At 34.6% G+C, this 144,179-nt stretch overlaps 5 protein-coding genes and 1 non-coding gene across 8 annotated transcripts; all 6 read left to right on the forward strand.

The window, feature by feature from the left end:
• Positions 1 to 31,591: 31,591 nt before the first annotated feature.
• Positions 31,592 to 38,100, forward strand: LOC114287764 (glucan endo-1,3-beta-D-glucosidase). 2 transcript variants are annotated; one of them, XM_028231212.2, is made up of 5 exons: positions 31,592 to 31,748; positions 33,956 to 34,620; positions 34,963 to 35,286; positions 36,911 to 37,199; positions 37,755 to 38,100. In XM_028231212.2, exons 1-5 carry the CDS (start codon positions 31,598 to 31,600, stop codon positions 37,790 to 37,792), a joined length of 1,467 nt encoding a protein of 488 aa, XP_028087013.2. In that variant the 5' UTR covers positions 31,592 to 31,597; the 3' UTR covers positions 37,793 to 38,100. The 2 variants fall into 2 exon arrangements, with proteins under 2 accessions (XP_028087013.2, XP_028087014.2); XM_028231213.2 differs by lacking the exon at positions 36,911 to 37,199 and having other exon boundaries at positions 31,604 to 31,748.
• Positions 38,101 to 46,588: 8,488 nt separating this feature from the next.
• LOC145793274 (uncharacterized) lies at positions 46,589 to 78,385 on the forward strand. Its single transcript, XM_082876059.1, has 10 exons — positions 46,589 to 49,805; positions 49,887 to 50,321; positions 50,985 to 51,064; positions 51,482 to 51,730; positions 51,899 to 52,138; positions 53,420 to 53,545; positions 77,013 to 77,168; positions 77,246 to 77,342; positions 77,457 to 77,547; positions 78,352 to 78,385. The coding sequence occupies exons 1-10, from the start codon at positions 46,589 to 46,591 to the stop codon at positions 78,383 to 78,385; spliced, it is 4,725 nt and encodes a 1,574-aa protein (XP_082732185.1).
• On the forward strand, positions 67,528 to 67,599 carry TRNAE-UUC (transfer RNA glutamic acid (anticodon UUC)). The gene has a single exon. It is a non-coding gene; the product is annotated as a tRNA-Glu (tRNA).
• LOC114287761 (peptidyl-prolyl cis-trans isomerase FKBP43-like) lies at positions 67,655 to 97,275 on the forward strand. 2 transcript variants are annotated; one of them, XM_082873723.1, is made up of 16 exons: positions 67,655 to 67,904; positions 75,561 to 75,648; positions 75,745 to 75,821; positions 75,955 to 77,168; positions 77,246 to 77,342; positions 77,505 to 77,547; positions 78,352 to 78,436; positions 86,706 to 86,804; positions 87,243 to 87,276; positions 87,456 to 87,539; positions 88,336 to 88,406; positions 89,416 to 89,505; positions 90,415 to 90,554; positions 90,665 to 90,700; positions 91,936 to 92,029; positions 96,995 to 97,275. In XM_082873723.1, the coding sequence occupies exons 7-13, from the start codon at positions 78,416 to 78,418 to the stop codon at positions 90,469 to 90,471; spliced, it is 456 nt and encodes a 151-aa protein (XP_082729849.1). In that variant the 5' UTR covers positions 67,655 to 67,904; positions 75,561 to 75,648; positions 75,745 to 75,821; positions 75,955 to 77,168; positions 77,246 to 77,342; positions 77,505 to 77,547; positions 78,352 to 78,415; the 3' UTR covers positions 90,472 to 90,554; positions 90,665 to 90,700; positions 91,936 to 92,029; positions 96,995 to 97,275. The 2 variants fall into 2 exon arrangements, with proteins under 2 accessions (XP_082729849.1, XP_082729850.1); XM_082873724.1 differs by lacking the exons at positions 67,655 to 67,904; positions 75,561 to 75,648; positions 75,745 to 75,821; ... (2 more) ...; positions 77,505 to 77,547; positions 78,352 to 78,436 and having other exon boundaries at positions 86,602 to 87,068; positions 89,416 to 90,554; positions 96,995 to 97,244.
• A 2,701-nt stretch (positions 97,276 to 99,976) lies between these two features.
• On the forward strand, positions 99,977 to 100,860 carry LOC145793275 (glucose-6-phosphate isomerase, cytosolic 2B-like). The gene is made up of 5 exons (XM_082876061.1): positions 99,977 to 100,099; positions 100,295 to 100,369; positions 100,457 to 100,496; positions 100,702 to 100,775; positions 100,846 to 100,860. The coding sequence occupies exons 1-5, from the start codon at positions 99,977 to 99,979 to the stop codon at positions 100,858 to 100,860; spliced, it is 327 nt and encodes a 108-aa protein (XP_082732187.1).
• LOC114287769 (glucose-6-phosphate isomerase, cytosolic 2B-like) lies at positions 100,571 to 104,364 on the forward strand. Its single transcript, XM_028231218.2, has 5 exons — positions 100,571 to 101,213; positions 101,328 to 101,381; positions 102,231 to 102,320; positions 103,391 to 103,498; positions 104,142 to 104,364. The coding sequence occupies exons 1-5, from the start codon at positions 101,016 to 101,018 to the stop codon at positions 104,190 to 104,192; spliced, it is 501 nt and encodes a 166-aa protein (XP_028087019.2). The 5' UTR covers positions 100,571 to 101,015; the 3' UTR covers positions 104,193 to 104,364.
• The last annotated feature ends 39,815 nt before the right edge of the window (positions 104,365 to 144,179 follow it).

Consider the following 144,179-nt stretch of genomic DNA (forward strand, 5'->3'; position numbering starts at 1 on the left):
TATAACTCTCTCATCGAGACTCCGTTCTAGATCGTTCTTGTGTCCAAATTGAAGCCCCGGAAATAAGCTTTCCAATGGTTCTAACCTCACATTCAAATTCAAAGTGCAGAAAAAGAAAATGGCAAATGAGTGACGGCTGATCGTAGAATAACTATCTGGATCATACTCTTTGGTCCAATCTTACTTTACCATCATACCACCACCTCAATCCATACCCCAAAATAAGATAAAACATTCTCAATTCCAATAGATATAGTTGAATTAAAACACATTAACCCCTAATTAAATAAGGATGACTTTTGTGTTAGATAATGTCTCAATGGGACCACATAATTAAATGTGGTGTTATCATTTATAAGAAGCCTACAATTTAAGTGATTCAATTTAGTTAATAGGCTTAAGGGTATATGTGTTATGGACCTAATGTGTAGATACTAGTTGTATAATTTCTATTTCTATGAGGGGCAGAAATAGAAATTAAAACATATTGGTTAAAGTTGGTTTTCATTACCTTTCAGTTTTAAAACCAATAATAGTTAATTTATTGGTTTTCATTACCTTTCAGTTTTAAAACCAATAATGGTTAATTTATTGGTTTTTATTACCTTTCAGTTTTAAACCAATAATGGTTAATTTATTGGTTTTCATTACCTTTCAGTTATGAAAACCAATTACAACCTTTAAAAGGTTATGGTTCCTATTCCTTCCTAAGGTGAAAGATAAGAACACTGTTTTGTTTTTCTAAATCCTCTCAAGGAGAAACATAAGGCACCAAAGGGGAAAGGATTAGAAGGCTCTAACAAAGTCAATATCAAAGGTTTTATTGACAATCAGACGCTTCCGTTTAACCGTTCATCAATGGATTCAGGTATGTCATTTTGTCTTGATTTCTTGATAATACACATGGTAAATGATCCAAAGTGTTAGGTTTATGTTCTGAAATTTATGTTTACAAGTGGTATCAGAGCGGTTATATCATGTGTATTATCAGAATAGATATGCTTTTATTCATCCTATTTAGTTTCTTGGAATCAGATTCTGTTTTTTGTATTTCTGTTTTTCCCTCTGCTGCAAATTCTGTTTTGTTTTCTGGAAATGGAACATAATTCGGATGGGCGGTTCATTTTTCCAATGGTGAACATCATGTATTTATATATATATATATATATATATATATGTATATAATTGGGATTGCTGTAGATTATATAACATATACGGGGTAACAAATTTAGAAATCTTTAAATTTAATATAATTTCATACAACGTCTACGGAAATTTAATTTTCTAATGTTCTAAATATAAGTCAATTCAAACAAGATGTCACAAAAGTGATCTCTCTTGTCTAGATTGTTTTATATGAAATGTTTTGAAATTCATGTCTGTGTATCTCATGCGGGTATTTATCGATCCAAAGACATGATTAAGACTTGGCAGAATTACACACACATTTTGTGGTGATAAACATGTGCCAATTGTCAAGGAAACCTAATGTGAATAATAAATCCATCAAAAGATAGATTTGTTATTTGACATAACTTATTGTCAATGTTTGATCATTACAACAAGAATACCACTTACAGTTAATATCACTACCCAAAGGCTTGGTATTAATGTTGTGCTAGGTATCTTGAGATGTTGTCATTAAATTAATTTATTTAGAGATTATCTGTTTGGTAACTTAATGTGAGTATAATTGTTTATTCCTTTTATTTTCTTTTCGATTCAGCTTTAATGTCGACTACTTCAATCTCTGCCAACGTGAACAATGTTCCAATGTTAAATGGAACAAACTTTAAGGACTGGAAAGAGAACATATTGATTGTTCTCGGCTGCATGGACATAGACTTGGCATTAAGGATGCCAAAACCGAATGCTCTCACTACACAAAGTACTCCTGAGGAAACTGTGTACTTTGAAAAGTGGGATCGTTCTAACAGGCTAAGTCTTATGATCATGAAGCGTGGGATTCCAGAACTTTTTCGGGGTGCAATAACAGAGGATGTTACCATTGCCGGTGAATTTCTTTTAGAAATTCAAAAGCGTTTTGCTAAAAATGATAAGGCTGAAACAAGCACGCTTTTAGCAAGCTTGATTTCAATAAGGTATAAAGGCAAGGGTAATGTTCGCGAGTACATCATGGAAATGTCTCATCTTGCTTCAAAACTTAAGGCACTAAAGCTCGACCTATCTGATGATTTGCTCGTGCATTTAGTTCTCATCTCTCTTCCTGCACAATTTAACCAATTTAAGGTCAGTTATAACTGCCAGAAGGAGAAATGGACTCTCAATGAGCTCATTTCATTTTGTGTGCAAGAGGAAGAGAGATTGAAGCAAGAAAGGACTGAAAGTGCTCATCTAGCAAGCACCTCCAAGCATACGGGCAAAAGAACGCATAAGGGAAATGAAGTTGCTATTCCTCAGGGTCCGGAACCAAAGAAACAGAAAACGCAGGATGGTTGTTTCTTTTGTGGCAAGCCCGGACACAAAAAGAAGGATTGTGCCAAATACGTCGCCTGGCGTATAAAGAAAGGTCCATTTCATGTTTTGGTCTGTTCTGAAATAAATTTAGCTTCAGTACCAAGAAACACTTGGTGGGTAGATTCTGGTGCTACTACTCACATATGTGTTTCTATGCAGGGTTGCCTGAACTACCGAAAGCCAACTGATGCTGAAAGATACATCTTTGTGGGTGATGGCAAGTCAATAGAAGTGCAGGCAATAGCGCACTTTAGATTATTACTGAAAACTAGTTATTATTTGGATTTATTAGACACTTTTGTTGTACCGTCCTTTAGACGGAATTTAATTTCTGTTTCTGTATTAGACAAATTGGGATATTATTGTTCTTTTGGAAATATGAAGTTTAGTATGTCTATTAATTCCAATGTTATTGGTACTGGTTTACTTAATGTGTTTGATAATCTATATTTGCTCGAAACTATTGCATCTTATAATGCAACCTTGCACGTGGAATCACGAGGTACAAAGCGTAAATTAACTAAGGAAAATTCAGCCTCATTATGGCACAAACGCCTAGGTCACATCTCTAAATCTAGAGTTGAGCGCCTTGTGTCTGATGGAATTTTGGACTCTCTTGATTTTTCAGATTTTGATGTCTGTGTTGAGTGTATCAAGGGAAAACAGACCAAAATAAAGAAATATGGTGCCCATAGGACTACAGATGTCTTAGAACTAATTCATACGGACATTTGTGGCCCATTCCCTATGGCGTCTTGGAATGGTTAACAATATTTTATCACATTCATAGACGATTATTCCAGATATGGGTATCTATTTCTTATCCATGAGAAATCACAGTCTTTGGACGTATTCAAAAGATTTAAGGCCGAAGTTGAGTTACAACTCAACAAACGGATTAAAAGTGTCAGGTCTGACCGTGGTGGTGAATACTATGGCAGATATGATGGATCAGGTGAACAACGTCCAGGACCGTTTGCAAAATACCTGGAGGAATGTGGAATCGTCCCACAATACACCATGCCAGGATCACCTAGCATGAATGGTGTATCTGAGAGACGAAAACGGACTCTTAAGGATATGGTAAGAAGTATGATCAGTCATTCTATTTTACCAGAGTCCCTCTGGGATGAGGCTCTAAAGACAGCAACTTATATCTTAAATCGGGTGCCAACTAAAGCAGCTGCAAAAACACCTTATGAGCTTTGGGTTGGGCGAAAGCCTAGTCTAAAACATTTGCATGTGTGGAGGTGTCCTGCTGAGGCGAGGCCTTATAAACCTCATGAACGAAAATTGGACTCTAAAACCATTAGCAGCTGTTTTATTGGCTATGCCGAACGATCACGGGGTTACAAGTTTTATGATCCCACAAATAGGTCAATATTTGAGACGGGAATTGCAACATTTTTTGAGGATGTTGAGTTTGGGGGAAGAAATCTAGTTGGAGACATTGTCTTTGAGGAGGAAGCAGGAGTAATCCCACTTCCTACTACTACTTCTGACCAATCACAGATTCCTATACCTGTCATTGCTTGAGAAGTAATTTCGAATCCTCAACCAGACAATGTTGTTCAAGATAATATAGTTCAAACCCCCATTCAAGATGAGGTAATTGTTCCTAAGGAACAAATTCTACAACCTCAACCTCAAGAATCTGTGCCATTAAGGCGATCTACCAGAGAAAGGAGATTTGCATTTTCAGATGATTATATTGTATATCTCCAGGAACATGAGGTAGAAAATGGAATGTCGAAAGATGATCCAATCAACTTTCGTCAAGCCATGGAAAGTTCCAACTCTCATAAGTGGATAGAAGCCATGAATGAAAAATATAAGTCTATGCAAGACAATAAAGTTTGGGAACTTGTCTCATTACCAGTTGGTGCGAAGCCCGTAGGTTGTAAATGGATATTTAAAACCAAAAGGGATTCAAATGATAATGTGGAGAGGTATAAGGCACGTCTTGTAGCCAAAGGCTTTACTAAAAAAGAAGGAATTGACTTTAAAGAAACTTTCTCTCCAATTTCTTCGAAAGATTCTTTTAGGACAATTATGGCGCTTGTTGCATATTTTGATCTTGAGTTGCATCAGATGGATGTCAAAACAGCTTTTCTTAATGGTGACATTAAAGAAACAATTTATATGGTGCAGCTAGAAAACTTTGTGTCAGGAGACCCAAAGAATATGGTTTGCAAATTGACTAAATCCATCTATGGACTCAAACAAGCTTCTCGTCAGTGGTACTTCAAATTTCATCAAGTTCTCACTTCGTATGGTTTTGAAACTAACGTTGTTGATGAATGTGTGTATCACAAGTTCAGTGGGAGTAAACACATATTTTTGGTTTTATATGTTGACGACATATTGCTTGCCACAAACGATATAAACTTATTGCATGACACCAAGAGATTTCTATCTAAGAATTTTGAAATGAAAGATCTTGGTGATGCTTCCTTTGTATTAGGAATCGAAATACTCCGAGATCGTTCTCGGGGTATTCTGGGATTATCACAAAGGAGCTATATCGAAAAAATACTCATTAGATTTGGCATGCAAAATTGTAAATCAGGTGAAACCCCGGTTGCTAAGGGAGACAAGTTTAGTCTCAGCCAATGCCCGAAGAACACTCTTGAAATTCAAGAAATGCAGAAGATTCCTTATGCCTCAGCTGTAGGGAGTCTAATGTATGCTCAAGTATGTACGCGTCCGGATATTGCATTTATAGTTGGCATGTTAGGCAGATATTTAAGTAATCCTGGCATGGATCATTGGAAAGCAGTCAAGCGTGTTATGCGATATTTACAGAGAACACAGGAATATATGCTCACATATAGGAGATCGGATAAGTTAGAGGTCATTGGATATTCCGACTCCGATTTTGCTGGATGCCAAGACAGTAGGAAATCCACATCAGGCTATATTTATCTGTTAGCTGGCGGAGCAATTTCTTGGAGGTCTGCAAAGCAGACACTCATAGCTTCATCCACCATGGCTGCAAAGTTTGTAGCATGTTATGAGGCATCAAACCAAGGGATATGGCTGCGGAATTTTGTCACTGGGTTGCGTATTTTGGAAGGCACTGAAAGACCACTTAAGATATATTGTGACAATAAGTCTGCAGTTTTATATTCCAATAACAACAGGAGCTCGACAAAATCAAAGCATATTGATATCAAGTTCCTAGTTGTAAAAGAAAGAGTGCAGAGTGGACAGATTTCCATAGAGCACATTGGCACAAACTCCATGATAGCGGATCCACTTACGAAGAAACTACCACCCAAGGTCTTTCATGAGCACACTGCTCATATGGGTGTTGTTCTATTTGAGAACATTCTGGTTTAGTGGGAGTTTGTATTTATATTACTGCTTTATGTCAGCCTTGAGTTTTATCTATGTAATTAGATTAATTTCTGCAGAAATGAAGTATTCAGTTTATTACGCTCTGTTACGTATTGTGAAGTATTGATCTCAATAAAGTTAAGTAGGACCAGTTGGACATAGGCATGTATGGATCACATCACATGTAATTTCCATGCTACGCATCCATGATTGATCTATGTCATTTAGCTATATTTGTATACGTGACCATTGGTGGGTCGAGTTACGATTGATGTAACGAAGACCGCTTTGATCCTATATTAATATAGTTAATGGACAAGATTGTTTGGATACCCTCAAGTTATGATAACAAATTTCTGAGCTCACTAAAGTTAAGCACATTTTTCAAGATACATATGTGGTCCAGTGGGAGATTGTTAGATAATGTCTCAATGGGACCACATAATTAAATGTGGTGTTATCATTTATAAGAAGCCTACAATTTAAGTGATTCAATTTAGTTAATAGGCTTAAGGGTATATGTGTTATGAACCTAATGTGTAGATACTAGTTGTATAATTTCTATTTCTATGAGGGGCAGAAATAGAAATTAAAACATATTGGTTAAAGTTGGTTTTCATTACCTTTCAGTTTTAAAACCAATAATGGTTAATTTATTGGTTTTCATTACCTTTCAGTTTTAAAACCAATAATGGTTAATTTATTGGTTTTTATTACCTTTCAGTTTTAAAACCAATAATGGTTAATTTATTGGTTTTCATTACCTTTCAGTTATGAAAACCAATTACAACCTTTAAAAGATTATGGTCCCTATTCCTTCCTAAGGTGAAAGATAAGAACACTGTTTTGTTTTTCTAAATCCTCTCAAGGAGAAACATAAGGCACCAAAGGGGAAAGGATTAGAAGGCTCTAACAAAGTCAATATCAAATGTTTTATTGACAATCAGACGCTTCCGTTTAACCGTTCATCAATGGATTCAGGTATGTCATTTTGTCTTGATTTCTTGATGATATACATGGTAGATGATCCGAAACATGAAGTTTCATATTTTGAAATTTATGTTTACATTTTGGGGTCATTACATTATGTGCACCAAATAATTTTATTTTTTATCTTGTAAATAAAAAACATAAAATTTTATTAAAAAAAATTGAAAAATGGCTACGGTGATGTCACCACTTTTATTTTCTTGCTTTTTGATAGGGCGATTGCTTTCATTTTTTAAAAAGCTAGCACACATTTTCAAAATTTAAAGAATGAAAAAATATGAATTCACATGTTCTAAAAATAAATTCTCCCTCTCTCACCATCATCCATTGTTGTTGTTGGTAAAAAAAAATTTAGTTGATTTTTATGAGTTTAGACTTTTTTTAGTTTGGATTGTTTTGAAAAATTGGTTAAAAATTAATTTTTTCGGTTTTTTTTTTAAAAAAAAAACGTGTAAAAAATTAAAGAAGTAAGTGACTCAAAATAGATTAAAAGTCAAAAATTAGATAGATTTTTTTTTAACTTTTGTAAAAAAAAAAAGTGATATAATTATGATTTAAATATGATATTTTATTTTATTAACTTATTTAATTTTTTTTTTTTTTAACATTGTTAATTCCAAAAACCCAAACCATCTCTGCCCACCCACTGTAACTAATAAGCCACATCCCGCCAACACCCTAGGCCTTATGGCCCCGTTTGTTTTTAGAGATAGAATAAAAGAGATTCATAGTGAGGGGATTAATAGTGAGGGAATTGATAGTGAGGGGATTAAAATTGTGTTTGTTTTGATGATAATTGTTAGTGTAGGAATTGTTAAATTATTTTTATATAAAATAATAAAACAAATAAAAAAATATAAAAAATTAAACATTAATATTTAAAAAAATTCCCAATATATAAAAAATAAAAAAAATAAATTTTTTTTTAATCCCCTCACTATTTTTCTAATACCATCTCCGCCTCCTCCTTCCTAATCCCCCTTCCAAGGCCTTACTAATACCAAGGGATTAGGAGTCACCTCCCCATCTCTCAAAACAAACACCCCATATAGTAGTCTCACCTCACTATTAATCCCAATCTCCTCCCTATAACTCCAAACAAATGGGACCTATGTGTTCTGGTTTAAATTATGAGTTTAAAATTGGATGTTATTAGGACCCATGGTGAAAAGCCCAATGGCTAAAATGTTTTCGATATGGGTGATCATGGATCGGGTTAAGTTGGGTGATATTCTATTTATCATTTGTCTAAAATTAAGTGGATTTAAAAAAATTAATTTGCATCCATCCATTGATTTGGCAAATGCAAATTGACCGGGCCACGCCTGATGTGATCGATTTGGCGTTTTGAATTTTACAAATTTTAGATATTTTTTGAACAACAATACTACATCCATCTAATTTATCACTTCTACATGACGCCTATGATGTAGCATTGAGGTTAGATCTGTCAAATCAAAATTTGGCACTTGTCAGACACATTATTAGGGGTGATCTTTAGAGATGATAAATTAAATATTTCAAGCATTTTTCTTTTTTTTAATTATAATTCATAACTTTTACAATAATGAGCAATCTGAAAAAATACACATGTATATTTTTAAGGTATTATTTTCTATTTTTCATAAAAATATATATTTTATTATTTCTACTCTATATTGTTACTTGTCGGTAGTTTGTTCCCTTTTTTTAAATAAAAAAAATTATTTATTGACAGATCGGAATCATGTGAGTGCAAGATGATTAATCTACCATTTAAACCATATCTACAAATTTTAAAATAATTTATCTACATCTATTCACTGAAAGACACACATTTGTTAAAAATCAATCGAGTTAAAACAATTCAGTCAAATTAGATGAGTTGGACATATCAATAATCACCACTGGTTTTCAATCACTTTCAAGTCCAAACCCAATATGAAAATATCCACGACTTTTTTATTTATTTATTTTTATTGAAGTGCAAAAGGTCTAAAATTGTACAAAAGCTTTTCTTTTTCTATTACAAAGCTATTTCTTCAAGGTCTAAAATTGTACAAAAAAGATTAGGGAAAATTATAGTCATATTGTATATCCTTGTAATTACACTACAATAATTCGTATTAGTCACAATGATTCATAATTTTACTCATTATAATGCTTTGTAACTTCTTAAATAATTCATAATATAATCACAATGATTCAAAATTAAAAAATTTCTCTTGGTTTGTAACAACACCGCAATAACTCTTCACTTTTCTTACCATAAGAGGGTTTTTTTAAATTTTTTATACACAATATAGCAATTAATATGCTACTATCTATCTATCTATCAATATAGCAATTAATATGCTACTATCTATCTATCTATCTATCCATATATTATATTTTTGAAAAAAAAATAGTATTTTTAGTGAGAAGCTTTGTAAGAGTTTCAATATCTCATATTAATTTTTTTTATTTTAAACAATTAAGAAAATCTCCATTGGCTAATTTTTATTTGATAATCCCATATCGAAAAAAGAAAGAAAAAACGAGTTATTTTACTTATAGAAAATGAATCTTATACTCTTATTCCATTTAATATTGTAGTATTGTGTATGTTTCAATTCAATATAGCTTAAATTTTAAAAGTTTTAATTAATTAATTATGACCTAACCGATGGGGTTAAATATTTTTGATTTGATTGATTTATTAGTTTAACAGCGATTCTAGTGGTTTTAGCAAAATATATTGATTAGATTTGTTTGGTTCGAAATAAACTAAAGATTGATTTGATTAAAAATTGAAAGACTGAGATTGCGGTATTATCAAACTATATTGATTAGATTTGTTTGGTTCGAAATAAACTAAAGATTAATCTGATTAAAAATTGTTTGATTAAAAAAAAAAATTTCGTCCAAATTTTATTTTATAATCCCACATCAAAAGAAAAAAAAAAAGGAATTGTTTCACTTATACAAAGTGAATCTTAATAGTGAAGTATGGTGTGTATTTCAATTCAAAACAGTTTAAATTTTAAAATTAAAATAACATTTAAAAGTTTTAATTAATTAATTTTTGTATAAGTTGGTTGGTCATTTGACCTAACCGATTAGGCTAAACCATTTTGGATTTAATTGATTCGCCGACTTAATCGTGATTTTTCATACCGATTTTATTAATTTTAAACAATTAAAAAAATTTCTATTGGCTAATTTCCATTTAACCATATAAAAATAAAACTCTAATTAGTTTATGATTTTTTTATAATCTCACATCGGGAGAATAAAAAAAAAGTAAAGTTTGTTTCACTATCTATCTATCTATATATTTTATGAGAAAAAATAGAGTTTTAGGGAGAAGCCTTCTAGGAACTCCAAACCCTTACTCTAAAATTATTGAATTTTCTTAATTTTAAACAATTAAAAAAAAAATTGTTGCCTTTTATTTTACAATCTCACATCGGAAAACAAAAGAAAAAGTGAATTGTTTCACTTACATAAAATGAATCTTATATTCTCATTTATATAAGTAAAATGAGGTTTTTTGTGAGAAGCGCTGTGATCAATATCTTATACTCATTTTTTTGATTTTTTTAATTTTAAACAATTAAGAAAATTTCAATTAGTTAGCTTCCATTTAATTTTTATTTTATAATCTCACATAGACGTTTTGATTTTAAAAATAATTTTGTATGAGATTTTGAAACTCTCATAATATTTAACTTTAAAATAATTACAATTGCACATCGAGAAAAGAAAGAAAAAGTAAGTTATTTCAATTATATAAAGTGTTACAATCTCACGTCGGGAAAAGAAAAAAAAAAAGTGAATTGTTTTATTTATATAAAGTAAATCTTATAAATGAAATTTTAAGGGAGAAGTTTTCTAAAAGTTCCAAACCTTGTTCTAAAATTATTGAATTTTCTTAATTTTAAAGAATTAAGAAAATTCTCATTGGTTAACTTCTATTTAATTTTTATTTTACAATCCCAAATCGGGAAAAAAAATAAGAAAAAGTGAATTGTTTCATTTATATAAAGTGAATCTTATACTCCAATTTATGTAAATTACTGAGATTTCTTAATTTTAAACAATTAAGAAAATCCCCATTGATTAGCTTCCATTTAATTTTTATTTTACAATCCCACATCGGGAAAAGAAAGAAAAAGTGAATTGTTTCACTTATATAAAGTGAATCTTATGCTCCCATTTATATAAGCAAAATAATATTTTTAGTGAGAAACCTTATAATCAATACCATTTTTTTTTTCCTCTTAATTTTATACAATTAAATTTTTTTTCATTGGTTAGCTTTCATTTAACTTTTATTTTACAATCTCACATAGACGTTTTGATTTTAAAAATAATTTTGTATAAGATTTTAAAACTCTCATAATATTTAACTTTAAAATAATTACAATTTCACATCAAGAAAAAAAAGAAAAAGTGAGTTGTTTCACTTATATAAAGTAAATCTTATGCTCTCACTTAATATTATAGTATTGTACATGTTTCGGTTAAAAATGGTTTAAATTTTAAAATAAAATTTAAAGGTTTTAATTAATTAATTTTGTTGTAAATTGGTTGGTCTTTTGACTTAGCCGATTATGCTGAATTGTTTTCGATTTAATTGATTCACTGGTTTAACTACGGTTTTAACTGTTTTATCAAAATATAATGGTTAGATTTGTTTGATTTAAAATAAACTAAGTTTGATCTTATTAAAAATTAAACGATTAAAATTGCTTGATTAGAAATGAATTTCCCATTAAAACAACTATTAACTTCTATTTTACAATCCCATATCACGAAAAAGAAAAAAAAAAGAGTTATTTCACTATATAAACCTTATGCTCCCATGTAATATTGTAGTGTGTTGTGTATGTTTCAGTTCAATATAGTGTAAATTTTAAAATTAAAATAAAATTTAAAGGTTTTAATTAATTAATTTTTGTATAAGTTGGTTGGTCTTTTGAACTAGTCGATAGGGTGAACCGTTTTCGGTTTGACTAATTCGCTGTTTTAATTGTGATTTTAACGATTTTATTAAAATATATTGGTTAAATTTGTTTGATTCGAAATAAATTAAAGATTTACCTAATTAAAGATTAAACGGTTAAGATTGCTTGATTCAAAGTAAATTTCATGCCCAAACAATTGCTAACTTTTAAACAATTAAGAGAATCCTCATTGGCTAGCTTTCATTTAACTTTTATTTTATAATCTCACATCTAGAAAAGAAAGAAAAAGTGAATTGTTTCTCTTATATAAAGTGAATCTTATACTCCCATTTATATAAGCAAAATGAGATATTTGGTGAGAAACCTTAGAATCAATATCTCATACTAATTTTTTTGATTTTCTTAACTTTAAACAATTAAGAAAATCCCGATTGACTACCTTCTATTTAACTTTTATTTTATAATTTCACGTAGATATTTTGATTTTAAAAATAATTTTGTATGGGATTTTGAAACTCTCATAATATCTCTCCTTAAAAGTATTATTTTATAAAATATATAAATATATCGATAATCTCAATGTCACTCTCATTGCTCCTTAATACAAAAATTATGAAATAATAATGATAATTTTAAATTTATATTTAAAACTTATAAATTATGAGATAGATTATTATAATTTTAAATTTATATTGCGTGGATTTTAAATTTTAATTAATAGATTACTTTCCATATTTAGTGATAGTTTAAATTTTAATAAAATAAAATTTAAAAGTTTTAATTAATTAATTTTTGTGTAAGTTGGTTGATCTTTTGACCTAATTGATTAAGCTAAATCATTTTTGGTTTGAATGATTTGCTGTTTTAATCGTGATTTTAGCAGTTTTACATGTTACGATAATTCTTTCTTACTCATTAAGTTTTTAAAATTTCTTTAATTATTTCCCCTTCAAAAACCAATATGATAATTTTTTTAAATTCATATGTTTTTATTCTAAAATAGTGAAGTATTAGAATTATGTTTTTTTTATATATATAACGAAGTATAATTTTAATTATTAATTATCAATACAACAATTTTAATCTATCTATACTATATATTAACGCCTCGTTTAGGAACATGCTATTTTAGTAATTTTTTGACTTTTTAACTAAAATATGAGGTAAAAAAACTAGTATATCTGGGGTGACTTTTTGGCTTTATACGAAAAAATGTGCAAAAAGTAGAGAGAAAAGAGAATCTTTGACTTTTTGATATAGGTTATAGGCTTTATGACTTTTTAATTAAAATGTTAACTTGCCAAACGAAGCCTAAGTAAAGGAACATTTGAAAGAAAATCCTTAAATTTATATATAAAATTTTATTTACGAGAGACAAAATATAAAAAAAATTAAACACAATTAAAATATTTTTAACAAATAATATATTATTTTATCTCGTACATAGCATAGGTAATATGCTAGTTAGATTATAATACAAATCAATGTATCTCCATAAATTTAAATATAAAATCTTACTTGACACTTAAACTGTGCTTAATTGAGAAATATGATAAGGAATTTAGAAAAGAAAAAAAAAATTCATTTTCTATTTTCAAATCATCTTTAAATCTCTAAACTAAACACATGGCACCGTTTGGGAAGGTGGGTTGGAGGCTTTTTTGGCTATTTTAGCCACAAAAAACAAAATAGGCTATTTTAGCCATAACAAACAAAACATTACATCTAACCCATAATCATTACATTCTTCTCTCACAAAAAAACTCAAAAAAGTCAAAAAGCCAAAAAGCCCTTCCCAAACCAAGCTTTTAAGCCCAGGCTAAAATAACCAAAAAAGCCAAAAAGCCAAAAAACCAACCCACTACTCAAACGGAGGCTAAATATATTTTCCATAACCAATTAGCCCTATGATAGGAAGTGTTTGCAATAGGTTTTTTCAAAAGATTATTATTGAAATTAGCATCGTCATGTGTGAAGGTCCCACACAAAGCTTTTACCTTTTCCTTTAAGTGATAATGCTTTTATAATGAACAAAAACACTGTTTGACTGAGAATATGCTGAGAGAGCATTTGGGGAAGAACAAGGTTCCTTGAGTTTGGATGGCTTTAAAGCTTGCTTTCAATGGTTATTCAGAAGATTACTTGTGAACCAATTATTCTGCCAACTCAAAGTTAGTCCTCCTTTGTGTGTTTGTCCCAAAAGTAACAAATATTCTAGGTTAACCTCCCTTGAAATTTTAAAAAATAAAATTAGTTTCCTAATTTTTTTTTATAATTACACAAAATTCCCTTTTAGTAAAGTTTTTTTTTTTTTTTTTTTTTCAGAGAGAGGGCTTTTTAGTAAGGTTAGAGATATCGAAATTAATGTAAATAGTATGAAAATACAAAGATAAACATGATAAAATATATATTTTAGTGTAAAACATATAACCATATCATTTTTTTTATTCATAAAACTAATGAAATATTGATAAAAATAAAAATTAAGTGTTATGTGAATTAAAATCTTAAGGTTGTGTTTTTTTATAAATTTGGATAGAGATTTTTAGAAACAGAAAAGGATTAAGTGTGAAATATAATTATATTTCATTCACATTTTATTTTTATTTTTTCTTTTCATTTTCAAATTTCTTATCAAATCTATGAACTAAAGTCTAAAAGAGCACAATATAATTATGACAAACATGTTAAATTTTACTATATTTCTTTCTAAATCATAGGTAAGTGTAATTTACCCAATATTCTACAATTATTATGGGGTAGTTCTCTACCTTTTCAAATATAATAATACAAATAGAATTCTCTTTTCATCTTTAATTTTGCTTTTGATTTTCATACAGAAATGTTGTTTGTCACGTTCTATTACTTGAGAGAGTGCTTTCTTAGCAGGGAAGCAAGAAAGAGAGAGAAAGAAAGAAAGAAAGAGGGAAAGAAAGAGAGAAAGGAAGGAAGGAAAATATATATATATATACATATATATCAAAAAGAGTTACCGGCACACTATAGGAGAACTCAATATTGAAAGAGTTATTGAACTGCTTTTGGAAAGAAAAGTGTAGATTTGTGGGTTCTTTTCAGCACACCATGAGAATCAATTACTCCAATTCTATGAAAAAATTTACAATTCTAAGGGGTGAACTTGTACATTCACAAGTATTTTGTTAGGTAAAAAGCTTGGGCACAATTTTATACATTAAGGGTGTGTTTGATTAGACGAACTAGACAATGAGAAATTAGAATCTATCGGGCTTGAGTTCTGAGACTGTGAATCCCCCGGATTATTTGGTTGAATTAGATATATATCCTATGTTTATTTTTTTATGAGATTAGATGTTTGGAAACGATTATTTTTAGTGAATGTAACGTTTAATTAGATGGACTGGATAGGATAAATGAACAAAAGACTATTTTACCCTTTTTCAATTGTTTACTAAGCAATAGCAATATTAAACATATCTTTAACATTTTAATTATTTTTAGCTAGATTAAATAAAAATTTATTTTATTTTTTTTATACAATTAAATAAATTTATTTTTTAAAAATTAAATAAATAAAATATCAATAAAAATATACGTTATTTTTTTAATTAAAATTTTAAATAAATTTGTTTTTAAAAATAATAATAATAAAACAATGAAATTAAATAAAACATCTATTAAATTTAAATAATGAAATTAAATAAAATATAAACAAAATTTTAAAATAAAACATCAATAAAATATCTATAAAAAATTATTTTAGAAAAATTAAATAAATAAAACATCAATAAAAAGTTAAATAAAATTATTTTATTTTTAAATTGAGACATTTAAATTTTATTAAATTTTATTAAATATAATACATAATTAAATAATACATGGTCAAAATGATCATTTTATCACCTAATCCCAACAGTGGATAGTCCCTCAAAAATTATCTCATACCCCCTTAGGATACAATAGTCCCCCATATGGGGGATAAGGAATCCGGCCAAACTCTATGTCCGGTGGACTAAAAAAAAAATAAACGACAGATTAAATGTTTCCTTCAAATTACAATCGGCACAATAAATAGTCCCCCGTTATCCCTCCGATCAAACACACCGTAAGTGGTGTTGCTAAGAACTTTGCTTGCTACGTACTAAAACTGATAACATTCGATATTATGTAGAATTATACACGAAGCCTCCGTTTGGAAAGTAGGTTGGCTTTTTGACTTTTTGACTTTTTGGCTATTTTAACTTGGGACTAAAAAGCCTGGTTTGGGAAGGATTTTTTGACTTTTTTGACTTTTTTTGTGAGAGAGAAGTGGGATAATTATGGGTTAGATTTGATATTTTATTTTTTGTGGTTAAAATAACCTATTTTATTTTTTTGTGACTATTTTAATCCCTAACCCACCAAAACCAACTTCCCAAACTATGCAGAAATATCGGGCTTGTTTGGTTTGTTTTTGGGAGAGTTACTTTTGAAAAAAAATTTAGGGAGAGAGTTTAGAAATTTTTTTAGTTTGTTTGGTTGTATATTTTGGAGGAGTTGTTTTTTGGGGAGTTTGGGATGATTTGATATTTTGAGAGAATTTGAGTAGATGCGTGTGAGAGAAAAAGTGATTGAGAATGAGAGAGGAGAGAGAAAAAGTGATTGATTGATGTGTAAGAGAGAGAAAGTGATTTTGAAAATTTTTTGAAAAAAACTCAAACCAAACAATTTTTTTTAATTTTTTTTCTAAAACTCATCTCCCAAATACAAACCAAACATACCCATCATTTTTTTTAGGCTCTCTTTAGAGTCTGGATCCTCTCCAGCCAAAGGATCCCTCCGGTCCTCCGGTCAAGGGCCACGATTTGGCCACGTGGCCTTTTGAAGATCTACGGCTCAGATAAAAAAAAAAATTTGAATTTCGTTTCTCTGCAAAAGCCATAGAAAAGCCAAACAAGCATCCATCAATGGCAGAAGTCTGATCTCATAAGTAAAAGCCACTGTCTTTTTTTCTGTGTTTTTCTGATGCAGATATTTTGGAAGAAGAAAAAGAAGAAAAATCAAGATGATGAAGATTTGTAGATCCGGATCTACAGAGGAATTTTTTTTTTTTTTTTTGATGAAGATGATGATGATGTTCAAGATGTTGAAGATGATGAAGATTTGATTCGTTCTTTTCTTTTTCTTTTTTCTTGTTTTGGGCTTCAAGAACGAGCTATATGGATCTCAAACAGAGCTATATACATACATACAAATGAAGATGGATTTTTTACTTTTTTGTTCATAAGTTGTACAGTTTCAGATTTGAATTTCTGGGGAAAAAATATTCTTCCTATAGCTGTTTCTTTTGGCTTGTGGGTTGTTGTTGTTTTTGTTAGTTTGGGCATAGATTTCAACTGGGTAATTTTTTTTTTCTTCTTCTTCTCATTGTGATGAAGCCGAACTGAACCAAAAGATTCTTCTTCTTCTCACTGATCTCTCTCTCTCTCTCTCTCTCTCTCTCTCTCTCTCTCTCTCAAAACACTTAACTAAACCAAAGATTTTTGAACACAGAAATCTGCATCAAAACTAAAATTTTTTTTGCAGATATTGATGATCTTCAAGAAAAAAAATTTATGCAGATTTGAAATCTGATTTGAAAAATGTGATTTTTTTTTTTTTTTTTTGAAGATCATGATCTAAAAATTTTTGATCTGTAGATTTGCACATTTTGCTTACATGATCTGCAGATTTGTAGATGATCTTCAAGTAAAATCACATTTTGCTTACATGATATCAGTGAGAAGAAGAAGTCTTTGGTGAAAAACGAAATTCAAATTTTTTTTTTTTTTATCTGAGCCGTAGATCTTCAAAGGGCCACGTGGCCAAATCGTGACCCTTGACCGGAGGACAGGAGGGATCCTTTGGCTGGAGAGGATCCGGACCCCTCTCTTTAACCATGTCTCTTATTTCTAGGAGGTCCTCCACTGACAGGTTTTTTTTCCCGACAAACTCTATTTATTCTGAGAGAAATAAATAAATTCTAAAGATTTTGGACAAATTCAATGAAGGTTTTTTTTTATACGTTCACCACAAAATATTTTTAGATCCCAATACACCCAATGCCACAGAGCTGCACGGCTAAACCTATTAATGGTAGAGGTGAAATTTTAGTTTCTGAATTTTGGTCAATTGAATCTCTTGCTCCGGGTATTAAGTAAAAATAGATTAATTATACCTAGGCTCGTTTGGCACGCGATTTTTTTAGTCAAAAAGTTATTAAAAAAAATTAAAAAACCAATAATTTATATCAAAAAGTCAAAAATTTCATTTTCTTTTTACTTTTTGCATATCTTTTTGTAAAAAATTAAAAATTCATCCCAAACATACTAATTTATTTTTATATCACATTTTAGCCAAAAAATTACCAAAAAAGCTGTTTCCAAACGAGGCCTTAATATCCCTACACTTTGATTGTAATCTCACTTTGGTCCATTCATTTTTAGTTGTGACAGTTACCTCTTTGCATTTTGAGTCAAGTTATATTGTCACCCTCCATTTATACCATTAATGAGGTTGATGAAAATTAAAAATGAATGGATCAAAAATGAAAAATTAGTAACAGTGTAAAAATTAAAGTGAAATTTTAATAAAAATATAAATGTATTAATGAAAAAAAAAAAATCACGTTTAGTTCACATAACAAGTTCTGTTAACTTTATTAACACTAGATGGATAGAAGAATGACGTTCTAACTTAATTTAATGTGTAAGAGTTTGATTGTCATAATTAAAAATATAAAAATCAAATAAAATTACGATAAAAGTACAGTAATATAAATAACCTAGTGAAAATGTATGTGTGCATATCAAATGAACATGTGTCTGTCCAATTCCAAGGTCCTGTTTATTATTGGATTAAATTAGATGGGATTATTAGTACAACGAAATTAAATGAGGGCATATTTTGTGTGGTGGTGTTAGTTGGAAATGTAAGATAGATTTTGTTTGTTTGTGTAATATTATGATGGTATTAGTTGGTTGGGAAATCTTATTGTGTGCACTTTTTTAGGGATGCATATCATATGCATCATACCACAAAAATATATAATTTTACTACAAAATTTTGTAATATGCGTAATCTTACCACAAATTGGTATAACAAAATGTCTAAAATTTTATAGCTAATATTGCAAACGCTTTGACTTAGTTACAACATTTTTGTTATGTCAATTGTGGCGAGATTCGGATATTATGAAATTTGTGATAAAATTACATATTATATGGTAGGGTGCACATGCACACCGTAGCATTTCCCTAGTTAATTGGGATTAAATATATAAAATTACATAAAAGTTCACATTGTGTAAAAGGTGACTTGATTGTTTTTATAAAATGAGGGACAAAACAATTGTTTCACCTCTAAGTTCATGGGTTTGAATTTAAATATTACCTCTCCGTAGAATTGCTAATCCCTTCATTAGAGGATTAATGACCATTTATACAAACAAACATAAATTATGTGCGACCCACATAATTTGTAATACAATCTCCAGAGCCATGGAAGAAAACAAACAGAAGTTAAAAGTGTTCATAATTTTAATTGATGATGTAAATTTGACTTTGAAATGATTTGAGTTTTAAATAATTTATTAAGTGAAAATTATGATAAATAGCATTGTTGGCATGTTTATGTTGACCATTTGCATTCCATGTACTTTAAAAAAGAACGAAAAAGCAAAAAAGAAAATGACAAGGCTATGAAAGTGTTGGTCACTATCATGTACTTTTCTCTCACAGTATTACACCAAAGTGGTGACAAAAAGACAAAAAAATCCAAAATAGTCATTGTGAAATTTGTGTTCGTCACTCGGGTGCGTGATGAAATTAACATTGTCCAAAAGATTTTATCATCCTTTGCTAATCTTTATAATCTTTTGTTAAATGTCTATATTTATTTTCAGTAAAATAAAAATATAAACACATATTTGTTACGCATATTTTAAGAACTTAAATAAAAAAGAAGTGAAAGGTAATTTCTAAAAGTGGTGATTAAAGATAGCTTTTAATAAAAGAAGGTGGTGGATAATAACAAATGTGGCTGTCAGTAATGGTGGTTGGATGTGGTGATAGACAGTGACGATGATGTAGTGATTGATGGAAAAAAGAGAAAAATGAATTAATGATAATTTATTTTGTAAAAAAATTAAATTAGGTTTTTTTTAGTTACAAGATTTTAGTAAATTTTTTAAATTATTTATAATTTTTCATTATAAAATAAATATCATTTTTTAATATTAATTTTAAACATAAATAGAAAATCATATATATATATATATATATATCTATCTATACTATTGTAGAGGGTCAGAAATTAAATCCCAAACTAAGTATGGACCCAAGCATTAAGATCGTCCTGAGAAGGCGATCAGGGATAAGAAGGGAGCATGGGCCAAAGCCCAAAGGAAGCAGGCCAACAAGTGAGCCAAGGCAGGTCCGACCCACCATGGCTCCAGATGGACTCAACAGGAAGAAATGCCCAAGTCATGTTGCAGAGGCAACACGTGCAGCGGTGAAGTTGCCGAGGGAACATGTGCAGCGGCAGAGTTGCGGAGGCACTTTGCCTCAGCGCTGCCATTCCTATTAACTTCGATTCCACCGCCATTTGAAGTTGCCAAGAGAACACATGCAGCGGCAGAGTTGCTGAGGCACTTTGTCTCAGCGCCGCCATTCTAAGTATCTTCGGTGCCGCCGCCATGCCAAGTAATGTTGGTGTCATAATCATCTGGAGTTGCCGAGGGAAAGAGAAGACCGAGGCAACTAAGTTGCTGAGGCAATACTTGCAGCACTCAAGTTGTGGAGGCATTCTGTCGGCGCCGCTATCTTTAATATCTTCGGTCATGCCATCTGAACTTGTCGCGGGAAATGACTACCGTAGCAATTAAGTTGCAGAGGGAATATCCAATATCCTGCCAAGGTGATAGCAGTCTTTAAGAGAGGCTTCCCTCTGCAAGCAAAAGCTAATGCCTGGCGTTGACAGCTGGCCCCAAGACATTACTAGCCTAGGGCTGATAGCCGGCCCCACAGTTCATTTAACTTGGTGCTGATAGCAGGCCCCAAGACTTGCTGGTTGGAGTTGATAGCAGGCCTAAAGGTACCAGTTTACCGCGGCGATCCTGCGAAGATGGGAGCAGGGTAGCCCGAACATAAGGGACTCCATTTCTATTACCCAGGTCATGAACCTACCTTGGTCGCACAAGCAGTACTAAGGAAGCCCCATTGGGCTTGGTACTAAGGCACAACATGGTTGATAGCAGGCTTAGTTGTGGCCTTCGCCCTAGGAAACTGGAGAGTTTATGGTTAAGTGGCTAAGGATGGAGGCTTCGCTGAGCTGAGTATGAACATAGTCGATTGCAGACTAATGGAGTCCTGAGAATTGGCCAAGTATAACTGAGAAGGCAAGTGCAGGGGCAAGGTTCACTGCTGCGAGTGCACTTGCTGCGGTTCAAACTGAGAAAGCAAGTGCAGAGGCAAACACTCCCGCCGCAACTACATTTGATGAGGCTCAAAAAGGTAGTTGTGAAGGCAAACAGATAGTACATGGTACATATAGAGGGACAGGTAGCACCTTCAGCCTGGTGGCTCAAGACAGAATATTTCATGTGATCCTTTGGGACACATGTCTTCTCTCTATTTGGTCACTTGGTGTCTTCTTGCCACCAAGGAAAAGTCTATAAATAGAACCCATTTCCCAAGATTCAACAAGTGGAATTTTTGGGATTTAGGGGAGATGCTGCCCAATTTAGTACTGCCATACATTTCGTCTTGAGTCACTTGCTTCACCCTCACCCAGCTTCACACTCTCCAATTCCCAGATAGTTGTTGCCGTTCATTCTCAAGCCACTCCCACCATCAGTGGACCATTAGCATAGTTTTGCCTCTCTAATCACCCCTCTAATCTTGAACCTCCCTACAACTATATACTATATACTATATATATAAGCAAATGTAATGGAGTATGAGAATTCTCCAAACTCTTAATACTAAATTCTTATGGATTATCTTTCCTACGTGTTACCTCTCAAGCCTTTTCTTTCACTTTTTCTAATTTTTAATCATTTGTCAATTATCTAAATATCAAAAGCTAAAAGGATTATATATATTTAAATAAAATGATAAATATTTAGATATAAACAACAAAAAGGAAGAGATAAAAATATAAAATAATAAAATAGAAAGATAACTATTCAAAATTCAACCACAAAATAATATAAAGAGTCAAATAAAAGATTAAAAAAAACTAAATAAAAAATTTTACGAGTCAATTAATTTTAAAAATAAAAAGTTAACTATTTATATATGAACAATTAAAAAATATTTAAATAAAAAAAATATTACAAGTCAAATAATTTTTAAAATAAAAAGGTAATTATTTATATATGAATAACAAAAAAAATAGAGATGAAAAAATAAAAATAAAAATATAACTATTTAGATTTGAACAATAAAATGAAAATTTAAATAAAATATAACAAAATATTTATAAAAAAGAAGAAGAAGATTAAGATTGGGATATAAATATCCCAAAAAGATAATAATTTTTTGAACGATCTATATTTATCTTTTGTTAGTTTGTTGTAAAATTTTCATATATTTCAGTTTAATCTTTTTAAAGTTTATCTTCAAGTTGAATTTAATATTTTATTTTTTATAATCATCAATTAATTATCCATAGAAAATGACCTAGACCCCCACAAGGGGGCACCCCCACGACTCTCTCTCTCTCTGATTGGCCAGTTTTTTTTTTTTTTTGTTCTTCTTCTCCTCCTTCAATCACCAACCCCCACGTGTGTGTAAGGGTGGTGATTGGATGGGGTCTCAATCACTTCCCATTATCCATACAAATTTTAAATATGATAGAATTCCATATATATCTTTTATTTAAGCATAATCTTTTCAATATAAAAATAAGTTCCTACAAAAGAAACCATGAACAGAATATTAGAGGGAAAACAATCAATATTGAGCCATTTCTGATCTCTTTTTGGCGCCTAAAAATCTTAAATATTTGCTTTACATTGGAAATGTGTACTTGCATGAGTTTTTGCATTTGTGAGAAAGTGAGTTTATGTAAATGGATATTATTATTTTATTTTAAATTTTTTTTGTTACAATCTGTATTTTTCCTTATTTCTTTCTTTTTGTTAATAATATGTCATTTAATTGAGATTTTTTTTTAATTTTTATAAAAGCGCTACTATTATCAATTTGTAACCCTCTCACTTATTGATTATTTGTGTTTAATTTTTTTTGGTGCAGATGTTATATTGAAGAGGAAGAACACATCAAAATTTATTGGATATGTGCTTATACTTGAAATGTATTCATCAGTTAATTTTTCATTATTGATTATCCTGTTAAAATAACTCATGATTAAATTTACTTTTAAGAATTCATTTCCTTTGAGAACTAAACCACAAATTTCTTCTTTTTAAATTTTTTTTATTATTATTTAGATTCAGAGTTTGAGCAAATGGAAGATATCTTATATTAGAAATGTTAATTTTTTTTTTGAAAAATTTAAATACTTATATTCTTTATGTTTGTCAATTCAAGTTTAAAACGTTTCCAAACTTTTTATTTATTTTTAATCGTTCCAAACCTATTTGTGTTTAATGAATCAATATAACCAAAAAACAAATAAGCATGTACAAAATTTTTAACCATATAATGGGAATTAAAATTAATTTGATTTTAATTTATTATATTATATGGGATGATTAATGTAATATCTACTATTGATTAAACAAAATTAGTATTACTTTTATTTAATATATTAGTCATTTTGATTAATTATAATATGCCTTTGTTACTCTACTTTTGGTTATCTAAAGTAATTCTTAGATAAATTAACTATTATATATGTGATGATTTACTTAATTTTGATTAATTATAATATGCCTTTGTTACTCTATTTTTGATTGTCTGAAGTAATTCTTAGATAAATCAACTATTATATATGTGATGATTTACTTAACATATGATAGTTTTTAAAAAATTTCAATAATGTGAAATATTAAATATTTTTAATGATGTGAAGTAAAATTCATATACACAAACTAAATAAAAATATTAAGAAATACAATCTAATAACAATTTTTTAAAATAATTATTGCCTTTTTAAAATCTTGTGCATCACACGGGTGACCACTAATATATACTATTATAAAGGGGATGCTTGAGATGGTGTCCCAAGACCATTGAAAAATGATTTGCACCCCCAGCTTTGAAGACCCCCAGTGACCCCCAACTGATGTGGCGGCACGCAATTGGTTGAATATTTTTTTTTTTTGGTCCACAGCCTCTCCCGTGGAGTGGGGGTGCTGGGGGTCACCCCCCAACTGGGGGTCCCCAGCACGGCTCCAAGACCATTGATCCAAAAAACAAAATTTTTATCACTTGAGCGTATATTTTTAAGTCTAAATGAAATTTTATATTTTACAGATTTAACAATATACTCATCAAGTGAATACACACCTACTAATATATATATATATATATATACACATGTGTGTGTGTTAACAAATGAGGTAGTATTCAAATTTTTTCTAATCAAACAGGTTGGCATCAACGATATTAGGGATGACAATTTGAAACCGGCCCGACGAGGACCCGAACCCCCGTCTCTAATAAGAGTGATTTTTTCCCGAAAAATACTCCCGACGGGCCGGGGATGGTATTTAAAATTGAATCCCCAATCAAATTCGGGCTGGGGACGGGGATCACTTTCACAGCCCCGGACCCGGCCCGTCCCGTCCCCAGCCCCGTTCCCCGCCCCGTTCCTCCCCGAAAATCTATTATATATCTATTATAATTTATATTATCTCTGATAATAAAGCCCCCCTCTCTCTAATCTATTATATACCTATTATCTACTGTATATCCCTGATCTATCTTCTCTCTGATCTGTTTCTATTCTCTCGCTCACTCTCTCTTCTCTCTTCTCTCACTCACTCTCTTCTCTCCACAGACGCTACGCCTACGCAGTCGGCTCCTCCTCTGCAAAGATCCATCGGCTCAGCTCCTCCTCTAAGAAGATCCATCGCCACTGTCAGATCTGAGAAGATGAAGATCTGAGAAGAACCATCGGCTCGGCTCTTCCCTCCCACCAGATCTGTCTATTTTTTTTTTTGTGTTGATGGTGAACCCCTGTTCCATTTCCACACCCATCATCAAAACCCCTCTTCTATTCTGTCTCTTGTTTGCATCATTCATCGCGTTTTTGGTTCATATTTATTTGTTTCTTTCTATCACTGTTAATTTTCTCATTTTCTGTAATTTTCTATTTGGGTTTCCGAGAAAATGTAGGAAAGGAATCTAATGTGAAAAGTGTCTATATTCTCTGTAATTTTATCTTGTTGAACTCCATTTTCTTCCTCTTTTTTTTTTATCTTTTTTTTATTCACTGTTAATTTTATCTTTTTTTCCATTTTCTTGTTGAACTCTATATTCACTGTTAATTTTATCTTCTTTTTTTTTTTTTATCTTGTTGAACTCCATTGAAAGGAATCGATGATGTTGTTGATGATGATAAGCTAAACAGAGACGGTGATTTTCCGGGGTCGAGGAAACCCGATCCCCGTTGGGGGCGGGGCTGGTGAGGGTGAAGGGTTCCCCGTCGGGGATCGGGGCCGGGTCCGGGGAAGTTTGTAGTTTCGGGGATCGGGGATGGAGAGGGTGATCCCCGGGCCCGCCCCGCCCCGTTGCCATTCCTAAACGATATGCGTTCAAGTTATGTCACTGATTATGTTGTCTTCTAAAAAAATTAGGATAAATTATACTTTACTCCTTTTATGTTTGGCTATTTTGTCACTTTAGCTCTTAAAATTTATTTTTTTAACACTTTGGCCCTTCTTATTTGAAATTTTTCCCAATTTACTCTTAAAGTTAACTTATGTCTCAAATTAGACAGAAAGTGAAACATTAATAAACATATGATATAAAATTATTTTATTATATATAATTCATACCTTTAATACAAAACCAAATCCCGATATAATAATATTTTTTTATGTTATGTGGCAGTTAACGTAACATGTTTTGTCTAATTTTGAACAGAAATTAGTTTTAGAAGTAAACTGAAAAAAATGTGAAATATAAAGGGTCAAAGTGAGAAAAGAATAAACTGTAAGAGCCAATATAAAAAAAAATGGTCAAACACAAATGGGACAAAGTGTAATTTTCTTAAAAAATTAATATAAATATATTAATTCTTACCATTTTGACTAATTAAAATTTTATTGGGAAACAACATCTACTTGTTCCTAAATTATGAGAGGTTATTTGGTGGTCTTAAAGAAATATTCTACACTATTTATCACTTGACATTTATTAAGTTATTTCTTAACAACTTAACAAAAAAAATATTAAATCCCATAATTTTTACGTATAAATATTAGAAAAATGATCATTCACACAATTTCTCACTCCAAAATTAAATGACGTGACATTTATTAAGTTATTTCTTAACAACTTAACAAAAAAAATATTAAATCCCATAATTTTTACGTATAAATATTAGAAAAATGATCATTCAAACAATTTCTCACTCCAAAATTAAATGACGTGACGAGTAAAATTAAAAAAATTAATTCACATTTAAAGTATCGTTTGGTTACGTTTACGTTTTTGGTTTATGTTTACAAAATTTTTATAAACTGGTTTTTGTTTATTTTTAGAAAAGTATAAATTATAAACGCGTTTGGTTTGAACAAAATGTTTAAAAAAATTTAAAAACGTAAACTAAAAAATATATTTGTTCAGGCCTAAAATATTTATATTTATTTTTATTATTTATGAAAAGGGGATCACACACATTATAATTGAAAAAAAATTAATAAAAAAAAAAATTGAAAAAAAATTTAATTGGAAAAAATGAAAAAAAATTAATTAAAAAATAATTGAAAAAAATTTAATTGGGAAAAAAAATTAATTGAAAAAAAAATAATTAAAAAAATTATTTGAAAAAAAAATTGAAAACTGAAAACTTAAACTCATTTTTTAAATTTACGTTTTTTTTTTCAAATTTATAAACTGAGACAACCATTTATAAATCAAAAAAATTATCAAACAAGTTTTTATGACAGTTTTTAAAATTTTTATAAATATAAACTGAAAACTGAAATCGGAATGATTATCAAACAGACCCTAAATATTTCTTCAAAACTCTTTTTACATGTATTTTGTCTTATCACTTTATTAGAGGAAAAAAATGTGTAGATGTAACACTTCTTTAAATAGTAACACCATATAAATTTGTGTCCAGACCATCAAATAATTTTTCATAAATCACCAAATATATATATATATTTTTTTAGTTAGATGAGAGTAACCAACGCCACCTCTTGTGATTCATAAAAGTCAAAAAGCCAATTCACTTCCCAAACCAAGCCTGAGTAAGGATGGCCCGGGGTGTTTTTGCTCTCATTTTCAAACCTCACCCTCGCTCCAACTCCGTTACGGGTGTAATTTTCAACCTCGTCCTTGCTTCTACGGATATCTGACCATATTTTAAATAGTTAAAAAAATTGATAATCATTTAAATTCTTAATATACTAAATAATTTCTCTGATTTTCATATATATAAACAATGAAATTTTTAGAATTATTATTTATTTATATTTAAACAAAATTACAGAATTTTAATATTCTTTTTTTATATATAATTATATTATTTATTTATATATATTATAAATTATATCAAATCGAGATTAGATCGGGAAAAGCGATAACCGCTCTCGCCCTTGTCCTCGCCCCCACCCGCATTGTAGATAATCAAAAATTTTATCTCTAACTCACATAAGTATTTGATGGAGGACTTTTCTTAAGTGTGCAACTTACACCTTACACTTACGCATTTTTTGTTTGCTGTCCTGTTTCATGTTTACACATTCCACTTATACCTTTATGTTGGTTGCATATGATGTGCAACCTTAAGGGGTTGCACACCATAACAGGACCCTTTGATGAAATAAATCTGTCTCATTCAAAGGGATAAACTTTGCAGATGAAACTGAAATGTCCATCCTATCATAAGTGGCTTGCATGAAAGTCTGAAACTGCCGTAGCTATAAGTTAGGGCATTGGCGTTACTTTAGTTTGATGCTATTTGAATATCTGTGTGCCGTTTTGGTAACTTTCATAAAAAAATCATGTTTTTGATCATTTTTCAAAAATGTAAGTAGCTAAAAACGCAACAAAATTAGTTTGTAAAGTGCCAAAAGCCTAGGTATAAAATTACAAATTAGGCCTTATGACAAAAAAATAAAAAAATAAATTTTTTATGTTGGATAAAAGTATTTTGGTCATTTTAATTTAATTTGACATTATAAATAAATATTAAACTAAAAAATAAAAAGTTAACTTTTTACCAATTTCTCAAATCACTTTCCAAAAAATTAAAAAATATAATAAAAAGTCAAAAATTAACTTTTTACTAACTTTTCCAAAACACCCCTGAATATGCCATTACTTACATAATCTTTCAAATCAATAAAGTGTTATACACCCCTCCCTTAAAAAAAAAAAAAAAATGTAGTTACGCATTTTAGGAAAGCTACTAATCATTCAAAATAAGGCACAATATTTTAAAATTGTGGAATATTTTTTTTTATAAGAGTGTTATCATTTCAACTCAAAAAGTTATTAATCATTCAAAATAAGGCACATTTTTTAAACATTAAATTTGTATATTATTTTTTTTATAAATATTTTTAATTAACCGTATTGATATATAAATAAAAAATTTATATATAATGATATGGTTTAATTTGGGCATACTTCCATCTTGTAGAATAGTTATCTGAATTATTTTTATGAATAAAATTTTCATTTAGTTAAACAAATTAGCATGTAGTTCTCCCAAATTTTATAAATAAAAATGTTAAACTCCCCATATTTTTAGTAATTAAGAGATAATAATATACTTAAGCGGACTTATAAACTAATATTTTTCTTGAAAAAGTTTGACAGGTTGATCGTCATATTGATTTTTTTTTTGTTTTTTTGGGGGTCAAAAAGTCAAATTCAAATCACTTAAAATTATCATTGAAAAAATAATAATAATATTATATCAAATGAATTTAATTTTTAAAAAGTAGGCTTTGTTGGGAACGATGAAGGTTATATTTGGTTTGATTTTTATAAATTTATTTCAGATTTTGGTTTTTAAAATATTAAAAATTAATTTGGTGAAAGAAATAAAAAAATATTTATTATTTTTATATAATTTATCTTTTGGGAGGTCATAATTAATTTTTAAAATTTTAAAATATCTTTTTTATATTTGTTTTTATTAAATTAGTTTTTATTTATTTATTTGAAAAACAAATAAAGACGATGAAAGTTTTAGTGAAAATGTTAAAAAATCACCATAAAAAATTAACATATTTTTATTTTATTTTTTTTACACGTTAACTTACTTGTGTCGTTAAAAAATAAAAAAAAATCTTAATTTATTTCTGCATTTATTTAAACCAATAAATTAGCTTCATTTAAAGAAAAAAAAAAGACCGGTTTCCTTTAGTCCATAATTTGGATTGGAGGGTGTTGTCCTGGCCTGCGGGGCTCATCACAAATTTTGTTTTGATAATTTAAGGTGGTGTTTGGGAAGAACTTCTTGGGCTAAATTAGCCATGTAAAGACAAAAAAGTTGATTTTAGCCACATAGAGACAAAAACTTCATAATCACTTGCCACCAACCATTGTCAAGGTAAATTTACAAATCTACCCCCACATGAGAGAGGGGCATCACCACAAAAGCTTCATAGTCACTTCCCAAAAAACACCTATTTTCAAAAAAATACACAGGACGTTGAAAAAAAAAAAAAATTAAAAACGTTTTTTTGGTTTTTGTTAAAATATTTTATAAAAATAAATTTAAACTCTATTTATAAAAATATTTGTAAATATTTTAAAATTTTTTTATTATGTGTTTGGTTATGATTTGAGTGTAGAGATGTGAAAGTAGTATGGAGTTTCGAGTTATGTATTTGGTTATGAATTGTAAAAATAATTTACTAATAAAATTTTATTTTATGTGTTTGGTTACGATTTGAGTGTAGAGTTGTTTTTAAATTAAAAATATTAACATTTTAAATTATTTAAAATTTTTGAATATTTAAATTATTTAAATCTTTTTGTTAAAATAATTTTTTAAATATTTAAATTTTTTGCAAAATAAATTTGTTAGATTATTTACATTATTTAAATATTTAAAATAACATTAAAGTTAAAATAAAAATTAAAATAAAATTCAAATTCAAATTAAATTAAATATTTAAAAGTAAATTAAAATTAAATTATTTAAAATACACATCCTAATAAAATAAAACCTCACTTTTTATCATTTCACCGAAAATTAAAATAAAAAACACATGAAAAAATATTTGCAAAAAAAAAAAAGGAACTTAAAATACATAAATTATTAACAATAATTTATTAATTGAGTTTTATTTTACGTGTTTGTTTACGATTTGAGTGTAAACTTGTTTTTAAATTTAAAATATTAACATTTTAAATTATTTTTATTTTTTGAATATTTAAATTATTTAAATTTGTTTGTTAAAATAATTTTTTGAATATTTAAATTATTTAAATTTTTACGATGTAAATTTTTTGAATATTTATTTTAAATTTTTTCCAAGGTAAATTTTTTAGAATATTTACATTATTTAAATATTTAAAATACAAAAAAAAAATATAAATAAAATTAAAATAAAATTTTAATTAAGTTTTGTTTTATATATTTAGTTACGATTTGAGTATCGAGTTGTTTTTAAATTAAAAATATTAACATTTTAAATTATTTAAAGAACGTAAATTAAAGAACAAGAACTAATTAATGTATAAAAAAATATAAATGACAAAAACATAAATTTAAAAAAAATAAAAAAAAATTTAAGCAAAAAATAAATAAAAAAATATTTTACCAAACTACGCCAAAATAAAACCCAAAATAAATAAATAAAAAATAAAAAAATTTAAGCAGAATACCCAAATCGAAACCCAAAAAAAAAAAAAAAAAGTAGCAAAAAACGGCAAATCAAAATCGAAAATAAGAGAAAAATAAAAAACAAATAATAAAAAAAAAACAACATTGGTGGACCGTTTGGGAAGCTGACGTGGATGCCAAAATCTTTGAATTACAGGTACATGTGGATCAAGGGCACTTTGGTAAATTAACAAGAGGCCACCTCACCAAAAAGTCAAAAAGCCAAAAAAGCTAAAAAGCTCTTCCCAAACCAGGCTTTTTAGCCCCAGACTAAAATAGCCAAAAAAGTCAAAAAACCAAAAAGCCAATCCACTTCCCAAACGGAGGCTAAATCATTCATTTTGTAAGATCTTTTTATATATATCATTTAAAAACAAATATTACGTCAATAAATTGAACAAATTACGATTATTAGATTGACTTAATTTTATGTATATAAAAAGATTATGATTATTATTAGACGAAAGACTTTACAAATAAATAGTTTAGTTCATTAAAACGGGACTTGTGGTAGTTCTTACAAGCAAGAACAAGAAACTCTCCCAAATGACGGATTGGAGAGAGTTGAACTCAAAAAATAAATTTGTTTAGTTTTTAGAATCATAATTTGAGTTGAGTTGTATTTTGAATCTTAGAAAAAATTTAAATATTTTTTTTAATTAAAATTATGATTCAAAAATTAAACCAAACATTATAAAAAGCTTCTAATTATTTTTTAAAATAATTTCTGTCCTTTTTAACCTTTGCACACGTATCAATACAAAGTGGAAATGTTAGAGTGGTCCCACGTGCAGTGAATTATGCTCTTTCCAGTTTTGCCCTCGCTCTTTTTGTTTTGGATCTTTAAAAACTACTATATATATCTCTTCCCCGCCATGAACAAAGCATTAGGGGGGAGAGAGAGAGAAAGAGAGAAAGAGAGAGAGAGAGAGAGAGAGAGAGAGGTGCTCAGCTCAGCCATGGAGACTCTTCATTACACTTCAGCCTTCTTCATTATCTTCATTCTACACGTAGCATACGTGGCAAGTAAGTCATTAATTCGTTCGAAACTAGTTTCATTTTTGTGTTGCCTAACTTTCTCCTCTGTAATTTTGTTTGAAAACGACATGTCGATTTTGATTAGTTCATTTACTTTTTGTTCAATATAAAATACTATTGATCTCAAAAATTCTATTAAAAGTTTTATCAAATATCTCACCATGTAAGACTCATATGGGCCTACACTATTATGTGAGACATTTGATAAAAATTTTGGTAGAACTTTTAGGTCAATAACATTACTCTTTTTCTGTTTCAGTATTTGTCGTTCATAAATCATTAAACTTCGTTTGAAAAGAATTTTTTTAATTTGATTTTTAAACTATTTTAACTTTACTAAAAAAATTCAGTTTGGAAATAAATTTTGACTTTTTTTTTTATAATTTTATGAGAAAAAAGTAAAATGATTATTGCTATGTTTGGCATAGATTTTTTTAGTTATTTTAGTCACAAAAAAAGAAAATAGACTAAAAAGTCAATGAGACAAAATGTCACATCTAAATCATAATAGTTTTATTTTTTCCTCTCATAAAAGTTAAAAAAAGTTTAAAAATCCATTCTAAACCAGACTTTTTAATTTCAGATTAAAATAGTAAAAAAATGAAAATTAATTCACATTCCAAACGAAAGTTATAATTTAAATGTGACATTTTATCTTATTAATTTTTTAATTTTTTTATCTTTTAATAGACTAAATTAATCTCAACTCATTTGCCAAACAAAACCTAAATTAAAAACAAATCTCATGATTTCTTTGACCAATTCGTCGTATCTATTTTATTCCTCAGGATTTTTCTGTTTTCTTTCTTACTTACAATCAATTCCACAAAAAACATGCACAAAGGCCAGTTGAATTATTTATATGTATGTATCTGTGTCAACATGCATGTTTGATGCGGGGGCTTGAGGCTTTGACATGATTTTGAATTCAACGAAGTTATCTGAAATTCAGGTGTGTTTGAGAGAAATTATTGGATATTGTCGGGGTAGGATCACGTAATGTTCTAGGATATTATGATTGATGGAAAAAAGTGAAATTTATAATTTTGTATTGAATAATTGAGAAATAGAATGGACATAGCGAATGAGTATAAATACGTATGTTTTGAAAATATCTAATAATTTTCTATGTTGGAGATGGGCTTTTAAATGTTTTTTTTAGGTGACGTTTTTAAATATATATATATATATATATATTTTTTAAATGCTCTATAATCTTAGGTTTTATTCAACTAATTGCACTAGAAAAATTAATTAATTAATTAATTAATATTATTTTTTACAAAAATCGAGTCAAAACACAAATCACATGGATCATGAAAATTACATAGCTCCATGCAATGGTATATTATCATTTCTCTATCATATTTTTACTTTTAAATTGTGTTTAATTAATGGATTTGAATAGAAACTTAAAAAAAAAAAAAATAGCAGAGGAGTGAAATGTGAATGAAATTTATTTATATTTCACATTTTTAAAAAAAAATTCTTTTCTAAATTTATGATTCAGGTATAAATTAATGTTTTTAGGTATTTGCTCTTGGAATTTCTGGACTAATGGCATGTGACCTAATATAGGTGGTGTTTGTTATAACTGAAACGAGGTGATATAATTTAGAAATTTGTGTCATACTATTTGGTATAATTTTTGTTTATAATTTATTAAGTATAAATAGTTTAAATAAATTGAAAAAAATTGATTATCTAAAAGTTAAAGGAGAAGTATATTTAATTTTTATTTCTAATTATTAACTTTTAACTTTTAATAATCTATACCGAACAGGGTCAGAGATAACACTTATATTTTTGCAAAGCAAAAATATTATGAATCTCACGTTAACTAATTTGAATTTGTGTGGTGTGGGGTTTGAATAAATCTAAATTATAAGACGATAATTTTGAGTAATTAAATTTGAGTTTGTAGTATTAATGTTTTGCGAGTTTGTAGTATTAATGTTTTGCAAATGTGATCTAATCTAGATATTTATAATTAACTTTTATCGATGAAAATGAAAAGATTTTAATCTTTTTTTTCTTTAGTTATTTATTTTGAAAAAAAAAATTAAAAATTTACTTTTTAAATCTTTAGACACTTGTCAATTTGAAAAATAAGGTATTTGACATATTTTTTTTTTAAATGTGAATTTTTTGTGGTTTCATTCCAAACTCATCGTCCATCGCCTCTATATTTGCAGAGTCCGATCCATTCATCGGCGTGAACTATGGTCAAATCGCCGACAACCTCCCGGCGCCGGAATCAACGGCGAAGCTACTCCAATCCACCTCAATCGAAAAGGTGAGATTATACGGATCCGACCCTGCCATCATCAAGGCTCTCGGCAACACCGGCATCGGAATCGTAATCGGCGCCTCCAACGGCGACATCCCCGCCATGGCCTCCGATCCGAGCTTCGCAAGCAATTGGATTAACTCCAACGTCATTCCTTTCTATCCATCCAGCAATATCATCCTGATCACCGTCGGCAACGAAGTGATGCTATCCGGCGATAGGAATCTGATGACTCAGCTTTTGCCGGCGATGCAGAATCTCCAAAATGCCCTCAACAAGGCCTCTTTGGGTGGGAAGATTAAGGTCTCGACTGTTCATTCGATGGCGGTGTTGAAGCAATCGGAGCCTCCTTCTTCTGGAATCTTCGATCCGAGTTTTACGGATTTGTTGAAAGGGTTGTTGGAGTTCAATAATGCTACTGGTTCGCCTTTCCCGATCAATCCTTACCCGTATTTTGCGTATCAGAGCGATCCCAGGCCTGAGACTCTGGCGTTTTGTTTGTTTCAACCTAACTCAGGACGACTCGACTCCGGCACCAATATCAAGTACACTAACATGTTCGACGCCCAGGTTAGCTAAATTCTAACATTCAAACTTCAACAAAGAGTGTTCACAAATTTTAACTACAGTTATTTTCCAAACTCTGCTTGAAAATTGATTTTGCAGCTGTTTTGAATTTATTTTTCCAAGTCATTGTGATTTAAAAATATAAGGGTATATTACATTGACACCCTCTAGAGAGGTTTGGTCCAATTACTACCCACCCCTTTACTAATTTTTAATACAAAATATATCATTTAATTAAAAAGGTGAGTTTAGTTAAACTTGTATGTAATTTTTTTTTAAATGTATTATGTCAACATAAATGTGTTTTTTGGACATCATACTATCGATCTATTCAATAATATGTAGGTAGACGCAGTTCGATCTGCATTGAACTCAATGGGATTTCAAGGTGTTGAGATTATGATTTCTGAGACTGGTTGGCCATACAAAGGAGATAACAGTGAGGTTGGCCCAAGCATGGACAATGCTAAGGCTTACATTGGTAATTTGATTGCACACCTTAGATCGAAGGTGGGGACGCCATTGATGCCTGGGAAATCAGTGGATACGTATCTCTTTGCACTTTATGATGAAGATTTGAAGCCTGGACCAGCTTCTGAGCGATCATTTGGACTTTTCAAGCCCGATTTAACCATGACCTACGATGCTGGCCTTTCCAAGTCAAGCCCGGTAATTGCTTCACTACCAGGATATGGCATAAAAATAATATTAATAATAAAAGTCCTCGATCTTTTCACTTTTTCTGATACATTATTATCTTAACAATAATGTTACATCCACCGAATTTTGGCTCGGCTAAATTGCACAAATTTGTGCATGCCGGCCGTTTGCACGAACATCCGTCCGGCCGTCCGGCTAGTCATCTAGGTGGATGCCGGTCATCCGGACGGATGCTGGTTGACAAGGGTGACGCTAGTCATTTGGCCACGTCATTTGGGTGGAGTCAAGCTACCTCTATTTCGGTGGACTAAGTTCTTATCTTAAACAGACATCATATATTTACATTATGGATAGGATAGCGGGAGAGTAGGATTATAAATGGTTCCAAGCTTATTTAGGGTTGTTTTGTGAATTAGCTATTTTAGTTGGCGTTTTGTCTTTTTATGAAAAGACGTTAAGAAAGTAGAGAAAATATTTGATTTTTTTAGTAGTTATTTTTTTGATTTTTTACCTAAAAAAGTTAGTTCCTGCTGTTATTTTTTTTTTTTAATGTTTCGTTCTTGGTTTTTTTTAAAACATAAAAAATTTGCTTGACAAACTGTTTGAAAAAAAAAAAAAAAAAGAACTATGAAAGGACCTCAACCTCCTCCTCCTCCTCCTGTACATGGTGGGGCAAATTAAGCCCAACAAAACTACAAATGGCATGGGCACCTGCCTCAAGGGGTTGCAAGTTGCAACCCTTGATACTAAAGTTGAGAGTATCCATGTATATCACTGTAAGGTTGGTCACTTTGGTCTGTCAATCATATACATAAGTTAGCACCATGGTCCACGGCCCAGAGTCCCATTAAAGGAAGCTTAGGTTAATCATCACTTAAAGGAGTGGCAGCCATTTCCAGTTATACATCACTTAGCTCTCATGTGATTGGAGTGTGTTAAAGTGTCCTCGAATTATACAATGAAACAATCCTTTTAGGAAATTCACTTATGAAAAGTTATGAGAAATCCCAATAGAGAAGCTGTCTCATCCGTGGTGAGTGAAGTGCACCTTTTATTCAAATAGTAACATTATGTATTTAGAAAATATGTAAATTAGATTGATTTTGAATGTAATTCACGTTATTCAAAATTTAAATTTGAGTGATATTATAGGTAATCCAATTTCTTATCGCATTTATATATATAATATATATTACCCATACACATTCATATATGTGAATTAATTCCAGTGGCCATCTTTGAAAGAGCTACCTGGCTCCTTGCGGTTAGCTACTATGAATTGCACTACAAGTCATGAACAAATATTAAGTGCAACCAAATAGGATTAGATGGACACCCATTATTTCTCACTAACTCAACTGTGTAGTCTTCAATACCCCAACATAAAATTTCTCATTGATTGATGATACTCTTATTGTCATGTATATCATCAATGTGCGCAATATTTAATTGACACTTGCATGCTTTGTTAGAGGAATTGATAGTTTTTATTTTTTATTAGAGGCATTGATAGTTAGCCGCATATATGATAATAATAGTTGCTATATTCATTCTATTGTTACCGTTGTTTTATTTTTCTTTTTGAAGATAGGCTGCCATTTCACTCAACTAACATTAATTATTTTGTTCTAAGACTCCATCAACACCAAAAACTCCAGTGACTCCATCTCCAAAGTCAAGTAAAGCATCTTGGTGCCTGCCAAAGGCAGGCATATCAGATACCCAATTACAAGCAAATTTGGATTATGCTTGTGCACAAGGGATTGATTGCAGTCCAATCCAACCAGGTGGAGCTTGTTTTGAACCAAACACACTGGCATCACATGCTAGCTATGCCATGAATCTTCTCTACCAAAATTCTGGCAGAAATCCATGGAACTGTGATTTCTCACAAACTGCCACACTCTCATCCAACAATCCTAGTAAGTTTTCTCAATTCAACCGACCACTCGATGTTAAAAAAAATTCCATCCAACAATCCTACAAAACGTTATTCAAACTAATTTATCATTGGTTGAATAGGAACCAACAGAGCTAGTCTTGTTGGCCAAGAGTCTCCCCAGTTCACTGAAGTTGTGTTTGGATTATGTATTTGAGTAGGAATTTGTGAAGGGAAAGGAATAGAGATGGAAACAAATTAATGAAATATAAACTAAACTTTTTTCACGTTCTTATTCTACTTTCATTTCCCTCCGTAAATTTCTTCTCAAATCCTTGATCAAACCACAGCCAAGGACTTCAAAAAAATTCTCTTTACTGACGTGTGGTTGTCTCTTTTTTTTTTTGACTATTTGTTGGACTTTCTTTCATGATTGAATGTCCAAATTGATAGATAGAATTCTCATAATATTTATGATTTATCTTCTATCAATTGAAATAATAATAATAATGAGTTTGACTTGAGTCTATTTTGATTGAAAGTGACACCAATCTTATTGTGTACTCAAATATTTTCCCTCTTTTATCTTGTCTCGTAGGTTCCGATGGGTGCAATTACCCCGGTGAAAGTAGCTGAGGCCAATAACCACCGTAATATAATAACATCACCGGTTGTGGTGAGTATCTGTTTACTGTTTAAATTCTTCAGTTAGTACTGTAAGGTATGTTTTGGAAGAACATATATAAGAGAGATTGGGCAATGGCTTAAGGAGTAGTAGGAATTTTATTGATTCCCTCTCCTTTATTTAATGTAAAAAGGGATTGCCTGTATGCTTGTGAAAGTCTTTGTATTAACCGTAAAAAATTCATTTTTCTGTGTGTATTTATGCATATGTGGGAAAGTGATATAAATTTAAGAGAGATGATTTACTTGGCTTTGAGTTATTTCAGATGTAATTGGTCATCCTGCAAGGGAACTGAGAGATAAACCATCACTTTAGTCAGATTGCTCTTTCCTTTAATTAAAATGAGATGATTTTTCAAGTTAAATACCTTGGTTGTGTAACTTATTTCGACCGACTTAAAATTAGAGGACTCCAGCCAGTTAAAGGAGGAATTTGTTGAAAGAATTCAAAATGAAGGGAGCTGTAGGCGAGTACGTGGATGAAGTAACAGAAGATTATACACAAAATTAAGAAAGAACCTACCTTAATCAAGTGGGCTGAGAAACCCTAGTTCACCTTATTGAGGGAGTTTTATCAGAATATGCTACTGAATTCCAAAGAGAAGAGGATAATGACAGGAAGATTCAATTTGAGAGCTAATAACCAAGGGAAAGACAAAACCTTTGTTTGGCATAAGTTAAAATGTGATTTTTTGGTTAAAATAATCAGAAAAAGACAATAGATTTTTTAGTTCAATAAGACAAAATGTCACATTTAAATTATAATCATTTTATTTTTTTTCTCACAAAAATAAAAAAAAAATCTATCGTAAACGAGATTTTTAACCACTAAAATAGTCAAAAAGCCAACTAACATTCCAAACGAATCTAAAATGAGTTCATGGAGAATAGAGCAATGCGTTAAGCACATGCTTGATAAGAAGGGCTCGACCAACATAAGAGAGGTGTTTGGTATACCAAACGTTAATGATTTCTGGATATTAATGACCATGCCATGAAAAATTGATTTGGTAACTCGGCCTTCAATCCTAGAGGCCAATTTCGCACAAATCCACCATTTGAAAACAGTCAAAGGTAGGAATATATTAGGGGAGAAAAAAATCTTGAGATTTGTGATTAACAAATTGACCCACTCCATTGGCGTACTCAAGAAGGATAGTTGTCATGTTCTGAATGTTTGCCCTCTTAGCTTTAAAAATCTAAAACAATCATAGCAAAACATAAAATAACGAAGGGACCTTGTGATTTTAATAAATACAAAAATACCATCAATTTTTCTGAAAATTATAATGACCCTCATGTCATAGCTATCACCTAATTATGCTAAACAGAGCATGTAACTCTACATTTAAACCCACGCGAGTGGCCCATGACTGAGGGGTTTAATATGAGACGACTCTATGAGATCATTTTTAGAGATTTCATGAATGACTCTCATAAAATGTAAAATACTCGATTTTAATTTAGGGGGTAAATTATATTTTACCCTTTCAACTATTGCTTTGTGTGTCTGAATTGAACCCCCCTTGGGACTGTCAACCCATTTTCTATGACATTCTCCATGTTCGAGTGCGTAACAACATTACTTTTTATTGGTCTCTTGGAGATTGTTGTTGGAACAATCTTCTGTGTAAATAAAATAAATCGAAACAAACTCAAATAAATAAATAAATAAATAACGTACCGAATTTATTTATTGAACCGAATTAGAAATTCAAAGACCAAGTCGAGTGTGTAACACTCTGTCCTTAAGACAGATTCACCGCGCTACGGTGCTTACGGTTGGGTGGCGTCTATCTCCCAAGATACAATGATCTTCACAAAATTGTTGTAGCACACCAAACAAAATTGTACGGCGAACCAAACCTTGTGTTCTATACTCTCTTAATATTTATTCCTAAAATTATATATATGAAGAATAAATGCACTAGAACAAAATGGACAGCAGATTGAAAGATTGCAGACTGAATTTTTCGAATTGTCTTGACTGCTAGAAATGTATCTATATTTATAGGCAAAAAATTAGACCCGAAAAGGTATCAAATTGAAGGCAAAAGGTGTACAATAAAATTGAACAGGTGCAACTTGATTTGTTCATTTGCTAAGAACAAATTTCCAAACAATTTGGAAAAGGTGCCGTTGGTGAAACAATTACAACTGTTGGAATACTATTATTAAACTATTTGAATCGTTTAATTAAATTAAATTAAGGAAACCACTTAAGGAAACCAAAATCAAATTTATATTAAATTATATTCCCACAATAATTTTTATTGAAAAAATTCAAAAGAACTTTGTCTAAAAAATTAATGTTAAACCCGAAAACAACGTCATGTTCCCATTCACTCGTAAATGGTTTTGACGAACCGTCTTTACCGTGTGACTTGCCATGCGGCAAGAAACATATCACTTCTTCGGATCCACCCCAAGAAACGTTTGGGGCCCACTCAATTTTGGCCTCAAAGTTGGCCCAAAATAAGCCTTATATAAACTAATTTTCCAGCAATCCCTCACATGAATTGAATTTTATGGAGAGAAAATGCAACAACATGATCTAAAATTAAGAGAGTAAAGAAATTGAAAATATTCTACAAATGATAGGTAGCTTTTAGCTTTGAACCTTCCCTTGTGAGACACTATCGGATTTACTAGCTAAACAGTGAACATGATGTCTTGAACTGTTCATCCATTTGTGTAAACCAAGACAATAGAACTCACACAGTATATCCCCAGACACAGTTTAGTTCTCACTATTATGTTCATTTTGGCCCTGAACAACCTGGTCTTTCATGAGTGTTCTAGAGAATTGTAGCCCTTCACAAATCTCATAGAACCGGCCCAGTTCACACTCACATAGGTGATTCTTATGAAGAATATCCTGCTATACTCCACTAGGTTAACCTAGATATAAGAATCATTAAAAATTTTACTTAACCTAAAACTCTGCAGTCATCACTATTTCAGCATAGAAATGGGTAGGAGTTTAACTCCCTAGTGATCCTTCTGAATCATTCACAACTCGGTTGTCCCTTTGAACCTAGATCTTGAAATCTCCAGTCAACTAGGTTGGGTTGCCGTTGTGGTAACTCTTATTTAATAGGCTTTAGTCCCATTCACCTCGATGAATTCTCAACTAACTCTCTTGCTAACCCTTTGGTTAGTACATCCACTATGTTGTCTTTAGACTTCACATAATCAATGGAAATAATTCCATTAGCGAGTAGTTGTCTTACGGTATTATGTCGACGTCGATTATGTCGAGACTTACCGTTATACATATGACTCTGTGCTCTACCTATTGCAGATTGACTATCGCAATGTATGCATATAGCAGGCACCGGTTTTGGCTATATTGGAATATCTTCAAGGAAGTGGCGAAGCCATTCTGCCTCTTTCCTTGCTTTGTCTAAAGCTATGAATTCTGATTCCATAGTAGACCTAGCAATACAAGTCTGTTTAGAAGATTTCCAAGATACAACCGCCCCACCAAGAGTAAAGACATACCCACTGGTGGACTTCGAGTCTCTAGTATCCGATATCCAATTTGTATCACAGTAACCTTTAAGTACTGCAGGATATCTAGTATAATTCAGCCCAATGTTACGAGTAAATCGAAGATATCTTAGAACCCTTATAATTGCTTTCCAGTGTTCTACTCCCGGATTATTCGTATATCTACTTAATTTACTTACTGCATAAGCTATATCTGGGCGAGTGCAGTTCATCAAGTACATTGAGTTTCCAATAATTTGGGCATACTCTAATTGAGAAATACTTTCTTGTACATTCTTAGAAAGATACAAATTAACATCTATAGGTGTTCTAGCAAGATGATCATTATCTTTGTTGAATTTGTCAAGTATTTTCTCAACATAATGAGATTGTGACAAAGCATATCCTTCTGATGTTTCGGTAATTTTCATACCAAGAATTACATCAGCAATGCCCATGTCCTTCATGTCAAAATGTTTATTCAACATTTTCTTGATAGTTTTAATCATGTCATTATTACTATCTATGATGAGCATATCATCTACATAAAGACATACAATGACATAACCTTCGTCTGTATTTTTAATATAAACACATTTATCACACTGATTAATTTTAAATCCATTTGACATCATTGCCTTGTCAAATTTCTTATGCCATTGCTTTGGCGCTTGTTTTAAACCATATAATGATTTAACCAATTTACACACTTTCTTTTCTTTTCCTAGAACAGAAAACCCTTCTGGTTGTTCCATGTAAATTTCTTCATCTAACTCACCATTTAAGAAAGCGGTTTTAACATCCATTTGATGAATTTCTAGATTGTATAGAGATGCAATGGCAATTAGCATTCTAATAGATGTTATTCTAGTAACCGGTGAGTATGTGTCAAAGTAATCAAGACCTTCTTTTTGTCTAAAACCTTTGACCACAAGTCTTGCCTTGTATTTGTCAATTGATCCATTTGCTTTCATTTTTCTTTTGAAAATCAACTTGTACCCAAGAGGTTTACAACCTGGTGGCAAGTCCACTAATTCCCAAGTGTGATTTTGCAAGATAGATTCAACTTCACTATTGATAGCTTCTTTCCATAAAGGAGTTTCAGGACTAGACATAGCCTCTTTAAAAGTTAAAGGCTCATTTTCTAACAAAAATGTTAGAAAATCTGGACCAAAAGATTTTGAGGTTCTAGCACGTTTACTACGCCTAGGTTCCTCTTCCTCATTTTGATCTAACTCTGGTTCTTGTTCTTGATCATGTTCTTGATCCTGACTAGTAATAGCATCATGAGATCTTTTATTGTTACTAGTCTCTTGTCCAGCCTTATTTCGAAATACATGTTCAAAGAAAGATGCATTCCGAGATTCAATAATAGTATTTACATGCATTTCGGAATGTTCTGATTTATGAATCAAAAATCGATATGCACTACTATTCTTGGCATAACCAATAAAAATGCAATCAATGGTCCTAGGACCTATCTTAGTCTTTTTAGGACTAGGAATAGCCACTTTAGCCAAACACCCCCACACTTTTAAGTATTTGTAAGATGGTACTCTTTCATGCCACAATTCATAAGTGTAGACACCCCATTTTGACCGGCCCTAAGATTTGGGCGCTTTCTTTTGATTACTCAATGATGAAAACAGGTATATGCTATCTCACAAAATTCTCAGTAAAAAGATGGAATATAAACTTTAATCCTAGTCTTACACCTGTTTTTGCCAAATTATTTTAGAATCCTTCTCCATTTTCTTTCCTTTTATTATGTATTATATATTATATATATATATATATTATGTTATATTATTATATAATATTTTATTAAATTTATTCAGTAGCCTGGTTTCACCCACGCACCATACTTTTGTATATATATAATATTATATTATATAAGGTATTATTCCTCATTTAAAAAAAAAATTCACTACACTCCCATCGTGCGTTTTTTTTGTTTTCTGTGCCTTTAGACCCGCTTTGGTCAAATTATGTTGCATATTTGGCCTACTAAAATATATTTTATTAGTCCATGTATTTTAATTTTACGTATTTGTGTGTTGTTATATATTTTTCTGGGTATTTGTACATGTATTTATGCTAATAATCTCTTTTATATATTATTATATTGTAAAGTGCATATTAATTTTACTGTGCATCTTTTGAAATCAACTCCTACCACCGTTTCTTCTTTTGTCCTTTTCTTACAATTATTTTCTATAAAAGGGGGAAGATCAGAGAAGGAAGGGAGGATTTTGGCAAGGGAGAGATGAGAAGAGTCAAAAAAAATTGGGAGAGAGAATAAAAAAAAAAGGGAATTGGTGCGAGGGAATTTTGAGAGAAAAAGAATCAGAAAGAAGGAACCGTTAAAGTTGTAATTCCAAATTTTGACTGAGAATTGAGAACACATTCCACAGACTTGAGGGTAATCAAAAGAAAGTTTGTGAATCAGAAAATTCATCATGTCCCCGAAAGGTGAGTTTTCGCAAACTTTCATTTAATTTCAAAATGTGATATAATTTGTTTAAGTACTTTATTTATTGTTTTTCATAATTTTTTTTATCGCTTTAAATGGTCGGTTGAACCACCTAATTTTACTACTTTATCTGCTGTAATTTACGGTTGTATATAAACTGTTGTAATTTACATAAAATGTTGTAGTTTACTATTTATAAATTGTTGTAATTTTATCGCTTTAAATGGTCGGTTGAACCACCTAATTTTATTACTTTATCTGCTGTAATTTACGGTTGTATATAAACTGTTGTAATTTACATAAAATGTTGTAGTTTGCTATTTATAAATTGTTGTAATTTTATCACTTTAAATGGTTGGTCGAACCACCTAATTTGTTAAAAGATGTGACCCCGCCAAATGAATAGTGATCGGTGGTGAATAGTAACCTCCGGCGGTAAATAGTAACTTCCGGCGGTGAATAGTAACTCCGACGATGAATAGTAGCCCCATCGATGAATAGTACCTCCGGCGATGAATAGTAACAGCGGATGAAAAAAATGCCCGGTAAGATGAATAACGATCAAGAAAGGTGAATAGTAATTGTCATGATGAATAGTAACTTCCGGCAATGAATAGTACCTCGGGATGAATAGTGCTCCCGCAAAAAATAAGTTTCCCCAAACAGAACGGAGCAGTCTTCCTACGTCAAGCAAAACATTTTCCGGCGCACATGAAGTTTCTTTATTTTATTTTATTTTATTTTATTTTATTTTATTTTGAGAGTTTGTGAGGTTTTTATTTTGTTGTAATATTCCTTTCTCTCTCTCTTATCTGGTTTGTAATAATTTATTCAGAGCGTTGTAATAATTCCCCGCCCCGCTTCTTTCTATCCCGTTCTTTTACTTGCTTTCTTTATTTGTACATAAACATCATATTTATTTTTCATCATAGTTATGTTTTGCATCCATGTTTCATGCATCTTGATTCGGCTAAGTTTGCATTTGTGGATTTAATCAATTCCTATGTGATTATGTGCGCTACCTCACGTTCTTGAGATGATTCACATATCATATTTTAGAAGCCGAATCTTTAGTTGCATCTCATGAGTGAATTGCATTAGGATTTTGTATATAAGATCATGCATGTTTTACTAACTTTGTTTTGTAGCTTGTTCGCGGGTCATCCAACATGTGAGTTTTTATGCTTTAGCATCCCGTGTGTGTGTGTTTTTCTTACTATGTCCAGCATTCTACCATGAGGCTAGTTGCTTATGTGATATAACTCTATGAATGCCAGTGGATGGAGGTTGTGTCGCTTAATTTGGAATGATGTTGATTTTTCATGCTTGTAAACTCAATTTATTTGGGTTGTACATCGTCAAAACTCTTTCAAAATGCATGATATCAAATTGTTCCAAAATGAATGGCATAGTCTATACTTGTATGCTTCACATAGTAAATTTTAGGATTTATTAACTAATCAGAACATGAACATATAAATAAAATAAAATTCATATCATGGTTAGTAAAGGCCGATCTTTGATCGGGTGGGCGGGGGTGCTCATTATTGACCTTCCCCTCTCATACCTAAGGTTCCGAGCCAAGCATCCTTGGTTACGACGAACAGTGGCCTTGGCACGAGTTATGGGTTTCCTAATTTTCCCAAAATAAATATTAGGTGGCGACTCTGAGATCTGATGACGCAGTCCATTTTTGACAAAATTGCAATAAAATGGATTTTCAATAAAAGTTGCCAAATCTGGACTCTCATCTATGTTTCACATTGCACTTGTGAGAATAGATCAAAGAGATCTCGGGGGTCCGAACTGTTTAACGCGCACGGGTACCACCCGGGCATGTTACAGTTTCTGGCGACTCTGCTGGGGAATTTATGAAACCTTAACTCGAACTCCATGATATGACTTTTATTTTTAATTATATGTTCATTGCATTGCATTCATTGGTGCACTTCAAGTCCTTGTGTTGCCCAGATACTGGTGGGAGCACAGGTAAGCTTTTTTGTGACACTACACCTATTTTTACGATACTTTAGAGGCCTTGTGTTGTAACCTTTTGAGATCTGTCAAAAAGGTAGCTCTGCTACATAGCTCTGCTATCTAGCTTTACTATCTAAGGTTCTCAGACTCCGAAGAGAGGCTATTTGACTCTTCTGATTTCCTGGGATCTTTATTGGTTATGACCCAAAGGACTCTTTGGTAACGTCACATTGACTTCAACCCCTAGAGTAGAGCCAACCTTGTGCATATAATGAGCTCTAGTACCTTCCAAAATTAGGACAGGATGCTCTCTCATTTCTAGGATGTATGATGCCGCTTGTTTGAATAGTGAAACCCTAGATCATTTCAAAGTTAGGACAGGGTAACCCTAGCCCCCATAGGGGTGTTTGTTCTCTTTCATGCTATGTGTTATGCGCAATGTATGGGGATTCTTAGATTCAGATGAGTGGTTCAGTCATTTCAACTTGTGTGGTTGAGTTCAGTTTTTTTTCAACATGAGTTAGCAGTAATCAGTTGAGCTGGGATGCTGATGAAATTCTGATTGGGGGTCCCATTTTGTTTCAGCAAGGTAGTCGAGCACTATAGCTTCCGAAAGGTCTAATATCCCCCAAGTTCTGTGGACCCGCGTTGGTAGACTTTGCAAAAGTACAGATTTGGTTCAGGGTCAGCCAGTGTTAGTTTCTTTGCCACCGGTTACACGAAGAAAAGCAAAAGCTTCATCAACTGTCCAGAATACCCCTTCTTCACCTGCTAGATCATCACCACTTAACTCACCAGAATCAGTGATGGCTCAAATTCCAGAAAATATAGCAGACATACTACTGGGCCTTCAACGGAGCATGGATATTGTTGCCACTACGGTTTCTGCCCAAGGCACTACTCTTGCTGCTCAAGGCAATACTCTTGCTGAACTGCAACACTCATCTGGGGCATCCATTACTCAACCACCTCCGGTGACTCAGCCAGTTCCGCCTCCACCTCCACCGGTTGACGAGTTTCCTGAACCTAATTCACCAGAAGATCTGAGGGTTCCTGCACAAACTTCAGGAGGATCATTTCCTCTTCCACAACCAGTGGGAGGGCTCCATCCCTCTGAAGCACCTGAGTCTGACTCAACTATGTTGAAGCTGGCCAAGTTGGAAAAACTTTTCAAAAAGGCACAAGGAGTCAATTCAATCCCGGACATCGAAGACGGGTACACTGAGACAGCTGTGAAGTTGCCAGAACGGTTTAAAATGCCACACATTGATAGGTTTGATGGCTCCGGTGACCCAATGGTGCACATTCGCCTATTCTCTGATGTCTTAAAGCCTATGGGTTTGACTCGTCCGCAAAAGCTCTCTTTATTCGGACGAACTTTGTCAGGAGTGGCTGCCATCTGGTACGCCAAGTTAGAGGACTCGGTAAAACAAAGTTGGGAAGAGTTAGCCGGGGCCTTTATCACCCAGTATGCTTATAACACCCAGATTGAAGTGACTACTCGGGAATTAGAAGCCACCCGTCAAGAGCCCAATGAAAGTTTCATGACCTTTATCACCAGATGGAGGGCAAAAGCAGCAATGATGACCAACAGACCACTTGAAAAGGACCAAATTCGTATGATAGTCAGAAATCTACATGGAAAGATGTTACAAAAAATGATAGTCCTCCCGCTCTTCACTTTTAATGACTTAAAAGAGATAGGGGTTCAGATAGAGGATGCCATCAAACAGGGAATTATTGATGATAAGGAACCTGTTCGGAAACCTTTTGGTCGCAGTTCCAATACTACCACCAGTGGTAGCACAGCTGTGAAACCCTCTGAAATCAACTTGGTTGCCACCACCACTAAAATAGCCGATCCCTTTGCTCATGCTGGCCTGCAAAACACAACCCGAGCTCCAAGTAGAACATTCACTCCTCTCTATATGTCACTCTCTAAAGCAATGAACATCTTGATAAAAAGAGGGTACTTGACACCTTTGGACCCCCGACCTCTTCCCGAACCTCTCCCAGCCAAACATGACCCTACCAAACACTGTGCTTTCCACCAACAACCAGGACATGACACAGATCGTTGCTTTCGTCTCCAACATAAGATCCAAGATCTCATAGACAATAAAGTCATAGCTCCCCCACAACCGCCAAAACCCAACGTCACTACTAACCCGTTGCCACCCCATGACAGAGTTCCATCACCTCCTCATCTTAACCTCATCCATACACTTTCATCCACCTTCAACCCCAGTATCTATATCACACCTACTCATTTACCAAAACCTGAGGTATATATTCCTGAAGGCATTGAGTTATGCATGATGGATGCACCTCCAACCCAGCCAAAACCCAAAAACCCTGTGGTGGTAGTACCTATGCTTGAGGCTGGCAAACTATCAGAGAAAAAGTATGATCCTAGCCGGTATATTATTCCCAATGGTCAACTAAAGCTTGAAGTTGATCTGCCTGACTCATTTTCTATCAATGTTGTCAGAGATGATGTACTTGAACAGGGGTTGGATGATTTGGCCGACCTAGAGGAGGACTTGGCTAATCTTCATTTCTTTGAAGAATTAGATCTTGAGAATGTGCAGAGGGCATGGTGGGAACCGGAGAATTACAGTCACAGTTGGTCAAGCAATGATGAAACTTCTGCTGAACAAACTGAAAGAAAAGGGGATAAACTAAGACTTGATTTCGGGAAACCTGTTAAATGTGGTAAAGGAAAGAGGTCCAAAGGAAGAGAAGAAGAACCAGAAAGCCAGTTAGAGCATACTGTTGGAATGATTCAAGCAACGCTAGATAATTGCCTTTCAGTCAACGAAGGCGAATGGTGGGATGATAATGACCTACAGCTGGCCCATACTGATGATGAATGGGTAAACCATGTGCCGGATGAGACTTGGTATGCAGACGAAATTGATCATTTGACTAGGAGTGGGCGCTACTTCAAGCCTCCACATCTAGACCAAGGAGAACCCTCTGGCAAAGATAAAGAGGTAGAGAAAGAGAAAGAGAAAGAAAAAGAGAAAGAGGTAGAAGAAGACCTGGTTCTAAAACAACTGAAAAAGATCCAAGCAAACATTTCTATTTGGGGTCTTCTCATGGCTTCTCGAGAACATCGACAGGCAATGTTGTCAATGTTGAGCAAGGCTAAGCTGTCAATTGACACCACTCCTGAGCAATTAGTGTCATTAATCACCCCGAGAGAAACAATCCCAGCAATAACTTTTGCTGACAAAGAGTTGCCACAAGAAGGATCGGGACATAATAAGCCTCTGTACGTATCACTGGAATGCAGAAAGAAATGGATACCGATTGTTCTGATTGACACCGGATCAGCCATCAATGTTTGCCCTACACGCACTGCTTATGCAATCGGGCTAAAGCCGGAAGATTTCACGCCCACTACTCAATTGATCCGGGCCTATGATAATACTAGTCGGGAAGTGATGGGGACAATCAAAGTACAAATAGCAGTGGGTCCATCTGAGCACGAAGCTGAATTTCATGTCATGGATGTTCCCGCAACATTCAACTTGCTATTGGGAAGGCCCTGGCTTCATCAGATAAAAGCTGTATCATCCACATTACATCAATTGGTAAAGTACCCATACGGCGGAGGAATTGCCACTGTCTTCGGAAATTCATCCATTCATCCTCCCCCAGAAGTCACAACACCACTACTAGAAATGCAGCATGGGGAAGAAGATGTATTCCTATCAGGTTTTACATTGGCAGAGGCCCAGCTAGTTCAAACGCTCATGGCAGAAGATGAAGGTGTATACGTCAGTGCCCAATCAATCTATTTCATGAGTAAACTAGGTCACATTCCAGGGATGGGATTGGGACAAAGTGGCAGGAAAAGTATTACTACAGCCAGTGAAGTACCTCATAACCCACATGCATTCGGACTGGGGTATGCACCCACAGTTGATGACTGGAAAAGGAAAACTGAAGAGATCAGGGAGAGGATCAAGGCCAAGAGAACCGGGCAGCAGTTTGAGTTAGTTCATAAGCCAATTCGTGGGACCTTGAACGGACGCTTTGTCCGCCAAGGAGAAGACTTCCCTTTCTGTGGTTTCCCTGAGCCCTGGATTGATCAAGTGGAGAAAAAGAGATATCCTGGGTTTGAGATCTTCTTCGATCATCAGCTTTCTGACAGTGATGAGGAGGGGGTAGATCCTAGTATCGACATCAGACAAGATAGAGAAGTCAGCTCCGAAAGCAGCATAGAGGAGGTTCTGGGTCTAACACTGGCTGACTTACTGATAGAATCACATACTAACGCTGAACCAATGAATTTGGGGGATATGACCATTGCCGTGATCGGGGAAGAGGTACCTGCTGACTGTTCAAGCTTCATCATGGATGCGGTGAATGGCTCACAAATAAATTGGCATTTTGAAAAGAGTTGTATTGAGAGTTCTGAATTGGCTGTTGAGTCTGAGTTTGGTGGGCCTGTGGGGTTAGAAGCAGATTTAAGTTTGTCTAAAATGTCTGAGTCTTCTTTTTCTTTCTCTTTTGAGTCTGTTGCAACTTGTGAGCCCGAGGCTTTGAATGAAGATGTGATTTCCGCTTACTTTTCTGTGCCCATAGTTCATAATATTGACCAAAATTTTCAAAATTTTGATAAAAACGAAGAGGAAGAAATCCCTCGGGCTTTGAAAAATTTAATCGACTGAGAGGAAGAAAGGCGCGCTAAGCCATTAGTGGATGAAATTGTTTCTGTAAATGTGAGTACTGAAAAAGATCCTCGCTTGATTCAAATTGGTTCTACATTGTCTTCAGAGGAACGTGAACAATTAGTTGCTTTATTAACAGAATTCAAAGATGTTTTTGCATGGTCCTACGAAGACATGCCAGGAATTGACCCTGAGATTGTACAGCATAGGATCCCTCTCGACCCTGGGGCCCGACCTGTCAAACAGAAGCTTCGCAGAATTCGTCCTGATTGGGCCTTAAAAATTAAAGAAGAGGTTACTAAGCAAATCAATGCTGGTTTTTTGCTAGTATCAGAATATCCTACTTGGTTAGCCAATATTGTGCCAGTTCCGAAGAAAGACGGCAGAATCCGAGTTTGTGTTGACTTCCGGGATTTGAATAAGGCTAGCCCAAAAGATGATTTCCCATTGCCACATATCGACGAATTGGTAGACTTCACTGCAGGACATGCTTTACTGTCATTCATGGATGGTTTTTCAGGGTATAACCAAATCCTTATGGCTCCAGAGGACAGAGAAAAGACAGCATTTACCACACCATGGGGGACATACTGCTACAGGGTTATGCCATTCGGTTTGAAGAATGCCGGGGCTACTTACCAGAGAGCTGCTACCACTCTTTTGCATGATATGATCCACAAGGAAGTTGAGGTGTACGTAGATGACATGATTGTCAAGTCCAAAGATCGGGAAAGCCATTACACTGCCTTGAAGAAATTCTTTGAGAGAATTAGGGAATACAAGCTAAGGCTAAATCCACAAAAATGCACCTTTGGGGTAACTGCGGGTAAGATGTTAGGATTTCTGATCACACAACGGGGAATCGAAGTTGATCCATCTAAAATTAAGGCCATCTTAGAAATGCCGCCACCAATGACTGAAAAAGAGGTGCGAGGTTTTCTAGGAAAGGTGCAATTCATAAGGAGGTTTATTTCAAAGCTAACCTTGACTTGTGAACCACTGTTTGGTCTCCTAAAGAAAGGGAAGAAGTTCCAATGGAATAATCGATGTCAGTTTGCATTTGAGCAAGTCAAGCAGTATCTGCGGAATCCACCTGTGTTATCACCGCCCGAGCCAGGAAAACCGCTAATTTTGTATTTATCAGTGACTGAATCAACCATGGGGTGTATGCTTGCGCAAGAGTCAGATGAGAAAGTGGAGAAAGCCATCTACTACTTGAGTAAGAAGATGCTTGACTACGAGATCCGCTATGCTTCCTTGGAAAAGGCTTGCTTGGCTTTGGTTTGGGCCACCAAGAAGTTGAGACACTACTTGTTAGCTAATTCGGTAATTCTGGTTTCAAGATTAGACCCCATCAAATATCTCTTTGAGAAACCAGCTCTTACCGGTAGGCTAGCTCGTTGGTTACTCTTGCTTTCTGAATTTGACCTTAAGTATGTCACTCGCAAATCTGTCAAAGGAAGGGCTGTAGCAGAATTTTTGGCTGATCACCCAATTGAAGGAGAAGAAGATGTGGAGTACTCATTCCCAGATGAAGAGGTCATGCAGATAGAAGAAGACACTTGGAAGTTGTACTTTGATGGAGCGTCTAATCAATTTGGCTATGGAATAGGCGTGTTGCTCATAGCGCCGGATGATTCCCATATCCCCTTAGCTTTCAAACTCCAATTCAGGGTATCTAATAACCAAGCAGAGTATGAGGCATGCATTGCTGGATTGGAAGCAGCCCTGGAACTAGGGGCAATAAGGTTGGATGTGATCGGGGACTCAAACTTGGTCGTCTCTCAAGCCAACGGAGATTGGAAAGTTAAAGAGGAAAAAATGAAAGTCTACCATCAAACCTTGGACATGTTGATCCCGAGGTTCGAAAAACTGACTTTTACGCACTTGGTAAGAGAGAACAACCGATTTGCTGATGCGTTCGCAACCTTAGCATCAATGATAGATATACCGGTCGGGGTCAAGATGCGTCCGATCCTTATAGAACAAAGGTACACCCCCGCATATGAAATGATAGCCGCAATGGAAGAAGTTCAAGATGAAAACCCTTGGTACTTTGATATTTGGAATTTTCTGGAAAGCGGTACATATCCACAAGGGGCAAACACCAAAGACAAAAGGGGGATACGGCGTCTTGCCACTCAATTTGTCATTTGTGGAGATAAGTTATATAAGAGAGGGCATCTGGGAATGCACAAGCTATGTGTAGAAGAAGAAGAGGCAAAATGTATCATGGAGGCCATCCATGGAGGAGAGTGTGGAGCCCATATGAACGGTATAATGCTAGCTAGAAAAATCCTTAGACAAGGATACTACTGGTTAACCATGGAAAGTGATTGTATCAACTTTGTTAGGCGATGCCACAAATGTCAAATCCATGCCAATCGCGTGAACATCCCGCCATCAAAACTCTACAACATGACTTCGCCTTGGCCTTTCTCAGTTTGGGGCATAGATGTCATCGGGGCAGTCACACCGAAAGGTTCAAATGGGCATCAGTTCATCTTGGTTGCCATTGACTATTTTACCAAATGGGTTGAAGCACAGTCATATTCAGTGTTGAAAACATCACATGTGGCCAAATTTATCAAGAACAACATTATCTGCAGATACGGGGTGCCAAACGAATTAATTTCAGACAATGGCTCACATTTCAAAGGAGAAGTGGCAGTTCTACTTGGGAAGTATAACGTGGCTTTTCACAAGTCATCAACTTACAGGCCACAAACCAATGGAGCCGTTGAAGCTGCAAATAAAAACATCAAGAATATTCTGTGTAAGATGGTAGAAACTTATAAAGATTGGCCAGAGAAGTTTCCTTTTGCACTTTGGGGATACAGGACATCAATCCGAACATCTACAGGGGCAACCCCTTACTCTTTGGTATATGGAATGGAGGCTGTTTTGCCGATTGAGTTGGAAGTGCCTTCATTAAGGATTATGGCTGAATGTCAGATAACAGAAGCTGATTGGAAACAGAACCGATTTGAGGAACTATTTTTGTTTGATGAGCGAAGGTTGAAGGCGTTATACCACATTCAGGGGTATCAACGCAGGATTGCCAGAGCATTCAACAAAAAGGTTAGATCCAGGAATTTGAGGGAAGGGGACTTAGTGTTGAAAGACAACCGAGCTCCTATTCACGATCCTAGGGGCAAGTTTAGACCCAATTGGACGGGTCCATACATCATTAAATCAATCTGGTCAGGAGGAGCAGTCATTCTCATGGATTTGGATGGTTTGGAGTTCTCACAACCAATCAACATGGACAAGCTAAAGAAGTACTACCCTTGAGAGGCTCACTGGGCCGAAAACCTGAAAGGGCGACCCAGGCAAAAGTTAGAGCAAAAAAAAAAAAAAAAAAAAAAAAAAAAATGAAAATGATGAAAAGCTCGCAAGGTTGAAAACCCGAAAGGGCGACTTTGGCAAAAGTTAGAGCACAAAAGGAGAGTGTCAATACCCGAGTGAACCTTAACCGGAACTACGTATGGCCTGATTCCGATCTTTGGGATACGTAGGCAGCTTCATCTTGAAGTTCGGCCTTAATCATTTGTCAACTCACTCATCTCGTCCATGTTTGATTGGTGTATCTTTATTCGACTCGGCTATCCATATTTAATGGCTCGTCCCCATTTGATTCAGTTGTCCTATTTCTCCTTCAGACGAGTTCAGTCACAAGATGAATTCAAGTGTACATCTCAAGGGTTGATTTCATGTTGATCGAGTAGTGGTCATTTGCAAAAATAGATTTTGAGGACTCTTAATGAAGTTGACTGATTTTCTCAAAAATTATTCCATTTTTCAAAACTCAGACCATCCTTTGGACCAAAAAAGAGAAAATTTTCAGTGCTCATAATTTGGCTTATATGATTTCAAGGTAGAAAATGGAACAAGTGTGCTAATTTACCTCTCATGTTGATCAAAATCGCTTTAGCAGAAAGGGAAAAACAAAAAAAAAAAAAAAAAAAAAAAAAAAAAGAAGAAGAAGAAGGAAAAGTGATGAACTAGGGGCACAGTTGAGTTAGGCTTTCTGTCTTTTATCCACACTATCGAGTTCTCGTCACCTTAATCAAGCAATCACCGAAAAATGCACAGTAGTTGTCGCCGACAATGCTTTTCCGTCGGGCGATCGACTGGTGTTACTCTATTTTGCGTTCATTTTGCTCCGACAAGCGCAAAAGGGTGTGTTTTGGAATGGTTTTTGTTTCATTTTCATTTCATTAAGTTGTGTTTTGTGTTTTGGTCAGTGATAGGCTCAATATTCAGTTCAGAATTCACTAAAATGCAACCATTTTCAAGTTTAAAACAAAATGATTTTTAGGTTCAGTGTTGTGCCATTCATGCTATCCAGATTTGTAGAGCAAACTTGTTTTATTAAATGCCAGGGATCAACCCCGATCAAAGTTGTACAAAAAGGAGTTGAAGCTATAAGTGCTCACTCCTAAAAAAAAAAAAAAAAAAAAAAAAAAAAAAAACAAACAACAACAACAACAACAAAAATAAGAAAACCAAAAAGAGAGAGAGTAGCATCTTCTCAGTTTTTCGGCAGCAGCTCGGCGGAGAAGATTACAACCGGCTTCATTTGCACACAGTTTCATTGCCTAACTTTACCATCAGCTGCCTCGTTTCATCTTTACTCCTTCGAAGCTTTTGAAGACTCTGCCTCAGCCTTGGCAGAACTTCCAAAGGAGATTATTCCTCGCCGGCCATCAAATTGGTTGTGCGAAGAAACTCCGAATCGAGTCACGGAGGTCGTCAGTCGTTTCAATTCTTTGTTCTGTTTTTTCAGCACACCAATTTCTACCCGAGCGTCTTTGTACATACGTTGGAGGAGGGAGAGTTGTGCATTTAACCGATGTACCTCACACAGCCTGTTCTGCAGCCGACGGGACAAGTTGGAGACCGCTGTCACGGTCTCTACACATGACCTCAGCGTATACGAGTTTGCTTCGATGTCAGACTGTGCCGCCATGATTTGTTCAACTGACATCGCTGGAAAGTTGAAAACAGGGGAAGGAGGAGGAGCTCGTGGTTGAGGTTCAGGAGAGTCAGAATCGGTCATCTCTATCGTGGACTCGTTCAGGTCTGGAAAAAGAGTGAGAGAACCGTGTGAAGAAGCCATGGCAAAGAAGAGTAATGCAAAAGAAAGAGGTTGCAGATTGGTGGCAGAGAAAGTTTGCAGGCTTTGGCTCTGCTTCTCTCTCGCAGGCCTTAACTTAAGAAGAGAGCGAAGGAGAAGACAAAGAGGGAAGAAGGCCGAGATGATCATTGACAATCGGGGCAAGATGGGATAGCCTGTCGATCAGGCGCCGCGATTGTTGAAATCGTGTGCCAGACACAACGCTCGAAGAAGATGACGGAAGAGAGAGTGAGACAAAAATAGAGAGAGAGGCGGGAGAGTTGTATATTTATACATATATGTATATATATTGTATATCTATGTATTATATATATTTGTTTGAACATTTTGGTCACAAGTGTGGCTTAGGTTTAGTGGTCTAATTCGATGTTTGAAGGATGGAAGGCTGAGCCCGAGGTCAGGGGTTCGAATCCCATAACAAATGTTTCTTTTGTTTTCTTTTGGTTATATATATATATATATATATATATGTCTCGTATGCCTACATATATATATATATATATATCTATATATTTGTTTGCATATTTTGTCACAAGAGTGGTTTGGTTCAGTGGTTGAGGACTAGGAAACTAAGCTTAAGATCAGAGGGTCGAACCCCCGTATCCATGCATTTTGTGTTTATCCTTTCTTTTTGTGTGTTTTGCGTACGCACGCTGTCATATACCGTATATATCTATGTATATATCCGTATGTCTTTGTATATGTCTGTACATATCTGTATATGTATATATGTATACCGTATGTACATATCTGTGTGTATTTTTGTCTGTATATGAATATATGTATACCGTATATGCATGTCTGTGTATATTGTCGTATTTGTATGTACTTTGTCTATACATGGTATATGTATATGGAATTTGGTTCGAACATACAATTCCTTCATTCTGTGCATCTATCGCACAATAATCTCACTTTATGCACCTACCACATAAACGCATCAGATTCAATTGCCTTGTCTTGGGCATCGCACTGTCTTGTGCATCATCAAATTCAATCACCCTATCTTGGGCATCGCACTGTCTTGTACAAATTCAATTTAATTGCGCTATCTTGCGCATCGCACCATCTTGTGCACTCCCTTGGTCTAGGAGACCTTAAATCCTCTAAAGGTGCAATTCCTTTGGTGTTTGTCGTGCCCGAACGACTTCAGATGGTCTGGTATAGCCACCTGCCTGTGATTGCAATGAGTTCCTAGGAGACCAACTGCGACGGTGGAAACTAGAGTTCGAATGGCGATGCCTAGAATGCAAAAGGTTTGGAATTTCCGAGACTAAAGTCTGGTTTAAATACCCAGGGGTGTATCCCCGGCTTGAAATCTGTATGGCAGCCCCATAGGTTGAGGTAGCGTGTATGCGCCTCAATTCTGGATACTGAACCAACCTAGTCTGTCACCCCGTTGGAGAATAGGGAAAGTTGTGAATATGATCAGGAAGAAATGCAGCATCGGTGGCTTCTACATGTAGAGGTTACCCTTTGTCATTCTACCATACCTTCTTTCACTTGCATGAGACGCGTTTGGATTTCGAATCCACCTTTACTCCTTTCACGTGAAACGCGTTAGGATGTGACGTTTACTTGGTTAAAACCTTCCCCCTATCCGTATAAAATACGGTTAGGTACGCCTGTTGGTTACACCATTGTCATTCTCATTGGTTAAAACCTTCCCCCTCTCCGTATAAAATACGGTTAGGTACGCTTGTTGGTTACACCATTGTCATTCTCATTGGTTAAAACCTTCCCTCTCTTCGTATAAAATACGTTGAGATACGCCTGTTGGTTACACCATTGTGATTTTCTCTGGTTAAAACCTTCCCCCTCTCCGTATAAAATACGGTTAGGTACGCCTGTTGGTTACACCATTGTCATTCTCATTGGTTAAAACCTTCCCTCTCTTCGTATAAAATACGTTGAGATACGCCTGTTGGTTACACCATTGTCATTCTCATTGGTTAAAACCTTCCCTCTCTTCGTATAAAATACGTTGAGATACGCCTGTTGGTTACACCATTGTCATTTTCTACTTGGTTAAAACCTTCCCCCTCTCCGTATAAAATACGGTTAGGTACGCCTGTTGGTTACACCATTGTCATTCTCATTGGTTAAAACCTTCCCTCTCTTCGTATAAAATACGTTGAGATACGCCTGTTGGTTACACCATTGTCATTTTCTACTTGGTTAAAACCTTCCCCCTCTCCGTATAAAATACGGTTAGGTACGCTTGTTGGTTACACCATTGTCATTTTCTACTTGGTTAAAACCTTCCCCCTCTCCGTATAAAATATGGTTAGGTACGCTTGTTGGTTACACCATTGTTGTTCTCCTTGGTTAAAACCTTCCCCCTCTCCGTATAAAATACGGTTAGGTACGCTTGTTGGTTACACCATTGTTGTTCTCCTTGGTTAAAACCTTCCCTCTCTCCGTATAAAATACGCTGAGATATGCCTGTTGGTTACACCATTGTCATTCTCATTGGTTAAAACCTTCCCTCTCTTCGTATAAAATACGTTGAGATACGCCTGTTGGTTACACCATTGTCATTTTCTCTGGTTAAAACCTTCCCCCTCTCCGTATAAAATACGGTTAGGTACGCCTGTTGGTTACACCATTGTCATTCTCATTGGTTAAAACCTTCCCTCTCTCCGTATAAAATACGTTGAGATACGCCTGTTGGTTACACCATTGTCATTTTCTCTGGTTAAAACCTTCCCCCTCTCCGTATAAAATACGGTTAGGTACGCCTGTTGGTTACACCATTGTCATTTTCTACTTGGCTAAAACCTTCTTCCTCTCCGTATGAGATTGTTGGTTGTACCGCCATTCCTCCTTTCGTGTGAGACGCGTTAGGCAGTTGTTTCACTCGGTTAAAATTATGTTGTGACACATTTGTATGTGATCTTGTGGCACATTTAATGCAATGCACCCCCTGTTATGTTTCATATCATTTGCACGAAACTTGCCTTTCATTGTTGTCATCTTCATCTCTTTATCATCACTCCATGGCATTGTATTGCATTGCATAATCATGAATTTTCAAACAACTGGCTTCGCGAAGCGTGTAAGTCCAACCTTCAAACTGCATTTTGAGCATATCATTTCCATTCTGCCCCTGAACTACGCTGGTTTGATTCCTTGCAAAAGGATACGTAGGCAACCTTCGGGTTCAACCACTTGCATTGCATCTTGTTTGCTTGCCCAAGTCTTACGGCCTTGTCAAAAGGGTCGTCTTTGGGCTTTGACATTCACTCACGTCATGAAATGACTTTGAGCTCTGTCAAAGAGGGGCAACTGTAGACACCCCATTTTGACCGGCCCTAAGACTTGGGCGCTTTCTTTTGATTACTCAATGATGAAAACAGGAATATGCTATCTCACAAAATTCTCAGTAAAAAGATGGAATATAAACTTTAATCCTAGTCTTACACCTGTTTTTGCCAAATTATTTTAGAATCCTTCTCCATTTTCTTTCCTTTTATTATGTATTATATATTATATATATATATATATTATGTTATATTATTATATAATATTTTATTAAATTTATTCAGTAGCCTGGTTTCACCCACGCACCATACTTTTGTATATATATAATATTATATTATATAAGGTATTATTCCTCATTTAAAAAAAAAATTCACTACACTCCCATCGTGCGTTTTTTTTGTTTTCTGTGCCTTTTGACCCGCTTTGGTCAAATTATGTTGCATATTTGGCCTACTAAAATATATTTTATTAGTCCATGTATTTTAATTTTACGTATTTGTGTGTTGTTATATATTTTTCTGGGTATTTGTACATGTATTTATGCTAATAATCTCTTTTATATATTATTATATTGTAAAGTGCATAGTAATTTTACTGTGCATCTTTTGAAATCAACTCCTACCACCGTTTCTTCTTTTGTCCTTTTCTTACAATTATTTTCTATAAAAGGGGGAAGATCAGAGAAGGAAGGGAGGATTTTGGCAAGGGAGAGATGAGAAGAGTCAAAAAAAATTGGGAGAGAGAATAAAAAAAAAAAGGGAATTGGTGCGAGGGAATTTTGAGAGAAAAAGAATCAGAAAGAAGGAACCGTTAAAGTTGTAATTCCAAATTTTGACTGAGAATTGAGAACACATTCCACAGACTTGAGGGTAATCAAAAGAAAGTTTGTGAATCAGAAAATTCATCATGTCCCCGAAAGGTGAGTTTTCGCAAACTTTCATTTAATTTCAAAATGTGATATAATTTGTTTAAGTACTTTATTTATTGTTTTTCATAATTTTTTTTATCGCTTTAAATGGTCGGTTGAACCACCTATTTTTACTACTTTATCTGCTGTAATTTACGGTTGTATATAAACTGTTGTAATTTACATAAAATGTTGTAGTTTACTATTTATAAATTGTTGTAATTTTATCGCTTTAAATGGTCGGTTGAACCACCTAATTTTATTACTTTATCTGCTGTAATTTACAGTTGTATATAAACTGTTGTAATTTACATAAAATGTTGTAATTTGCTATTTATAAATTGTTGTAATTTTATCACTTTAAATGGTTGGTCGAACCACCTAATTTGTTAAAAGATGTGACCCCGCCAAATGAATAGTGATCGGTGGTGAATAGTAACCTCCGGCGGTAAATAGTAACTTCCGGCGGTGAATAGTAACTCCGACGATGAATAGTAGCCCCATCGATGAATAGTACCTCCGGCGATGAATAGTAACAGCGGATGAAAAAAATGCCCGGTAAGATGAATAACGATCAAGAAAGGTGAATAGTAATTGTCATGATGAATAGTAACTTCCGGCAATGAATAGTACCTCGGGATGAATAGTGCTCCCGCAAAAAATAAGTTTCCCCAAACAGAACGGAGCAGTCTTCCTACGTCAAGCAAAACATTTTCCGGCGCACATGAAGTTTCTTTATTTTATTTTATTTTATTTTATTTTATTTTATTTTGAGAGTTTGTGAGGTTTTTATTTTGTTGTAATATTCCTTTCTCTCTCTCTTATCTGGTTTGTAATAATTTATTCAGAGCGTTGTAATAATTCCCCGCCCCGCTTCTTTCTATCCCGTTCTTTTACTTGCTTTCTTTATTTGTACATAAACATCATATTTATTTTTCATCATAGTTATGTTTTGCATCCATGTTTCATGCATCTTGATTCGGCTAAGTTTGCATTTGTGGATTTAATCAATTCCTATGTGATTATGTGCGCTACCTCACGTTCTTGAGATGATTCACATATCATATTTTAGAAGCCGAATCTTTAGTTGCATCTCATGAGTGAATTGCATTAGGATTTTGTATATAAGATCATGCATGTTTTACTAACTTTGTTTTGTAGCTTGTTCGCGGGTCATCCAACATGTGAGTTTTTATGCTTTAGCATCCCGTGTGTGTGTGTTTTTCTTACTATGTCCAGCATTCTACCATGAGGCTAGTTGCTTATGTGATATAACTCTATGAATGCCAGTGGATGGAGGTTGTGTCGCTTAATTTGGAATGATGTTGATTTTTCATGCTTGTAAACTCAATTTATTTGGGTTGTACATCGTCAAAACTCTTTCAAAATGCATGATATCAAATTGTTCCAAAATGAATGGCATAGTCTATACTTGTATGCTTCACATAGTAAATTTTAGGATTTATTAACTAATCAGAACATGAACATATAAATAAAATAAAATTCATATCATGGTTAGTAAAGGCCGATCTTTGATCGGGTGGGCGGGGGTGCTCATTATTGACCTTCCCCTCTCATACCTAAGGTTCCGAGCCAAGCATCCTTGGTTACGACGAACAGTGGCCTTGGCACGAGTTATGGGTTTCCTAATTTTCCCAAAATAAATATTAGGTGGCGACTCTGAGATCTGATGACGCAGTCCATTTTTGACAAAATTGCAATAAAATGGATTTTCAATAAAAGTTGCCAAATCTGGACTCTCATCTATGTTTCACATTGCACTTGTGAGAATAGATCAAAGAGATCTCGGGGGTCCGAACTGTTTAACGCGCACGGGTACCACCCGGGCATGTTACAATAAGGTGTTTGATTCACTTTCTTTCGGGGTACTTTATTAAGTATATAATTAGCAGAAAGTATTACTTCCCCCCCACAAGTTCTGAGGTAATCCAGAACTGATTAACATGGCATTCATCATTTCTTTTAAAGTCCTATTTTTCCTTTCAGCAATTCCATTTTGCTGAGGTGAGTAAGGAGCGGTGGTATGATGAATTATTCCATGTTCTTTACAAAACTCACCAAAAGGTGATTCATATTCACCACCTCTATCACTTCTAAGTTTCTTGATTTTCTTACCAAGTTGATTTTTCAACTTCATTCTTATATTGAATGAAAGTTTTCAAAGCTTCATCCTTGGTTCGAATTAAATAAACATAACTATATCTAGTATAGTCATCTATAAAAGTGATAAAATACTTTTTCCCACCTCTAGTTTGAATTGATTTAAAATCACAAATGTCACTATGAATTAATTCAAGTGATTCCGTACTTCTTTCAATTGAATGAAAATGAGTTTTAGATAATTTTGCCTTAACACAAATTTCACATTTATGATTTGAATCAATGTCAAATTTAGGTAAACATTCCATATAAATTAATCTACGCAAAAATCCTTAATTAATATATCCTAGTCTACCATGTCATAAATTTGAAGACTCAAGCAAGTAAGAATAAGATGTATTATTATTAATAATTGAGGGTACAACGGTCATTACATTTAACTTGAAAAGGCTATCAGACATGTAACATTTTCCTACATACATCCCATTTTTGGTAAGTACAAACTTGTCACTTTCAAAAACTAGCCTAAACCCATTCTTACTCAACAAAGATCCGGAAACTAAATTCTTGCGAATGTCCGGTACATGCAGCACATTGTTGAGAGTGAGTTCCTTTCCAGATGTCATCTTAAGTACAATCTTTCCTTGTCCTTCAACTTTGGAAGTTGAGGAGTTGCCCATAAAAAGTTGTTCACCATTGTCCACTGTAGAATAAGATGTGAACATCTTTTTGTCAGCACAGATATGTCGAGTAGCACCAGTGTCCACCCACCATTCTTTAGGATTTCTGAAAAGATTTGCCTCGAAAACAACTGTAGAAAGATTGATATCATCTATATCATTGGAAATATTGTCCACTTCAGTTATGTGGGCTTGAACAGGCTTCTTACTTGTTCTTTTTTTACTTTTCCCTTTGCTACGGCAATCTTTGACCCGATGTCCCTCTTTGTCACAGATGTAACATTTGCCATTAAACTTGTACTTTTTATTTTTCCCCCTTTAAAGCCTTGTGATGAACTTTCTTCAGAAGACTTTTATTTCTTGGTTTTTGAAGCATGTTCCACCACATTTGCCTTAGACTCCATAGGATGCTTACCAGCCCACTTTTCAGAATTGCTGTTGTCTTCCTCAATCTTCAAACGCACAATTAATTCGTCCATAGAAATTTCTTTGTGCTTATGTTTGAGGTAGTTCTTGAATTCCTTCAAGCCTTTTGGTAATTTTTCAATTAAGGCTACAACTTGGAAGGATTCACTGAGAGACATGCCTTCTGCGTGAATATCATGCAGAATGAGTTGGAAATCTTGAGCATGGTTGATCACAGTTTTTGAATTAACCATTACAAAATCCAGGATTTTGCTAACCACAAATTTTTTTAAGCCGGCATCTTCCGTTTTGTACTTTTTCTCCAAAGACTCACAAAGTTTTTTTACTGTCTTGATAGGACTGTAGACGTTGTATAATGTGTTGTCAAGTCCGTTCAACATGTAGCTCCAGCAAAGGAAATCGGCATATTTCCAAGCATCAACCACAGCAACCACTTGTCGGTCGATTTCATCCTCTTTCAGGATAGGAGCATCTTCACGGAGGAAACGAGCCAGGTTTAGAGTTGTAAAATAGAACAACATTTTCTGTTACCATCTTTTAAAGTCAGTTCCTGAGAACTTCTCTGGCTTTTTACCGTGATTTACTGGTACTGTTACAATAGGAGAGGGGGTTGGCGTCATTGCAGCCACCACAGTAGTACTTGTTTGGGCATTAGTTTTAGTAGCCATCAATTCTAATTTATAAAACAAAATTATAATTAGAATTTACACTACACAGAAAATTAAACCAAATTCACAGAATTAAATTCTGTAAAAAATAAAAGAAACACGAATGTAACTTTTATTTTTCAATTAATTTGGAAATAAAATAAAATAAAATAAAATAAAATTTTATTCAACCAAATTAATTCCACACATGAAATTAAATTATGTAAAATAAAAGAAATAAGAATACAACTTTTATATTTTCAATTAATTTGGAAATAAAATAAAATTTTATTCAACCAAATTAATTCCACACAGGAAATTAAATTCTGTAAGATAAAAGAAATTAGAAGATAACTTTTATTTTTTAATTAATTTGGAAATAAAATAAAATTTTATTCAACCAAATTAATTCCACACAGAAAATTAATTTCTGTAACACTTCAATAATTAAAATACTAAAACAGAATTTTAAGTAAAGGAAAACTCAGAAAATAATTTCTAAAACCCAAAATTAATTTCTGAAAAAATTCCACAAAAATATATTCTGAATTGTTAATGACACCAGTATCGTACTACTAGTTGTCAAAGAAAATAGACAGTATATTATTACTATCTGTCAAATAACATATAATCACTATTTGTTTTTCCAATCAGAATATTATTTTGTAAATTTACAGAAAATAATTTTCTTAAAAGAAGAAAGGGAAAAGGAAACAAACGAAAAATTCTATAAACAGAATAATTCGAATCTGTCTTAAGATTATTGGAACAATCTTCTGTGTAAATAAAATAAATTGAAACAAACTCAAACAAATAAATAAATAAATAACGTACCGAATTTATTTATTGAACCGAATTAGAAATTCAAAGACCAAGTCGAGTGTGTGACACTCTGTCCTTAAGACAGATTCGCCGCGCTACGGTGCTTACGGTTGAGTGGCGTCTATCTTCTAGGATACAATGATCTTCACAAAATTGTTGTAGCACACCAAACAAAATTATACGGCGAACCAAACCTTGTGTTCTATACTCTCTTAATATTTATTCCTAAAATTATATATATAAAGAATAAATACACTAGAACAAAATGGACAGCAAATTGAAAGATTGCAGACTGAATTTTTTGGATTGTCTTGACTGCTAGAAATGTATCTATATTTATAGGCAAAAAATTAGACCCGAAAAGGTATCAAATTGAAGGCAAAAGGTGTACAATAAAATTGAATAGGTGCAACTTGATTTGTCCGTTTGCTAAGAACAAATTTCCAAACAATTTGAAAAAGGTGCCGTTGGTGAAACAATTACAACTGTTGGAATACTATTATTAAACTATTTGAATAGTTTAATTAAATTAAATTAAGGAAACCACTTAAGGAAACCAAAATCAAATTTGTATTTAAATTATATTTCCACAATAATTTTTATTGAAAAAATTCAAAAGAACTTTATCTAAAAAATTAATGTTAAACCCGAAAACGACGTCATGTTCCCATTCACTCGTAAATGGTTTTGACGAACCGTCTTTACCGTGTGACTTGCCATGCGGCAAGAAATACATCACCTCTTCGGACCCACCTCAAAAGACATTTGGGATCCACTCAATTTTGGTCTCAAAATTGACCCAAAATAAGCTTTATATAAACCAATTTTCCAACAATTATAACCGTGTATGTGGATGTTTTGTAAGCCTTTTGGTGTTTCTAAGTTCAAAAAAAAAAAAAAAAAAACTATTGCTTTTGTGTCGATTTATCCCCCTAAACTAAAAATCACAACACTTAAACCCCCTTCATTTACTAATTTTTTTCAATAATTAAATAACTGATTTCCAAACAATTTACATGAACAGTTGTTACAAAGTTACAAATAATTTCATCTAATTTAAGCCATCTCTAATTCTTACTATTTATTTATTTATATTCAAATCTGAGTATAAATTTAGTTATAATTTTTATTTGATATGGGCACTGTGATTGTGTTTTTTCTTTTTTAATTTATTGAAACTTTTAAAAAAATTCACACTTTATCCCGAATACATCTTTTATCCATTTCCATAAAAGAAAATATTTTCAATCATTTCATTAAATTTTAGTAAAAAAAATTGATTGTTGGAAATTTGATGATCTACTTCATCTTTGATTTGGTTTTATAGAGGGGAAAGATATGGCCATGTCCTCTTTGGAATCATAATTTTAATAATTTTTTTTTTCAAAATTCATAACCAAATATACAACTCAAAACTCAATTCAAAACCCTTTTTTCAAAATTCAAAACCAAACATACAATTCAAAACTCTATTTTAAAAGAAAAAATTCAAAAAATATTATTTTTATTTTATTTTTTAAAATTATTTTTAGAATCATGATTTGAGTATGGAGTTGTGTTTTGAGTTATGAGTTTTGAAAATAAAAAATTTGTTTGGTTATGAGTTTTCAAAATTTAAAAACTCTTTTCAAAACTCATAACCAAACAAATTTTTTATTTTTAAAACTCAACTTACAATTCCACACTTAAATCACAACTCCACACTCAAATCATAATTCTAAAACAAAACCAAACGGAGCCATGGCATATACCCTTGAAAAGGTGTGTATCATATATATCTTATAACTAAAAAAGAAAATGACATAATTCCATACTTTCTGAGTCATAACTAAAAAAAAAGTTATAACCAAATATCATATGAGGCATAACTAAACATCTCATCACATAAGGCATAACCAAATATCTTATGAGTCATAACTAAAATAATGTTATAACTAAATAAGAAAATTAGTCATAACTAAAAAGGAAAATGACATAACTAGGGAAACATATGGTACGCCACTTTTAAGAGGTGTATATAGTAAAATTTCACCCAAACTAATTATAATCTTAAGCTTTGTTTGTTAGCCAGACTAGGTTGGATGAGACTATTAATATGATGAAATTCAATGAGAGGATTATTAATGTGGTAGTATTAAGTTGGAGATGTAAAATAGATTATATTTATTTGTGTAATAGCATGATAGTATTAATTAGTTAAAATTAAATATATGAAATTACATTAAAAACACTCATTATGTAAAATGTGATTTTGTTGTGAGACAAGGACCAAAAGAGTCTCATGGCCATTTCTCCTCTAAGCAAACGTCATTTTGTGGGTCTCACCGGATGGGCAATCCAATTCCATGGGCTATGAATGAATTGTTTGATTAACATGATTAATAGTGAAATGATTAATAATTTATGAGAATAATGAATAATTAGTGATGCAGTTGGATTAGTGAGATAAATAATTATCTTTTATCCATGTTTGTTTTGTATTATTAGTTGTAAAATTAAAAAAAAATCACTACTTTTGTTAGATAGAATGTCCTTAGAATTTAATCCGAATAACAAAAAATACAACCAAACATTGCGATGTGATAAATAATTTTAATCATATGCCATAATTTGCTTAATTAAACAAGCCCTCAAATAATCACTTTAACACATTGATGTGAATGTAGTGTTGTAGGACTAATAGAAAAGCATAGCATTTATGGAAGTTAAACTCTTGCAAAGTATGAAATACTCGCTTCTTAATTCATCTTTCTCTTAAAGAGAATTGAACCCATGACTTATTCCTTGAGATTAAACCATTAAAAAAGTCATGATAACCAACTAAATTAAGCCTAACGGGTTGAATATTAAATAATTTTATGTAGACAAAATGAGTCTTTTGTCCAGACACCTCCAATCCTTTATTCATTTTGTCAAATTTAAACTCAATGAAAAAATAGTTAAAATGAAGTTCTAATTATTTCATTAAACTTTTTATGATATATATACACCCCTTCGACAGACAGGAACTAAAATTATGATATATGATGCTAAACTAGGAAATAACAATAACAAAATCCGTTGTCGTCCAGCGGTTAGGATATCTGGCTTTCACCCAGGAGACCCGGGTTCGATTCCCGGCAACGGAATTATATCCTTTCTCTTTTAACTTTTATTTTTCTTTCACCAAAGCCGGTTGGTCTGTGTCTCATTCTGATATAGATAAGTACGGAAACCGGTTCACATCGGCAATCGGCTACACCCACGTGATTCCAAAACCAAGCAAGGTTGGCGTGGCACTGCAATAGCTCTTTCTGCCTTCTTCTATTCCAATTCCAAAGTCACATTTATTTGTATTTTTCATTCAACTTTGTCTTCGTAACGGAAATTCTATTCTGTGGAGACAGCAATTTCTTCTTCTGCGCTGAAAATCAATCTATATCGATATCTCCAGGTATAAAGCTCTCTCAACTCCTATTTCCTTCCCTTTTCCTTATAATTAAACCAAGGACTGCAGCTACTTTTTATTTTTTTTGCTTCTTTAAGTCGTCCAACATCTTTCATGTGTTCATTGGTCTCGAGATATTCTTCTTAATTAATCGAAAGGCTCGCTTTCGTTACTGAATTGCTAATTTTATTTTTTTTGTTGTTGTACAATTAAGTAGCATTTGGTTTATTGGAATGAAGTGGAATAGAATTATCATTACATAAAACAATGTTCATTGTGATGTTTGTTCCTGTTGGAAAAAATTAAACAGGATTTACCGTTAGAATAAAATACTAAACTAATAATAAGCCAAAAATAACAAATAAATATTATTATTAGAGAGAAAATTTAGAGAAGCAGGCACACATATTGCGCTCTTCTTAGGAACTATACCCCTCTTCTGCACCGAGTTGAGTAGTGTTTCTTCCCCAAGAATGACTTTCGAAATCACTTGTTTGCAGCAAATTGAATTTCATGAATCTTGAATTGCCCAACACTCACTTGTAAACTCAATAAAGTAAATTCTCAAAGAAAAAAACAGAGTAGAAGAAGATGAGAAGAAAGACTACTTTTTTGTGTGTTTTGAAGCAATGTTGAAGTCTTATTATATACACAATTAAATAACAAGAAGTTAGATATTTAGGAGGTATTGTAGGATAACCAAAAGACTAGGAAACTAATATTAACGTTATAAACCTATTCCTAAAAGGATGCAAATATCAAATAAAATAAATTAAATCAAATACAATTTTAAAATTACAAATAACAATCCCTCACATATAATTTAAAATTGAAAAAAAAGAGAGAGCGTTTTTACTACACAATGGTGTCTTCCAGACTTGAACCTCCATTTAGTGTTAGTAAGTTTCAATTTGAAGGAACTATAGTGAATAAAGTCTTGAACTAGGTCCTTGTGGTCAAACACAGGCTTACCACACATACAGTATGGGCAATTATCATGGTTTTGGAACGGTTTTGAGCAAAATGGTCATGCGCACATATCTTGTTTCTATAAGTGTCTTTAGGGAGACCCAATTTCCCACAACAGCGACCTCATTGCCACATTTATATAGGTGTATCCTCCAAGAGTGATTTGTGACCAATGCCTTGTAAAAATCCTACCTTGTACATATTCAGAGCTAAGCTCTTCCTAAAACCCGTCCCAATATTGAGCACTATCAACATAGGAATAGGACCAGGGAATTTCCCTCTAATATTTTTAGTGCTCCTCCAAGTCACCCATGAATTTCATTATTACCTATTGAACCCTATTCATGGGATCTCCAATCACAAAGGTTAGGTATCCATTGCGATGACTAATTTATGGGTTTCAGTCCCATTCCCCTTGCTGATTTAACAACTAGATTGTGTCTACTATATTCTTTTCAGAGCTCACAAAATCAAGTGCTGCATCACCTTGAGATGATAACTATTAAATAGAATTGTGTTTTATTCTAATATATCTTTTCTTCTCATTTAAATTTGCATTTTTTGCTTTAGCAATTGTAGCTTGATTATTACAATGAATAGAGACAGCAGTTATAAGACTATCAGATAATGGTAAATTAGATAATAAATTCCTTAGCCATTCAGCCTTAGTACAAGTCAAATCTAAGGCAATGAGTTCTGCTTCCACGGTAGATCTAGCTATAACAGTTTGTTTAGAAGATTTCCAGGCTATTGCACCACCATCTAAAGTAAGCACATAACCACTAGTTGCTTTAGTTTCATAAGATTCAATTATCCAATTAGCATCACTAAATCTTTCCAGCACAGCAGGAAACGCACAAAAATGAATTCCATAATTTATTGTACCTTTAAGGTATTTAAAAATTCTTTCAATTGCATTCCAATGTTCTAAACTAGAATTAATAGTGTAACGACTCAGTTTAAAAACAACAAAAGAAATATCAGGTCTTGTGCAATTAGAAAGATACATCAAAGATCCTATTATTTAAGCACATTGATGTTGAGAAATACTTTCACCCATATTTTTCTTGAAGCAAATATTAGGATCAAATGGAGTTGATACAACTTTCGCATTACAATAATTAAATTTCTTTAGCAATTGGTCAACATAATGTTCTTGTGACAAAACAATTCCTTTATCACTTTCAATTATTTTAATACCCAATATAACATTAGCTGGGCCTAAATCCTTCATATCAAAATTGCTAGATAAGAAATTTTTAGTATCATTAATATTAACCAGATTACTACCAAAAATAAGAATATCATCAATATATAAACAGAGAATAACACAAGCACCGTCAATTTTTTTGATATACACACATTTATTAGAATCATTGATATTAAACCCATTAGAAAGAATTACTTTATCAAACTTTTCATGCCATTGTTTTGGAGCTTGTTTTAATCCATAAAAAGACTTTACAAGTTTACATACCTTTCTTTCTTGTCTAGGAGCTACAAAACCTTCGGGTTGATCTATATAAATTTCTTCATTTAATTCTCCATTTAAAAACGCCGTTTTGACATCCATTTGGTGAATATCTAATTTATAAATTGTGGCAATAGCTATTAAGTTCCTTATAGTAGTTATATGAGTTACCGGAGAAATATTTATCAAAGAAATCTATCCCTTCTTTTTGTTTAAACCCCTTAGCCACAAGTCTAGCATTAAATTTTTCTATGGTCCCATCTGTTCTTAATTTTTTTCTTGAATATCCATTTATAGCCTATTGTATTACAACCTAGTGGAGGATCAGTTTAGTACCAAGTATTATTAGTCGTAATCGCATCCATTTCACTATTTATAGTATCTTTCCAGAAAGTATGATCTACCGATGTCATAACTTCATTATATGTTCTAGGATCATTTTCAATTGAATAAGTAAGAATGTCATTATCAATATTCTTTTACATTCTTCCTCTTTTACTTCTTACTTCAGTTCCTACTTGATTTTCTATACTACTATTAGACATAGAATTTTCACCAATTGATTTAGATAACTCATCTTTATAGGAAATACATTTTTAAGAAATACAACTGCTCGACTTTATTATAATATTATTAGAAATATAAGAATTTTCAAAATTAATTACTAAGAATCTATAACCAATACTATCTAAAGCATACCGAATAAATACACAATCAACAGTTTTTGGTCATAATTTTATTTCCTTAGTAGTTGGTATTAAAACTTTAGCCAAGCAGCCCATACTTTGAAATATTTTAAACTAGGCTTTTGATTTTTCCAAATTTCATAAGGTGTTTTTTTCCTAATTTTTGTAAGGCACTTTATTTAATATATGACAAGTAGAATGTAAAGATTTACCCATAAATTATTAGGTAAACCAGAACTAGCTAACACAACATTTATCACATCTAGCAATGTTCGATTTTTACGTTTTGCTACTCCATTAGATTGTGGTGAATAAGGTGGAGACTCTTGGTGAATAATTCCATGTTGTTCACAAAACTCTTCCATTTCTATTGGTGTATACTCGCCTCCTCTATCAAACCTTAAGACTTTTATTTTCTTTTCTAATTGATTTTCTACACGAGCTTTATATATTTTAAATTTATCAAATAATTCATTTTTGTGACTTATTAAATACACATAGCAATATTTATAAAAATCATCAACAAACGTAATAAAATATCTTTTTCCACCTTGAGTTAACACATTGTTAAGGTCACATGTATCACTATGTATAAGTTATAACAAAGATGTGTCTTTTCAAGAGATTTAAAAGGTTTTTTAGTTTGTTTGGCTTGTACACATACTTGACATCTTTCCTTTAAATAAATTACAGATTTTGGAATTAATTCTAGGGGGACTTACATATAGGTCCTATGATAATTAATTGTGTTTTTCATCAAATGCTATTTAAAGATATCACTAATTGTTAATTTTCAGCAACAGTTTGAAAATTGTCACAAAAATGTCACTAATTATAAGTTTTAGCGGCGGTTTAAAAAAATTATGACAAAAAAAGTCAGTAATTTTCAACTTTTAATGACAGTTTGAAAATTTTGTCACAGAAAAATGTCAGTAATTGTAAGTTTTAGCGACAATTTACTGTGACAAAAAATCGTCACAAAAATTTTTTTTTAGTGACGATTTTACTAGGACTTATTGCCAATAGGACTTGTTGGGAATTAAGTCCAACAATTAGGATATATTGGTAGTTTTCCCTTAGTTTTTCTAAACTCATCATTCTTTTAATAGTGTTCAAGTTCACATGACCAAGTCTACTATGCTAAGTATTAGAACATTCTACATTAGCAATAGAAGAAGTAGAGAAAAAATAACATGCAATTTTATTTAAATAGAATCCATAACATTAAGACTAAACAAACCATCATGAAGATAAACTTTACCAATAAAGTTACCATTCTTAGTTATTACAACTTTATTTGATTCAAAAAACCAAGTTGAACTAACAAAAATACACTAATTAAATTTTTCCTACTATCAGGAACATGCAAAACTCCATCTAAGGTGATTATATTGCCTGATGTCAATTTCAACCTAACTTGTACTTCACCTAATACCAGGGCCCAGCTCCCATTTCCCATGCTTACAGTTCTTATGCTTGATTCCTGATAATAAGGTGAAAAAATATTTTTATCAATGCACACATGAATATTAGCACTTGAGTAAAAACAATATTTAACTCAGGATCACTAACAAAATACTTGATAGTAGGGTTAGAAGAGCTGCCCCCTATAGTCCCAACATTAACTTGTGGTTTAGGGGTTTCTGGAGGACCATGGGCTTTATGGGGTTGATCTTTCCGATGATAACGATCTCTAGCAGTGTGATTAGTCTTCCCACACACCCAACAAGGCACTATTTTTCTCTGAATAATATTTTTGCCTTTTGATTTATTATTAAGATTGTTATTTCCATTCTTGTGTGCACCATTTTTTTTTTTCAAATTAAAAGGTTTGGGTTTAAGATTTTCTACAAAATGTGCCTTGGCTTGAAAATCAAAATTTAAAAACTCAACTTGTTTTTCACGGTGCTTTTCCTCAATATTCAGGGATCCTAGCAATTCATCAAAGGTATAATCATCATGTTTTTGTTTTAACATTCTACCAAATTCTGACCAAGATGGAGGCAATTTTTTAATCAGTGAAGCAACCGAAAAAATATCAGATAAATCCATTCCTTTTCTTTTCAGATCATACAAAATATTTTGAAATTCACGCACTTGTTCCAATATTGATTTACCATCAATCATATGAAAGCCTAAAAATTTTTCACCAACGATGTTGTATGGGACGGAATGTTGGGCAACTAAGAAACAATATGTAGATAAGATGAGTGTTTTGTGGAAATGAGGATGCTAAGGTGGATGTGTGGTAAGACTAGAAAAGACAAAATTAGAAATGAGTATATTCGTGAATGGGTAGGAGTAGCATCAATAGAAGATAAGTTGAGAGAGAATAGATTGTGATGGTTTGGTTATATACAGCGGAGACCAACAGAGGCAGTAGTGAAGAGATGTGATACAGTGACGGTAGATGGAAGTGTTAGGGGAAGGGGCAGACCTAGATTGATGTGGGCAAGTGTAGTAAATAGATATATGAATGTCCTTAATTTGACTAACTAAATGGTCGTTGATAGAGTCGAGTGGAGAAGAATGATTCATGTGGCCGACCCCATTTGATAGGACTTAAGGCTTGGTTTGGTTTGGTTAGTAACGTTTAAGACCAGCATCTTCAGACCCATATTTAAAATCAAGTGCTTCCCATAATTCAATAGAAGTTTTTATACCGTAAAAAATATTATATGTAGAAGGAGATAAAGCACTTAACATCCTATCATGACAAAGATAATCTTTTTCTTCAAAATTATCACCATTAGATTTTATAGACGAAATTAAATCCTTACCCGTCTCAACAATTTCTATAGCCTTAGAAGTTTCACTCTTTCCAGAATCCTTTTCTTTTTCAGAAACCTTTCTTTTCCTTTTGAAACAATAGCTTTATGAATAATTGAATAAAGACCCAAAGTGGTTACCAAAATTTCATCTGTTCTTGCCAACAGCTAAATTTTGACAATTAAACTTCTCAGGCTTGCAAGAATTGGTTTCATCAAATCCCATATTTTTTTTTCTTCAAAATAAAATTATAACCAACACAACAACTTCTAACATAAAATCTTAATTATCGTTCCTAAGATTGTTGGAAAAAATTAAATATTTGTCAGAATAAAATACCAAAATAATAATAAACCAAAAATGACAAATAAATATTATTATTAGAGAGAATGTTTAGAGAAGCCTGTATGGTGGTCGAGGCACGTAGATTGTGTTCTCCGTACGAATGATACACCCTCTTCTGCACCAAGTTGAATGCTGTTCCTCCCCCAAGATACAACGACCTTCGAAATCACTTGTGTGCAGCAAAGTGAATTTCACGAACCTTGAATTGCCCAACGCTCACTTGTCAACTCAATTCAGTAAACTCACAAAGAAAAGAATAGAGCAAAAGAAGAGGAGAAGAAAGACTTATTTTTTGTGTGTTTTGAAACAGCGTTGAAGTCTTATTATATACACAATTAAATAACAATAAATTAGATATTTAAGAGATATTGTAGGCCAACCCAGAAGACTAGGAAACTAATATTAACGTTATAAACTTATTCCTAAAAAGATGCAAGTATCAAATAAAATAAATTAAATACAATATTAAATTACAAAATAACAGTTCCCTCTCATTTCAATCAACCAAATGAAGCATTACAGGTTCAATTTGTCCTACCCTGCCCCCATTAATCACTTTTTGTGTCACCCCTTTGTTTGACTGCCAAGAAAGTGAACAATGAAAAATCCTATATTCAATTTTTTTTTTCTCGTTATATTCAATTTTGGCCCTTTTTTCACTTTGGCAAGTTTTTGTTCTTCCACTTTGGGATTCATGTTTCAATTTCTCAATTTACTTCCAAAACTAACTTGCGTTCAAAATTAGACAAAAAATGTCACACTAAAAATTATTATTATATTGGGGTTTAGGTAAAATATTTGTATGCCATGTGATGATCAATGCGTTGTTTTCTATCTGATTTTGGACATAAAGTTATTTTTTGAGTAAATTAAGAAAAACTTGAAATATGAAGGGCTAAAGTGGAAAAATAGCCAACCATAAAGGGGGCTAAGTGCAATTTACCCAATTTTCTTTTACTAAGTGATGCGTCACGCAATAAAAGGAACTTTGAAACTGAAACAAGACCACTTCAATGATAGGATAAGAGGCATATAAATAAGTAAAAAATAAAAAATAAAAAATTATAAGATTTGTTAGTTTATGTAGCATTATTCTTGAATTTTATCATATGGTTGTATATCTCAAATTTGACTGGATTATATTTATTGCCTATTCACCATCTTTACAGCCCAATTATTCAGAGTTTTATGGTGTTGAGAGCTTTTGTAATAGATGATGTGTTGAAGATTGCTATTTACATAGTGAATATGCAATAAACATAATCCATAACAAGTTTATAGTCGAATCACATAAATTTTGTGAGTTTGTTTTCTGTTTATTATTTCTCCATTTTTGGTTCCATTATAACACTGACCAACAGAGCATATAAGAATATAACTATATTATCATTGGTTTGCAAAATGATGGCTGTTTCGGTGCAGGCCACTTGATCTTTGAATTGGTTTGAAATTATTGCGGATGGATTTGTCTGCCCTTATTTGTGACACAGAACAATGGAAGAACTTGAAGGTAGTCCTCAATTTACAATTTGTATTTGGGCTTTTGCAGAATAAGTTTTTTTTTGTGTGTGTGTGTGTTTGAGGTGAAACATGTGTCTGTGAGCAGGCCCCTGTTGATGACATCAAAAAGACGCATTTACGTGAATTGATGAGTGACACCGAGCGATGCAAATCAATGATGTTGTAAGATTCTCTGTTTAACCCATGGAATTTGTATTATTCTTTTCTTTGTATAGTTTAGATAGTACATCAAGTCTAAGGATTATAATGGGCATTGGATTAGAATGTGCATTATAATGGATTTTGTCTCCTGTAGTGAGTTTGATGGGATGCTGTTAGACTATTCACAGCAATGTGCCACTCTTGAAACCATGGATAAACTTTTCAAATTAGCAGAGGTGTGTTGGAGCAATTCCTTTTTTAGGCATGGACTATGAAGCATGGATACAGATATGATATGATACAGATACAATGATACGAAAAAAGCTCAAATCAAAATAGGATATAGGAACAACCATGGTACGCTGAAAGAATTAAAAGTTATAATTTTTAATATTATATTATATACGAGCTCAAAGAATAGTGTGGAACCATTCTTTAGGAATTAGATATTAGTTTAAGAGCAGATAGAGAGTTTACTTTTTATTTTATTTTTTTAACTGGATACACTAATTTGGTAAAATCTAAAAAAGTAGACCACTACTTTAATCTCATTATTTTTTTCTTCGGTAAGAAATAAGAAAATATTGAAAAATAATTATTGTATTTATTCGAACAATTATACTATAATAATATGCAAAAATTATTACAATTTTAGTTTCATAATAATTTGAGTACATGACCTAGAGTATCCAAAAAGTATCCGATACTTTTGAAAATTAAAATCAAGTATTAGATATGTTTAGGAATTATCGATTTTGTATTCTGACTATCTAAGGAGTATCTGTATCTAACATGAGTACCATACGGATACGACTCCATTTTAGAAGTATCCGTGCTTAGGGCATGGATAATATAGATTTTCTAATTGTGCTACATTCCAATGCAGGCAGCATGTCTCAAAGAAAAAATTAACAGGATGTCCAATGGGGAGTGTGTAAGCAGAGGTTTTACTTTCTTCTTCCAAATCATGCATGAACTCGTGTAGACCTACTCTTTCAGTTTGCTTATGTGATGCTTAATCAAAAGGCACCATCCCTATGTTTGAATACTTGGCATCCAAACCTTTGGCATTTGATCTAGGATTCTATCAACAACTTAGAATTTTGACATGATAAGTTATCTTTCAAAATTTACGGTAATAGGACACACTGCTCAAATGTTCTCTCTTCATGATATTTGATCAAACTGCTTTGTTTGGCGTGGCATATCCAGATAAACAGCACAGAGAACAGGCCTGTCCTACATGTATCACTCCGTGCTCCAAGGGATGCAATTATAAACTGTGATGGGAAGAATGTGGTCCCAGATGTTTGGCGAGTGCTTGACAAGATCCAAGAATTCTCTGAGAGGGTCCGCAGTGGTTCCTGGGTAAGCTTGAGTTTTTATTTATGATCTAGTTAAGCCATGTACTGTGTAAAATTCAACTAATGAGTAGGCATTGGCAGGTTGGAGCAACAGGAAAAGCATTGAAGGATGTGATTTCTATTGGCATTGGTGGAAGCTTCTTAGGCCCTCTTTTTGTGCATACTACTCTCCAAACAGGTTAATTTTATGCATTCCCATCTGCACTACATGTCATTCACTAATTTTGATTCTCTTAGGATTTAGTTTGTTGTTTACTTGTTTTACTAATTAAATTGTTCACATCTGTTTAAGAACAAAACTTGCGTCAAGTGTTTATGGTTAATTCTTGGCAACCTTCAGATCCAGAGGCTATTGAATGTGCGAGAGGACGCCAGCTGCGGTTGTAAGTACACATTATTGTAACTCTGTATTTTTTGTGCTTCTTTTTATCAGTGAAACAATAAGACCTTCTCTGCTAAAATAGTTGGATATTACTTGCCCTTTCAACTTGTTTACTGCACGAAATTATAGTTTCATAATCTTATGCTTTCAGTTTTTCCGAGTAGCACATATTGCTCTTTAGGATTTTAAATTGGGTGAAATTGATGCTATGCATTGCTCATGGTTGTGTAGGTCTTAGTTGACATCTTGTACATAGAATTGTGTCTCTTTAATTTTCTTAAACTAGATTATTTTGTCCCCATTTCAAGATAACATTATGATTCCATGGAAAGGCAATGCTTTTAACTTTTGTGTTATCCTACATAAGAAGGTTGGACTTCTTCCCTTTTGTCTAATATCAACTTTTGTGCTAGAGCATATTACTAATGGCACTGGAGATCATTGTTACAAGTGTAAAAGGTTTTTAGTTTTGGTCCAATACTTAAATCATGATTTGATAAATACAATTACAAAATGGTTTGTGCTTTTAGTGGGACAGGAACTCAACCTGATTATACAACAATGCATTTTATGATTGAACAATGATTTTATCTTATCCCAATCCTTTTTCTGCTCGTGTTTGTAGTCTGGCAAATGTTGATCCAGTTTGACGTTGCTAGAAATATTACTGGGTTGAACCCTGAAACTGCCCTAGGTTTGTTTTGTTTGTTTGGTTAACATTTTCAATGACCATTGTAGAGATACCACTTGAGCTACTTTTAAGGTTTCTTATCCTTCTTGTTGAGTTTTCCTGTTTTGTTTGCAGTGGTTGTGGTTTCAAAGACTTTTACGACGGCTGAAACTATGTTGAATGCTCGGACACCGAGGGAATGAATTTCATCTGCTTTGGGGTCAGTGCAGTAGTACAAGTGCTCATTTTGATTGAGATAAAGACAGTGATATTTCAGGTTTCAAATTTTGTAGTCATTAGGAGAACTTTCAAAATAGGAGTTAGTACATTGAATAAGTTTGAAAATGAGTTTGACAGAAAATGGAAAATGATGCGTGTAATGAAATGAATGGGAATTAGACGTCTAGCTATAATTTTTTGGCCTCAGATGACATTAAAATATGCAAATAATTTAGAATCCTAAGCAATAGTCTGGACATTGATGAAATTTTTTGAAATTATTGTATGTTTAGTCAGGAGATCATGGAAATATGAAATAATTTCAAAAAACTTATCCCAATTGACTAAGCTCATTCTCTCTCTCTCTCTCTCTCTCTCTCTCTCTATGGTTACTTTTTCAGGCCTCAGGCAGTTGCAACGCATATGGTTGCTGTCAGTACTAATCTAATGGTATTATAATTTTCATTTATCTATTGTGCTTGGTCGGTTTTTTCTTGTGGTCTAAATTTCATGTATTTGTTCATATATACTGCTATTGGCTGCCATTTTTGCGTGTGCCTCCCTTGTTTATACAATTTTGTTGTGTCCAGAGTAAAGCTTCGTTTTGAGCTCAAATTCGAACATATTAGTTTCCCTGGAAAATAATAGATAAATTATCAGGGTCTTTCATTCAAAGCTTTTTTTGGTTTATGCATGCCATTTTTCTTTTGCTTCTATGCCCTTGGACGGTTACACTTTGATCTAATCATCTCATATAATTGGTAGCTGGCTTTCAAAATAAACAAAATCTTGTTATTGGCATAGCCTGTTCAGTATAATATAAGTTTCCTCAAAAGGGACCAGACTGAAGCTTCTATCTCAATGAAAAATGTCAAGAAATTTCAAAATGTCCTCAAACAGCTATGTCAGCTTGAAGGGCGGGCCAAATTTGTTTAACTGTATTTTATAAGCAGTGAGCCAATCCTTTATCACACACATTTGTGTTTTTAAGAGATGATGGTAGGACAAATAACCAGGCAAGTTGTTAAGATGGCCACACTCCTATTCAATCAGGTTTTGAATATAATCACACGAATTTGGAATTTCTGAACCCAAATTCAGTTTAAATTTGGAGATGTTACATTTTTGTTAGTGCAATATATGTGATCTGTACATTTATATTTTAGTCATGGAACCACAAAAAAGTTTGGTAAGGTTGGCTGCCTTATATACCTCTTTCTTGACCCTGCTATAAGCAGGAGCCGCATGAGAACCTCCTCTTTTTTTTATAAGTACACATATATGTTTGGACATGCATGTGTGTATGCACATATGTGCTTATGTATCAGTACTACTAACAAATTTTATGGTCTGCAATATGTGAGTATGCATATGTTCGTACATGCATGTTTTGTGTATTAATTGTGCAGCTACAAGTTGGGTTAAAGGTGAATTCATGAATCCATGTTAGCTTGCCTTCAGTGAGATTTTAGAGAAGAGAAAAGGTTAGAGAATGAGTGAAACCTCATCTTCTTTTATATTAAGAATAAAACATAATTACAAGAGTACCGTAAGGCAAGAATTATGGGCAAGCTCATTATAGCCCATTACATCAAATCAGATTAAAATATGGTAATATAATTTCCTATTCTAACACTCTCTCTTGAGCTGGTGTGAAGATATTTCTCATGCCCAGCTTGTTGAGAATGTTATGAAATGGTTTGCTCCCTATTCCTTTAGTGAGAACATTGGCTAGTTGGTCCTCATTCCTCACAAATGGAGTATATATGTTGCCACTAGTGAGGTTTTCCTTGATGAAGTGCCTATCAATCTCCTCATGCTTGGTTTTGTCATGTTGAACTGGATTATGAGTTATGCTGATCGCTGTCTTGTTGTCACAACACAACCTCATGGAATCGGTTTGACGGATTCCCAAGTCTTTCAACAATAGTCGAATCCATAGCAACTCACATACACCTTGAGCCATAGCCCTGAATTTGGCCTCAGCACTAGATCTAAGAACCACATTCTGTTTCTTACCTCGCCATGTGACTAGGTTGCTTCCAACAAATATGTAATATCCAGAAGTAGACCGTTTGTCAGTGACTGATCTAGCCTAATCCACATCAATAAATGCCTCCACACTGAGATGTCCATGTTTTGAGAAATAGAGACCTTTTTCCTGGAGAAGACTTTAAGTACCTCAGGATTCTCGTAACAGTCTCTAAGTGGGAAGTTCTAGGAGCATGCATAAACTGGCTAACCATGCTCACTGTAATGGCAATATCTGGACGGGAGTGAAATAAGTATATGAGCTTACCCACTAGTCTCTAATATCTCCCCCTGTCCACTGGCTCTCCCTGTTGCTCCTCGCTTAGTTTCTCGCCCGGTTCTAGAGGTATATCACATGGTCTACCTCCAAGCATCCCAGTTTTCTTTAGCAAGTCAAGTACATACTTTCTCTGACATATGAAGATACCATCCTCGGACTTAGCTACTTCAATGCCTAAGAAATACTTCAAAGTACCCAAGTCTTTGATTTCAAACTCCTTGGCTAAGTATTCCTTCAATCGAGGGATCTCCTCAACGTCATTTCCTGTCAAAACTATATCATCAACATAAACAATAAGAGCTGTGGTTTTACCATGTGAAGAGTGTTTCACAAATAAGGTGTGATTAGCTTGACTTTGCTTGAACCCATATCTCAGCATAGCTTGAGCAAGCCTTTCAAACCAAGCCCAAGGAGATTACTTTAGCCCATAAAGTGACTTCCGGAGCCTGCATACTTTACCTTTGGACTTAGCATCTGCAAAACCAGAGAGAATATCCATATAGACCTCTTCTGCTAGGTCTCCATGAAGGAAGGCATTCTTCAAATTAAACTGATGAAGTGGCCAAACCAAATTTGTTGCAAGAGAGAGTAGTATTCTCACAGAGTTCATCTTAGCTACTGGTGCAAATGTCTCCTGGTAATCTATCCTATAAGTCTAAATGAAGCCCTTAGCAACCAGTTTTGCTTTGTACCGTTCTATGGAACCATCAACTTTGTGTTTTACAGTGTACACCCACTTACACCCAACTGGATTTTTGCCTCTAGATAATTTTACTAACTCCTAAGTGCCATTCTTGCTGAGAGTTCTCATCTCCTCCATCATGGCATGTTTCCATTCAAGAATAGAGAGAGCACCCTGAAAATTGGTAGGTAGACTCACAGAAGAAATTTTAGATAGAAAGGCTTTATATGAGAAAGGCAGATTAGAATTAGAGACATGATTAGTAATCGGATGCTGAGTACATGACCTAACCCCCTTCCTATTAGCACTGAGAACATCAAGATCTGAAAACTCAGGAATAGGAGCATTAGGATCAGAATTACCTGGTTTTCAGGAGAGGAGGATGACTCTGGACACTTAATCGAAGAAGAAGTTGACAGTATAGAAAGGAAAGTAGTTTCTTTCATCCAGGTGACTTTTTGTCTATCCTTGTCCCTGACATAAACTTTGTCTTTGCTTGCTTCATTTTCCACAACAACTGCCGGTACATCATCTGCAAGTTGTTCAATCACTGGCGGTAGTGGAACAATCTCTTCACACCAAGGCTCCCCCTAAAGGGATGACTGTGACACGGGGGAGGAGAGAAAGGAAGACTAAGACTCAAAGAAGGTGACATCCATGGAGATAAACCATTTGCGAGTGGGAGGATGATAACACTTATACCCATTTTGGGTGGCAGAATAACCCAGAAAAATACACTTAAGAGACCGAGGATCTAATTTACCACGAGTGAGTGAATGATTATGGACAAAGCAACACAGCCAAAGGTTTTAGGAGAAATGGAGAACTCGGAAGAGGTGGACCCGAACAAAACTTGAAGAGGGTTTTGTTTGTGAAGGACTTGGGTAGGTAGACAATTAATCAAATAAGTAGCATTGAGAACCGCTTCCCCTCAATAGGAACGAGGAACCCGCATCTCAAAGGATAGACAACGAGCCATATCGAGGAGATGGCAATTTTTTCGTTCTGTAACACCATTTTGTTGAGGAGTATTAGTGCATGAAGTTTGGTGTATAGTGCCATCAGTGGCGAAATAATTGGCAAGACCAGGGTCAATATATTCTTCTCCATTATCAGAACGTAGAATCTGGACAACCACCCCAAACTGATTACAAACCATTTTATGGAAGTTTTGAAACATAGAAAATACCAAACTCTTATCTTTCATCAGATATACCCAAGTGGCCCTGAAATAGTCATCGATGAAAGTAACAAACCATTTTTGACCTTTTAAAGACACAAAACGGGATGGACCCCATACATCAGAATGAATCAAAGAAAATGGAACTGAACTTTTATTAAAAGACGGAGCAAAAGAGGCTCGGTGTTGTTTTCCAAGTCGACATGACTCACATTGAAAATCAGACACACTATTTTTCTTAAAAATAGAAGGAAATAAGTGTTGAAGTAATAAAAAGAAGGGATGTTCTAAGCGACGGTGCCACAGCTAAATGTCGTCCTTGGTGGATGATGATTGGATAGATGAATGAGCCAGCTTGTTTGTTTGATCTAGAATGTAGAGACCATGTTCCTCTCTACCACTGCCAATCCTCTTCTTCGTGATAAGGTCCTAAAAACAACAATGATCAGGAAAAAAAACGTCACATTACAATTTAAATCACGAGTAATACGACTGAAAGATAGAAGATTAACACTAAAATTGGGAACATGGAGTACAGAGGACAAATGAAGGGAAAATGTGGCATGAATTAAACCTTTGCCTGACACAGAGGAAATAGTACCATCAGCAATACGCATTTTTTCCTGACCTGATGGGGGGTTATACTTAGAGAATAAATTAGAGGAGCCAGACATATGTTTGGAAGCATCAGAATCAATAATCCACGGTACAGTTGTATAAGATAGCAATGCACATGGGGAAGCAACCAAGTTACTTGAATTGGCAAAGGAAGAAGATGGTGCACCTGTAGCAGAACTGGAGGCTCAACGGTTTAGCAAGTGGCGAAGAGCAATCTTATAATTCGAGACAGATAACCCTGAAACATTAACAGTAGGGGAGACAACTGGAGATGGTGGCTCAACAGTGTCTGAAAGATGTGCCCGAACATTGGCCCCGCGGCTTCTAGACTGACCAGACCGACCCCCTTGAGTACTAGGACGGTCTCTTTGGCCACCAGAGGGCATCCCTTGCAATTTCCAACAAGTCTCTCATGTGTGTCGAGGTCTATGGTAGTAGTTATAGAAAAAGATTATCCTTCTCAGAGGAAGGACAAGAATCACGAGTATCGCGAGGGGGTGCAGAAACCAAGGCTGAGCGATCAGTAGTAGCAGAAGGAAGCATCACAGAGTGGCGACACTTCTCATTTTGTACAAAAACAAAGGTGTCCTGGAGAGAAGGAAGCACATCCATGCCAAGTACTCTGCTCTGAACCGGATCTTACTCCACATTTAGGCCTTCCAAGAACTTGAAGACCCGCTCTTGCGCCACAAACCCTTGGTAACCAGCAGAATTAGTGGGACAGATAGGCTTATAATCCTGAAGGTGATCAAGCCGCTTCCACCCATTGCTAAGGAAGGTAAAATACTGGAGGATAGTCATTTCACCTTGGACCATGGAGTGACATAACTCGAAAGCCTGTGAGAAGTTTCCTTTCCTGGAGTAAGTAGTAGTTACAGCCTCCAAAATATCTTGGGCAGTGTCCATAGACAAGTAGCCCTCTCCAATCTCAGGTATCATAGAATGTATCAACCAACCTATGATGAGGGAGTTGGTGATCTCCCACTGGTCATAACTAGGATCTATGGTATTGGGTGCCTGTATCTTTCCATCAACATATCCCATCTTTCATCTGTTCTTGCGACTAGGATAGATAATTTTGATCATTGAATAGAGAGGTGGTGATCTTAAGGATAGGGTTGAGGTTATCAGTCATAGTAGGTGGTATAATAAAACTCTTGCTCTTAGGTGGCTGAGAGGTAGTGGACTCACTAAGGGAATCTGCTATGGACACTCTACTATTTAACTCTCAAACACAATGACAATCATAAGTCGAAAGATAATAGTAAAAGGAAAGACACACCTACCACGATGAAAGTATAAAGAATTAAGAACTCAGGTATTTTTTTATTTTTTTTTACTACATGTTTGTTTTTACATTTTTTTTTTTTTTTGTGTTTTGTGTATTTTAGGTTGAAAACATTACATTGCTAACAGAAGACTGGATGCACGAGATCAAGCCGACAGAGGCCTAGAGGGCAGAGAGACTGTCGTCACAGGTGGAGGGTCCCAGAGGCTGGCTAACAGGAGTTCTGGAGGCCACAGAGCAAAATGACATAGGCCCACAGGCATAGAGGAACTCCTGACAGACCCCTAGAAGGCCAGAGGGCTGCCGACTCACCCTAATAGGGTATCTGGTAGCCCAGGAGGATTGTCGAAGCCTGGGCAAAGGCTTTCGGGAGGCTTGGTTTGGGCTGGGTTAACTGTCGGGGTGAGAAGGTGAAGAAGGGAGGCTGTCGGAGAAGAGAAGAGAGGCTGGGTATGGCTGCTGTGTATGTGTGTAATAGGGTAGCTAGGGTCTGAGTGGCTCTGATACCATGAAGATTTTAGAAAAGAGAAAAGGTTAGAGAATGAGTGAAGCCTCATCCCTTTTATATTAAGAATAAAGCATAATGCCATGAGGCAAGAATTATGGGCCAGCTCATTATAGACCATTACGTCAAATCAAAATAGAATATGGTAATATAATTTCCTATTCTAACATGTGCTTTGTTCACTTCATTGGCCTTGTTATGTTTATCTAGTTATTTACTTTATATAAATAGGTAAACAACCAGTCTTTCTTTGATAGTACAATTTTACTGGATCTGATTCATGTATAACAAATGACCCTGCATTAAAATTACACTTGATGAGGTCAAATGGGATTAATGATGTAGAAGTTTAGAGGGAATGAGTAATGCATTGTGCTGTTTTGACCGTTTTGACATCTCTCTACAATACACAAAAACATTTCCCAATTTCATTAACGATTTCCTTTGGTGTTGGCATACATTTCCTAATCCATTGTGCTTCTTTGTTTTAAATGCATATACATGAGAATTTTGATATTGATTGTTTATTTGCTGAATATTCTTGATTATATAAAACATGTGTTGTGCTCTTGGTTTTTGTATTAGTAGTCAACTCTGTCCTTTCCATATAATTTTGGCAAATATGCTATTGAAAGAAATTCAATTGTTGAAAGATGATTAGATAAAAATTGATCCACTAAGACTATGTTTGTTTGAGTGGACATGAGCATGGGATTGGATTAATAGTTCAGTAAAATTATTAATCCGATGTTTGGTTAAACAATTGAAGTACGGACTAATTATTTTAAACTTGACTATTAATTAAGATAGGATACATAATCCAACGGATTCGTAGTCGTAGGACTATTAGTCATGGAAATGCTGATCCCGTCCGCCCAAACAAACATGACCTAAACGTTTAACTTCACTTATATGACTTCATCTCACTACAACAAAATGCGTCTTTGGCGGCTAAATTAGCGACTAAAAAAAGTTTAGTCATCAAAAGTTATGGAATTAATGACTAAAAATTTTTTTAGTCGTCAAAAGGACAATATTTAGCTATTAATTTTTTTTAGTAGGGGTATATTGGTTATTGGTGACTAAAAAAAATTTTAGTCGCTAAAAATTGCCAGAATTGGCTACAAAAAAGAATTTTAATCGCCGTGTATTGAGTTTTGGCTACTAAAACCATTTAGTCGCCGAATGAAAAATAAAAAATTATTTTTTTACCTTTGACGACTAAAATTTTGGTCGCCAAAATTTTATTTTCAGTGACAAAAAGAATTTTAGTCGCCGTATGTTGAGTTTTGGCTACTAAAATATTTAGTCGCCGAATAGAAAATAAAAAATTATTTTTTTATCTTTGGCGACTAAAATTTTGGTCGCCAAAAGTTTATTTTCAGTGACAAAAAAAAATTTTAATCGTTGTATATTGAGTTTTGGGGACTAACATTTTAGTTGCCGTTTGAGTTGATTTGGCTACTAAATAATTTAGTCGTTATTACTTATATTTTTGCCGACAAAATTTGAAATTAGTCGCCAAGGTGCCAAAATTTTAGTGGGAAAATAAAAACCTATTGGCGCCCTCCCCGGTATTCTCCTCTGTTTAGGAATACAAAACACTATATCTCTCTCTCTCTCTCTCTCTCTCTCACATACACAATCAATCACCGCCAAATCTCACCTCACCTCACTACACCACAGGCGCTTACCACTGGGAAGCATTCGACGTCGCACATTGCCATTGCCACCGTCACAAATCGCCATCGTTGCAAATCACTACCGCCACTGCCGCAATACCAGGTTGTATCTCACTCTTTCTCTCAGTCTCACGCTCTCTCTCGTTCTCGTTCTCGAGCTTGCCGTGTCTCCAAATCGTATAAAACTTGCCCTATCACCTTTCACTCTTATTTCCCAAATCTGTCTTGATTTTGCTCTCTCTCTCTCTATCGATTTTGCTTTCGATATTCCTCTCTTGATTTCGCTCTGTTTCTCGCTCTATAAATTGCCATGGTCGTTTGAATAAGAGACCTCCAACGATACGAACTCCCTCAATTTCTTTATCAGGTAATCTTTTCGTTCTCTTCCTTTTTCTCTCAGATCTCCTCTCTCTTTGTTTCTTCTTATTTTATGATCTGAATCTACTTCTAGGGTTTGGATCGAAACATTAAAGGTCTTTGGATGACCAGTTATGTTTTTATGAAATTTAATCTATTTCATTTTTGTTGTTGCATTTTGTAGGTCTTTGGATTCATGAATGGGATGCTCACTGTTGGTGAGCATGGCTTCTCTCATTTGCTTGATAATTTTGCCAATAATATTTTAGTAAGTTGTTTAGTTGTACATTGACGTATTTTCTGGACTTCAGCAGTTGTTTTTGCTAAATTTATTCTTGTTTTCTATTGAAGATACCTGTCTCCATATACTAATTTTAACTTTTCTGGTTTGTTTCAGTACAAGGAAAACCATCAAAGGCAGTTGTGGATATCCAGTATTCAATGTTGCAACAAAATTTGTCCATAGCTAATCCAGAAAAAGGTTGGATGACTTCCACACTTTGATTGTTAGTTTTTAATTTCATTTGTTTAAAATTTGTAGTTATTACATAGTCATGTTTCTGTTACTATTAGTATTATTTGTTTATTTTATTGGGGAGAATCACTGGATAAGATATTTAATGTTTTCACAAGCTAAGGTTTTGGATTTGTGCAATATGGTGTATAGATTAGTGATGCAATATATAGAGGTGTTGCCATGTACTTGAGATGATTGTTTTGAGGCACTGCTTTTACTTGAATTACTATACCTCACTATTTCTGAAGTGGACCCTGCTTATATTGGCACATATTTGGGAAATATACATTAGAATTGGCTGATACTTGGATAAAGATGAAGGGTAGATGGTTGTCTTGACTGCAACTGAAACATAAGTTGATGTTTTACTCCATTTTGCTTTCCTTTTCATTCCAAACTTTTATCAAAAATCATAATCCAAACTTAACATTAATACTTGTAGTCTTATTGATCCAACAAACCTAACGCCTGCACCGTACATTTATGCACTTCAACTAAATTCTACACAGATCTTGAAACCTTTTTGATATATATTTTTTTCAGTTACAAATCAATATTATTTTATTGGGTAATGTTACTCAGGCAAAAAAAAATTAGACTTACTTTTCAATTAATGATGTGGCAGTCTATTAGAATATTTAAGACAAATCTCTCTGTCTCTCATGTCTTCTTTAATTATTAACTAATTATCTTACTTACACATCTAGAAAGTGGGTTTAGAAAATGATCTTCTATATCATTTTCTTATTTTATTTTACAGGGATTGAAGTCAAACCTGGCTCACCATACACTTGCCAACTTAATCAGGGAGTAAAGCTTCACATATCTCAGGTTTATTTTTCTTTCTCAAACTAATGCCTCTTTCTTGGATTCAACCATATATAGTCAACAAAACTCTGGTTTTAGATCCCAAATTTCTCAATGTTTTATTTAATTTTTAAAAAATTTATGTATATATATATGTTACAATTTATCTCTTGTTTTGTAATAGACACCCAATTTTGATATAAAAACAAGGCCTATAAAAAAAAAATCCATGTTTTACTCTCTAAAAAAAAACCCAATATTTCAGAACTTAGATGTTATAGTTAATAAAATAGATAATCAATTGAGTTAGCTGAATTGGCCTCTTTTGTGTACATTTTGACTAAGAGAGGTGGTAAGGGAAGGATGGAGGGAGAAAAGAGTGAAAACTGATTTTGAAAACAAGTAGAACACTTTTTTTTTCTTTCAAAATTTTTTGAAAATTTGAGCATCAGTTTCATTTTTTTTAAAAGCAAAAATAGTATACTAAGGCCTCGTTTGGCAAGAGGCTATTTTAGCCAATTAGCCAAAAAGTTACTAAATTAGCCAAAAAGTCAACAACCCATACCAAAAAGTCAAATATTCTCTTTTCTCTCCACTTTTTGCACATCTTTTCGTAATTAGCCAAAAAGTCATCCCAAACATACAAGTTTTTTTTACCTACCTTTTTAGCCAAATAGCCAAAAAATTACTAAATTAGCCTGTTCCCAAACGAGGCCTAATTAAGTTTTCTGTCTATAATTTACAAACAAAATGAAAATATAAACAGAAAACTAAAACTTTACCTAACGAGAAGGTTTCTCTGTTTAATTGGGCCTATTTGGTGTAGTTTATTATAAGTTAAAAGTTGATTATCAAAAAATATAAGTCAAAGTATCCCTTCACTAATTTTCAGATAATCAATTTTTTTAACTTATTTAAATTATTTAATATTTGATAAACTATAAGTAAAAGTTACACTAAACAATTTAACACAAATTTTCACAATAATAAACCAATCTATTGAAATTTGGTTTTGATTGATGTGATCAAACAGGCAACACTAGGCCTTGGTTCATCTACAAGGAGAAGCATACTTAAAGGTGCTCCAAAAGATAAGTGTGCAGTGTTCCTGTGTTCACTAATGGTAGGGAACAAGTGCTCATGCAAGTTGAATTTGGAGTTAACTAGTAATGATGAAGTAACCTTCTCAGTTGTGGGCCCTCAAAGCATTCATCTCGTTGGTTTCCTCACCAGTGATGTTGATTCAAGAATCAAAATCCAGTAAAATATAGAAGTTTGAGCCCCCAATCATATACATTGTGGTGTACAGAAAAAAGAGTAGTGTATGTAATTGCATTAATTTAAATAATAGTATCAGTTGATATATTCACGAGTAACTATAACCAAAATTTAAAATCCTGATGTGTAAATTGAATCTTAATGATGGGTGTAAATAAGAAACAATTATGGTAAATTATATGGCTATATACATTGAAAGTATTTTAAGCATTTTAGAGAGTGAAGGTAAGGTGACAACACCAAGGATGTCACTAGAGAGGCTAAGAGAGTTTCAATGTGATGTAAGTCAAGAATGAGAGTTGAGGGAAGTGATAAATCTGTGTGAATCTAACAACTATAGCGACGGTTGGAATGGAGGTAAGAATATATAAAGAATAGTGGTATAAAAACTGCAGCTATAGAACCTTATTAAATCTCCTCACTTGTTTGGTGCCTAAACAATATACTTGGGGAATGGGAACATGGTTTTGGTCATCTGGTATAGATTGAATTCCTGAGTTTACAATACTATTAATTTGTTGCTTGAAGCCATGTTGAAAAATGTAGCAATGTGGCAGGAGGCTAGGGTTTTTGGGCCAGTTCAGTATTATTCTTATCTCTCTCTCTCTCTTGTTTAGCATCTCGCTTATGATACATTGGTTGCTATATCCTGTAGCATCTCTCTCTCTCTCAACCGTCTTTATTATTATTATTATTATTATTATTATTATTATTATTATTATTATTATTATTATTATTATGTTCATTTGAGCAGGAAAACTCAATGGCTCTGGCATTGTGGAGTAGCTTAAAGGGCAGCATGGTATATTGAGAGACTGTATTGAATAGCTAACGGCAGTTGAATCATCGAGAACAAATCTTGTGTCTTATCTGAGAGAGGCTCTTCGGGAGCAGGTTGGCTATCATATCTTTGAAACTATGTGTTTTGAATTTCTTTCCCCTATATCCATCTTTCTTTTTTTCTATATCTTTTGTGATGGAAAGTATCACGATTTTGTTATCAGGAATTCAAACTAGATCAAATCGTCAATCAACTTCAGGTAATTCTGTTGCCTCATGGTTTGGCTCTTTTTGTGTGGATTATAACTTGGTTATTTTTTCTTTGAAATTGGGTTAAGCATAGGTCATTATGTATTTTGCATGTGTAAAAGTGAGAATATTCATGAGGTCAGTGTGAATTGGCAAAAGATCAGCCTTGGTGAAATATCACATCTCAGCATCCAATAGGTGAACTTGCTTTGCTCTTTGTGCAACCAACCAAACTTGGCAAATCATAATTTTATTCCGTTCATGGAGGTATGGAAGAATGGCTTAAGTCATTAGTTTGCTACATGGACATAAAAGAAGATTGTAGATTAAATGATTAGTTTGAGAGGATGAGCTGACCTAAATGGTAGGCAATGGCCTTATAAATTAATTCAGCCTGATGTTACTAACAAAGTTGTTTGATAGTGGAAATATATGTAAATAGCATCATACTCTGCCTTTAGTTATGCTTCATTCAATTGCCAAACAGATAGAAATCTAATGAAAAAAATAAAAAAAAATTCAAACTCCAGCCTAAAGATTAGTGCAAAATAGTTTAGAGTGGGAAATTATACAGCAAAGCATAGCCAGGCCATAGGCTTTAGAGTAGCTGCTGTAGTCTGTATGAGTCAAAGATAGTGCAAACTGTTGTGGAGAGAATGCACAGGATTCCCACAGACAATGAAGTTGAGAAAGAGGAGAGTTGCAAAGAACATAAAAATAGAATAGTAGAGAAAGATGAGGGAAAGACGAATAATAGAGAAAAGAGGAGATTAAATAGAGGAAGGGTACTCCTTGGGTTTCCAAATCAATATTATACTACAAACTTCCTAATTAAGACAAATAAAAAAAAAAAAAAAACCCTTTAGTCATTTCACAGAATACAAGTGAAGTAGAGGAATACATAAGGTTGATTAGGAGACTTAATTAATCTCAGATTTTCGCGTGTTATACATAGAGAAACCTGATTTTATTCGCAACGTACCATTGTTTTTTTAATAGAATCCACTAGGTTTTTGAGTCCCCTCTATTGCATTTGAATGCTCCAACTTTGCTTACTGGTTGCCATCCAGCTTTAGCCCAAAGTGGATATGAGGAAAATGTGCCCACCGTTAAACAACATTCACAAATCTTTCCGTCTTTGGAAAGATAATTCAAGTTATTTGGTTTAGTTACCAGTGAGTGACAGTTCAATATGTTTTGATACAATGCCTTCCTGCTCACATGCATTCTTTTTTCTCTGCTCCAGAATCGTTCCTAGCTGCTACACATGAACTTCAGCGTATATATGGAACGGATGAAGGGAAACAATTGTCGTAAAGTTGCCTTGTTCAAATATAAAGGTGGGAAAATCTTTTCCTTATTTTTGTGCAGATAATTATACATCTTTTTGGTAATTTTTTGTTGTTAATCATAGCAATGTAAGTATTAGGAGGTCGAGCATCCTTATGGTTTAGAGATGAGTTTTTGTTATGGAACTGGAAATCAACATTACTGGCACAGAAAGAACCTTATACTTTGGTCACTTAATGTAAGTTTCAACTGCATCATCTTAAACATTCTGAAGGAAAAATGAAAATCAAGATAGTTGTTATTGGCTAGTTAGTTTATGTGATACTTCATCACATGTTTGGTCCTTGTGATTAATCTTTCATAAACCATATGCAATTTTGAAGCCTTTTAAGATAGTTTATGTACTTTGTCACGTGTTTGGTCCATGTAGTTAATCTTTGATCTGTATCAGATCTTTTGCAATTTGCTTGAAGCCTTTCAATATAGTTTAAGTCGATAATATCACATGCCTGGTCCATGTCTTTCTTTCATTTTTGGGTTTTGTACTTTTGTTTTGACCTTCTGAGGAGTAATTGAGCAAAATTACCTATACTTTTAATGAAACCCGAACCGTGTTGAACTGAGTGAAGGCAATCTAAGGTTGCCACTCCTTTTGCATTTTGTGTCCTGAAGTGGGCATTTGCACGAAAGTAATGATCTGCTGTGGATACTCTGCGAAAACCATCTAGACCAAAGTAGAAGATAATTATGTTTGGTGTAAAATTTGTAAGGCTTTAGGACAGCAAATTAAATTTGGTGTTTGCTTTATTAGGTAGTTTAGATATATTTTTTCCATACAAACGGAACCTAAAAATTTTAACAAAGTGAAGTTTCAGAAGCCGGTTTGGGCATTGAGTTGCTTAAAAATAAATTATGAGCTTCTTGTGAATAAAAATAGAAAGAAAAAATAATCTTGAGCTTCAGTTAAATGTTTCTTGATATAGTTCATATGAAAAGTCTTTGTAGATTCCATATTGGGGCTTGCCTCCTATTTTCCATGCGTGAGTTTCTGTTTTAAGTGAATTTTTTTGTTGCAGTGTACTTTATTTACAAATTTCTGGTGAAATTTCCAACAGGTTTCTATTAAGGATCACTTTTGACATATAACATTAATCAAAGAAGAACAGCTTCGTCGTTATTTACTATAATTTCATATGATTTTAGACCTTTTTAAAAAAAATTAATAATAATAATAAATCTGAAAATATGGGGTATTGCTGACATTAAAAAAAAAATTCGGGAGAGAATTTGGCTGTCTGTTTATGTGGTGCTCTTCCTCTATAGATTTTACTACCAACTAGGAGCTCCCTTAACTTGGAGAATGAAAATTTTCTTTCAGAAATTCTGAATCAGATTTCACATGCATTAACTTCTCATTTGGCACCCAATCAACCCACTAGGAATGTTTATGGCTTTACCATAGTTATAGCCGAATACGCCTAAACTTAGTCCAAATAGGGCTTTCGGGAGAGAAAATTCAAAATAGCCCCCGAACCACCATGTGGCTCTCACGGACAGCTTCTCCATGACAAATAGGACTTGTGACAACTGATGGAATGTAATTCAGACCTGTAGGTTGGGAGTTAGAGTCGAATATGCCCTAAACTTAGTCGAAAAAGGGCTTTCCGAAGACGAAAATTCAAAACAGCCTCCAAACTACAGTGTGGCTCTCACGTATAGCTTCCCCATGACAAATAGGACTTGTGACAACTGACGGAATGTAATTCGGACCTGTAGGTTGGGAGTTAGAGCTGAATATGCTCTAAACTTAGTCGAAAAAGGGCTTTCCGGGGGCGAACCAGTCTCAAGTCAGATTCTAGATGTAGAATTAAGTAAATTTATGGGAGTGTGATAGTCATAGGTCAATGATGAGGTTGGTGAAGAGATGGGTAGTTAGCGTCCTTAAACTAAAAAAAAAAAACATACAGGACTATGGCAAAACACCTTAATTAGCATGTCTTAAACTTACTTGAAAAAGGGCGATAAGGGGGCGAAAATGGGAAACAGCCCCCGAACTACTGTACGGATGTCACGGCCACCTTCCACGTGACAAATAGGACCTGTCACAATAGACGGAATGTCATTAGCACACGTAGTTTGGGAGTTAGAGCTGAAAACGCATTAAACTTAACCGAAAAAGGGCGATAAGGGGGCGAAAATGAGAAACAACCTCCGAACTACTGTACGGATGTCACAGACACCTTCCTTGTCATGAATAGGACCTATGACAACAGACGAAATGTAATTAGCATATGTAGGTTGAGAGTTAGAGCCGAAAACGCCTTAAACTTAATCGAAAAAGGGCGTTAAGAGGGCGAAAATGCAAAACAGCCCCCGAATCACCGTACGGATGTCACGTCCACCTTCCTTGTCACAAATAGAACATGTAACAACAGATAGAATGTAATTAGCACACGTAGTTTGGGAGTTAGAGCCGAAAACACATTAAACTTAACTGAAAAAGGGCATTAAGGGGGCGAAAATGCGAATCAGCCCCCGATCCACCGTACGGATGTCACAGACACCTTCCCTGTGACAAATAGGACCTGTGACAACAGACGGAATGTAATTAGCATGTGTTGGTTGGGAGTTAGAACTGAAAGCGCTTTAAACTTAACTGAAAAAGGGCGTTAAGGGAGCGAAAATGCGAAACAGCTTCTGAACCAGTGTACAAATGTCCCGGCCACCTTCCCCATGGCAAATAGGACTTGTGACAGCAGACGGAATGTAATTAGCAAGTTTAGGTTGGGAGTTAGAGTCGAAAACCGCTTAAACTTAACCGAAAAAGGGCGTTAAGGGGGCAAAAATGTGAATCAGCCCCTGAACCACCGTACGGATGTCAGGGCCCACTTCGTCGTGACAAATAGGACCTGTGACAACAGACGGAATGTAATTAGCACGTGTAGGTTGGGAGTTAGAGCAAAAAACGCCTTAAACTTAACCGAAAAAGGGCGTTAAGGGGGCGAAAATGCGAAACAGCTTCCGACCCAGCATACAGATGTCACGGTCACCTTCCCCGTGGCAAATAAGACCTGTGATAATAGATGGAATGTAATTAGTACGTTTAGGTTGGGAGTTAGAGCCGAAAACGCCTTAAACTTAACCGAAAGAGGGCGTTAAGGGGACGAAAATGCGAATCAGCCTCCGAACCACCGTACGGATGTAACGGCCACCTTCGCCATGACAAATAGGATCTGTGACAACAGATGGAATGTAATTAGCACGTGTAGATTGGGAGTTAGAGCCAAAAACGCCTTAAGCTTAATTGAAAAGGGGCGTTAAGAAGGCGAAAATGCGAAACAGCTTCCGAACCACTGCAGGGATGTCACGGCCACCTTCCCCGTGAAAAATAGGACCTGTAACAATAGACGGAATGTAAATAGCACGTTTAGGTTGGAAGTTAGAGCCGAAAACGCCTTAAACTTAACCGAAAGAGGGCGTTAAGGGGGCGAAAATGCGAAACAGCTTCCGAACCAGCATACAGATGTCACGGCCACCTTCTCCCTGGCAAACAAGACCTGTAATAGCAGACGACATGTAATTAGCACGTTTTGGTCGGGAGTTAGAGCCGAAAAGTCCTTAAAGTTAACCGAAAAAGGGCGTTAAGGGGGCGAAAATGCGATTTTGCCCTCAAACCACCATACGGATGTCACGGAAACCTTCCCCATGACAAATAGGACCTGTGACAACAGACAGAATGTAATTAGCACGTGTAGGTTGGGAGTTAGAACCAAAAATGCCTTAAGCTTAACTGAAAAAGGGCGTTAAGGGGGCGAAAATGCGAAATAGCTTCCGAACCACCGTAGGGATGCCACGGCCACCTTCCCCGTGGAAAATAGGACCTGTAACAACAGACGGAATGTAATTAGCACGTTTAGGTTGGGAGTTAGAGCTGAAAATGCCTTAAATTTAACCGAAAGAGGGCGTTAAGGGGGCGAAAATGCGAATCAGCCCCTGAACCACCGTATGGATATCACGGCCACCTTCCCTGTGACAATTAGGACCTGTGACAACAGATGGAATGTAATTAGCACGTGTATGTTGGGAGTTAGAGCCAAAAACGCCTTAAGCTTAATTGAAAAAGGCCGTTAAGGAGGCGAAAATGCGAAACAGCTTCCGAACTAGCATACAGATGTCACGACCACCTTCCCCTTGGCAAATAGGACCTGTGACAGCAAACGGAATGTAATTAGCACGTTTAACTTAACCGAAAAAGGGCGTTAAGGGGGCAAAAATGCGAATCAGCTCCCGAACCACCGTACGGATGTCACGACCACCTTCGCTGTGACAAATAGGACCTGTGACAACAGACGGAATGCAATTAGCACGTGTAGGTTGGGAGTTAAAGCCAAAAATGCCTTAAGCTTAACCGAAAAAGGGCGTTGAGGGAGCGAAAAATCGAAACAGCCTCAGAACCACCGTAGGGATGTCACGGCGAGCTTTCCCGTGACATATAGGACTTGTGGCAACAGACGGAATGTCATTAGCACATGTAGTTTGGGAGTTAGAGCCGGAAACGACTTAAACTTATTCGAAAAAGGGAGAGTTTGACATCCAATAAATGTTCAACGTTTTCATTGTAAATGATTCCATTGTTTCATCTACACGGTGGTCATTTGGGTGTTAAACGTGTTAAGAAAGCATGATATGGTTATGGAGATAACCCCGTGGATTACTCAATCATTTTACTTTAATTAGGAAAATGCGAATGAAGAAGAGTTAAAATAAATTTACAACCAAAACATTCTACTCATAAAAATTTATTTTATGAAGAGGTATGCTCCTAAAAATTGTATTATTTGTAAATTGAAATTAAGTTTGAAATAAATCTTTCATGATACATACATTTGATTGTATTTTGAAAAAATGTTTTTATAGATTGTTCTACCTAAAATGCATGTTATTACAACCTTTTTCTTATGTCTGAATGAATTGATATTTTGTAATAGATGCAATTGTTTTTTTATTTTTTGTAGATGGCTTTTGGCGTGGACTTGTGGATAGTCAACATTTTTTTTTATGGAGGACACTTACACTTTTGTATAATCCTGCTAACTATGTCTTCCTCTGCTTTTGTGAAAGTATTTTTTGTATACAGAGGGCTTTGATTTTTGTATGATTCTATATTTTGTATGGAATTATTATTTTAGTTTGGACAATAGTTGGTTTGTATGAACTTTGACATTTAAAGTCATTCATTTTTTGTATATGGATGCAGATTGTGGAGTGATTGATAGTATACGTATTATTTTGTTTACATACGTATTACAGGTTGCATGGAATATTGACAGGTTGTGGAGAAATTATAATTTTGTGATAAAACATAAAATCATGTTTTTGGCGACTACATAATTAGTAGCTAAAAAGAAATTGGGAAAATAATTTGGCCGACTAAAAGTTTTGTTGCAAAAAAAAAAAAAAATAAACATTTGACGACTAAAAGTTTTGTAGCGAAAAGAAAAATCAAACATTTGGCGACCAAAAATTTTGTAGCAAAAAAAAAATCAAACATTTGGCAACTAAAAGTTTTGTAACAAACAAAAAATCAAACATTTGGCGACTAAAATATTTCGTAGCTAAAAACAAAAGCTGAAGAATAAAAAAATTTTTGCCTACTAAAAATTTAGTAGCCAAAAACATAACATTTTTGCTGGCTAAAATATTAGTAGCCAAAACACAAATTATTTGCCAATTAAAATTTTAGTAGCCAAAAACATAACATTTTAGGCGACTAAACTTTTAGTAGTCAAAACATAACACTTTTGCCGACTAAAATATTAGTAGCCAAAACACAAACTATTTGCCGACTAAAATTTTAGTAGCCAAAAACATAACACTTTAGGCGACTAAACCGTTAGTAGCCGAAAATGTGCTATTTAATTTTATTTCCAACCTTTTGGCGACTAAAAATTTAGTTGGCAATTGAATACATTTGGCTAATAAAATAATTTTAGTCGCCAATTACCTTTCCCAACAATTCTTCAGCGACTAATGCTTCAACCAAATAATTTAGTTGCTAAAAGCCATTGGCGACTAAAAATTGACTTTTGGCGACTAAAAATTTAGTCGCCAAAAGTGAAAATTCTTATAGTGTCTGTATTGTTTAATCTTCTGTGCAGCTTGTAGAAAAGTTTGGGATTGACCCTAATAATGCTTTTGCGTTCTGGGATTGGGTTGGTGGTCGACATAGTGGTAAGTACATTGCCTTTTTTTCATAAATCATGTGGTTAATATGATGCTTGATTGATATTTGACCACTGTTTGCAGTTTGCAGCGCTTTTGGAGTGTTACCTTTATCTCTCCAATATGGATTCACAGTTGTTGAGAAGTACAGTAACTTGCACATTTATTTATTTGCAGAAGTTATTTTTTCATTATTTTGGATTTAATTTAACACTCTATCTGAAAATGATATATGGAATTTGATGTATAAAATCTTATTTTTCTTTTAGCTTCTTGAAGGAAAATTTGTATTGTAATGAAAGAAATGTTTAAAAAATTAACTTCGCAAAAAACCATACTTGTCTACTTACAAAATCTGTACACAAACGTGAAACTTTAGATGCTCTTTGCAGGCTCCAGTTTTCTTCATATGGCATTACTTTAATAGTCCTAATTGCAAGTTTAGTTTTCATGACTCATGATGGATGGTTTCACTTCATTCTTGCACAAATAAAAATGTCCCCATAGATGAGTTGAGTAGTTAAATTCTGGTAGGGAAGTGAAATTATTAGTATTGTTACTTGTCCCAATCTCTGTGAACTATATGACAATACATTTGCCTTGCCTGACTATCCTAGACTTCTGAGTGTCGTTTAGAATAAAGGATGACAATATGAGGACGCTTTCTGCTTGTAAACTAGATGAAAATAAAAGGCCATTACCTCACACACCAACGCGTGTGCACACACACACACACACACCAAAAATAAAATAGAAATGTGCAAAAAAGAAAGGTACACTCAGGATATTCCAGCAACATATGCTATGAAGTTGCTGTTCCCAAAAATTTTAAAAAAATAAAATAAAAATTGTCATGGTTGGCAGCAAGCTTTTAACATCGCAACAGTCTCTAACGCTTTTCTGACCTATGGTGATTTTCTTAGTAGTTATGCTATGATTTAAGTTCACACCATCCACAGTTTGGCAATTTATTTTGGCATCATGGTCTTATTTTGGTCGGCAGTTTCCTGAATTTATATATTTTCCACTTTGTACTTGAAGGTTCCTGAAAGGAGCTTCAAGCATTGATCAACACTTCTATTCAGCACCGTTGGAGCTAAACATTCCTGTATGTGCCTCCTAACATGAAATTCTCCACATGTTTGTTCTTAGCACTTGTTATATAAGCCGTAGGGATGGTGAATGGTCTAGTTAAGTGTTCTTGTACTTGTGACCCTGGCTAGGTTCAAACCCATGGCTTCTAGGAATGACAGTAGAGATGCTGAATTTACATACTTCATAAATTCCTGTTTGTCTGGATCTGCAAATATTTGACTTCCTGAATCCTGGGTTTCATTTCCCTGTATCTGGGCCACATATATGTCTATGTTTTAGAAGATTATTCTGATCCACCTTAGATATATTTTATCAGATATATATATGGATCAATATGCTGATCAATGTCATTGCATCATTTCTTCAGGTGCTTTTAGGTTTGTTGAGTGTATGTGTTTCATTTCTTGGATATCCTGCAAGAGTGAGTGAATTATTTACAACGAAGTCTGTTTGGGTGACTACGTTCATATGTTCTCTGATAATCTCTTTTTATTTGTTCTTCTACAACATTGAAACTTCTTGTATTTTTTCAGGCCATTTTACCTTATTCTCAAGCTCTGGAGAAGCTTGCCCCTCACATTCAACAGGCATGTATCTATGCTTTTGCTGCTTGTGTACTGTCTTGAAAGCTTCTTGGCAAATGCTCTTACACCTGCTAAACTACTTCAATTTAGGTTAGCATGGAGAGTAACGGGAAAAGTGTTTCAATTGATGGCGTGCCTCTTCCCTTTGAGACTGGTGAAATTGATTTTGGTGAACCAGGAACAAATGGCCAGAATAGCTTTTACCAATTAATTCACCAGGTAACTTGCGTGTTCTGTTCCATATATTGGTAAATAAAAATTGATAATGCCCTTATAAGTGGGAAATTCTCCTACCTGATTTGCCATCCGGTGTTTCTTTGAAGTTGAGGAATATTTCTTGTTTGAGGCTGGTGAGTAGTTTGAGAATGTTTTTTCCTCTGAACATATAGTATTAACATTTTGACCATTTTTCAGAGGTGTTATATAGAACTTGAATTGCTTAATGTCTGTGAAGAATACAGAACTGATCGCCAGGTTGCTGCTGTGAATGTATGTGCACTAGATTATGTTTCGCTTGTATATATTTTTCCATGTTGTAAACTCTGTCCCTATTACCCATCTTCTTGGAACTTTCAGGGGCGAGTAATTCCTTGTGATTTTATTGGTGTTGTGAAGAGTCAGCAACCTGTGTACCTTAAAGTTACCTCATGCTTCGCCCCCCCCCCCCCCCCCCCCCCCCTCTTTTATTGGGCACAATTTCTTATCTCAGTATTGCCAAAACAAGTTTACTTGAATGGCTTGGTAAAGGTGGTCTGTAGATCCCTTATTTTCTTGATGGTGTTTCTATCCATTACAAAAATTTTCATTGAATTGTGTTGCAGGTAAAGTGGTGAGTAACCACGATGAACTCATGCCTAACTTTTTTGCACAGCCAGATGCTCTTGCTTATGGAAAGGTAAGATGGATGCTTTTCCATAACCTTGCTATTTCCCCCCATTGATATCTACGTTCAATTTTTTGTCTAGCCAATAGTTCTCTAAATTTCCATTTTGCTTTTGTGCAAAAAAACAAAATATTAATAATACTAATAGTAATAATAAATGAAAAGAAGCAGCCGCAACCATCATGAAGAATCCTCACGGTGATTTTGCGAAACTTTAAAGCCATGTAGCTGCGTCATGAGGTGTATGACATTATGAAAATTTCTGTAGTGTTGATTGTTTCTTTTTCCATTTTTAATTGTGTGCATTCATATATGGAAATCATAAGATTTTTTTCTATTAATTTGCCTTGTGATTGCAACAGCTGCCTAAAAGTGCCAGGATATTTAACTCGGGACAATTACTTGACAGTTGGGTCAGTGGAAAAAAATTACAAATTAATAAAAAAAAAGGTTTGTAATATTAATTATTAATGTGTATAATGTTTTTCACTTTTTGGTAAATAAGTTAAACTGACACAATGTCAGTGTAATTCTCCTATTTAACTAAATTTCAGTTTCTTATAGACACCACAAGAGTTGCAGAATGAGAATGTTCCCCCTCATCTTATCCCTCACAAGGTAACTTGCCTTTCACTACATTATGTAGTCTCTTACTTTCCGTTGTAAGTTTGTTCCTAATATTTATATTGTCCTTCACAGACCTTCTCTGGCAATCGGCCTTCTTTCAGCCTTTTGCTTCCATCATTAAATGCTTATGATATTGGACATGTAAGGTCTAGTCGCACCTTTTTGTGCTTTCATGAAACAGTTTGTGCTTGTTGATAATCATCGGAGGTTTTGAGAGTTCAAATTTGTTCAAAACACCCCTCGCCTTTGTAGCCCATTTAGTGGTCTGAAGTTCCCAGACGACCATTGAGGTTACATGCATAATGCGCATAGAATCTGTGTTAAAATTGAAAAGATGATCGCACTAGTTCTGACAATGACCAAATCCCGAAGTTTTGTAAACTTAACACTTTGGTCCAAAGTTGACCATGTGGGTGTAAACAGGACTTGGTTGACCCTGCAGTCTGTACTGCATATTCCAACACCTAGACCAATTAGCCATGCTTTTTAAGGGGATCTTACGCTGTTTTTCATTGCATAGAACAATTGACCAATCAACCATGCTGCCCAATACCTGAATTATATGCTTCAGTTTTTAACTGAATTATATTCCAGAATCCAGATTAAAGAATGTTCATGTATATGCACGATAAGTTATTTGGAAATCCTATAGAGCTTCAATGATTGGCTTATTAGTGGAGCTATTGGAAAAAGGAAAGAAAAGATAGAAAGTGCAATATGCTCAGCTCAGGCCGCTTCATAGCGGGACTGTGCTTGGTGCATATTTGTACATTTTGCCAAGTGACCGACATATCTTCCTATGTGGCGTAATCCTGGAAATTCTTTCTGTGTCTTCCCCAGTTGTTGGCAATCTATGAACACAGAATTGCTGTCCAAGGTTTCATATGGGGTATCAACTCTTTTGACCAGTGGGGAGTTGAGTTAGGAAAGGTATGTGTTTTGAAAAACCTGTTTTCTGCAGTTCCTCCTCCTTATAGTTTATGCTGTTTTCCAAAATTGTTCTTCGTGTTCATTTCAATTTTTTTTTTTTTTGTCATCTACCCTTTTGCCGCTTATGTAAACTTCAGATTAATTTTTTATTTATTTATTTATTTTTTTTGTGCTGTTTTTTTTTTGAGGGGGGGAAATTATACTAATGGTCCTTATAGTTTGGGACTTGTCTCATTTTGGTCCATAATTTTTCAATTGTGACAGATTTGATCATGAATTTTGAATCTTGTTCCAAATAAGGACAATTGAAGATACTATTGTTTAATTTTAAGGGCAAAATAGTCAATTTGATAAAATATAAACTAATTTGACAAAAATAAATGTCAAAAAAATATTTTTGAATTTTTAAAAATTATTTCTACCTACTAAAGATAAAATTATATAAACTTGATAAATCTTTTAGACATTTATTTATTTATTTTTTTTACCAAATTAATTTTTATTATATGTTTGGATGATAATTATGTAATGGGTGGTTGTTTTTATTTTTATTAAATTAATTTTTATTTTTCTAAAAGTCAAATATGGAGACAACTTTGATATCATTATTAAACTAATCCATTAAATCAAAAAATTCAAAGCTAAAAACATTTCATATATTAAATATATTAATTACACATTAAATGCTAACAAACACCCATTACATGATCATTATCCAAACATATATCAAAAATTAATCTGGTAAAAAAAAATGTTTAAAAGATTTATCAATTTTACATAATTTTATCTTTAGTGGGTAGAAATAATTTTTAAAAACTCAAAAATATTATTTTGACATTTATTTTTGTCAAATTAGTTTATATTTTATTAAATTGACTATTTTGCCCATGGAATTAAGTAATGATATCTTCAATTGTCCTGATTTGGATCAAGATTCAAAATTCAGGGTCAAATGTGTCACAATTGAAAAGTCAGGAATCAAAGTGACACGAACTCCAAACTATAGGGACTGTTAGTGTAATTCGCATTTTTTTTTTGGTGTGTGCTGGTATACTGACGCTAAAATGCAGTCGCTGGCTTCCCAAGTCAGAAGGCAACTTCATGCATCTCGGAAAAAAGGAGAACCAGTTGAGGGCTTCAATTTCAGTACAACAACAATGTTAAAAAGATATCTAGAGGTATGATAAAGCATCATTTCATTGAAGAAGAATTATTTGGGCTTTGTTTGGTAGAGCTTTGGAACGTTAGTTCCAGGCTTTGATTTGCATACTGTGTTTGTTTTCGGTTTTCAAAAATTAATTTCACACTTATTTTTGAAAACTCTGTTCAAGGCAGGAAAATTTGGGCTAATCGGTCGTCCCACTGGTCGTCCGGAACAGTGCATTATTATTATTATTATTATTTGCAATTGACACATGTTAATTTTTATATATTCAATAAAAAATATTTTCTGAATTTTAAAATTTTTTTATGAGTTTTGAAAAAAACTTTGAGTTGTGTGTTTGGTTTATGAGTTATAAGTTTTTGTATTAAATATCATATGTCTTATTAAAAATTTCCCACTCAATTCAAAAAAAATTTCAAAACTCTTTTACCAAACAAATTTTTCACACTCAAATCATATTTCTAAAACTCACAAACTCAAAATACAACTCTATTCTCAAATCATATTTAGAAAACTCTACTAAACGCAACTTTAGATTTTCAAGCGAGTTAGTTCTAGTGGAGGCATTTTGCTGAGATTTTACTTCTCTTTATATTTTACTTTTATTATTATTTTTTTTTTCCGGAAAGGTACTGAACTTGTTTCTTGCTTGGCAGGCAAGTCCAGATGTTCCTCCAGATCCTCCCACTCTTATACCTCACATGTAAATGCTCTCTTTTGTTATTATTATTGTTAAAAGAACTTCCAGCAATCTTGCAGACCAGTTCATGGCTAAGGTGGCATTTTATAACCCAATTTAGCTGTAAAAATTGAATATGTTTAGTTAAAATAAATGAAGTATGTTTGATAACCACAATTCCTATCAATTAAAGCTTTAAGCACCTCTTAAAATAGACTAAAATTTTAAGTAACAAAATTCTTAATTTTGAATGTTGAATACTGAATTTTTAATCTATTTTGATTATGTTTCAGTTGGGATATATTGCTGTCTCCCCACCAATGTCACAACCATTATTGTCATCACCACCACCATTACTACCACCACCACTACTGTCACTTCACCTCCACCACTATTCTCGCCATTACTCATTGTATCACCACCAACATGATCATTACTGCTGCTATTGTTACCACTCACCAATATACAATTACCATCACCACTACTATCATAACACCGTCACCACTGATGTCAATGCACTACTACTGCCATCATCATTGCCGCCTCTCCAACTCCACCATTACATGCAAGTGCTACCACTGCAACCACTACACCACCACTACTCCATTAGCATCATTATCTATCATTATCTATCATTACTACACAACCACCACCGTTGCCATCACTCTACTACTACCACCTTCACTAACTCTATCCTACCTCACAACCACCACCCATCATAACTGTCATGCCATCACTACCACCATTATGATCACCACACACAGCCACTGCCACAATATAAAAAGTATTTTGATAAATATATATATATATATATATTAATTGGGATTTATTGCAAATTTGTAACTTGTGTTTATTGCAAATTTGGTTTATTTGACTTGGAAAGTGTTTTGAAATTACACTGGGTTTGACTGTTAAAAAGTGATCATCTCCTTCACTTCGCAAGGAAGAGGCACATCACATGGCTTCTTAGTGTAATTGGGGTTTCCTTTAACCAGTCAAATAGCTTGCTTCGTCTGATGGTTACTTTCCACCCAATGAAGTACCCAAATTCTATGGCATCATTTTTGTTGCTTGAAAATGGAATTTTGTTGCTTTTAATAATACAAGTTATACAACAATGTTATTTTTTTTTAAAAAAAAAAAAAAGAAAGAAGAAGAAGAAGAAGAAGAAGAAGAAGAAGAAGAAGAAAAAAAGAGGAGAATGGAATGTATGTTATAAATTTAAATTTAATGACTTAAGTGAGAATCTTGTTGCTTGAAAATGGGATTTTGTTTCTTAATAGTATAAGTTATACAACAATGTTACAAAGTCCACCGAAAAAAACCCGAAGGAAAATGAAGTGTGTTATAGATTTAAATTTACAAAATTGTTAGAGATCTTAAAAGTTTTATCAAAAGATATTTGGTAGAAATTTTGATAGAACTTTTGGAACCTCTAACATTACTCTTAAATTTAATGTGACTTGAGTGAGAATCTTATCTATGGAAAAACTTTAATATTTAGTGCTTGTTTGGAATGCACTAAAAAAGTACATATTTTTTTTTACATATATATAGTTATTTGGGTCATATCAATCAATATCTATTAACATTTATCAATATCTCCTCTCTATTTTTTTACCCATTTTCTCTATTTTTCTACATGTTTTTTTTTTAATTTATAAAAAATCAAAAAATACACTTATTTAGAACATCCCAAACATCTCCTTAATCTTGAAGTGTTAAAAGTTTTGATGAATTAAGTTAGTCCCAATTGGTTAGCTTTACTTCTCTATATGTTGTTGATCTTGCAATTTATTCGATATTATCATTTAGTCTGTCAATTTTGATATCTTTTTTTTTTTTTTTGAGTTCTATTTTGTAATTACTTGGTCTAGAAATATCTATATTTTTATATTTTTTTATGAAATGTTTCTTTAATATTCTAGTATTTAAATTTGGAGGAAAAAAAAAAAAAAACTCCAATTCACCATTATTAATAATTTTTCTAATGTGTTTATTTTTTGGTATTTTATTAGTGTTATGAAAGTAGAGAGACTGTATATTGAATTGTATTGAATGTAATACAAGAAGCCTATATTTATAGGCTGAGGAAAGAAGATAGAAATACATCAGAGATAAGTATAGAAAAAGAGATGAGATACATCTACAGTACAGATAGATAAATATGAAATAATAATATATATCTCTAACACCCCCCCTCAAGCTCAAGGTGTTAAGTCAGATATGAACTTGAGCTTGGAGAGGAGATCAGAGAAGCGTCCTAGAAGATAAGCTTTGGAGAAGAGGTCGGCAGTCTGATCAGCAGAGGTAACAAAGAGAAGATGAACATGACCACTAGCAACATGCTGTCGTATGAAGTGGCAATCGATCTTAATATGCTTGGTGTGATCATGAAAGACGTCGTTATGTGCAATCTGAATAGTACTTTGATTGTCACAATAAAGATTGGTGGCAGCAGAATGAGAAACACCCATGTTAGAAAGAAGCCAACGAAGCCACACAAGCTCATCAGTAGTGTCAGCAAGAGCACGATACTCCGCCTCGGTACTAGAACGAGCAACAAGGGTTTGCTTCTTGCTATGCCAGTAAATGAGAGAGTTGCCCAAGAAGAAGCAGAACCCAGTAGTGGAACGGCGATCAGTAGGATCCCCTGCCCAATCGGCATTAGAAAAGGCATGCAGCTGTAGAGAAGAGTGAGGGGAGTAGTGAACCATGAAACAGAGTTCCTTTGAGATAGCACAAAATGCGAACCAAAGCAGCATAGTGTGGAGAGCGAGGAGCAGTCATAAATTGACTGACAATGTGAACAGCATAAGCAATATTTGGATGAGTAACTGTGAGATAGACAAGACTACCAACTAGCTGACGATACAAAGGGGCATCAGACAATAGGGGGCCATCAAGAGGTGTAAGACGAGTTTGAGGATCAACTGGAGTAGTGACAGTCTTGCAATCGGTAAGGTTAGCACGAGCTAAGAGATCAGAAGTATACTTGGCCTGAGTAAGAAAATAACTAGAGGAATTTTGAGAAATTTCCAAGCCAAGGAAGTAGCTAAGGGAACCCAAATCTTTCATCTCAAATTGGCGATGGAGAAACTATTTAAGACTAGAAATTTCCACTGTGTCATCTCCAGTGATAATGATATCATCTACATAGAGGAGAAGGAGAATAGTACCGCGCTCCGTCTTACGGATAAACAAGGTAGAATCATGGGCACTAGAAGAAAAACCAAAGTCACGAATGGTAGAGCTGAACTTGGCAAACCAGTCACGCGGAGCTTGTTTCAAACCATATAAAGCACGACGGAGTTTGCAAACCTTGTTTGATGGAACAGAAGAACGAGGAGGGGGTTGCATATAAACTTCCTCAGTGAGATCACCATTGAGAAATGCATTCTTGACATCCATTTGATAAAGACTCCAGTGGCGAGCAGCAGCAACGACAAGTAAGCTACGAACTGAAGTAAGACGGGCAACAGGAGCAAATGTTTCCTCATAGTCAATCCCATATTCTTGACTAAATCCCCGGGCGACAAGGCGAGTTTTGTAACTCTCAATGGAACTATCAGAATGAGTTTTGATCTTGTAAACCCATTTGCAACTAACAGTACGCTTTCCAGGAGGAAGATCGACTACATCCCAGGTATGAGTTTAATCGAAAGCCTGCAGTTCATCAGTCATAGCTTGTTGCCAAAAAGGGTTAGAAGAAGCTTCTTGATAAGAAGTAGGTTTAGAAGAGCAAAAAGCAGTGGAATCAACAATATAATCACGGAGAAAAACAGAAGGTTGCCTTACCCGTGTAGAATGACGCTCAGGTAGAGGAGGAACCTCAATGGAAGTAGGTTCTGGAGGAACCTCCACCGGATCTGGAGAAGGCGTAGGGCCATCAGCAGACATAGGATCCTCAGGATGAACGATAGGCGTAGGCCGCTGTGGAAACATGGGGCCAGAATCTGCATCAAAGTCATCAGAAAACAGATTTATAGAAATATCAGTGAAGACCAGTGAGTGGGTGGACTATGGTAGGTGAAACATGGAAAGAGTAGAGAACATTTTGTGTTCCCAGAAGACCACATGACGGGAAATACTAAGACGCTTAGAGATAGGATCCCAACAACGATACCCTTTATGTTCTATACCATACCCCAGAAAACAACAAAGACAAGAACGAGGTTCTAGTTTAGTGTGTTCATGAGGCTGAAGTAGAACAAAACAAGCAGAACTAAAAACTTTAAGAGTGGTATAATCAGGAGGAGAACCATACAAGTGCTCGTAAGGAGAAGTGTTAGCTATTATAGGGGTAGGGACTCGATTGAAGGTGTGGATGACAGTGAGGACAGCTTCCCCCAAAAATTTTTCAAGACAAGAAGAAGAGAGGAGAAGAGCCCGAGTAGTGTCTAAAATATGACGATGCTTTCTTTCGGCTCAACCATTTTGTTGGGAAGTGCCTGCATAAGATCGATGAGAGAGAGTACTATGAGCTCGAAGAAAAGAAAGAAAATCAGAATCCAAGTACTCCTTAGCATTATCAGAACGAAAAAGCTTAATAGTACGAGAAAACTGAGTGCAGACCATAGCAGAGAAATCATAGTAAATCTGTTTAAGTTCAGAGCGATTTTTGAGAAGAAAAAGCCAAGTATAGCGAGAAAAATCATCAACAAAAATCACAAAATATTTGGACCCCCCCATGGTAGGTGTGGGGAAAGGTCCCTAAATATTTGAATGCACAAGATCAAAAGGAGCAGTAGAAATAGAATTACTTTCATTAAAAGGTAAGGTAGGTTGTTTAGCAATTTGACAAGATAAACAATTGACATCTTCAAGACGGACACAACCTAATTGACCACTAGAAACTAAAATTTTCAAACGATTAAAAGAGACATGTCCTAAGCGACAATGCCAAAGATGAAAAGAAGACATAGTAGATGCAGCAGCAACAGTAGATGATTTGTGCGGACTGCGAAGATGAATAAGCTCGAATAGACGTCCATGCTTATGGCCTATCCCAAGGATCTGTCTCGTCTGAGGGTCCTGCACCAAACACCCATTAGCAGAGAAGGTAATAGTTAGACCAAGTTCACATAATTGACCAACATAGATAAGGTTCATTTTAAGAGAAGGAATATGGTAAACATCAGAAAGAGACACAGTGGAAGTAGAGATTTGGCCAATATGACTAACATGCATATGAGAACCATCGGCAGTGTGTATAGTGGGAGCACAAGAGGATGATGACAAAGAAGAAAATAGAGTTGAGTCAGAAGTTATGTGATTACAGCATGCATAATCAAAATACCATGAAGAGTTACCTGAGGTTACTGAAAGAGCAGTAGAGGGAGGAGTACCAAATTTGTTGAGCACCTGGAGGATAATGGACTCAATATCATCCATAGAGAAGGAAGGACCAGAAGAACCCTCAGAGGCAACAGCAGTAGAGCGAGAACCGTGGCTAGATTTGGACTGATACCCAGAACGAGAAGCCCTTTTCTTAGATGAAGTAGTGGAGTGAGCTCGAGGACAATTGCTTTGGAGATGGTCTGGAGTAGTCTTGTGACAAGTCAAGCATTTGCAAACTTGGCAGTGAACAAGAGAATGATTGGCTGGCAGGCCTCGGTTTCGACAATAACTGCATATGATTGGCTGTGAAGATGTGGAGCTTGGAGAAGATGGCGCAGCAAGAACAAAATCCATGTCTTGAGATCTGAGACTCCCAAAACGAGTCTCCTCAGATAGGAGCTCAGTAATGGCTTGCTCTAAGGTGGGCAAGGGCAAACGATGGAGCAAAGAAGCATGCATGGGCTCAAAAGTGCTATGAAGAGCCATAAGAAACTGCAATAGTCGCTGATGATTCCGATAAGTAATAAATAGTTGTGCATCATCAGAATGAGCCCATGGAGGTTCAGAAAGAGCGAGCTAGTCCCAAACAGACGACATTTGGGAGAGGAAGTCATTGAGAGACTGACCAGGAGCCTGGCGCATGTGATGAAGAGCCTGCAATAGTTGATACTGATGAGCATGTCCAGTAGTCTGATAACGATCTTTCAAGAAATCCCAAATTGCTTTGGCAAGAGAGGCAAGGGAGTCATCATCCTGAAAGCGTCCAAATTGAAGGTAGATGGAAGGAACTGAGGTAGCCTGGAACCATGTGATAATTTGATAATTCTTACTTTCCCAGTCGTCAAGACGGTCATCGAATGCAGAGTCCGTCTCTTCCTCCTTCTGGGTGGGTTTGGGAAAAGCACCAGTAATGATCCGCCAAAGGCATTTGCCTTTGATAAAACTAGAGAGAGCTTGAGCCCAGCTAACATAATTGGACCCATCAAGGATAAGAAAAATAGATTGGATGTGCTCTGTACGATCCATAAATGTCAAAACGGAGGTCACCAATAGATTTAGAAGGCTGAAAAACCTTAGAGAGAAGTAGGGCTGATGTCAGGACTGTGGCAGTGATGATGTCAACAGTGGGGTAGTGATGGAGTAAGGCTGATGTTAGCGGCTGAGAAGGGCTGATGTCAGTGACTGATGAACAGGAGAAGCAGCTGAGGCGGAAGCCAACAGGAAGCCAAGGAGAGTCGGCTGATGCGGAAGTCGAGGCTGAGGTGGAAGCCGATGGAAGATTGGCTGAGGTGCTAGGATGGAAGCCAATGGCGGCTGATGCGGAAGCCGATGGCAAGCCAACGTTAGAGCGGCTGAGGCACGGGTGTGAAAAGGGCGGTTGATGCGGAAGTCGATGGGCAAGCCGAGGAAGCTGGAGGAGACGATGCGTGCGAGAGTGTTTTGAGAGTGGAGGCGGCATCAACCGACGCACTGGGCTTTGGGAGGCACGTGAGGGCGCGTTCAGAGGCCAATGAAGGCGAATCTGGTGGCATTGGCTTCGTCGTGAAGAGATGAAGAGGTGGGTATAGTTCAAACAGTGAAACATGAATGAACTAGATACGGAAAAACCAATAGAAACTGATAGAGGACAGAAGCAATCTGCCAAAAAAACGTGACGAAAAAAAAAATGCTAGGAGAGAATCCCAAGCTCTGATACCATGTTATGAAAGTAGAGAGACTGTATATTGAATTGTATTGAATGTAATACAAGAAGCCTATATTTATAGGCTGAGGAAAGAAGATAGAAATACATCAGAGATAAGTATAGAAAAAGAGATGAGAAACATCTACAATATAGATAGATAAATATGAAATAATAATATATATCTCTAACAATTAGGATTGCGAGAGTTTAAGGATGTAACCCCTCATTAGGAGATAATTCTCAATCTTCTTGAATTCAAACTTTTCTAAGCTTTGCCCCCCTCTCTCTCTCTCTCTTGCTCTCTCTTTGCTGTCATTGATATCCTCGGTCTGATGTTTCTATACTTTGCAATAACTCTACTTGAACAAAGTATCGACACACATCCGCGTAAAGATGATAGTTCTTTGGGTTTATTATCTATGGAAGAGTTGCTAGAGATCTCTGGTTCAGACCTTGAGTTAGCAAAAACATGGACTTGTTTTATTTGCATGGACAGTTTCAAGGGCTCGAAGCGATGTAGGATGTTTCCAGTATGCAAGCATGTGTTTCATGAGCAGTGCATTAATCTATGGCTGGTGAGGAGTCTCACTTGCCCAATTTGCCGCTCACCGTTTCAAATTATTGGGGAGCCTTCATGGTTTGTGTTTCAAAAAGTCTAGGTGTAAATGAGTTTCCGAACACATAACATGCACATATACTAGACAAATGTTTACAATTGTGCAAATATTTTTTGTCTTACATCGCGTCATTTCATTCTGTGTTCATTCTTTCTATGCTCGTAGCGTGGTGGTCACTGTCTCATCTAAACACAAACCCAGGTTCGGATGGTGTGTCGTACGTCTCTCCGTGCATTTGGTGTAAAATATGTTCACATAAATATGGGGTCCATGTTCAATTTCTATGGCAATGGTACACTATGCATTCGTTTGGGATGTAAATTGTCTTTTTAGTTTTTTGATTTTTTAGTTATTTTAATTTGGGATTAAAAAGTTTCGTTTGGGATGGACTTTTTAGTTTTATGACTTTTGTGAGAGAAAAAATGAAATGATTATAGTTTAAATGTGACATTTGAGCCTATTTTGTCTTTTTGTGACTAAATTAGCAAAAAAAATTTATGCCAAACGTAGCCTCGGTGAAGATTTCAAATACAGAATAAATAGATGTAGAATAAAAAAAACTGTATTTATAGATACAAATATATATATATATATATATATATATCACATCTGTACCTTTTATGTTTAAAACTTTCTATAAAATTAAAATTTTTGATTAGTGTATGTTTCTTATTTGTAGTTTTATTGTCAATTTTCTTGGTTATTTTTAACAGGACAAATTTCATTTTACTCCCGTAATTAGCGTTAAGATCCTCTAGAGTGAATAAGGTAGAGTGATCTCCTACAGTAATTAATGTGGGCGCGACACCTGTCCCAATAATGGAACCAAGGGTTGAGATCAATCCCTCATCAAAACGACGTCGTTTTGGTGCGGGCATTAAAAAAAAGAAAAAAAAAACGAATTCTCTTTCTCCCTCTCTCGCTCTCTTTCATGGAGGACTCTGTTGAAGAACAATCTACAGTCACTAGTACCAAAACCTGTGCTCTAATCTCTCTCTCTTTCTCTCTACATATTGATATATGTGTGTGTTTCTAATGTTTTTGACCTTGATTTTGCAGCGAACGAAGGGAAATCAGGTTTCAAACTCTGATATCTACTGCGATCGACGACTAAATCCAAGGAGGAAAAGGTCTAAATCTCCTGTTTTGCAGTTTTTGCAATTTCTGTGGGTTTGAGTACTGTAGTACAATTGGTGTGGAGAATAAAAAATTGGAAATTTTAGGTTGTTATGGTCAAAGATTTCTGATTCGGTACGGGTTTTATATTAGATCAGATTATAAATCTTCTTAAAAAGGGGGGAAATGTTGGGAGAATATCATTTAGGTTCTAGGTTTTCAATAAAATTTCCATCAGTCTTGTTAGTAGGACAATGTTGAGTGGGTTTACATTTTCTCCAAATCATTTGAGTAGTGCTTGACACATTTGATCAAGATGCTATCTGTCTTTGATTGTGATGACTTACGGTAATTGATGAGGAAGTAATTAAGGGGTAAAGAAGAGGGGTGGGTTTGAGATTGAAACAAACAAATAAATTACACAATATGTGATGTATACAGATGGACTGCAGCCACCGGAGTGAAGGAGAGTGCGCCGAAAATGGAGAAGAACTCCGGTTGTGTGTCCTCTCTCTCTCTCTCTCTCTCTCTTCGTTTCTCTTATCACGTTTTTTGTTTTTTTTAAATTTCCTCACCAAAACGACATCGTTTTGGTAAGGGATTGATCTCAACCCTTGGTTTCATTAGTGAGACAGGTGTCGTGCCCTCATAAATTACTGTAGGAGATCACTCTACCTTTTTCACTCTAGAGGATCTCGACGCCCGTAATTAAGTTCATGTGCAGATCACCTTTCTATTATATGAGAATAATTATAATGCCTTCATGTAATTTATAAATTGAAATGCACATTAATTTATGTTAATAAAACATATGAATTAACCTTTATACTCTTGTGAAACCTTATATTATTATATAATAAAAATTGTTGGAAATTGGGTCGGGTTTAGAACCCGAACTTAATTGGGTCGCCCATAGTAACATGACCCGATTAGAAGAGATCTAAATATCAGCAATAGATTATATATCAAGATATGAGATAATCTTAATCATATCTCTCATATCTTGATATGAGATAATTGTTAATATAATATATGATAATTATTGATTGGATATTATAGATATGGGATAGATATTATCTAGGATAACATATCTATCCTATGAGTCTCCTAACTCTCCTATATAAACCGACCTTCGGTTCTGTATTTTGATATAAAAAAATAAGGTAAACTACCTATAGGTCCTAATAGTTAGACTTATTTCCCATCAAGTCCTATTGAAAATAAGTCTTGGTAAAATTGTCGCTAAAAATATTTTTTTTGACAATTTTTTTACATACGTCGCAAAAAATTGACAATTAGTGACTTTTTTTTGTCATGATTTTTATAAATTTTCGCTTAAACTTACAATTAGTGACATTTTTTTATGACAAATTTTTTCTACAGGACCTATTAGACAACAAGTCCACTTATTAGGTCCTACACGTAAGTACCCAAAAAAAATATATGTTCTCTCTTCCTATAAACCAATTTGCCTTTGTACTATGATTGGTGTGGTAGTTTTACTCCATTGCTGTGGAGATTATTCACCTTCTAAGCTGGATTTATTGTGCAATCTGTTTACCAACAAGATTTGTCTGAATCAATATTATTTTCTGCTAGGTGTATGGTATTATATTTCTATTATTGGTATCAGAGCCATTATTAAGGTGTTTTCATACTATTGGATATCCATGAAATTAGTATTTTATACTAATATATGTATATATATTATTTTTGTTTGCATAAAATGTTGATGTTTGGTCAAAATGATTTTATCAATTTTTTTTATTGTGTTTATATTTTTTATGAACATTCACATGTATATAATATCTGCAAAATTACATTAATAGATGATAAATCATTATTGATAATTTTATATTTCAAAGTTATCAAATATTAATGAAAGTAAGGCTTGTGAAATCGGTATTAAAAAAAATAAAATAAATTGATAATAGCGCAACACGAGACTGCTGCACTGTGTACACTGATATCAGCATTGACACAAGCGCCAGCACATGCATTGATAAATAAGCCTGAGGCAGGTGTGGGATTAGTTTTGACAAGGCTCTGTTTGTTTGTTTTACTTTAAAAAGCTACATTAATTGCTCCTAAAATATTTGCTATAATTATGCTTTCAGCATGACTTGTGTAATGACTCCAAAATACATATCAGAAATTACCTTTATTTAACTATGGGTTAATGCACTTTAATTTAATTATATCTGTTTGAATTGAGGAATTATCTGGTAAGTTATGACTTTGAAACTGAAATTGTCGACTTTCATGGGTTCAGAAACAGAAATTCAGGACATGGATATGCTAATGGAAATTTTTAGAGCTATTTGGGAAAGTTCATTGAAAATTTATTTCGTCTGATTTGTTAAGGTGTGTTTGGGGTGGTTTAATTGCGACTTTGCACTACAAATTGAAAACCTTAGAGGCGCGATAAATCAAAACCGACCACATAAATATGATCAGCACGATTTTTAGAGTCATCTGGGAAGTTTAATTGAAATTTGATTTCGATTGATTCGTTAAGCCATGTTTGGCTCTTATCAGTGAGGTAAGCTTTTGGATATAGATTTTATGACACAAGGTATAGATATAAGAGTATATGGGCCTTATGGAGATAGACTCAACAAAGAAAGGAAAAGAAATAAATCTAGAGAGAAGAGAGAGAAAGAAGAAAAAACTCAAGATTGAAGAAGAATCATGGGAAATTGAAAGATTTGAAGTTGAATTCAAGAGATTGACTTAAGGTATGTAGAAATCAACTTAACTTCTTGGGATTAACCTATTATTTGTTTGAATTCTTGACTCAAGATGAAGATTAAACACCTAATTGAGTTAGGTTTTTGAAGTGCAAGCTTAAATGAGCTATCTTCATGGAATTGGACCTTGATTCCTTAGATTTGCTTGATTTAAGAGTTAATTTCATTATTTTTGCTTATCTTGAAGTTGATTATAAGAAGTTGAACCTTAATCTTGAGGTTTTGTATGGTTAATTACATATGAAATGAAGATCTATGTGAATATGGAAGAAGAAGCTTTGAAAAAGTTTGAAAAGGAACTAAATAAGAAGATTGATCTTTCTTACTTGAAGATTCATTGTATTTTTGATGTTTTGATTTAGAAAACAATCATAATCTTATATTTTCCATTAGTTTTACATGATTTTGAGTGATTTGAGTTGAAACCTAGCTTGGAAAATGGAAGAACAAGTGTTAGAGCCAACATATATTGTAACAAGTCCGCGAGGGAACCTCGCTACAGTTCGGACTCTCGATTTGTATCACGGTTCTTAATCTGAACCAAAGAGTCCAAATCCGGCAAATCGTTTTGAGAAACAGATTTTTTGAAAAGTAGTGCCAAACATGGACTGCTTTGCCAGATACAAAGTCGCCACCTAAATATTTTTAAAATGGGGAAATTTAGGAAACCCTGACTCGGTGCCGAAGGCCACATGTCCGTCATCACCGGAGTTGTCTCGGCTCGGGAGCTTGGGTACGATCGGGGAAGGTCAGCTATGAGCACCCCCTTTCGCCCGGTCCGAAGACCGGCCTCTACTAACCGTGATATCCGTATTTGAAAACTCGCGCAACAAACAAGTATAGACTAGATTGCCTAATTTGGAAACAAGCATTGCATATCCATTTGTTTTGGAAAAATGTTTTGGATTTGCTACTCGCAAGTAGGCTAAAACACGGATTTCAATGAGTTCTTCCAACTCAAACAATCCAACCTTCACCCACAGGCATCCAAGCAGTTTATAACACATAAGCATCTAGCCACATGTTAAGCATGCTGACATGGCAACATTCACACTCATGCGATATGCTAAAGCGGAAATACTTACATCGTACTCCGTGCCAAAACAAAGAACTCGTTAGCAAACATGCATGATCCAAGTCCATGTTAAGTGCCTAATGCATCGCATATAAAGTGTTGCTAGAATAGGCTCGGCTATCCTAAACATGGCATGTGAGAAATGCACAACTATCACATATTCAGTTTAGAATTTGAAGTACAAAAGCAGTTAGCATGATGTACCGAGCCTAATGTATGTAATACAAATGTATGGATGCACGCATGCGTAGCATAAGGTATGCTAAATTAAACGTGCCCTAATCTACCATCATAAGCAGGTAAATAAAAGGGAGGAAAGACGTGAGGTTGGAAGACATACACACCACCCACGCACACTTATTACAGATTTGCCCTCGCTCGGAGGGACCAAATAAATATTACAGATTAATTAACTACGCAAGCTAATTAATATTACAAATTAATTAATTTAATTAACAAATTAAATAAATTAATTAAAACAGGAAAATCGTCTCGGGAAACGCGCCGCCATGCATAGGCTGCCTCTGTTTTCCTTCCTTCACTCCCCTGGAGGCTGTCAAAACCTCAGGATTGCATCCCTGGACACTGGGGAGTACCACCGGCTGAGTGGAATTACCACCGGCAGTGGTATATGGTCATCGGCACAAAATAGAGTTGTCGGCAGAGAAAAGATTGCCGGCCGGCACCTTACACTGCCGGTCGGCAAAGAAAGCCTGCAGAACCTGCAACTCACAGCAACAGAGGGCAAGACAAAGCATGGCAGCACAATTCAAGGCATATATGCACCGACCATGTCCTTTATCATGATAATGACTCAAAGGGGCATGTGCCTCGATTCTCGGACCACCAATCACGCATTTCCATGCATGATGGCCCAAAGACCAAGTATGCAACTTTGATTTCAAATGTAATGCAAACCAATCAAACAAACAAGGCCCAATTCCTATCACTAGTCAAGGAACAAGGCATGCATGCAAGATGTAATGCAACCTAGGCATACAAGCTAAGGATGCAACATGGCATGGCAACAAACTTATGCAAGCATACAAGCATACATATGGCAATGCAAACTAATGGAAAGATGGACTTATGCATGAATTAGGCAGCTCTAATAAGGCCCAAAACAGTAGCCATTAATGCCCAAAATGGATGCTAAGCACACATGCACACATACACATGTTAAGACCCAACACTTAGGCACAAAGCAAGCAACATTCAAGCACACTTGAAAGAGACATTCATGGACTAAAAGCATGCAACATAAGCTCTGAAAATCATGCTAATACATGGTACCAAACCAAGCAATAAGTCAAGCTAAACATGCAACAAATAGTCTAAGTGTTCAAAGCAAATCCAAGGAGCATTGAAATACACTTACAAGACTAAACATGGTATGAGCTTATCAACCAAAAACAGAGTTTTGGGGCATCAATACAAGGCCTAAGGACCACTTAGATGGCATCTAAATGACCCAAAAACAAAGGCATGCATAAACACCAAAGCATAGAGCATTGCTACACAAGCTTCCAAAGCATTAAAGAGGCATGCAAGGCAATCAAACAAGCATGAAAATGGGACTGAAATAGCATGTAGGGTGGCCCCAAATCACTAAAACAATGCAAAGATGTCATGCTATACATGCATATGCTCAAGGCCAACAAGCCCAAATACAAAAGAGCTATATGATGCATGCCAAATTCGACCCAAGCAACCTAGGACAGACCTAAAACATGGCAAAATATGCACATAATCTTCACAAGACTAAGCCTAAAACATGCTCCAACAAAGGCTAACAACCTAAGACATGTTAAGGCATAAACAAGGCATTACAAGGCAACTATGCTAAGCATGCATGGAATACCAAAACCAACTTAAAGTCATGTTATATTAAGGATATATAAGCATAAAAAACCGCCCAAACATGCTCAACACACACTCAAGCATAATGCTCTCTCAAGAGGCCAAAATATGCCCTTTTCAAGGACAACAAGGAGAGGGGGTGGCCCTCTCCTTCTTGGGACTTCAAAGCATCATCCTCACCACTGAAATCCCTCAAGATTTCAGTGGTGAAGAGATCTCAACACCAAAATCCCGGAGCTAACACAAAATGGCTCAAAATGAGGCCTTTCAAGGCCTAAGGGTGGTCAACTACCCTCAAACAACAAAACACTCTTAATAAACAACAAAGAGGGTCTAAAAACAGAACTTTTTTATGTTATACAATAAGCACAAAAACAGCTCTAAGATAGGTATAAAATCAATGCAAAAATGGGGGAAAATGGGACTAGATTCTCACCCTTGAAGCCTTCATCACAAATGATGCTCCAATGGCCTCCTTTAGCTTGGATCCTACACCAAAACTTCAAAACCAGTCCTTTAGAACCTCAAGAGCCAAAGGAAGGTGAAACACTAGGTGTTTGTGTGCAATAGTATGAACTAAACACTATTTTACACACACAAGAAGGAAAAGAGAGAGAGATAGGATGTGTATCTAATCTTAACCCTAAAACCAGAGCTTGGTCTGTATTTTTCTCTCCCTCCAATGTCCAAAATCTCCAACCCTTGCAACAAGAGAGAGAGCTCCTCTATATAGAAGCTTCTTGTCTTGTAAAGCTTACAAGACAAGCTTCATAAGAGGGAGATCCCTCCATACACGTGTATGGAGGGATGCAAAAGTAAGACAGCTGTCTAAAAATATTTGCAAAAGCAGATGAACAGCAATCAGCCGGCCAAAAATGCCATCTTGGCCAAAAAGAGTGCCGGCCGGCACTAAATAGTGCTGACCGGCAACAAATAGTGCCAGCCGGCAATATACATTGCCGGTGGCAGCAAAAACTAGCCGGTGGCCTTTAGCCATTGCCGGTGGTGGGTGGGGATGGTCTACAAGCCCTACCCTGCCTCTCCAAGGCAAAACACAAGTGTTCGGTGTGAAACCGGACACTAAACGGTCGAGTTCGGGGATCCTGAGGCAAGGCGCGCGAGCCAAGACCTCCGGGAACTCCAAACGAACACAAACATGGAAGATCACCGTGTGTTCAAACAGTGACGCCCAAGTCTTGAGGACGGTCAAAAATGGGGTGTCTACATATATTTTTGGTAGCAGATTTTGCCCAGAGCCGCACGTGCGGCGGGGCTGCCTACACGTGCGCCAGTCCATTTCCAGCACCAAAATTGATTTCGAAATAAAGGTACGTTGTCTCGCACATGTGGCCAAATTCTTGCATGTGCGGCCCTATTTCCCGCAGGTGCGGGGAACCCCTGTTTCAGCCCAACTTCGGATAGGCATATCTTCTTTATCCAAACTCCGTTTTAAGTGATTCTTGAGCCTAAATTCAAGCCTCGGAAGTCTAGTTTCCAATGGTGTAGTCTCATATCCAAATTCTAAGTATACAAATAGATATGCTCAAATTAGTGAAGGTTGTTCACTTTCTGTCTACCGGTTTCATGCTATTTCTTCTTCTAACCCAATTTAGAACCAACACAACTAATTGATTAAAAAGCAAAGAAAAGGATCGGTTATATTCATATGTTGTGTTATGTAATTGTGGTTGTAGGTCAAAATGAGGACATCGTCCAACTGCTATCAGAAGTCCATCACTGTAAGTAATAGTATAGTAAAGATATGTTTTTCATTATCTATTTTGATTATGTATGACATGATTCTCTAAATATTGCATTTTATCAAAATACAAAAGTTTCCAAGAAATGTGAAATGAGTTATGAACAAGAAATGTGAATTGTTTGTAATACGATATGGTGGGCATAAGGTCGTTCCGTTTATTCGTTCCGCTTATGCTATGGCATGATATGAATTGTTCGGTCTTTAAGACCTATTGACTTTGGTATGGAACAAAGTGCTGTACGGAACTAAGTGCAATAGTGAGAGTCACCTCTAGAATCCGTACGAGACACCTCTTGGGTCCATACATACATGGATTGGGCCCAAGGAGAGGTGGAGACATGTCGATGTTCTATCTACTCCACGACAAGATACAATGATATGATATGATACGTTTCAACCTAAGGTCGTTTGATATATGATTGGGCGCGAGGCCGTTTTATTATACATGGACCCGAGGTCATTTAGAAAATATAATATGAATATGAATGTTTTTACATCGTTATATGACTCATGTTTACGAAAAGTTATTTGATATGCATGAATGGATGTTCTATTTTGAAATGTGATTCTAACTCTTGTATAAGTGGGCGTATCACGTACCACGCAAAATGTTTTGTGATGGGTTCCGATATGTAATCCATTAAAAAAACATGGATTTTGATATGATAAATGTTTGTTTTAACATGATTTAAGATACATTTCAGAATTGTGAAATTTGTTTTGTTAATGTTGAGGACATCATTCATTAACCTCTTTACTTTAATATTACTCACTGGGTGTTAGCTCACCCTTTTAATTTATATATATGTAGGTGAGTTATCGGGGATCAACACTAGAGTTGTATCGAGGTCCGCCTCTCTGTCAAGCCACCCAGGAAGTGTCTTCGTGTAGAGACGTAGTATAATTTACTTCAGGCTATGATGGCTTTTGTTGCGCATTAGGTTCATATGTAAATTTTGGGTTGTGAACTTTTGCCTATACCTATATGACTTGGACTGTATATATATGAACTGCGTATGTGACATTTGTATATATGATGTAATGTTTAAGATCCTGGCATTTAAGTACTGCTCAATGGATGTTCTGTTGTTATTTTTGGTATCTGTTTCTGCTTAAGGCCCCGTATTTGAATAAATATTATTTTGAAATTTTGTTTTGAGGCCTAAGTATGGGCCGGTCATGAACCAAACTTTTAGGGGCGGATTTGGGTCGTGACAACTTGCATGGTTAGTCTTATAATTACTTCGCCTACAATCTGTTTAAATTTTAGATTTTTTGAAATGAAAAAAATATTTTTCTGAGTTATTAATTCAATAGTTTTTACATTAAAATGCTTCTGTGCATGCATAATTAATTTTTTGGACTCGAATTTTTTACAGAAGTATACTGAAATCATATGATACTTACCGGTATAAGATTTATACTGTTTCAGTTTCTGAAATATTTATTTATATTTTTTGTGTATTATTTTATTAAAGAAATCACAAAAATTACAAAAAATTTCAGAAAAATTTTGAAAATTATTTTATGCTTTTTAAGAGTATTCTGAATGTTAGAAACATCATGATTATTTTTTTATGTTAGACTCATGTTGTTATCCCCAAAGCATGATTAATATTAATTAGAATTTTATGATAAAATATTGTTTATCATTTTTCGGATCGCATTATCATATTGAGATGCTCATTTGTGAATTTTTCCAAATCATGCTTATTACATGTCATATGAACTGGGGGATTATTCTTTTAATAAATCTATTCATTTTTATTAAATTAAATTGAATGTTTGATAAAAATCACTAGAAGTGCAAGAGATGATTATAAGCTTAGCAAATTTTCGATCTTGTGACATGTGTATTTTTTTATTAAAATTTAATTTGAATTTATGAAGCAAAATTATTCTGTATCGTGCCAAAATTTTATCCCTTGTGCATTTTTCCTTTGGATATAGTTAATTATGGCAGCGAAAGGCATTGTAACTGATTTGACTAAGGGAGAAAAGTTGGATGGCGCCAACTATGATATTTGGCGTTGTAAGATCCTGTATCTCCTGAATGAGTAAGAGGTCTTGCAGACTCTTGAGCAAGTGATGACTAAGCCTGAGCAAAGCACTATAGCTCAGTATCGTCGTGATCTTGATGCCTATCAAAAATGGTGCAACAAAGATTGATGTGCGCGCTTTACGATGTTAAGCAGCATGCATAACGACTTGATACCAGAGTTTAAAGATTCCTTGACTGTTTTTGAAATGTAGGAGGCTCTCAAACAGAAATTCGACATCACCTCTTTGGATAAGTTGCGCGGGTTGACCATGAAACTTGATTCCTATCAGAAAAAAGGTGCATCATACAATGAAGCAGCATCTGAGGGTGATGTCAACTATGATACGCAAGTTGGCGGCAACAGGTCATAATCTGACACAAGAGCAACAAGTTCAAGCAGTGATTCTTGAGAAGAAATGAAGCGTCATATGACGCACAATGATAATGTTAAAACATTTGAGGACATATCACGTCATTTGGAGCTTGAAGCTGAATGCTTAGAGGTGGCTAAACCTGATGGCACTGTTCTTGTCGCTGAGTCTAACTCACGCCGAGCATTTGGCTCTAGGCGTGGAGGGGTTAAGCGGGCTCCCAAAAAGAAAGATGGGGTTGACCTTGGGCTAAAGTGCGCTAGCACTTTTAAGCGCAAAAGAAGTAAGAGGGCTGGAAAGAAAGCTAAGGCTAATATTGCATGCTTTAACTGAAGAAGGAAGGACACTTTGCTCGGGATTGCCTTGAGCTGAAGAAGGTACTTCCTTACTTATTTTCTCACTTTGACTGTTATGTTTTTAGTTAAGTTTTAGTTGCTCACTCTTCTCATTTGTGGGTTGTAGACTCAGGAGCAACCTACCACATAGCGAGGGATAGAGTTGGGTTTGTTGAGTATTGTCAAGTTCTAGCTGGCAGTAAAGAAGTATACATGGGGAATGAATCTAGCGTGGAGGTGCTTGAGATTGGCACTTACAAGCTGGAAATGTGATGTGGGCGCACTCTATATCTTCATGACGTACTCTATGCTACAGAGATTCGACGAAACTTATTATCAGTTATTAGCATGATGAGTCTTGGTTTTAATTTTTAGTTTGAGAGTGGACAAGTTAGCATTTTTTTGGGTGCAATTTATTATGGTTGTGGTTTTATTTTAGATGGTATTTTAGTTCTAGATGTTAATAATTTTAGTTTGAATAAAGCCAATGACTCTATTTCATATATTACGTCTAATTATGGTGTTGATAATGATTATATTAAATGGCATGCTAGATTAGGCCACATTAGGAAAGACAGAATAATCAGGTTAGCTAGAGAAGGCCTTTTAGGCCCACTCGCTAGGGTCAATCTACCTACTTGTGAGCATTGCCTTACTGGCAAGGCAACCAGAAAATCATTTGGAAAAGCCAAAATGACATCTTTTCCATTACAACTAATTCACTATGACATTGCGGACTAATGAATGTTAAGGCAAGAAATGAAGCTCCTTACTTTATCACATTTATAAATGACTGTACGCGTTTTGGTTATGTCTATTTGATCTCTCATAAGTCAGAAGCATTGGATTGCTTTCGACGTTATGATTTATAGGTCGAGAATCAATTAAAAAAAAGCATTAAGGCTTTAAGAACAAACCAAAGCCGCGAATATCTATCTGAGCTATCCAAAAAACTTTGTGAAAAGAAAAGAATAATTAGACAGCTGACAATTCCTGACACTCCGCAACAAAATGGTGTAGCGGAGAGAAGGAATCGAACATTCCTGGATATGGTTAGGTCGATGATGGCGCAAGCCAATCTTCCTATTTCCTATTGGGGAGAAGCTTTGCTAACTGCAGCCTACATCCTTAATTGTGTGCCTTCTAAATAAGTACCTTCCATCCTTTATGAATTATGGACCGACAAAAAGCTAAATCTGGACAAATTGCGGCCATGGAGTTCAACAGCTTTCATATACAACACTTTTCATAAGTATGGGAAGTTAGGCCCCAGAGGAAAGAAGTGTATCTTCATTCGCTATTGTGAGCATTCTAACGACTATGTGTTCATTTGAGAGCAGCCGGACGGGAGTGTGATTCGTGTGATGTGGATTTCCTAGAAGGAGATTTTCCTAGGAGAGGTGAGGTTAGTAGAGATGTAGATCTCTATGAGATGGAGGAACGACAACATGGCGCACCAAGTGGCTTAGTTAAGAATGAGGAAATCCCTCAAGCTCCTAGGGACAGTGGGAGTGACATTGATGGACTAGGTCCAGCAAATGTGAATTCTCAAGAACCTCAACGTCGTAGAAACGAGTGTGGATCCATCCCTTGTCGTCATTTTGAGATTGAGAGGGAATCATTCATGATTGCTCCAAGTGACATTGTTGAGCCAAAAATAGTAAAATAGGCTCTAGTATCTCCTACGAGTAATGAGTGGAAAGTTGCGATACTTGATAAGATGGAGTCTATGAGAAAGAACCATATCTGGGACTTGGTTGATCTGCCACTTGGGCGCAAAACCATTGGGAACAAATGGGTTCTCAAGATCAAACGCGAGGCAGATGGTTCCACTGAAAGGCATAGAGCTCGCCTAGTGGTGAAAGGTTACACCCAATTGGAGGGTGTAGACTATGAGGAAACTTTTTCTCCAGTAACAAGGTTTGCCTCTATTCTCCTTATTTTGGCAATAGTAGCTCAGTTGGACCTTGAGCTATATTAGATGGATGTTAAAACTGCATTTCTCAATGGAGAACTAGATAGAGAAATCTATATGGATCGGCTAGAGGGCTTTATAGTAGCCGGGATGGAGCGCAAAGTTTGCAAGCTTCAAAGATCTATTAATTGTTTAAAGCAATCATCTAGACAATGGTATCTGAGATTTCATCGAGCAATTATCACCGATGGGTTTACGATGATCGAAGAAGACCACTGTGTGTATGTCAAACAATCCAAGGACAATTTTTTGATTTTGTCATTATATATTGATGATATACTATTGGCTGAAAATGATAAGGAGATGATTGGCGCCACCAAAGGGTGGCTGTCCTCAACCTTCGAGATAAAGGACATAGGTGAAGCTAGCTATGTACTCGGGGTTAAGATCCTGAGAGATCGCTCTAAGAGACTTCTTGGTTTGTCTCAAGACACTTACATTAAGAATATTTTAGAGCGATTCCGGATGCAAAGCTGCAAACCTGTTGACACTTTTTTAGCTAAAGGTGAGAGCCTAAGCCTTAATATGAGACCTAAGACTCCAAAAAAATAAGAAAGGGAGGCCCAAGTATCCTCTGCTAATGCGGTTGGAAGCTTGATGTATGCTATGATGTATACTCGGCCAGATATATGTTATGCAATGGGATTGGTAAGTCGTTACCAATCTGATCCAGGACCTGCTCATTGGAATGCAGTCAAGGGGATATTGTGTTACCTCAAAGGGATTGCAGATTATATGCTTTGCTACTAGAGTACGGATTTACGCCTAGTTGGCTACAGTGATGCTGATTGGGACAGTGATATAGATGAGCGAAAGTCTACATTTGGATATGCTTTCCTGCTCAGTGGTGGAGCCATTACCTGGAGCAGTAAGAAGCAATCATGTATTTCCCTATCTATCATGGAGGTAGAGTTTGTGGCATGCTCAACTTCCGTACAGGAAGTTGTCTGGTTACGAAGGTTCTTACAGCATTTGGGAGTAGTCTTAGAAGCCTCAGACTTTGTCACTATTCATTATGATAGCATGGTTGCATTTGTCTATGCCAAAGATCCTAAGTATCATGGAAGAACCAAACATATAGACATAAAGTTTTACTTTATCAGAGAAATAGTGGCGCATAAGCAAGTTGTCTTAAAACACATTTTTACTAGTCGCATGGTTGCAGACCCATTGACCAAACCCATTTCGAGAGATGCTCATTGTGCTCATGTTAGGTCTTTGGCTTTACATAGATGGTAGTGATGCTTATGTGTTTTTTGACTTGGACGATTACTTATGTACTTTGCAATGTTTGGGATTTTATTTATGCAATCAATATTTATGCTTGTTCTATTCATTTTTGTGTGTTTGGATATGACTTGTGAAAGAGCACATATAGATTTGTTGATTGACGTTAATATGCAAGATTGGTTTACTCATACGAGCAATTGCTTTTGGCGCTCGATGGAGTGAGCAAAAATGAGACATGTGGTTGTTAGATCATAGTGGGAGTTGTTTCTAACTTAGATCATCTACAACTAAAGTAGCCTTGGTTTACCAAGATGAGGTCATGTTTCTTGACCGACCATGGATAGAAATTTATACTTTCCATGATGCGCCTCTAGATGATGGCCAGATGCGAGATCTCATTTTAGCCCTTATATAGCGGCTGAATAAAAAACTCGAGTTAGGCGCTTGAAAAGTGACATTTGCACTAGTTAGTGATTGAACTAACATCTGTACGGTGTTTGGAGGATGACATCACTCTTTAGATGAGTAACTACATCGTAGCATGTATTCATACTACATGTGCTTGGCGACCAATTAGTGAGGTGAGAGAAAGGATCCCAACTTTTTCCTCATCGTGTGAGTCTAAATACGTCAAAAATATGCTTTAAATTTTGATATTTATACTATACCCTTAGCAACTTTCAAACTATGTCATAAAGTAAGAAGTCAATGTTAGCTACTTTGGTATATTGCCCGTGGTCATGTATGATTTGACTTTGAGGAACATGTCCAAGAAAGCAATTGACTTCGAACTAAGTGACATGAGGGCAAAATGAAGATTGTTTAGAATTACAACTCTGCTCTATATTCACTGTCGACAACTCACATCGCTCTATATGGGACACAGATTGGGTTTGAATACATAGCATGATTGGAGGAGTAAATCTTGCTCACTGAGGAATTAGAGATGCTTGACTCGGTGTAATTAGATGGATCTAGGGCATATGAGATACTATCTTTGGGTTGATGCCTCTATGCTGGCTTGTGATGAGTTTCTAGTGTAGAGCTCCTACATACAGGTATCCTCACCGGTTGCATGGTCCATTGGCTAAGTATGATTGCGTTTATTGGATAGATTGAGATATAAAAGGTGCGGTGTCATGCTAGTGCATGTTCAAGTGGGACATGTTGGAAATTGGGTCGGGTTTAGAACCTGGACTCAATTGGGTTGCCCACGGTGGCATGACCCGATTAGGAGAGATCCAAATATCAGTAACAGATCATATATCAAGATATGAGATAATCGTAATATGGGATAATCTTGATATGTGATAATTGTCAATATAATATATGATAATTATTGATTAGATATTATAGATATGGGATAGATATTATCTGGGATAATATATCTATCCTATGGGTCTTCTAACTCTCCTATATAAACAGACCTTGGGTTTTGTATTTTGATATAACAAAAAATATATGTTCTCTCTTCCCATAAACCATTATGCCTTTGTACTGTGATTGGTGTGGGTAAAACTCTAGTAGTTTTACTCCATTGCTGTGGAGATTATTCAAGAGTACATGATTCACCTTCTAAGCTGGATTCATTGTGAAATCTGTTTACCAACAAGGTTTGTTTGAATTAATATTATTTTCTAATTTTTTGGTATAATTATTCGCATTATTTTGAATTTAATAGTCTGTATATTTTTATACTGAAAATAATTTCAAAAAAAAAAACTTTATATTATTACTCAATATTATTTTTTGAGCATTATGGTATTTTTATTATATTTTTCTCTACATTTTTCGAACCGAATTACACTAAAACACAGTGTTTTCTGTATCAAAACCAGCCCAACTTCTTCCCCATGTATGCTTGCGCCCTACGATTTCTTGCTTAGAGCCCCCAACTTTGTCCCTCTCCCATATCCTCTCCCATCTCTCTGCTCCCCCTCTAGCTATCCATCTATCTATATTCATGGACAGATCTAGGATTTGAGTTTTGAGAGGGCAAAAACACATATAACTTTTCATCGAAAAAGCTGATTATAAAATTTTAAATTTGATTTATACTAGCACAAAAAAATGAATAATATTACTATTAATCAGACATTCTTTGTCAACATAATTGAGAACAAAACTATAACTGGATATATTTTTTGTCTGCATTAACTTAGCAAAATATTAACTATTACTATGTTTTTGTGTAGCAAAGTTAACTATTTAAAAATATTGTAATCGCCACTTTTTATAATATATATAAAAAACATCTATGATAAACTCGACATCAAAACCTTAATTAATATATTTCTCAATAAATATGATCAAATAACTTGCTATAAAATCATCTTCCATATATTACGCAGTTTAGTTTTGAAAAAAATTTATAATTGAATATGTATGTTTTTAGAAGTAAAATGATAATTTGTTTTAATAAGTGATATTAAATTTTATTAATTTATTTTAAGAATGTTATGTTGAAGTTGGCAATATTTTTATTTTCAGCCAATATTTTTATTTGTAGAGAATGAACCAACAAGAATGAATACAAAATAAAATGTATAAACAAATCGAAGTGTGATTTATTAAAGAAGAAAAAAAACATAAATGATAGATAATAGAAAATAAGAATAGTAACAAATGAACGCAAATAAAAAGAATACGAGTAACTTTAAATAATATAAAAATATAATAAATAATACAAATAACAAATAGAATACATCAATATTTGATAAAACTCAATTATAAACTATTTTTAAAATTTTGTATTGTAAATAATTTGAGAAGTACAAACTACTAAAATTTTAGGAGTGCGAAGTACTTCAATTTCAAAATTATCTTATTAATTACTAATATAATATATATAATTTTTAAAAATTTTGGGGGTGTGACCACCTCTATCCACATCCCCCTAGATCCATCATTGTCTATATCTATCTATACATATAAGAACCACTTAGCTACTTGAGATTTGTCTTTTCTTTCTAATTTTGCCATTTTATTTTAAATAATTTATTAATAGTGGTCTATATGTTGAGTGAAAGTTTTTTTTTCGTAATTACGTAAACATTCTTGGTCAATTATGCAACATGTTTTTTTTGTAATTACGCAAATATTCTTAGTAAATTATGAAATAGGTTTTTCCGTAATTACGCAAACATTCTTGGTCAATTATAAAATATAAATCTTTTATTTTTTAATAAATTACAAATACATCCATAAGGTTTGTTTAAAATATGAATCAGTCCTACAATACTAGAAATTATAACTATCTTTTGTTATAAATTTTAATTTAACACAATACTTTGGGAAAAAAAAATTATTCTCCTATGCAATAATAAATTATTAAAATTGTTTAATGAAAAATATTTCTCATATCATTAAAAACCGTTAATTGACTTAATCATTTATTTATTAACAAAATGGTTAATTGAAAAATAGTTTTCATATCATTAAAAATTGTTAATTTACTTAATGATTTACATATTAATAAAATTGGTCAGTTGTTATGTGAGTATGAAATATGTATTAATGAAATTAGTCATTTGTATATATATGTATTTTCTTCTGTTTCTTTTACTAGTTTAGTTAATTATCTTAGTTTTTTTTTCTTTTTTCTTTTTAGATGAGGGAATTATTTTAGTATTTATTTTATATTTATCTCTTGAGAAAAGCACACAATAATTTTTTTTAATATTTTATTTATAAATTTGGAAGGAATACATCATTAAGTGTATAACAAGTCAAAAAATGATACATATCATACCACAAAATTCTATCATATATCTAATGATTTATTCTATTCAATTTCATAGAATAATATTCTAATTTTTGAAAAATTATCAAAATATAAAACTTAAACATACTGTAATAATAGCCCGTGCCTTACATGGGTCTTTTTAAACTAGTTTATATATATAGATATTATATATAGATATATGGATATATGCACATCAACCATATGTCTCTCTCCATCTCTCAAAGCTCTTTCTCTTTCTTTCTCTCTTCTATTTCTTTATCAATAATCCATCTATATATATATACATACATACCTATATTTATGCATATCACCTTTTCATTAACTTTATCAACACCATAGAACCACCAACTTCACCTCCACCAAACTTTATTACTGCCACCATGAGCATCACCATCACTAGCACCTTTGAACACCAAACCCACCTCCTTCACAACCAAGTTCCATCATTACTACCATCAAGCTCAATGAATAATATCATCGCGAGCTTTGCCGCCATTGCCGGACCGTCACCACCACAATCGCCAGCTCCGTTACCACCTAGAACCACTCTCCATAGCGTGTTATATGTGATGAAGAAGAAGAAAGAGAAAGATGGAGGGAAAAGAAACAAAAGATAAAAGTTTTGGAATTTTTGAAGTTGATTTTTGAACAACTTTCGGCATACCGAAATCACTCATTATGCGAAGAAGTGAGAAAGCAAAGTAGTGTAGGACAAAGTATGAAATGAGGTGAAGAGATTGGCGAAAGAATGGAGTAAAACTGTTATCTGAAAGATGGTTCGAAAAAAATTCAGAAACAAGAAAAAAAATCTTATTTTTGGTCAAATTTTAAAGCTCTGACGGCATGCAAAGAGAGGTAGAACTAAATGTATGATGGGCGTTACGAAATCTACGCCGCGAGGTAAATCTAACGACGTAAAAATGATGCAAAATGGAGTTACAATGAAAGAGATACAAATGTTTGAAGTGGTGGGTTTGAATGTGAAAGGTTTGAATTTTTGTTGGGTCTCTATAGACCACCCCGAACTCGCTCCGCGCGGCCCCCTTTTGAAGAGGGCGTAAATTGGGTTCTAGCTACTACAGTTCGGACTCCTATCACAGTTCTGAATCTAATCTTACAAGGTGCAATGCAAGACTGATAAATCACCAAAGAGTTCAAATCTGACAATTGGTTTTGAAAAATCAATTTTGAATAAAAAAGTGCCAAACATGGACTGTTTTGCCAGATTTCAGAGTTGCCACCTAAATATCTTGTTTTGGGAAATTTAGGAAACCTTGACTTGTGCCTAAGGCCACGTGTCCGTCATCACCAAAGTTGTCTCGGCTCGGGAACTTGGGTACGAGAGGGGAAGGTCTTGAAATGAGCACCCCCGCTCGTCCGATCAAAGATCGGCCTCTACTAACATGATACGTTGTTTTTGAAAACACATGTGTTCTTATTTTGATTATTAGCTAACTTACTATGTGATGCACACAACACGCAAGTATAGACTAAATCACTCAATTTGGAATAAAACATCTCATGTTTGTTTTTTGAAAATGGTTTGAAAGTGCTACCCTTAAGTAGGCTAAAGCACGGATTTGCCACTCTCAAGTGGGCTTTAAAACAACATGATTTTGCCACTTCGCAAAGTGGGCTTAAAACGCACATTCAATGAATTATTCCAATTCAAGCAATGAAGCCTTCATCCACAGGCATTCATACAGTTAAGCACTTAAGCAGATAGCCTCATGGCAAGCATGCTAACATGGCAATCACTTACACACATGCAAGGATTCTAAATCGTAAACACTTATAGTGTACTCCGAGCCAAAGAAAGAAAACTAGTTAGAAATCATGCATGATCCTAACTATGTTAAGTGCCTAATGCAACACATGAAAAATGTAACTAAATAGGTTTGGCTATCTAAGATGGCATATGAGTTGCAACACTTGATAACATGCTTTGAAACACGTATTCAAGAAAGTGTATTGAAATAAAATGCAGTTTGTATGATACATCGAGCCCGGTGCATGCAAGACAAATGAATGATGCACACATGCAAAGCATAAGTATATTAATTGAAACATGCCCTAATCTAACCACTGAAAGCGGGTAAATAAAAGGGAGAAAGAAATGGGGTTGGAAGACATGCACACACGCACGCACTCTTATTACAACATTTTCCCTCTCGACGGAGGGTCTAAATAATAGGCTAAGCTATGCTAAGCTACTTATTACAAAACAACTAATTAACTAACTATTCTAGCTAATTAATTATAACACATGATTTGAAATTAACTAACTATTCTAAGTTAGCTAAATATTACAAATTGAATTAATTAGCTAAACACATTCACTAACTAATAAATAAATTAAACGACCTCGAAGGATGAGGGATGTATGCATGCTCGGTTGTTTCTTCCTGAAAATCTATCGCATTGCCACCGGTTGCCTCTATTTGCATTCGTCTTGATTCCTGAACACCGAACCAATCTCCAGGTTGTTTCTGCTCCAGAATCAGAACAACTTTGAACCACCTTCAAGCTGGTGGACTGTCGACCACCAGGGGAAGCTGTAGGCCACTTAAAGTGGCCGGTCAACCACTTCCTATGGCCGGTCGGCTACTTGCCCTGGCCGGTCGGCCACTTGCTTTTGCACACTCTAATTTTGCTGCAAACGGAGTACAATAGGGGCAAAGCAAGGCATTTGCAGGGTATGTATGTATAACCACCCTCCTTATTATTCTCAAGCTCAAAGGAGTATGGTACTCAACTCTCGGGCCACCAACCGAGTATCACAATGCACGATGGCTGAGAAGCCAAGTGTGTACAAGTCAATGAATGTACAAATAGACTCGATGAAACTTCCACCCTATTATGCACGATCAAGGGTGTTGGTGACTAAGAAATGAGGCACGTTTAACGTCTCTCATTTCTTGTGTTTGGATTAACGTCCGATTCAAACACATGCAATGCAACACAAACATGTTATCTTGGCATGTTTTACTTTGATTCATTTTGTTTACTTGTTTTAGATTACTGATTGATCCTTTAACCGGTTAAGTCCAAAAATGAGAAGTCCTTTAAATGGAAAGACGGACCAAGCCACAAGCTTCTTGAGCATGAAAGAAGAATCATGTTGTTGGTTTGTAGAAACCCTCAAGAGAAGGCTAAAACCATTAGGCATGAACGCCTCAATTTCGTGCTCAAACCAACAAAGGGCTTAAGACCACTTTCGAAAGTGATATAACAATGAAAGGTGGAATGCAATGGCACATATTCTAGCACTGAAATAGGATGCTAAATGACATCAAAGCATGAAAATGATGCATGCAAAGCATACTTAGAGTCGAAAGCATTGAAGCTAGCAAAGAGCATAACACTAGAGGCATGCAATACACAGCACAAATGACCAAACCAACCCCGGATAGAGGTTAAACATGCCAAAACAGAGGCCTAATCATGCTGAAATGGGAGCTCAAAATGCTAGAAGAACATGCACACATGTTGGCCTATGAGCAAGGCATCAGAAGCTATGAAGAAGTGAAGTGTATAAGAGTGTGACTACACTATATACACTGAAATTACATGCCAAATGGTGCCATACCATGCAAACATCACATGCACAACATGTTAAAGGCCCCAAAACTCAAAGCTAGTCAAGGCCCTTTACACTACAACCATATTAAGCAATGCTCAAATGACCTTAACCATTCAAAACAGATCTAAGGCAGGTCAAAATAGTGACAAAAATATGCTGGAGTAGAGCCAATACATGCTAGAATTATGAGCTAAGGTAGCAAGCATGCAAGGCTAATAAGTAGGATTACACTACAAGTGCAAAGAGCAAGCAACCAATGATCAAACAAGCCAAAAAAAAAGTTATGGAAGGTCTAAAAAGTCACAAAAATATGCTTGAACAAAGCCACAAAGAAGTAGAAACACATGCTCATTTGATAGGCCAACAACACAAGCAAGCAAGACAAGAGAAGAGGGGACCACCCCCTCCCATTTTGGACCTCAAAACCACCTTTCCACCATTGAAATTCCTTTGGAATTTAGTGGTTTAAAGGCCAAGAAAAGATGGTTTCAAAAGCTTAGGAAGTTGGCTCAAAAGGCTTTACAAGCCAAAGAGCAAAGGGAGAGACAACCTCCTAACACAAAAGGGGCTTAAACTACCATTTTTAGGACTGAAAAATAGAGTTTTTTCAGTTCAACGCCACCTTTTTTTCAGTTCAACACCACCCCAAAAAATAGCCCCAAAGTAGTTGAAAACTATGGTAAAGCAAGCATGCAAAATAAGCTAAAAGGGAGAGAGTTCTTACCCTTAAAGTACAACTGCAAAACAGGTCCAATTCTAAGCTAGAACCACTTTTTGGAGCTCAAACAAGGCTCCAAGGAATCTCAGCCCAATGGTGATCAACTTTGGTTAAGGGTCTTTTTGCAAAAGTGTAGAGAATTCTAAGCTTAAGGCTCAAAAACAAGAGGAGAAGGAGAGAATTCTAGAGAGAGAGAGAGAGTTTTCAGTTCTAAAATTTCTAGAGAGAGAGGACTTTTAATGTGAGAAGCTCCCACAATTGCCCCTCTTTTCAATATATGAGATATGGCTCAATATATAGCAATATATGAGCATTTGGTCGAAATATCTGCAAAACAGACAGCTAGAGCATTTGGAAGACAGCTGGAGCAAAATATCTACAAAATCTGAGCTTTCTGGGCACAAGTGGCCGACCGGCCTCCTCAAGTGGCCGACCAGCTACCTTAATTGGCTGACAAGAACCATTTTTGGACAACATGTGGCCAACAAAGGTCATTGGTGCACACACTCTCCCAGTGGCCGACAGCAAAAATCAGTCCTGGTCCCTGATTTGAAGCAAGCCTAACTCCTTCATCTGGATGCCTTTTCAGGTCATTCTTGTGTCCAAATTGAAGCCCCGGAAGTAAGATTTCCAATGGTGGCAGCCTCACATCAAAATTCCAACTATGATAAGAGATATCCCTCTTTTAGTGAAGATTGTTCAGTTTCGGTCCAACCGGATTGATGCCTAATTTCAACCAGCCATATCTCCCTTATCCGGACACAGCTTGTCACGCCCCAAACTCGTCGGGCATGACCCATACAGAAACGGACACTTAACCTGCTATACGTAATATATGGGGCCTTGGCGGAAGCACTAAAATTTAACATAATAACAAACTCCATTGAGCTACCTCTAATATGCCAGGATCACATGCATCATATACATTATAATAACCAGTCACAGGCCAAAATTATACTGTGAGCATCAGTCATATAGATATACATATACAGCCCCAGCCCTAAGATTGGGCATATGCAAAAACATTGAAGTCATGTACATTTAACCTTAAATGAGTAATAAAAAAAAAAAACAAGACAATGTCTTAACAAAGCTTCACAAAACTGAGTGATCTCGCTTAGTGCCTGGACTCGTAAAGGTTGACAAAAGGGGACGAACGTCCTGGTTGGTTACCTACAGGAACAGACATACGGACGGTGAGCCAAGCTCAGTGAATAGTAATACATAAATAAAATACTGCTTAACTTGAAACATTGTATAATAGAAATACACATGGATTCGTAACATCTCAATATTTATTGAACCATAAATTGTGTCTAATATGCTTTGGAAATAAGTGAGGATAGACATACGAACTAAATGCAACTTTTCAAATGTTCCTGAAAATGGGTCTCCGCTCGAGCGGACCATGCAATTTCTGAAATTCTACAATGCCAAGTAAAGTTCCAATCTGGTATTCAAAGCTTCAAACATGTACTTTCGTATACTAATGCAGCATTCACAATGTGAGTCTGAATCTGTTCTTATTCATTATAGACTTAGATCTTATCATGAAACATATTGGCTTGAATATAATGGTTTGGATTAATATCCTTGTATAATGTGGCACAAACCCTTAATCATGGTGGCACGAAGCCCATTAACATAGTGGCGCAAGGCCCTTAGATACTTACCAAGCTTCAAAACATATACTTACTAAGCTTCAAAACACATACTTACTAAGCTTCAGAACATATACCTATCAATCTTTAAACATATGCTTACCAAACTTTAAAACATATACTTATCAATCTTTAAAACATATGCTTAACAAACTTTAAAACATATACTTATCAATCTTTAAAACATATGCTTATCAAACTTTAAAACATATACTTAAGCATACAATGCAAAGTCCACATGATTTGTCTGAGTCTGTTTCACTTTATAGGCCCTTTCTTGAAACATATCAGCTTGAACATAATGGTTGGCTTAAAGCCCTTGAATGGTGTGGCATAAGCCCTTAAACATTAGCAAAAAGCCCTTGGAAGGTGGCATAAAGCCCTTGAAAGGTGGCATAAAGCCCTTAAACATTGGCATAAATCCCTTGGAAGGTGGCATAAAGCCCTTGAAAGGTGGCATAAAGCCCTTAAACATTGGCATAAAGCCCTTGGAAGGTGGCATAAAGCCCTTGAAAGGTGGCATAAAGCGTTTAAACATTGGCATAAAGCCCTTGGAAGGTGGCATAAAGCCCTTGCAAATTGGCATTAAGAATGCCCTTGTAAATTGGCGTTAAGCCCTTGTAAATTGGCATTAAGAATGCCCTTGTAAATTCTTGTATGAACTCAAGAGGTGTCTCACACGGATTCTAGAGGTGGCTCACGTCGTAGCACTTAGTTCCGTGTAGCACTTTGTTTCATATCATAACAACTTATATTGAATGGCCGTAGGCCCAGAGTCTTATAGAATGAAGGTATTTTATCTTTCCCATTTCTTTCTTTACATACTTGGAACATCCTTGAACATTAACATACATACTTGAAACATTAACATAGTTGCATACTTGAAACATTAACATGGTTGCGTAAACGAAATGCTAATGAAAATCATTAGCCATATGTAAAGCAGATATTGATACTACTACTCACAGTGCTATAACAGAGTGCTTGTCCTTCTCAGGTTATGCCCTACACATGTAAACAACTTATACATTAAGGGCATCAAACACAAATTCCAGAAATACTAGAGGGTTAAGCACGTAAAACAGAGCAAACAATATTTTGCAGCATGAAGTTTCAAACCTACTTCTCCAACTCAATATATATATATATATATATATAAAAGATTACTAGTCTTACAAAATACATTATGGAATTTATACCCATTCCTCTTCTATTCAAAGAAAGAAAGGATTTTTATGAACATTTCCATGTTCCTCAAAACTCCTTAAATTTCTAGTGTTTCCACTAAAAACCAAACATTTCCCCATCCCCATAAGAAATCCTATTAAATCATTCTCTTGATTTAATAATTAAGCAAGCCCACAAATATTAGTAAAATGATTTGAGATTAAACCCATTCTTGAAAACTTCACATTTTAGGCCACAAAAATTAATATCAACATAGTCAATACTATCCCACATAATCATCACAATTCAACATATCTCAAAAGGAATTCTTAAATTCCATTTCAACATTCCATAATCGAATTTATATCATCCACATTATCAATAAATCTTTTCCCCCAAATTTCCCCTTTATTAAAACATAATTCACAATGCATTTAACAAAGCTCAATCGCAAAGTTTAAACATAATTTTCAAACATAACCAAATTCCAATTAAATTTGAACACATCTAATTCAACCTACCACTTTCATGATTCAACTATCAATTTGGGCCAAATCATGGATTATCATCAAAAATCAACCTAGGGTTTCTAAGAAATCCACAAATTTCAAATAAAATTTTAAATCTTCTTAACCCATTACTTTTTATTTCAAATCTTCCCATTTATTAGGCACCCTAGGTCCATAACCCATAACCCATAAACCATACTCTAAACCCCATAATAGAATCCCAACATACCTCAAAAATTTCGAAATTCCATTCGGTAGAAAGTGGTGATCTCCTCTTATTCTCCATCCTTGATGAAAGATCCATGGTTGATTTGTTGAGAAAAGTGGAGGAAATCAAGGTTTTGGGAGCTAGGGTTTCGGACATGGAAGAGGGAAGAAGAAGAGAGGAAAAGAAAATCTAAGAAATGACTCAAAAATCACGTTTTTGAGCTGCTGCCCCGCACATCGCCGCACGTGCACCGCATTTCCCGCACGTGCGGTCCTGCTTCCAGTACAGATATGAAAACTTCAAACAGGCGTAACTCTCTCATCCGGACTCCGTTTAAGGTCATTCTTGTGTCCAAATTGTAGCCCCGAAAATAAGCTTTCCAATGGTTCTAATCTCACATCCAAATTCTAAATGTGGAAAAAGAAAAGGGCAAAAGAGTAACAGCTGATCGTGGGCGATTTGGTCGGATTAAAGTTTTTGGTCCAATCTTACCTCACCATCATATTACCACCACAATCAATACCCCAAAATAAAATAGGGAGGTTCCAAATACACTAATAAAAATGCCACAGATATAAATCACTTTTCACAGAAAGCAAGTAAATACACAGAATAACAGATCGAAAATATACTAGAAACAGATATGAGGGTCGGGTTATTACACGGCTTTACGAGATTATCGAGTGAAAAATGAAGCCCCGGAAGTCTTGTTTCCAACGGTGGTAGCCTCATAGCTGAAATCCAAATGTACAAAAGGATAGGCCTGATTTACCAAGGGCTGCCCGGCTTTCTCTTAACGATTCATGCCCAACTCCTTCCTCAACTGGGTTTCTTCCCTCTCCTCTTCTTTTATTCAACTCCAAACCCCTAAACAAGGTGTTTTGAAAATGTTTTCAAAGATTTCATCGCTCTTTCATTTATTTCCACTTTGTCCTTGCTCGGTTTATCGAAAAGCGCAACATTTAACGAAATACGAGCGTCGGAACATCGTAGGAACTTTATTTCAAAAATATTTTGAAAGAGAGGATTTTAAGGTCTAAAAACCATTCAAAATAGATTTGGTCCAAAATGGGGTGTGAGGTTAGGATTTGACACTCCTCTTGTCGAAGAAATCGAACCTTTGCAACTGCGCAACTTTCACCACCAAGTAAGCGATTAGCGGCGCCCAAGTCTTAAGGGCGGTCAAAAATAGGGTGTCTACAGTCTCCATCGGCATTGGAACAAGGAAGGAGATAAAGTGGGTTTTATCCTGCGCTTTACAATCCTTGGTGCTACGGTGCATCCAGGCTTGTTGGGCAATCTGATGACTTCAAGGATGACCACCCTAAGGTTTTTCAACATATAGAATCCATTTCTAGGGTTAGATTATGCAAAGCCTAAATCTAAGATGATGATCGACAACTGACAAATCTAAGAGAATCAAATGAAAGATCAACGGTGAGATTGTATTCGATTGACATGAAATTTCAATAGGATGATCATGGAGCTAGGACAAACATATCCAACAGAAAGAATCATAAATCAAGGTCACACAATAAACCGTTAACAACCTAACCATCGTAAGAACTCTATTAAATACTTGTCTTGTCCTTTTGCTCTATTTATAAATAACGATATATGTGATATTATATGTTGGTTAGATAGTATAATTTTGTAATACATTAATTTTTATTGTTTGGTGAGTTGTTCCTACTATTTTAAAAGATATTTAAATAACAAATCTTTATCTATTTAAATAGGATATTAGTTGGTGTAAGTATAGCATTTGTGATTTTAATATTTTATTTTTTTGTTGTTGTAAAGGTTAAAATGACGTGTTTTAAAAGCCTAAATAATTCCTCAAAGTTTTTGACGTAAAGTAATTGAAATTATGTGAAGAAGTGTTCTTAATTGTGGATTATTACCTTTATGCCACATCTATTGTGTGTTTCAGTTTTGTGATATCATAAATACTTTTTTTGTGAGTTTATTTTACCATATCTTGCCTCATGATTAGCCTTTGTTAGTATTGTGGTGATCATGAGTTGTTCTAACCAAAAGCATAATAGAACTAATGAATGGGAAACCTAATAGGGTGGTAATAGGTTCGCGATCACTTGTAATGATTTGATAAGTGAAGTTATGTCATCTGTAATGGATTGGAAAGATAATTAAAAATTGTAAGTGTTGGTATTGTAATGAGGTTGTGGTAGGATATGTTCCTTCGGTGTGATAACCACACCATGCATATCTTTTATTGCATTTATTTAATTACGTGGAAATTAATTTTGATTGTACATTCTATGTTTGATTTGTGAATATGTGATTGATTTGAGAATTATTTGTTATGAATTTTATTCTTAATCCGAAATTAGAAACCTAAATGATTTGAGGGACCAAAATTGACAAGCTTAATTACTTTAATTTAATAATTAGAGTTTTTTGGGGAGTTTAATTAAAATTTGATTTAGATTAGTAAAATTAAGATTTGATTAATTATGATAATGTGCCATTAGTATATTAATCTAATTCTAACTTGATAATATAAGAAGGAGAAGGTGAGGATGACTTCTTTCTTGTATGTGTTTTGCTGGAGAAGTTCTAGAGAGAGAGAGAGAGAGAGAGAGAGAGAGAGAGAGAGAGAGAGAGAGAGAGAAAGAACTCAACTTTAGAGAGAGAAAGTCCAAGAATTGAAGAAAAAGAAGAGAGTCAATGAGGAAATCACTATAATTCTAAAATTCAAGCTCTAGGCGAGGATTTGAACCTTAATTCAAGTAGAAAATCTGTCTTATGGTTGTATTCATGAAGAATTTGAGATCATACATGAGTGATTTGAAAGGAATTAGCTTGAAGATGATGATAATTGAACTAGACGTACAAGCATGGTTAATTATTTAATGTTTCATAATTTTGAGTATGATTTTTATTATCTTTGTTGAATTTGAGAGTTAATTACATATGCATCATTGATTTCTAAAGTTTTGAAGGATTAATTTCACAAATTCATAAGTTCAAGTTCATGTTTTGAGAAACAAGAAGAAAAGAGTTTGAAATTTCTACATACATGGAAATTAAAATTTCAATCTTGTCAAATTCATGTAGTTTTGAGAAAATGGTTTATAATTGATCACTTATTTGTGATTGTTAAAGTGTTTTCATGTTTTTGAGCAAGCCATGCAAGACCCTAAGCTTTGAAATTGCATTTGAAAACCTTTTCTTCATGTTTTGAAAACCTAGAACTCGCACAGGCCGCTCGAGTGGTAAAGTAATTGCTTGAGCGCCTTTTTTGAGCATTCTATATTTTTACAGATCGCTCGAGCAACTAAATTTTTGCTCGAGCTCACATTTGTATCTTCCAGAATCTATTTTTTGCAGACCAAAGTCCTGAGAGCATGCATTCACTACTCGAACATTGAAGTGACCGCTTGAGCGGTCACCTTGTATTTTGTATGTTTCGAAAAGCATTCTTGAGTCCGTGTTTTTATTCTCTTCTATTTCTGAGCATTCTTAGGCATGATGTAAGCCTCATGAAGAATTAGTAAACTAGAAACCGACTTAAACAAATTGATTAGAAGAGAATTAATTTGATTAAGTGTTGTGTTTCAATGTGTGTATTTATGTGTAATGTGTAGGTTGGACTACGGAGGAGTAACAACTAATTAAATCACTGTGAGTAATATCTCAGTAAAGATATTTTTGGTAAAGTATATTTTTTACATGTTTTGATATGGTATTCTTTTATGAAGTTATGCTTTTTTAGAATGAATGAGCTTTCTTTCTGCCTAATCGACGAGACATTCGTTTATGAAATTGCTATGATAAGGTATGTGATGGACCCAAGGTCGTTTCATATGTCTGTTTAATCTGTTATGACTATCACTTCTAATGTATTTGTTATATGATGGACCAAATGGTCATTTTATTGTTTTAACACAGCTGTCATGAATTGGACCGAAGGTCGCTCTATTAAGTTTGGTTATGCTCCGTATGTTCTATTTAATATTATTGGGATGTTTTCCATTATCTGTTACCTTTAAAAGGTTCAATGAATTTTTGTATGATATGTTTTGGATATGATTCTCTATATTGCTCTGAATTGGTTAAGAATGCTTATGAAAAGTTTTGGAATTCATTCATTAAATCCTTTACTTTGATGTTACTCATTGGGCTTTAACTCACCCCCTTCCCCTATATATGTCGGTGAGCATTAGGAGGATCAACCCTAGAGTTTGCTTAGAAGTTTGCCTGTTTTGTGAAGTTAATTGAAGAAGTGCCTCCGTGTTGAGGCTTTAATTTTTGTTTTGTCTAGGTCAAGTTTGACAAAATCTTGTACATAAGCTTTTGTTTTTATACTTATGAATTTGTATTCCATGTGTATATTTAGTAAGTGAGTTATAAAATGTTTGAGTTTTCTATTTATGGCATTTATGCACAGCTCAATGGACAATTTTATTAATCATTTATTAATCTGCTTCCACTTCAGGCCCTACTATAATTAATTACTATTCAATTTTTTTTTGAAGGACTAGCTGGTCATGATCCAAACCTCTAGGGGTGGGTTTGGGTTGTGTAATGCTCTACTTTTTATTTCATGGTTAACATTACCAAAAACATTATTATAATACAATTTTAGAGATAACAAACGAAAGTTCTATACATTAACTAGACTAAATAAAAGAAGGTTTTCTCATTCGAATACATAATGGATGCAACATGTGATATAATTAAATACATTGTCGTAGGCTCACATCATTACATATAAATGGAAGGGTTCAACCATTTTACAATAATGACATTCTGCTAACAAATAAAAGGCCACGTGGCCTCCAGATAAAAAAGATCCTCGATCTTGAACCATTTCTCGACATTCACTTGAAAAAGGATTAGCAACGTGAGATGAACATAAAGTCTAGTAGGGATCCCAACATGATCCTAAACAATAACAACTTACAGATAGTTATGATCATGAATGCTTCATCTCACGTCGCTAATCTTTTTTCAGTTAAATGTCGAGAAGTGGTTGAAGATTGGGAATCTTCTTTATCTGGTGGCCATGGGGCCTTTATTTTTTGGTGGAATGCCGTTGTTGTAAAAGGGTTGGACCATTCCTTTTATATCTAATGATGTGAGCCTACGGGCAACATATTTAATTATATCATATGTTGTATCCATTATGTATTTGAATGAGAGAACCTTCTTTTATTTAGTCTGGTTAATGTATAGAACTTTCATTCATTATCTCTGAAATTGTATTATAATAGTGGTTTTGGTAATGTTATCCACGAAATAAGAAGTGGGGCATTACAACTTTGTATTAGAGCGAGCCGAGTTTGAATACCTTGGCCTTGTAAGGAGTGGTTTTTACCACAACGAGTTTGCTATGCTTGGTGAGGATATTTGCATGTAGTTAGGACAAGTATTAGGACTTTATGTGTTGCATTTATGTGAGCATGGGGTCAAGTTTCCTGGAAAGTTCTTGTAACTGGTGAACTTACTTTGAGGTCTTATTGGAAACACGCCTGATCAACGTCATTTCTGATAGGAATTCCTTGAGAGTTCCAGGGCGAGTAGTTATCTTGTGGACTTGATTCGATTATGTAATTAAGTGTTTAACTGTTTATGTGTAATAGAATTGTGTGCTTGGGGCTAAGTGTGTCTTGTAGCTTTGCGGTGGTGAGTGTGTGTCTCAGGGAAGGCTGTTGTGTTGTGCACTAAGTTTGGTTTTGTTTTTGTGTTTTATAGGATGTCTACATGAGATAATAGATGACGAATTGGGAGTAAGAGTGCTGGAAGGGGCACAACGGTTCCTTTAGCACCTGCCATTGGTACATCGGTTGTCAGTGAAGAAGTTGCACACAAGATTATGAGAGCAGTGTATGAGGCTCTACCTCGTAATGAGGGGGAGAATGGGCGTACCCTCAAACTTATGAAGGAGTTTCTTTGCTCCAATCCACCAAAATTTTTAAGGGAGGCAAAATCGTTGGAGGTAGAGGATTGGTCGGAACAGATTACCAAGGCTCTTGATATGCTCAGAGTCGAAGATGAGGGGTTAAGGATTTCTTTGGCAACTTTTCAATTGACATGTGGGTTGCTTTTATTGAGGCCTTCTTGGCCAAGTACTTCCCTTCTTATGCTCGGGAAAGGTTGAGGGAATAGTTTGTTGAGTTACGCCAGGATGCCACTTCTTTGGCATAGTTTGAGATGAGGTTACTAGTTTGTTGAGGTTTGCTCCATAGTTGGTGGCAACGGAGGATCGTCGTTATTGTGAGTTTGAGAGGCGGTTGTCTGA

The sequence above is a fragment of the Camellia sinensis genome, chromosome 6 (assembly GCF_055761805.1).
Source record: "Camellia sinensis isolate YWXY chromosome 6, ASM5576180v1, whole genome shotgun sequence".
NCBI classification, from domain to species: domain Eukaryota; kingdom Viridiplantae; phylum Streptophyta; class Magnoliopsida; order Ericales; family Theaceae; genus Camellia; species Camellia sinensis.

Coding starts and splice junctions, on each gene's coding strand:
- LOC114287764 (XM_028231212.2), top strand. CDS start 31,598: ATGAACAAAGCATTAGGGGGGAGAGAGAGAGAAAGAGAGAAAGAGAGA. Junction 31,749..33,955: donor ACACGTAGCATACGTGGCAA/GTAAGTCATTAA, acceptor CTATATTTGCAG/AGTCCGATCCATTCATCGGC. Junction 35,287..36,910: donor GCCTTTCCAAGTCAAGCCCG/GTAATTGCTTCA, acceptor TTTTGTTCTAAG/ACTCCATCAACACCAAAAAC.
- LOC145793275 (XM_082876061.1), top strand. CDS start 99,977: ATGGAGAGTAACGGGAAAAGTGTTTCAATTGATGGCGTGCCTCTTCCC. Junction 100,100..100,294: donor TTTACCAATTAATTCACCAG/GTAACTTGCGTG, acceptor ACCATTTTTCAG/AGGTGTTATATAGAACTTGA. Junction 100,497..100,701: donor TTTTATTGGTGTTGTGAAGA/GTCAGCAACCTG, acceptor ATTGTGTTGCAG/GTAAAGTGGTGAGTAACCAC.
- LOC114287761 (XM_082873723.1), top strand. CDS start 78,416: ATGAATTTCATCTGCTTTGGG. Junction 78,437..86,705: donor TGAATTTCATCTGCTTTGGG/GTCAGTGCAGTA, acceptor ACTACACCACAG/GCGCTTACCACTGGGAAGCA. Junction 88,407..89,415: donor TAAAGCTTCACATATCTCAG/GTTTATTTTTCT, acceptor GTGATCAAACAG/GCAACACTAGGCCTTGGTTC.
- LOC145793274 (XM_082876059.1), top strand. CDS start 46,589: ATGGCTCAAATTCCAGAAAATATAGCAGACATACTACTGGGCCTTCAA. Junction 77,169..77,245: donor GGGTCCGCAGTGGTTCCTGG/GTAAGCTTGAGT, acceptor AGGCATTGGCAG/GTTGGAGCAACAGGAAAAGC. Junction 77,343..77,456: donor GCATACTACTCTCCAAACAG/GTTAATTTTATG, acceptor CATCTGTTTAAG/AACAAAACTTGCGTCAAGTG.
- LOC114287769 (XM_028231218.2), top strand. CDS start 101,016: ATGAAAATTTCTGTAGTGTTGATTGTTTCTTTTTCCATTTTTAATTGT. Junction 102,321..103,390: donor GGGGAGTTGAGTTAGGAAAG/GTATGTGTTTTG, acceptor GCTAAAATGCAG/TCGCTGGCTTCCCAAGTCAG. Junction 103,499..104,141: donor TGTTAAAAAGATATCTAGAG/GTATGATAAAGC, acceptor CTTGCTTGGCAG/GCAAGTCCAGATGTTCCTCC.